The sequence below is a fragment of the Ursus americanus genome, chromosome 23 (genome assembly GCF_024610735.1).
Source record: "Ursus americanus isolate L20-20 chromosome 23, mUrsAme1.1.p, whole genome shotgun sequence".
Classification (NCBI taxonomy): Eukaryota; Metazoa; Chordata; class Mammalia; order Carnivora; family Ursidae; genus Ursus; species Ursus americanus.
In genome coordinates, this window is record NC_142149.1 from 23623424 (window position 1) to 23762900 (window position 139477).

The following is a 139477-nucleotide window of genomic DNA, read 5'->3' on the forward strand; positions in this document are numbered from 1 at the left end:
GCCTCATCCTTTCTCACCCTCTCCCCTGACATATCTAGCTAACTTATATTTATCCTTAAAACTCAGCCCAGAATTTTTTTTTCCCCAAAAAGGCCTTCCTTGGTTCTCTCCAGATGAAGTTAGTCTGTCCCTTCTTTGTATTTTGTAGATAGTTTTCTTGTGGTGCCCAGTAAGATGATTAGTTTTAATGATTTGTTTGCATAATTATTTTCCTGCTAGTTTTGAGCTGGTTTGGGGTAGAAACTGGTGTTATTCATCTGTGCTCAGAAATGTTTGTTGAGGGGCGCCTGAGTGGCTCAGTCGTTAAGCGTCTGCCTTCCCCTCAGGGCGTGATTCCAGAGTCCTGGGATCCAGCCCCCATCCGGCTCCTCCGCTGGGAGCCTGCTTCTTCCTCTCCCACTCCCCCTGCTTGTGTTCCCTCTCTCACTGGCTGTCTCTCTCTCTGTCAAATAAATAAATAAAATATTTAAAAAAGAAAGAAAGAAAGAAAGAAAGAAAGAAAGAAAGAAAGAAAGAAAGAGAGAGAGAGAGAGAGAGAGAGAGAGAGAGAGAGAGAAAGAAAGAAAGAAAGAAAGAAAGAAAGAAAGAAAGAAAGAAAGAAAGAAAGAAAGAAAGAAAGAAAGAAATGTTTGTTGAACTGAATTCCTAGTGAGGAACTGGGCTTGAAGGAAGAAAGACATCTTGCAATAAAACCCTAGGTGGGAAAGGAGGGTTTTGAAGAATCAGAAATGCCTTTGGAAAGAGAGCCCTCCTGGCTTATTAGCCACAAGCTTGCTCTTTGCCACCTTCCTCAATAGCATTTCTGCCTACACAGCAATCCTCTGAGATCCCACAGTTTTTCAGCCTCCTCCAAGAGAGCTTGTCTCACCCCAAGATGCTGGGTCCAGATTTGAGGTTTCCCAACTACCTTTTACTTCACACCCACTCCTGATTTACTAGTACTTTTTATTTCAATAATTAAAAGACCACCTCCACATATACTCTCTCATTTCCTCCTTATAACAATCCTGTTGAAAAAGGAATATTTCCCTTTTATCGATGAAGACTGAGTCTTAAAGAGATTAAGAGCCTTGCCCCAAATCACACAGTAGTAAGTGGCAGTGCCAGGAGTTGAAACCTGCTAGTTTGACTCCAAAATTCACATTGAATGGCCTGAATTCCAGTAGGTCACAGGATAAACTTGACAACTTTGAGTGTATGCTAGGAGTAGAGCTATATGACAAATCTGTATGTGAAAAAAAATTAATACACATAGACAAAGAGATAATCCATGTGAAAATATAACTTTTCTTTTTTTTCTTTTTTCTTTTTTTTAAGATTTTATTTTTTTATTTGACAGAGAGAGAGACAGCATAAACAGGGGGAGCAGCAGGCAGAGGGAGAGGGAGAAGCAAACTCCCCGCTGAGCAAGAAGCCTGATGTGGGGCTCGATCCCAGCACCCTGGGATCATGACCCGTGCTAAAGGCAGACGCTTAACCAACGGAGCCACCCAGGCGTCATGAAAATATAACTTTTCTTAAGAGTAGGAACAGAAAGAGAATATTCACCAACCACTAGCCTATGCCTTGCATGTATTTTATTTTATATTTCTATAAGGCAAGTAGTATTAACCCTGTTTTACATGTTCCTGGCGTTAGGAGGCCAGAGAACCTCCTTAGCCGTTAGGTTAAGAGCTTCTGCTTTGGACCCAGACACACTTGGGTTCCAATACTGACTTTACCTCTTAGCCGAATATGTCAAACTGGAGAAAGATGTTCTGTGAAATGTGGTAATCTGTCAAATGGGGATAATAATACCTACTTAAAGTGTTGTTCTAAGGATTAAATCATGGACGAGTTGAAGGAACTTAATACAATGCTTGCCATAGGATGAGGCCTCAACCAATGGTAGTTTATAACACTAAAGCCAAGAGAGATTTGGTAATCTCAGAGATATGCATATCTAGTTATATGGTAGAGCCATGATAGGAACTCGGGGAAGTCTATGTTATCTCAAAACTCCACACTCCATTATATCATGCTGGCAGGATAGCCTACATCTCCATCTTAAAAATATTTTTCTAAGAGTCCAGAGGTCTAACCTTCCAGATTAGTATAATTTTTCATCTTTTTCTATTATTATAGACTCATAAAAATATAAATCAACCTTACTACACTATCCAGAATTAACTATTAATATTTTGTTTTATTCCTGTAAAGATTTCCTAACTCATCCGTTCACCGGCAATACTATAGGATAGTGCCTGGCTCACACTAAGAAGAATTCTGATCGCTTTTAGGCCTTCTAGCTAAGATCAAGGGTAGTATCTGTTCTTATCAGTTTAATATCTGATACGTCCTCTATCCGAGGACAAGATATTAAATGGATTTTTGGAGCAGGGAGTTGGACTAGGAGCTTGCCCCGTCCACTCCACTCATCGACCTGGTAATTGCAGTACTTGCAGGAGAGGTGCACCCCCTTGGGGGAATAAAGGTTGCCCAAAAGAAAGGGGGGAAAGGAAGAGAAAAGAGGAAAAAAAAAAAAAAATTCTGCTCTTTCGATAAATGCCAAATGACACACTTAAATTTCTATTTTTTTGATTAGCGAAGTTAAACATTCTTTCCTTTAATTTCTATTTATTCTTTAGCGGACTGCCTGTTCCTATCCTTCGCTCGTTTTTCTACAGGAGTATTAAGTGTTTTATCCTTAGAATTTGTTTTTCACAATACAAAAAAAAAAAAAAAAAAAAAAAACTTAAAAAAAAAAAAAAAAAGTCTGGCTGGTAGTCCAGGGCTGCTGAACTGGCTGAAGCCCACAAAGCCGTGCTCGCCCACTAGTTAACTTTCAAGGCCAGCGGGCGGCCTTTATTCTCCAAGGCGGAAGGAAGGCTTCCACGAATCACGAGGGCGCGAATTGCTGCAAAGGCGTTGGCTCTCCCGGCCTCGGGAGGAACGTCTCGCGGGATCTCAGCCGTCCTTGGAGCCTCCGACCCGACTACAAATCCCGACATACAACGTGCCAGAAGGCCTACGCGCCCGAATGAAGGCGCAGGTCCAAGGTCATGTGTCTGTCTGCGTAAGACGTCCGGTCATCTCTCCCACGCCTTTTTCTACAGCTTCCACCTTGGCCGCCATTTTGTGCTGGAGGTTCTGGAACCTCTGAGCCCCGCCGACTCTATGGTTGAGCATTTCAGGGATCGACCAATCGGAAGCCAGATTTCGGAGGAAAACCCCGCCTTCACCCGCATGGAGGCGGGAACTGCCACGAAGCTCCTGTGGAGAGAGAGGAAGAAGCTGCGGAAAGCCAATAAGAAAGGAGGACTTGAGGACGTCAGCCAATGAGGGTGCGGGGGAATTGCGGCCAATGAGAGTGGGGGGACCCCGGGACACGTGGGTGGGGGAGCTGAGCGCTGAGACCTAGAGCTAAAGCCGGGAGGTGAGTCAGTCACCTTGAGCGGGGCAAGAACTGTGGTCGGAGTAGGGACGGCGGGGCAGTGGGAGTGCAGGTGACTCGGGGCGGAAGCCAGCGTTCGTCAGGGGTGTGGGCTGGGCTGTGTGGAGGGGCATTTGTCCCCAGGGCCGGGAGAAGCGATGGGTGCCTATATCCTTAACAATTAATGTTAATTACCAACGGTAGTGCGCGATTAACTGTCCCCATTGAGGCGGGTCGAGGACAGCTGTGTAAAATGGGCAGGACTCTGCCCGGCACCGACCCAGTATCTACCTCCAAAAGTCGTCCCTGGAGACCATCCTCTTTAGCAACATTTCCTTCCTGGGGTTTGGGCCTCCTTCCTCTACTGAAGATCTCCGTGACCTTCCTTTGCAGACCCTTCCGCGCTGTCCCTCTGACCTCTAATGCCCTCCTCAGCTGGGGCACGGTGCAAGGAAGAACGTGGTCCAGGGAGGGCGGGCGGGGTGAAGGGGACGACCGAAGGTCGCCGCTCTAAGCAAACGACTAGGCTGTGAATGAATCTTTTTTACCCCCCCTCTGCAGACTGAGACAATGCAGACCACCGGGGCACTACTCATTTCTCCGGCTCTGGTAAGCTGCGGCTCCGGGGTGGTCTGTAGTGCCAGATGTGGGAGCTATCCATGTTTAATGAATGAACTGAGAGGAGCTTGGCGTCCAGACGATGTTGGCTCTTTGGGGAGGTTGTAGTGATGCAATTAACCCCTGTTTATTCAGACCTGTAAACCAAGATTTCTGGGCTTTGCAATGTGATCAGAGTCTGGATATGATCTTTACACCCAGTCTGGCATGGCCGGAGCCAGACAGCCCACTGAAGGCAGTCATTCTCAAGCTTGGCTAGAGCTCTCCAGGTGATTCCAACGTTCAGCCATGTTTGAGAACCTCTGCATTATGTTGACATGTCTCAAGAAAGCCAGGTTACAGGGGGCTGTGCTTAGATGGTTGTTGGAGGAGCCTCACCAGGCTTACTGGCCCAGTGCATTCAGGGTGTGTAACAGTGAGTACACTCTAACCAAATATGATTTCCCCCTTCTGATTCTTTGGGTGATCTGGGAACAAACCTGTCCTGTACCTGGTTTGATGTTAGTGTGGGTTCTGCCATTCTGGGATACTGATAAGGGCTGTGCCCGTAGAAATGAACTTTGATACCTGGGTTTAAATGGGAAAGTCACCACTGCTAACTACACCTGGGTCTTGGACAGCTGTCTCTGGTGCAGGCCTGTCTGGTAGGAACAGGAATGCATTAATTGACCTTGAAACACATGGGGCTTTTTTCTGTTTATAATCTTGTTATTTTTGACAGAAGTTCAGCATTGCATCTAGGTTTTCCTGTTTCCCTTTCTTGATTTGGAGGAATGTGTCTTTCTGATTTGACAGATCCGCTGTTGTACCAGGGATCTAATCAGGCCTGTGTCTGCCTCCCTCTTGAGTAGGCCAGAGATCCCAGCTAAACAGGTAAAGGAACGTGGGCCCTCCTGTAAATTTCCGCAGGGACGCCTGGCTGGCTGAGTCGGTAGACCGTGCGACTCTCGATCACGGAGTTGTAAGCTCGAGCTCCACTTCGGGTGTAGAGATTACTTAAAAATCTTAAAAATTAGTTAATGAATTTCCCTAGGGAAGGGTTCTTCAAGATAGTGGCCTGTAGGCCAAAGAGGGAGGACAGTTAGAGAATCTGTGGTGCTTTAATAGCTCTAAGTATCCCAAGGTGAACGTTGTAGGTGAAAAGTGCAAAAGCGAGGTTTCCCTAACCCACAAAATTTCCCTGGCTCTGTCTGAAATTGGGCCCGAGGACTAATTCCCAGCATGCTCTGCAGTCTGAGCAGCTGTACCTGCCTGGCAATTTGCCAACAGTTTCAGAGCCCAGGTGGGTCGGGTGAGAGGGGATGGGAGTCAGCCACCTGTCCTTATGCCTCACTACCTCTCCTTCCCTACTTGCCTCTCTAGCCATCCTGCAGCAGCTCCCCGCTCCAGGTGGCCCGACGGGAGTTCCAGACCAGTGTTGTCTCCCGGGACATTGACACAGCAGCCAAGTTTATTGGCGCTGGGGCTGCCACAGTTGGTGTGGCTGGTTCAGGGGCTGGCATTGGAACAGTGTTTGGCAGCTTGATCATTGGCTATGCCAGGTAAGTTTGGGGGTGGCCTAGAGCATCTCCCACCATAAATTCCACCCCCTTTGGGAGAAGCCTCAGCAGGAGCTCCCACTAGCTTGGGACTGATTTCATCGACCTCTAGTTTTCTCCAGTGATCTCTGGATCATTATTTAAATGTTTCCAACCTGACTCACTTAAACTTAACCGTGTTGGTATTCTGCTTACCTGTCCAAATCGCTAGGATATATGTAGGTTAGGCCCTCTCCCAGTTTCAGCACCCACTGCCCCCACCGCCCCTCCCCAATTGACCTAACCTACCCATGTCCTCCACCACCCATGCCCTCACCCCTTCCTGTCCCCCGGCTGGCATCGGTCTCTGTCCCTGGCAGGAACCCATCTCTCAAGCAGCAGCTCTTCTCCTATGCCATTCTGGGCTTTGCCCTGTCCGAGGCCATGGGGCTCTTCTGTTTGATGGTCGCCTTCCTCATCCTCTTCGCCATGTGAGGTTCCGTGAGGGTCACCTACCTGTCCCTGCTGCTTCGACTTCAGGCCATGCCTGGTGCTGGAGTATGCTAAGCTTTACCATTAAACACAACGTTTCTCTAAACTCATATGCCTGCGCCTCTGTCCTTTGCCCCTGCGGAGGGCCTTGGTGGAAAGGTGGGACAAGGGAAGTGGGAATGGGCCAGCCATGGGTTGAGAAGCAACACCGGGGCTGAGAAGCAGCACCGCCATGACCTGAGAACATGGAAGGTTCCCTTTATTTCCCAGAGGGAGCAGGGATTTGTCCAAGTAATGATAATTGGTGCTTTTTTTTCCCTTTGAATTTAATATAATAACATGCCATTCTTGAGGGGCTTAATTTGCACCAAGCTCTGTTTTACATTTGTTATTTCAACAACCTTATGACCTAGGAGTACAATGGTTTGTACCTGTTTTGCAAATGAGGAGACCCAGGCTTAGGGCAGCAAAATAACTTGTCCCACATCACAGAGCTGGGAAGTGGAAGAATCGGAGATTCCACCGCAGGCCAGCTTAACCCGTTAATTGCTGTGCTGTCCCATCTGTTTTCGCGATGGCTCCACGAGTAAGGTGGCACAAACAGGGGAACAGTCCCAAACAAGTGCTGTAGCCAGTTGGAAATGGAGGCGGGCCTCCATCTGCCTGCATTTAGCCCCACTTGTAAGTTTCATTTTCATTCTTAGATGAAAGAATGAAAGACACTTTCCTAGAGTGTCTAAATGTTCTAGAATAAAGCAGATGAGGTACAGTTCCTGTTCTTAGAGAATTTACAATCTTAGCCTTGCTGGGGATAAAAAGGGTGAGTTTGTTTTGGTTGAACCAACTAGCGAATTGCTTAGAGAGCCTTGCCCAGCATCTTCCTCGCGGTCCCGTTCTGCGCCCCGCAGGCTTCCCCAGCTTGGCTCACGTGCAACTGATAACCCAGGGAAGAGGGGGCTAGGCTGATAACATCCCCAGCCGCTGCTTCTCTCAGCCCTGACACGAGCAAACCATGACAGCGAACACAGAGGGGCTGGTTAACACGATCTGTCTCAAAAGGACTAAGAGTGGGACCCGTTTTGTGAAAACCTTACACCTCAACTTCAAAACTTCTGTGAAATAGTGAAACCAAGAGTATTTCTATCCAGCTGAAGGGCAGCTAGCAAAGAGGGTTAAAACACCAAAAATGTGCTGGGGCGCCTGGGTGGCACAGCGGTTGGGCATCTGCCTTCGGCTCAGGGCGTGATCCCGGCGTTATGGGATCGAGCCCCACATCAGGCTCTTCCACTATGGGCCTGCTTCTTCCTCTCCCACTCCCCCTGCTTGTGTTCCCTCTCTCGCTGGCTGTCTCTATCTCTGTCGAATAAATAAATAAAAAATCTTTAAAGAAAAAAAAACACCAAAAATGTGAGTTAATAAGAGTGGACTGAATTTACGTGCAACGTAAGGGCAGTCCACAAGTATTTAGGTGCTATGCATCCTCCTGGAAGTCTTGGGGAAGGCAAAGAAATCTAAGATCCTGCCCTTAAGGAGTTTGGGGTGTTAAGAAAGTGGGAACCTTGAACAGTGTCCCACATCGAATATGTGGGCATAAAAACTATGTGCTGTGGATAAGGAAAAGCAAGGAATCCAGTGTGGTAATAACCTCAGCTAACATTTGAGCGCTTGTGGGTCAGGCACAATGCTAAGCATTCTCTGTGAATAGCTTCCAACATCCCTATGAAATAGGTCATTTTATAGTCGAGGAAATAGAGGCCCAGAGAGGTGAGGCAACCTCGGAAGGTCACACAGCTGATTAGTAAAACTGGAATTCAAACTCCGGAACCGTGTTCTTACCACTGTGCTGACTCACCTAAGCTTCACACAAGTTCCCTGACGTGCCCAATAGCACACAGCAGGCCAACGATTCCAGTCCCAAGTCCATCTGACATTCATTCAACAATCATGGTCTCGTACCACAGGGTTTTTCAACCTCGGCACATCTGGGACCAGATAATCCATTGTGGTAGGTTGTCCTGTGCCTCGTATGGCCTCAGGCAGTATCCCTGGCCTCTACACGCTGGATGTGGGTAGCCACCTCCAAACCCCCGAGTTGTGACAACCAATTGCCAAACACCACATGTCTCCTGGCTGGGGGCAAAATCACTCCCAATTCAGAACTACTGGTCTACCATAATCTGCTGCTTGTCTACCCTAAGGCATGCTCCCCAGGCTGTCCACAGCAAGCCAGTGGTAGAACCTGAAGCCGAGCCCGGGAATCTGAAGATCAAAGAAAGAACGGAAAACTCAAGTTGAACTGGCAGCTGAGGTATCCCCAAGGGAGCAACGGATTAACCAGTACTGTTAAAAACGGAACGTAGTAACCTTTTGGGACGTCAGGCTGGCATCCTTGCCAGGTCACTACCCTCTAATGGTAAATCAAGGAGCAGCCCCCAGGGAAGGTGATTGTCTTTACTTCTGTGAAGCTCCAGGAACTTAGTTTTTGCCAAGGGGCTGGCAAGAATTTCCCTTGACCGTGAGCTCCAAACAGGCTTGGAATTGCTGGACTTACAAATCCAAATCAGCAAGGTTGGGAATGTACTGGGGCCTAGGGAACCCTAGAGAGTCAGGGGAGACTGCTGCCCCACCCCCAACAAGGCTGGTTAGTCCATTACCATTGAGATTCTTGAGGGTCTGTGGTCTAGGGTGGAACCAATTTGCTTAGTGCAAAATACTTATGAGTAGATACAGAGATACACGTTCTTGGGAGAGGACCCGTTGTTTTCATTATACTCTCAGAGGTAGTAACCAAAAACAATTAGTAACCACTCCTTAAGAGTTCAGCATGGTAGCAAAGAGCATAGTCAGAGGGGAATGCAAACGCCATCCCTGCCACTTCTTAACCGGGTAATTCTCTCCCCTGAGACTCGAATTCCTCATCTCTAAAATGGGATTAAAAACAATTCACAGGGGGCGCCTGGGTGGCTCAGCCGTTAAGCGTCTGCCTTCGGCTCAGGGCGTGATTCTGGCGTTACGGGATCGAGCCCCACATCAGGCTCCTCCGCTGGGAGCCTGTTTCTCCACTCCCCCTGCTTGTGTTCCCTCTCTCTGGCTCTCCCTCTCTCTGTCAAATAAATAAATAAAATCTTTAAAAAAAAAACAAAAACAATTCACAGGAGTTGAGGGGTGCCTGGGTGGCTCAGCCGTTAAGCGTCTGCCTTCGGCTTAGGGCGTGATCCCAGCGTTCTGGGATTGAGCCCCACATCAGGCTTCTCCGCTAGGAGCCTGCTTCTTCCTCTCCCACTCCCCCTGCTTGTGTTCCCTCTCTCGCTGGCTGTCTCTGTCAAATAAATAAAATAAAATCTTTAAAAAAAAAAAAAAAACAATTCACAGGGGTTGGGACAACAAAATGAGACTATAGGTAAATACATCAAATAATGATAATACATATAATACAGGCATTGCAGTATTAATGAGATACATGTAACATCAGAATGTATTCAGAGAGATGTAATAACACATGTATTACTAAATTTTTCAAGGGGGCACCTGGCTGGCTCAGTGGGAAGAGCATACAACTTGATCTCGGGGTTGTTTGAGCCCCACTTTGGGTGTGGAGATTACTTTAAAGAAATTCAATCTTTCTTTAAAATTTCTTTAATATAGCTATTATTATTATTATTATTGTTAGCTATTATTATTGTAATCAGAAGCCGCAAAACCCCAGTCCAAGTTCTGATTTTTCCTTTTAGTCCAGGATTTATGACCTGGATGGGAACTCTTCATCTACCCCTGAGCATTGAGCCCAGGACAAAAGGCTAGGCCTTGTAGGGGAAGGACTACTCCTGAGGGACACAGAACTTTGGGAAAGGGGAGAAAGATCGTCACAATTTCTCTTCTTAGAGTTGAGGCACAGCAGTGACCTGGACTCTATGATGCTTGCTGGCCTCTGTCCTTGGGGGAGGACACTTGCCTAGTTGCCATGAGCAAGGTGCTACCAAACTTCGTTGCACTACGAGATGGCTCAATGCAGGGCAGTCCAATGCTGTGGAGGAGAAAGAGGCTAGGATCCAAATTCCTGTAGGGAGACTGCTTAGTTGTGTCATCCACCCCCAGAGGACATGGGAGAGGCTGCAGAAGGCACACTCTTGCCCTCTAGCCAAGCTGCCAGAAAAGCAGCCAGGTGTTGCCTTTGAAAAGTCAGTAAACACTGGACTAAGTAATGCCAGCTTCTGACACTCTGCTGCTAGCCTTTCCTTGGCCCTTCCTCTTTTCCGGCTTAGAGGCTTCCTGGAGTTCCCTTGGAAGGTGGTGAGCTGGTCCTTTAAGCAGCTGCCATGCTCTACAGCCCTTTGGGCCTTGTCTTGCAGATTCCTTATGCAAGCCTGGCTCAGCCCTTTGGAAAGAAAAACAGGCATATCGGAGAAGGAGGAGGAGCTGAAATTCTAGAGATCCATGGCCAGGGGAAGGGCAGCTGGCTACCATGTCCTCATTTCTGCTCTGTTCACCATGTCTGCAGCACTCCCTGAATGTCAGTTCCTAGAGGTCCAAGATGGGTGCTCCATGTTTTCTGCCCTAGAGTGTGTCGCACGGAGTAGCTAGACAGATGAGTAACCAAACCAGTAAAACAAAAAGTAGTATGTGCTACAATAAACTCGAGGATGGAGTAATTTTAAATGGCTAATTAATAGTAATAATAATAATACACCTGGAGGTGCTACGGCTTGACAGAAAAAGTAGTATTTCGGCCTGCACTGGCGATGAGTAGGAATAATAAGAGTTAATAATTATTGAACATTTACTCTGACCAGGTATTGTGAGCATTCATTATCACATTATCACTTTCTTGTTTTTTTTAAGATTCATTTATTTACTTTAGAGAGAGAGAGTGCATGGGGGGGGGGCAGAGGGAGAGAGAGAGAGAGAATGCTGAAGCAGACTTCCTGCTGAGTGTGGAGCCTGACGTGGGGCTCGATCCCAGGACCTCAAGATCAAGACCTGAGCCAAAATCAAGAGCTGGCCACTCAACCGACTGAGCCACCCAGGTGCCCCACATTAGCTCTTCTTTCTAGCTACTATCATTTTACCAGTATTACTGATGAGGAATAGAGGCTCAGAGGTTCAATAACTAGGATTTCCCCTGGTAAAGTAGAGGGAAAGAGAATTCCCGGTAGAGAAAGTATGAGCAAAGGCCTGGAGGAGAGACAGTACATGGACAAGTGGGATGCCCATTATTTAGACAGTGCTTGCCACTCTACAAAACACTTGTAGAATTGTCACCCTTAATCCTCAGAAAAACCCTAAGAGGTAAGAATTAGCACTGTTCTGTGGATGCAGAAATAGGCTCAAAGAGGCTATTGGTAGAGTGGTACAGATCAAAAGCTGGAACCTCTTTCTTCTGGATCCAAAGTAAGCGTTTTCTTTTCTTTCTTTTTTTTTTTTTTTAAGATTTTTTATTTATTTATTTGACAGAGATGGAGAGAGCCAGCGAGAGAGGGAACACAAGCAGGGGAAGTGGGAGAGGAAAAAGCAGGCTCATAGCAGAGGAGCCTGATGTGGGGCTCGATCCCATAACGCTGGGATCACGCCCTGAGCCGAAGGCAGACGCTTAACCGCTGTGCCACCCAGGCGCCCCAAAGTAAGCGTTTTCTATCCACTAAAAACAATAGTCCAGTAGTAAGGAGAGGACCACACGGAGGAATCCTATCCCCCATTGGGCCATCTTTGGGCCTCTGCAGTCTGAAGCCATGGAGGACCAATGGAGTACTGTTTTCCTTTGTGTGAGGTTATCAGTGAATTGACTTTTGACCACCTTACTAAATAAGTAATACCCAAATGAAATCCAAAATCCTTTAAAAATTAATAAAACCGGGGCGCCTGGGTGGCTCAGTCGTTAAGCGTCTGCCTTCGGCTCAGGGCATGATCCCAGCGTTATGGGATCGAGCCCCGCATCGGGCTCCTCCGCTGGGAGCCTGCTTCTTCCTCTCCCACTCCCCCTGGCTGTGTTCCCTCCCTCTCTGCTGTCTCTCTCTGTGTCAAATAAATAAATAAATCTTTTAAAAAATAAATGAATAAAACCTAGTCTGAATAGGCAATAGATCCACAGTACAATATTTTAAAGGTACACAGACATACACATGCTTCGGCCCACCTTGTCAGCCCTCAAACCGTCTAGAGGCAACAACTGTTCCTAGTTTTTTGTGTATGTTTTCATGATATTCTGGTATCCTTATCATAGAGTGATAAAATGCTATACCAACAAAAAACATGAAATCTATATAAAACATCATGTTGATTCATTGCATTTCATGTTAAGTACCTAAGCTGTACCAGGCCCTCTGCTGGATTCACAGACAGTACATGCTCAAGAGCCCTGAGAAAGGGGGGTGGGGGGATAGGGGTTGGGAGCAACAGGTAGCAAAGGACCACAGGAAGTAAAATTCGGTAAGTGTGGGAGAGCTCCAGCCTGTGACAGTACCACATAGTGGTTAGAACTTTTTCTTTGGAGTCAGATTTGGCTTACAGCCCCAAATCCGTTGCTTGCTTTCGGTGTGACCCAGGTTAAGTGATGGAACCTCTGTAAGCCTCTGTTTTTCCATCTGTCAGAATGGACTAATAATAGTACTTACTTCATAAGGCTGTTGAAAGGAATAAATAAGACAAAGTCTACAAAGTGCTTGGCACATATTAAGCACTCAATAAATGTCAGCTAAAGAAACAAATGTTTAGCCTCAATAAGTGTTAGCTATTACCTGTTCAAGTCCATGGTCCCTTATTGGAAAATTCAGGAAGCAGTGAAAACTGGACTTCTCTTCTAAAAACCAGTTTGGGGGGCGCCTGGGTGGCACAGCGGTTAAGCGTCTGCCTTGGGCTCAGGGCGTGATCCCGGCGTTCTGGGATCGAGCCCCACATCAGGCTCCTCTGCTGGGAGCCTGCTTCTTCCTCTCCCACTCCCCCTGCTTGTGTGCCCTCTCTCACTGGCTGTCTCTATCTCTGTCAAAAAAAATAAATAAAATCTTTTAAAAAAAAAAAAAAAAAAAACCAGTTTGGGCAGCAAAATATAACACAGAGTGAGGTTATTTGTTTGACGTAGTATCAATATTCATAAATGTACCCAAATTAGTATGAATATTCTTACACTTTGCTGTCGAAATACCAATGTTTGGTTACCGGGAGCCGCCCCAGACCTTACTGGGAGTATTCCTCTCAATTCTGAAATGCATCTAGCCAAGAGATTCCGGACAAGATTATGAGCCTGTGTCCTTGCTAGAAAGAAAAGGGAAAACCTTTTTTCGAAGGCTTCTGGTTTTCTTGGTCCATAGTATGCCATTTCACCTTACAAATCCCAGGAAAGCCCTGAAGAATCCTCCCAGGATTTTAACTCACAGCCCCTTGATTCCTATATATTCAAGGACTTGTGGGAAGAAAAGACTGAGCTTGGAGTCAGGAGGCCTGATTTTCTTTCTTTTACCAAGCTTCTCTAGGTCTGTTTCATTATCCCTATGGCAACGCCTAGCAACAGTGCCTGGCATTTAGTAGCCCCTTCATAAATGTATATTGAATAAACTCTAAAATGAGGTCGTTTTTCACTCGCAGGTTCTGATGCCTTCCTCTTGGTCCTGTTGCAGGCAGGGGGCAATGGCAGCCTGCCCTCCGTGGTGACGGTGCGGGAAGCAAGGATAAATTAGAGGTTTTCAGACAGGAAAGAGCCCTGAGCAAGTCGACTCATCTATTCAGAACCTCCCCCAAAGAAGCTCGATGCCCCAATCCTATCCCGTGGACACGACTGAGGAGGGTCTCTCTCGTTAAGGGTGGGGGTATAATCTCCCTGCCACACTTGAAAATAAAACATTGCACCGCACTGGGCTCTCCGCCGCACCTCGGCGACCCGGCACGCTTCAGAGCCTCCTCCCGCAAAGCGTGGGCCGGCGCAGGCCCGGGGCCCTGGCTCCGCCGGCTAGTTCCCACCCCCTCTCGCCCTGGAGGACCGTGGGTGGACGCTCTTGCAGAACGCCTCTCGCTGGTCGGGCGGGGGTGGGCGGAGCCAGCGCCGCCCGGGCTGTGGAAGCGGAGGGTGGGGACACTCTGGCCCGGCTCTCGGTGGTGCGGGAGCGGGAGGGAGCAGCGGCCGCTCTGGTCGGCGGACGTGCTGCCGAGCAGTCCCGGAAGCGAAGCAGCGATGGCGGAGAGTCCAACTGAGGAGGCGGCGACGGCGACGGCGGGCGCCGGGGCGACGGGCCCCGGGGCGAGCGGCGTCGCCGGTGTTGTTGGCGTTAGCGGCAGCGGGTTCGGGCCGCCTTTCCTGCCGGATGTGTGGGCGGCGGCGGCGGCAGCGGGCGGGGCCGGGGGGCCGGGGAGCGGCCTGGCTCCGCTGCCCGGGCTCCCGCCCTCGGCCGCTGCCCACGGGGCCGCGCTGCTTAGCCACTGGGACCCCACACTCAGCTCCGACTGGGACGGCGAACGAACCGCGCCGCAGTGTCTACTTCGGATCAAGCGGTGAGCTGGGGTTTTTCCTCCCCCAGCCCCGAGCTGCGGGGCTCGACCTTCCCCGCCCCCCCTTTCCCATTACACCCCCCCCCGCCCGCTGTTTCCGAGCTTCCCTCGCGGCGGCCCAGCTCCAAGGCCCACGTCTTGCCAGCCCGAAGCGTCGCGATCCAAGTCCCCTCTCCCCCCGCCCTCCCGCAGCTCCACACGCATCAAACCCCTCCTCGCGTGCCCAGGTCCGACCCCGCCCCTCGGCTACCTCCCTTGAGCCCTCCGTCTCGGTACCGGACACCCTCCCCCATACCTCCCGCCCGAAACCCGACCCTTTCGCGCTTCAGCAACACCCCTCCCGCCTTCCGCGCCGCCTCTCTCCCCCCTTCCCCACCCCAGCCTTGCTAGATGCTGCCCGGAGGCCCCACCCATTCCCCCCCCCCCGTCGTCTCCTCCCGAGCCCCGTTTGTAACACACATAGAGCTTGCTTTCCGTGGCATCAGAGTCGAGGCCAAGCTTTCTTTTTATTCCCCATCTCCTCAGACCCTCTCCGCAAGTCTAGATCGCTTCCTTCACATACCCGCAATCTCCCCTTGAACCACTTCTCCAGAACCCTAAAGCTATCCACTCTCACACCTGTTCCAGGAATGCAGGCTTTCTCCCCCCAGTCTCACTCTGGCTTGTATTATCCCACTCGAGACTTTCTTGTATTTTTTCCTCTCAGTCATCTGGTTTACTTTTCTGAAGCAGATATACCTAATTGAAATACAGGAACAAAGGCCCAAGTCCTTTCTGTGCTTATTTCTTGGGTGACTGATCTTAGATACTATCATTTAATAGATAATGTTTCTGCAAAAATGCTTAGCATAGTACCTATCGCATAGGAAAAGAGTAATGCTGTTTAGCCGCTATTAATCCTGAAACCTGTTTCCTGATGACCAGTCTCTGCCTCTCCCTCTGTCCCCCCACTGCAGCCATCTTCATCTAGGTAATCTCATACACCCCCCCCCCCAAGGCTCCAAGTCCCTTCGGATGTCTCTACCTACCTGTCAAGGTTGTAATAACAATTAAACAGCACACTGTGTGTAAAGTACCTGGCCCAGTGCCTGAGATAGACACCAGCTTCATTAGGGTCTCCACCTCTAACTTCAGAACCTCAGCACTCCCCTCTGCCCCTGTCCTCCATCCACTTCAGTCCGCCAATACTGACTTTTGTCTTTGAGTTCTGCCAGTACTTCTTTCCTCTGCTCTCTCACTTGTTTGAACTTTATGTCCCGATGTACCCTACCAAGTCTTCCCACCTAGAATGTCCTCTAGACCCTCACTCACAGCTGATGCCTTCTAGATTATTCGATACAACCTACAGGTCCTCTCAGCTGTAGTAGCCACTGCATGTCATCTTTCAGATGTGAGACTCTCAGCAATTTCAGAGGGTACCCTCCAGTCTGAAGAGATGTACCCTGTTGGGCCCCCGGGCAGGAAGACCATTATTGCTCCTTGCTAGCTTCACTTGCTTCGTAGAATCCTCTTGCCAACAACGGTCCTCTGCATGGTTTATGGGACTCACTTTTTTAGTGGAGTTGATTATGTCTTCCCAGTTACTGAGCAGTCTTCATTTAGCATTCAGTCATAGTACCTGGGAATCTCGGAGGTGGGGAGTGAATGAATTGCCCTGTGGGAGGAAGAGAGAGTAAATGGGATGTGGCTTTTCCAGGGTGACATCTGATGCCATTGGGATCTCTGATTTTTCCCACTCCCCCTGAGGAAACAATGCCCTTTTGATAATAATTTGCTCTCTGCTTGCCTGACAAGTACTCAGCTGAGATTTCTCAGCCAACAAGACAGTGCAGACATTTGTGGTACCAAGCACCACTTTCTCAGACCCTGGCCTCGTTGAGGTGATAACAACTGTCCTGCTCAAGGGATTCCCCTTTTTTCTCCTCTCCCTCACTCCCTTCCCCACCTCCTCTTGGTGTTATACAGGGATATCATGTCCATTTATAAGGAGCCTCCTCCAGGAATGTTCGTTGTACCTGATACTGTTGACATGACTAAGGTATGTACTTGGAGGGGGTTGGGGGTTATTGGGAAATGGGGCCCAGAAAGTTGGAAGAGCCTAAAAGATTATCCAGCTCACATCTCTGATTACATAAATGAATAAATCAGGATCCCGAGAGAATAAGTGGCTTGCCCAGGGTCCCACAGTGAGGTGCAGCAGAGCCTTGCACAAGTGTGCCAGTAGGCCTGGTTGGCTTGGAAAATGCCCATTTATGCCTCTTGTCCCAGCTTAACTATTATTAGGGCACTCTTTCACTCTCAAAAATGCTCCAGTTGGGCTAAAAAATTATAGTCATCCTATTCATTTTACTACCCAATCAATTCTTCCCCCATCCTGTCACTCTTGATTCTTAAGTATGGTGCTGTAAATCAAATGCAGAGAAAGTTGAGGATGGGGCAAACCTGAATGAACAGAGTTTATACTTAAAGGGCCTTGTTCAGGCTCCTATCCTTACTGGTTGCTTTTGAATATCCTCTCCACCCCAAAGACCATTCCTGTCTTGTCCTCCACACACAAACAGAGAAGCTGAAATTCCCCTGGCTTAGATACCTAGGCCTCTCTGTCATTGAGCACTCTACCCTCAGAAGTGAATTTTCACTTAAACTGATGTTGGGAAGAAATCTCATTTCCTAAATCTAATGTTGTTTAAATGAAAACTCTCCATAGTTTCAAATTTCTTACAGTAAAAGTTCAGACAGTGTATTGTTGGTATATCTATTTTGTTTCAAGTAGGTTTCCCTGTAAATTGATTTTTTCTTTTTATGTGGTTGGAAATGTTTTTCCTGGGACATCTTGTCCTCAGTCAAGTATCAGTGTTAATATGCTAGTCCCTGGGGTCCCAGAATTGATGTCCCGTGGATGCCATTTGCGCTTGCTCTTCCAAATGACTGAGGGCTAAAAGATAATCCAGGGTGCCACCAGGGCAAAGAGGCATTGGATTGCAGGTCTTTTTTCGTCTTGCTGTTTAAATTCTGAGCAGACCTAAGTGCCTAGCAGCCTTTGTAGGAGAAGAAATATAATGGAGTCAGTTCAGGTTTTCCTCTTTTCAGGAAGGGAAAGCTTGTTCAGTAATCGTGGCTGGAGGAAAAGAGTTCAGCGTTCTGTTTTCAATGCTGCCGATTTTTTTTTTTTCTTTTTAAGTTGACCAACAGTGTTGGGGAAATTTCTAAGGATGGTTTCAAGGCTCCAAATGGGCCCTGAGTTTTCCCCTTTTTTCTTTCTGTCTCTGACACAGCTGGATGCGGCCTGAGCCACATCCTCCGCGGTAGGTCTGTCCTCTGCGGAGGCAGCAGACAGCCCAGGCCTCCATCACAACCCGCAGCTCTGCACTCTTCCTGGTGCCGCGGCCTCCAGTCCCTTTGCTCTTTTCCGTTCATCTTCCGTCCCCTTTGTGCCACTTAAGCAGAGGGTGGCTCGCATCACACGCATGTTTAACCTACGCACATCCCAGCTGACGTGCTCAGGAAAAATACATACTCGTTTCTTAAAATGAAGCATGCTAGGATAATATTTTATAGGTGCATATATTAATTTGCACAGTGGTGTTCCATCTAGATTTGTTACATATAACACTGGTGAGAGAAGTCTAAACAAAAATCATGCTGTCGTGGAGTTTTAAGGGACACTCAAGGGTGATTTTTGACCGGAATCAATTTTCACCTTGAGCTCTCACTTTAGAATGTAACCCCCAAGTAAGATGCCGCTCCACCGTAATGGGATTTCTTAAAATTCCAAACGCATGTAGCAGTATGAGTGAGTACGGGCCGCTCAGCCTGCATGGTGAGGGTGTGGAATATGGATGCCCGCTGACGGTCCTGCTGCTGGTGTGGGTAGCACGTGGAAGCCAGGAGGGGTTGGGATGGGACATCACCTCACGATTTTGAGATGGGGTTTTATTTTGCAGATTCATGCATTGATCACAGGCCCATTTGACACTCCTTATGAAGGGGGTTTCTTCCTGTTCGTGTTTCGGTGTCCGCCCGACTATCCCATCCACCCACCTCGGGTCAAACTGATGACAACGGGCAATAACACAGTGAGGTTTAACCCCAACTTCTACCGCAATGGGAAAGTCTGCTTGAGTATTCTAGGGTAAGAGGAGACTCTTCTAAGTGGCCAAGTTGGTTGTTAGCAAATAATTGCTGTAGGCCAGCCTTTATCAACCAGGGTTCCTCATCTGAACCACAGAACACGATTGGAGTGACTGTTTCCTCAATTCTCCCCAAGATGGTACACGACTCGTACCATTCTAGGTGCAAAAGAGAGAAGTTCATTTATGACCTACACTGGCTGCCTTAGTGAAGTGATTCTCCCAGAGCAGCAGCACCCAGGAGCTTGTAGCCCCGCAGATTCCGGGGTTCCACCCTAGACTTCCTGTATCAGAAACTCTAGGGCTGGGGCCCAGCAATCTGTGTTTCACAAGCCCTCGGGGTGACTTCTGGCGCACACTGCAGCTGGGGAACCACTCCCTTAAGGCATCAGGACTTAATTCTCTCCCGAACAGGTTGAGAAAGGCTGCAGATCGGTGCCATTTAAGACTGTGGGTGTCTCGTTTCTGAGTCTCTCAATGAGTGGCTTTGGAGGCGGTGGTGATGATGAAGATGATTATGATATTTTAACAACTGAATGAAAAATGTCTAAGGTTGGAAATCACATCAGATAAGAAACATGAGTTTCAAGTACATTTTGTTTCTGGGTGCTACTGAGATGTTGTTTCATGTGGTTCTCATTCGTTCCCTTTCACGTGCCTTTGGGGGTTAAAAATTCAGAATGGAAACGTCTTCTCACGTCTTCTGGATTGGTCTTGTTCGTGTGGTCTGAATTTCCCCGGGGCGGAGAACCAAGTGCAGGTTGAAGTTGGGAAAGTCATCCAAACTGGTGGCGCTGTTTTCTTTCTTGTCCGGCACGTTTCCGAGTATGCGGGGGGAAGACGCAGCTGACCCAACCTGGAGACGTGATTTGATTTATTTATTTATTTTTTTACTCTCTCCGATCCAGGGTTATGTTCTGTGATGATGGCAGGGAGGAAGTCCTTCAAAGGAGTTTGTCCTTACAGAGGTCCTTGATGTCGTTAGGGTATCTGTCTCTGCTGGCAGGGCAGCGGTATATCTAGCCCACAGCGGCGAGGAAACTCTGCTGTTGTTTCCGCATGACAGTTGTGCGCCACAGTGTTTTTGCTCTAGGTTCTCCATGAGGCCAGTATAAAACTGTTTTAAATAAACATCAGCTCAAAGTTGAACCAGGGGAAGTAAGAAGGTGGGGTCAAAGGGGCAGAATCATGTTGGGTGGAAAAGGAGAAGCTACCCTGAAATTGAATTTTGACTGCAAGGAATCACAGGGTAGAAAATTCCCATGTGTTCTCCGTTGACTGTTCCCTCTGTCAGCCTCAGCCCTTTCCTCCCTACCTAGAAAAAAAGATTGGGGCTTCCTTACTGACAAAAAAAAAGTAATGAAAATGTACCTCATTGGCTCGCCTCCCGGAATATGGGAAGTCTTAGCGCAGGGTCTGGTGTTCCTGGAGGAGCAGAGCTGAGGGGAGCAGGCCGAGAGGCTAGAAGAGCAGGCCTTGAGGAGAATGAGCTTGCCTGACTGGGCTTTCCTCGAGTTTAGCAGGGAAAGGGAATTGGCCTGTGAGCTTGAGCAAGCCCGTGCTGGCTTGGGTTGTGTTCAGCTTCCAGATCAGGTGCCATCTCTTCAATGAATTGAACTAAAAAGAAATGTCATTAATGTCCAGGCTGCGCTCCTCCTCGCAGGACTTGGTCAGGTAGATGGAAGAGAGGAGCAATTTGGGGGCTTCTCTTTTATTCAGCATGGTTTCCATATATTATCTCAGACCTTCCATGGGTCTGACCCTTACTCCCTTCCTGTCCTTTGGCAGAGTTGTGTAGTCTTCAGAGAATCGGACACTCTTTGGGGGCTGGATACAGAGCAGGATCCCTGGTCATCAGCCCCACCACATGGCCTCTAACCAGATGGCTTCAGGCCCCCCTGCGCCCCTTTGCTCAGCTTCTCCTCACTAACTCCTTCACCCCCCACCCCCACCCCGTAAATAAGTAAGCTCCGGGATCCACAGAGGTTAACACTTAGACTGCCTTTGGTGCTGTTTTCTTACCTTTTTCTTCCATTGTGATGAATGGAACCTTCCCTGGCTACTGTTGCTTTCCTAGGCCAATGAAAATCCCTTCAAAGTCGTCTTGCTTGCGTTACCCTCTTTTCTTTTGTCCTACTTGATAAGAGGATTAGGCAGTTGACTGATTTCTGGTGAATGAGGGTGAGACAGGCTGGGAAATTCCAGAGCATTAATAGTGAAAGAGAAACGTTGACTCACTGAGCGGGTGCTGCCAGGCCCCAGGGTGCTGGTGCACTCGTCTCTCTGTGGTGGCTTCACCGAGGCACTTGGCCTCACCCTCTTCCCGCCCTCTGCTGTGTTTTGCAGGACGTGGACTGGCCCCGCCTGGAGCCCAGCCCAGAGCATCTCCTCTGTGCTCATCTCCATCCAGTCCCTCATGACTGAGAACCCCTATCACAATGAGCCTGGCTTTGAGCAGGTAAGGCCAGGGGGACCAGCTGGGGAGTGGAATACTGAGTTTGAAGAGCTCTGAGGGGTGTGCTTAAGGGTCCTGTTTGTGTGTTTAATGTCACCATAGGAGAGAAAAGGAGCTGGTATGTGTGCTCCTTGAAAATGATTTTTTTTTAATGTAAGTGACAATAACACTGTCAGGTTATTTTCATTTGACTTGGGTTAATCTACAAGGTGGGAATCAGTGGAGTCATCTGGAAATTCATTTTAAGCCTGCTTTTGGGAAAAGGCTGTTGCCACAACCGGTGGGTTCTTCTCTGTGTGTCCATTCTCCCAGTTTCCCCTTAAGGTACTAACTGTAGAGACGGGCTGCTCCGCCAGGTGCTCTTCTGGAGTTAGTTACAAAGTACTATTGGCTGAAGAGCCAGAGGACCTAGCCATTAGCTAGTAGGACAAGAATATTTTAGTCAGGCTGCCAAAGAGAAGCGGGGAGTTGCGTTTTCCAGGGGTAGACTATATGCCAGCCGCTGCCAAATTTTCATATATATAATATCACATTTAACCTTTACGCTAACTCAAGGTCAGGGCACCTGGCTGGCTCAGTTGGAAGAGCGGGCAGCTCTTGGTCTTGGGGTCATGAGTTCGAGCTCCACGTTGGGCGCAGAGATTACTAACTTGGGGTAAATGTTATCCCCATTTTCAGATGAGGTAATGGTGACACGGAGAGGTTAATTAACTTTCACAGAGATACATAGATAATTGGAGAACCCAATATTTTCCCTGGAGCTGAGAGTTTTTCCATTGCTCCAGAATGGCTGCCAGGATTACTCAGAAGTACAGGGAAAGAGTCCAGTGATAATCCCCAAAGGTAATAATTCTGTCTAGGTGATTAAAACAGTTTAACTAATTTTTAAACTATTTGAGATAATGCTAACATTGATGGTTCTTTTATAGACCGGAACAATGGGAAATACCCTTTAAGAGTGAACAAAAGTTACTCCCAAAACCACCTTTCCAAACAAATAGTGTATTTGATTTTGAGATTAGGTAGAAATGGAAAAGGACGTCATTGGCTAACCAAGGAGCTGATTTTAAGGTCTTTTCTTTGGAAATTCAAGAGATGTGACTTTTATTCTTAATACTCCCCAAACATTATTGGTTCACAGCCCCTGGTATCTAGGTGGCTTTTTTACAGCTCCCCAGGCAGAAGGAAGTGCCCCGCTGTTTGGTTTCTTAAGCAGTTAGATCCAGACAACTCACTTCTTCCTTCAATAACTAAAATGGCTTCATGACAGGAAGGGTACACTGGTTGGGCACCACACAGCTTTGAAGATCTTGGAATCCGATCGGATCCACCACCCTCAGTTCTCTTCCCCACTGTTTTCCTCTGCTACTTGGTATTTATGAAAGTAGTGATTGACAATCCAGCTTCACAAAGATAACATGTCATCGAAAGGAATATAATGCAGTTTAACGTCAGAATGGACCCACTGAGCCCAAGCTAGTAGTACACGTGGTGTTTGACAGGTGGTCAGTGCTGTGGTTTTCTTCAAAAACTTTAACGTACCCCACAGCACCCCTGTGATCTCGCTGTGGTGCCTTTTGGAAACCACGGTAGTAGACGGAAGGTGTGTACGTCTTTTCTGTTCATGATGTGTTTTAATCAGAGGCCAGGGTTCTGGTGCCCAGCTTGGTGATCGGAGGAGCCTTGAAGCGTAAAGGAGGAGTTAAAGGATGGAAGACTGTTCTCCCTTCCGTTTATGCCCACACTTTCGTATTGGCTTTCTCAATCAGTGTCGGAGTTTTCTTTTGGAAACTTCAAGTTCTACTGCGGACACATTCGTGGTACTTGATTTCAGTGATGGTGGAACCCTGCAGACACAGAAAGGAGTTAGCTGGGAAGCATCCAGATAGTTACGGGGTTTTTTTACTGAGACTCTGTAATGTCAGATTTACCTTTTATCCCACCACCATTCTTAACATTTGGTTCTTTCCCAACCAATCTTTACCTCAGAGGCCCCTCATTTCAGCCTTAGGAGAATTTGATGGGTCTGGTTTGCTGCTTCCAGGTTGAGTGACCTGTAACAGAGGAGGGGTATTGGCACGCGTGGGGGGAGGTGAATGATCTCAAAAATAAACACTCAGTTGCACTGCATGTATCTGCCGTAGTCGGAGAGGGATCTTCTAGGTTTGTTTACTTGGTTCACATACCCCATATTAATCCTGAAGTCTCTTCCTGTTGACTTTTCTCTTTCCCTAAATTTTGTATTTGGACACTCTGGTGTCGGTTGCATTACAGGAGAGACATCCAGGAGACAGCAAAAATTACAATGAATGTATCCGGCATGAGACCATCAGAGTGGCGGTCTGTGACATGATGGAAGGAAAGTGTCCCTGCCCTGAGCCCTTACGGTATGTGTGCGCCAAGAGCTCCCACTTGGCACTTGTTGCTCCTGTTGCAGACTTGGCTGGTTCATACCTTTAAGAACCTTTGAGGCGGAATCCACTGTTGGGCACCAGGGGAGATACAGAAAAATGAAAGTTATGGTTCGTGCTTTCAAAGAGTGGTGGGTGGGGGTCACTCAGGAGGAAGCTGAGAGAGCTGCTGTGCTCTAGGAGAGTGCCAAGCCTGATGGGAAAGATAGAGTCCATACCCTTAGGGAGCCCCCAGTTTGATGAGGGCCTGGACCTGTTGAAGATCCTTATTTGATCTACAGCCAAATGAGGTGTAGAGCCCTTCATAAGGAACCCGTCTCTCCATGTTCGAGTTTATTTGTAAGTGTTCAAACTAGATGAACAAAGTCAGAGTTATTGAAACAAGCTTCCGGAAGAATTTTGAGTTAGGTTTGGGATTAGGGATGGCCTGTGGAAAACAAATGAGATTGAGTCATGAGTTGAAGTTAGATTCGAATGATCAGTATTAATAGTCACCCTCCTTTAATAATCCCTAAGGTATAAGAGAAATCAGCCTTGGGCCGTCAGCTGTTCCTTTTCCCTTTTTCCATTGAAAGATCTTTGTGAGGGGGGGCGGGACACCTGGGTGACCCAGTCAGTTGAGCGTCTGACTCTTGGGTTCAGCTCAGGTCATGATCAAGCCCCCCGTCGGGCTCCACACTCAGCATAGAGTCTGCTTGAGATTCTCTCTCCCTCTGCCCCTCGTGCTCGTGCACGCTCTCTCTCTCTTTCTCTCTCTCCTCTCTCTCCTCTCTCTCTGAAATCTAAAACAAAAAACGGGGTCTTTGTGAGATACTGAATCTGGGCTTGGGAATCCTAATTTGGCAGTAAGGTTAGATGGTGAAGGGATGGTTCCTTCCCCACCACGTTCCTAACTTAAGTTTCTCTGCTTGTTTTCCAGAGGGGTGATGGAGAAGTCCTTCCTGGAGTATTATGACTTCTATGAGGTGGCTTGCAAAGATCGCCTACACCTTCAAGGCCAGACTATGCAGGTAATGCAGCCCCTGCCCTGACTCCAGAGGCTTCGCAGCAGACCACGTAAACCCGCCACCAAGGATAGCAGCTGCATCTCTCAGAGAATTCAGAGCCAAGAGGAACTTGGTTCATTGAGGTCGCTGCGGCCCAGAGAGGAGAGCGACTTGCTAACTCATGTGGAGCTGTTTCTCAGTCTTGCCATAGACTAGATGCTCATGAGTAGAGGCTGAACCGTCCTGCTTTCTAGCCTGGAATGCCTTCCCTTGTTAGTAGTCTTTTCAAACCAAGAACATTCAGCTCTCTCAGAATCTTAGTGATGATAAGGGTGAGTGCTCTATGGAGTTCCGTCCCTAGCTCAGAGGGGTGCTGAGAGAACGAGGCTAGGGAAACGTTGGGTATGTGGTGTTGTATGTTGAAAGATTCCTGTTACAAAGACAGTGTGCAGTTGTTTAATTACTCTCTGCCTCCACTGGAGAAACGTGCTTCCACTTTTAATAGGAATGCAGGATTTAGGCTTGTTTTAAAGAGGAGATTCTTGGGGCACCTGGCTGGCTCAGTCAGTAGAGCATGTGACTCTTGATTTCGGGGTCGTGAGTTCAGGCCCCACATTGGGCATGGAGCCTACTTTAAAAAAAAGAGAGAGAGAGAGTCTTACTAAACCAAATTGTAAATGGGCTCAAATATAAAAGACCTGGTTGGTAAGAGGGTGAGACTCCTCTTGTCCTGAGGACCAGTTCTTGTGTCTTTTGGGTCATTTACTGGTGGTCTTGCTTAGAATCGTGCTGACTTGGATGAATGACTGAGGCCACTTAAAGTTCTCTCCAGCTCTTCCTGAGCTGCTTCCCCACCCGGGCCCCACCAGCAGCAGTAGGAGTAAATGTCTTCTCTCTTCAGCTGCTGCTTAGAAATGGTAGTTCCCCTGTCCTTCCTTCAAGGACTTCCCACCCATCTGCCACACGAAGACTCAAAGGGCGGGGCGCCTGGCAGGCTCCGTCAGAGGAGCCTGTGACTGTTGATCCCAGGGTTGGAAGTATGAGCCCCACATTGGGTGTAGAGATTACTTTTTAAAAAATAAAAAACAAAACAAAAACAAAAAACCTCAGAGGGCAAGGCCAGCTCAGCGTTAACTTGTTCAGAGTCCATCGTAGGTGATGCCTGCCATGGTACGTTCCCCATGAGGAAGTCTCATTGCTGGTATTCAAAAGCATTTCCAGTATTCACTCTGTGGAGGAAAAATAACTCGTGATGAGAGAAGGAAAGGGAAGAGCAGCGTCTAGGGAGGAGGGAAGTGGGTGGAAATGGAGCCAAGGATGAAAAAAGGAAGATGTGAAAAATGGATAGCTCCGGACGAAGTGTGGAGTCCAGCCTTTGGGGACTGGAGCCCTCGGCAGTGAGAAGTGTGGGCTGTAGCCACAGTGACGGTGTGTTCACCGGTCCCTGATCATGAGGGTGACGTGTGCGCAGCAGTGTGGAAGGAGTTGATGTGGGAGAAGCAGAACGTGAGAGGGAAAAATCGTGTACCTTACTGTGACTCAAGAAAAGAGGTCTCCACTTGGCTAAACCCTGGCCGTGCGCTGCTTTGCTGCCAGATTCTCTGTGGAGCATTTTACGGAGCATTTTACGTCCCTTGTGTTTACACCCTCCACTCCAGCCTTCCTTGTTTTTGAGACTTTAAGGACAGTTAACCCCTTTCTACAAAACGTTGGGAGATCTTTGATCTAGAACAACAAGGATCAAGGCTGGTGGCTCTGGAGTGATACCACAAAACGGACACCCACAAAACGGACAGGAAGGGGGTGACAGGTCTCTCTGGAAGAGTGTACGGGTATGTATCTGGAAGTCAGAATTCCCGAGTTCCAGACTCGCCTGTGATGTTGGAAAAGCAAATTTTCCTTTTTGAATATAGGGAAAGAAGGATGCTATTTCCCTTATGTGGTTTTTATGAAGTTAATTGAAAACACAGGCACACATAATGATCACAGCTCTGGTCTTGAATTTCTGCTTCTTGCCTGTCTCACCTTTACTGTGACCCTCTTCTGCGTAGTGGCTTGCTTCCAGGGAACGAAGACACATTTTAGTGTTGGCCCAGGCCCGACCTGTCTGGGTGGTTAACGTGCCATAATTTCCCTAAACAGAGGGTATGCTGTCTGCTGTTGGGAACTGTCAGTGCTCTACCCTCCTCTACTCCCGACTCAGAAGTTGAGCGTGTGTCCAACATGGGCCCGAAGCTGCTCTCTCTAGGGTGAGCGACCCAGACTCGAATCTTCCATCCCGCTTGTCTCCTTTCCCCCACAGGACCCTTTTGGAGAGAAGCGTGGCCACTTTGACTACCAGTCCCTCTTGATGCGCCTGGGACTGATTCGTCAGAAAGTGCTGGAGAGGCTCCATAACGAGAACGCCGAAATGGACTCTGATAGCAGTTCGTCTGGGACAGAGACAGACCTGCATGGGAGCCTGAGGGTTTAGACCCTGCTCCCTTCTCCCCTCCCCCCACTCAAGAGTCCCAGCAAAGTCCCTTCCCCCCCACCCCAGGGATGGAGAGGCACTGTGTATCTCCCTCCAAACGTGACGTCATCCTGCAAGATGGCAAGAACCAAGCAAGCTCGGATCCCAGGGTGTGGGAGTGGGGAGGCTGTTCCCGATCTGACCTCCCTGGCTCTCGAGCATCTGGGGTTGTGTTCATCCCATAGCAGGGGCCAAGGTACCTATGCAGGAGCACCTAGGGCGAGGGCCTCTGACAAAAACCAACCAACCGACACACCTCTCCACAGGGCCAGCTCCTTGGGGGTAGGTGGGAGACAGAAACTGTAATTCCAAGAGGGAGTGTGCCCAAATGATTGATGGGGATATCTGGAAGGGAGCTTTGGGTGGGGGGCTGTCTGTGACACTTAAGCAGTCTGGGTGGTTGTCTGTCTGTCTTCAGTCTTGAAGCAGGGCTTCCCAATGCCCTTTTCCTCCCTGCCTCTCTTCTCCCATTACTTCCCATGGGCCAGCATAATTTTGTTTTTCCTAATTTATAGTCACTGTTCTAGACAGACCAAAGAGAAGGAACAGTGGTGGAGTCTAGGCTGCTGACCAGTAAGCTTTACCTAGCACCTGAGCACCTTTCTCCTCTGCCCCCCCATTCCCTCGCCCATTTCTAGATTTAAGACAGAAGGTAGATGTGACGGACTGAACCAAGGTCCTGGTAAAGCCTGCACAGGCACCATGAGCAGCTGATTTTGTTCCCGCAATCACTGATTTGAAAAGTTCCCAATACAGCCAGCTGCTGTGTGGGGGGGGATAAGAGCCACTACATAGAATAGTCTCTTACAGATGTTCATAAATGCTAGCCACAAGGAGGGTATTTCTCCGGGGGCGGGGTGCAGTGGGGAGACTGATGCTAGTCCTGTTGTGTTTTGTTTGGCTGTCCATGTGTATTTTCACCCCGGCCTCTAGTCCCCTCCACCACCCTCCCCCCACTTCAATGCCCAGGAACTTGTGGGGAGCAAGGGTCGCCAATGGCAGAGGGGCTGGGGCTGGGACTCTGGGCTCCTCCGCTTCTCTTGCCTCTCCCCCTCCCCTTCCTCCCAGCTGCTCTGTCACTGGCTCTGATGGGCATTTGCCTGGCTGTGTTGCTTCTCTATCTGTATCTAGCTGCAGTGATCCTTTAGCTGGTTGGCTCAGAAAAATGTGCTTTAGGCGCCCTGTGGTACTGGGCACTGAGGGAATCCAGCCTTCCCCTTTTTGGTGTGTTCTCCCCATACTTTCCAGATTCTTACTGTTATGGCTCCCAGTGGGGTGTTGGTGATCCATGTGACGCAGGGCCTCAGTCAGTATCCAGCCACGTGTACGGGAGAGGATAACTTGTGCCTGCCCTGCCCGCTGCTGTGGAGGCCTCTGCCCGTGGGTCGTGGGACTTCCCGGGGGGAGTTCGGAAGGGGTTGGGCACAAAGGAGAGTGTCCAACTTGGGAGGGCAGGAAGCAAAGAAACTGGACAGGAAGTGGGCTTGGGGAACGGAAGTTTATCTCGGATACCTAAGGCTGGGTCTCTTAACAAGGAGACTCAAAAAGGGACCCTGCTTCCAATTTCCCTCTTCCATTCTCAGAGCAAGTACAGGGCTTAGAAGAATGCCCTTGGTCTGTTGGTCCAGTGGTTGTCTGTCATCCATTTAAGTGTTCCCACTTTCAAGTGACAATCCTCTCCTTGGCCCTGCCATGGGCAGAGCATGTCTGGCATACCAGCCTGACTTTTATGCCCTAATCTTGAGTTGAGGAAATATATGCACAGGAGTCAAAAGAGATGTCTTTATATCTGACTGTACATAAATGAAGTTTTTTTTTTTTTTTCTTTTTGGTGCAATAAAGTTTGTTTTGGCAGAAGGAGGAAGCGACTATGGGTGTGGGAGGGTTTGTGTCAAAGGAGACTGGGATCCTCTCAACAACCACACCTCTCACCTAGGTCTGAAGCTGTCAGGGAGAAGGTGCTCGATGCGTTGTCTGAAGGCTGGAAACCCCAGTTACAGGACGTGGGTGGAAGCAGGGCTGCCGGGGATGAGTTTCCCGCCAACTAGAAGTAGAAGGGCCTTTTCACCTCTGGCAGTCAAGGAGAGGAATGCCATCTTGGCCTCAGTTACTTCTAAAGAACTCCTCCTTCACAAACTGGGAAGGGAGCATGGCTCCTCCACGGACAGGCCAGTCTAGACTGAATCTCTGGGTAAGGAAAGCGCGGTTTAAGTAATGGATAATCCAAACCCCACTGGGTTTTCGATCTCTGGTACTAAACCAGCTCTTAGGAATTCAGCACTCAGACCACCAGGACAGCCTCGTGCAACCACCTTCCTTCCCTACTTGCTAAAGAAGGGCTCTGGCTTTCTGGCGAGAGGCTTTTCCTCTTGGCTGACCATGTGTATAGGAAGACAGCCCACAATATCCAGCCAGCCTGTGTCCTGCAAAGCTGTGATACAGCAAAGTGAAAGCCCGCACATGAGTGGACTTAGGCTCTGGCTCTTTGATTTGCTTCTTAAGCTGGTGGCCCCCTGGTGAATTACTTCAGTTCCTCACCTGAGACATGAAGACCTACTTAACCAGTGAAAGGGGCTGTGAGGATCAAGTGTGTTTAGGAGGTAGCACAGGGTAGGTAGGTGTTCATCAAATGATGCCCTTCTCACCACTAAGGCTGGAGGGACCTAGGGATCAGCACAGGAGGGAGAGCTAGTTCGGAACCCGAGGACTATACTATGTCCGCTGTTGGTTGATTCCCCTAGGTTCCATTGTTTCTTTCCTCTAACCACCATTTAACTTTGACCTCTACTTCCTTCACACTCAGCCAAGCCTGTCAGAACCCGGAAGCTCTAGAGGAAGCTGGAGGAGACTGGATGAGTGGCTATTACTGGTCCGTTAGGGTCTGCTCGTTTGAGATAAACATTTTTATAAGGACAAGGTTTGAATTAACAGCTATAATTTACGTCCCAGGGCTACAAAGAGACTAGACTGTCTAGCCAGGAGACAGGCCGCCTCCGTTCTAGACCCAGCTCTACCGTGAACTTGTAGATGACCCATGCAGGTCGTTTCGTACGCGCTCACTGTTCTGTGTTACTCAGGTTATCCTTACTGGATAAATGAGGTTTTCTCCAATAAAGATGCAATGTGAAGGCACTTTAAAACAAATAAAATAATGGGTGAATATTGAGGAAAGAAAAAACTTGGAACTTTTTCTTAAAAAAAAAAGTTATTCAGGTTTTATTCACCAGCAGTTCCGCCCTCCTCTCCCTGCCTGCTGCTGGGGCCCCTTCCGCACTCCCAGAGTCAGGGGAGGGCTTCTCTGGCCTCCTCAGCTGTAATCTCCTGGGAGTAGAGGTCAGTGAAGAGAGCCGGCAGCCAGTAGTGGGCCTCCCCTGGGGCCTGCAGGTCCAGCCAGGCCAGCCCTTCCTTCAGCAGGTGTTCCTGGAGGGAAAAGGCAGAAAGAGTCAGTTATGAAAACAGCAGTTCCTGTAGGGTGGACAAACAACCCCCAAACCTATTTTGGCTTCAGTGGGGTTTTCAAACTAAATCTACACGAGTGCCTTCACATATTTACACAACCAGACTGCAATTCCAGGTTCTGTTTGGCCCTGACCTTTGCCTGAGGTGCAAAAAACTGCCACCAAATCACTTAACCTGTGCTGCTGGGAAAGACAGTAAAGACAAGTAGAGTGGGCTGCTGTAGGAGGAACAAAGGGCTACGGAAACGTCCGCCCTGTGGCCCTAAGCAAATCCCTGATCCCATTTCCCTGAAGCAAAATGGAGACCACTGTTGTAATTACATTTCAGTTACCCTGTGGGTAAACCTTTCTGGAGAAATTAATGGAAGGGCTCTATTTAGAACGGACTTGCAATTCCTACAGCTGGAAATATGCTCAAGACGGGCTGGTTATGCCCAGTAGCATTAAATAGATGTTCATGTTACCGTACTTTCCAGAAGAAATTAAGTCTCTAGTTTTAATTACCTGGATATGGAAGAAGGTATTAAAAGCCAGGGTTATGTTCTCCTGCTACTCCTTCACATCAACCTCTCATTAGTACTATGAAATTTGTATATATAAAACACTAACTATATAATATACAGTATAATAGTATATAATTATGGATATGTAATTAAGTAGGTAACAATTCCCTGCACTCTGTATGAACAGTGTTCCTTCCAATACAAACTGTATGAACTGTCTGACCAGGCTCTACGGGTCAGGAGAGAGAGGCGGTATTGGTGGCTTGCCTACAGCAAAGTCAGAAGCCTGCCTCTGAGTTGGACCTCAGTGGCACCTTCACAGGAATGCGGGCGTTGCTTCTCCGTGGTGACAGCAGCCTTCAAGGCAAGAGGCCAGCAGAACAAGGCTGAACTTTCTGCCGGTGTGCCATCTATCCACCCATCTCCACCCCTCTGGGGCCCATCTTTTCTGGGCCATTCCAAAATTCACGTACCAGCACTTGCCGCGCGCGCTCGGTCTCCCATTTAAGACTGGCCTTGATATCACTGACAGTCACATAGCCATTTTTCTGAAGGAAGGAGGAATGGGGGAGTCAGTTAACAGTGGGCTTTCCCCAAGAACCCAGCGTCTGCCCAGCAACAACGGACTGACCCAGCCCGGAGGAAGAACTGCCCTGGAAGCCTAAGAGCACAGAAAAAGAACGTTCAGAAGTCCCAGCAAATAGAGAAAAGACTTTCAGGGTGGCGGGGGGGGGGGAGGCAGGTTCAATCTCAAAAAGTCGGGTCCCTGGTAGGAAAATATTAATTTAGACTTTCTCAGAGAACTTCAGAACATGACAAGTTTCAGAATAATTAACGGACTGGAAGAAATGGTGGCAATTCCCTGCCTCACCGTACCCGTTCCCCAGTAACAAAAGCCCCTCCTTATTTAGCTTTGTTCTACATGATCAGAGTAGGAAAACTGGACACGTCTTCCCTCGATCCAGGACAAGGACTTGGGGAAGAGGGGATATCCTTAAGGCATGCTGAGGAACGGGATGGCAAGCAAGATGGAACCTTCGCTTTGAGGAATCCGTACAGAAAGCAGCATGACGGAGACCCCGAGAGCACGCAGTTCGCCGTCTGCACGTGTGTCTGCGCCACTAGCCTGTAAGCTCCCCGGGGGCAGGGACTCTCGGGGCCCCTCGCTCTCCCCGCCCACAGCCCGGCCCGGTGCTTCGCACTGTAGCTGCTCAATAAACGTCTTCTCAACAAGCGCAGGTCTGACTGGTGCGTCCGCCGGACAGTCTCCGCCAGAGACCGCGGTGCGAGCTCCTCCCCAAGTGCCTCCCAGACTGCCCCCCCACGCACGCACGCACACGCACGCACGCACACGCGTCCCCCGCCCTCCCCGCGGCAGGCGGCCGGTACCTCGGCCAGCTGCAGCACCACCGTGTGATCCATGTTGAGCTCCGCCGGCACGGACTGAATGAGGTAGGTGCCGCCCACGGGGATGATGCCGAAGCCGCTGCCGAGCGCCTTCAGTTTCTTGATGGCCCTGAGCAGGTCGTCTCTGAGGTGAGGAAGAGCTGCTTAAAGGCCGCGGGCGCACCAGAGCCGGCCCGGCGGGGACACCCTGACAGAAGACTCGACAGGCTGCGCAGCGGTCAGTGAGGTCAGTGAGAAGGCGGGGCCGGGGGGGCACCGGCGGGGGGCGGACACGGGAGACGGGACAGGGAGGGGGCTCTCCGCACAGCGAACCATTCCGACCCGGACAGGGGCCCAAAATCTGCCCCCGGGGGGCGCCTGGGTGGTTCAGTGGTCAGGCGTCTGCCTGCGGCCCAGGTCATGATCCCAGAGTCCTGGGATGGAGTCCCGCGTCGGGCTCCCTGCCCAGTGGGGAGCCTGCTTTTCCCTCTGCCCCTGGCCCTGCTTGTGTTCTCTCACTAATAAATAAGTAAATAAAATCTTTAAAAAAATCTGCCCCCGGGAGCCCATCAGAGAATGTGACTGAATGAGCTGAATGCAAGAGACAACGGGGAGCAGCGTGAACTGTGGCGAAACAGAGAACGCTGATCCATTTCACAGAGGGCAACCCCGCTGATGACGGCCCTTTGGGAAGTCAGGCCCAGTCCCGCCGGATTGTCTGGTTTCCGGTTAACAACTAACTTGAATTAGGGAAAAAGAAAACCCACAAGACAATGTGTAGACCATATACCCAGCCCACATACTGACAGCCTTTCTTTTTAACCTTTTCTCAAATTGAAGTCACACACAGAGGCTGGTGAACCAGATCAATTTGTACCCCATCTTCTGACTCCCACTCCGTTCCCCAGCCTTTCTCAGTGCGCCCTAGTCTCCTTGATCTCAAATAACCTCAAGGGTATAAACCCCAGGTATGTTAAAAAAAAAAAAAAATAGTAACAATACCTATGTACACATGAAAAAAAAATGCTTCCCAGAAAATACACCAAAATGTCAACAGTTGCAATCTCTCAGTTGAGAAATCATGGGTGGTTTTGGTTCTTTATATCCCTGTATTTTCAGTTTTCTAAAAAACATGTTTTCTGATCATAAAGAGGAACAAAAATGATCCCAAACGTAGCCTATACGTGCGAGCAGTAAAGAGAAAAGATTTCCATCTGATTTTTAAAGACCTTTCTATACTCCAAGGGGTTGGAAGGCAAGACCTACTGGCTGACGTCCTGTGCGAATTTGCCCCTTCCTTTCAACACCTGCTGATGCAGCTCCTCCAGAGTGATCAGACCTATGGGAGCGGAAGGAAAGCAGATGGACGATGACCCTCATGGCTAAGCCAAACCAAGCCAAAAATATAAAAAACAGAGGCAACATCATCTCTGAAAAACTATAAAGGCTCTCTTAACATCAAGGCCCTATCTACTTACGGTCAATGATTTATAACTGGTTTTAAGTTTTCTTTAACTTCAACACAGACCATTCGAAGTGCTTAAGATGACACCACTGGGGCCATTTTTAGGTCACGTTTTGGGGAGCCCAGAAACTTGGCATCACCTCACCCCGAAGTGCCAGGACACACAGTTACTAATGATAAAATCATAACCCAGACGTGTGGTGTATCGGGGAAAGGCCTATTTCCTCCCTCCCTATTCTTTTCTGTCATAACCAGAGGCTAAGAGCTTCCCGGGCAAAGGTCTCCAGGGAAGACAGACAATCATTCAGGTAATTCCATTTACCCCTGGCCATGGAGACCTGCCGGAGATTCAACCACATGAAGCCGCTAAGATGCTCTGAAGACCTAACAGCTTCTCAAGATCTTACAGGCCCGCAGACTGTAGGATGGAAAAGACGACTTTTCAAGGGTTTCTCCCTCCAAGAAGCCCAAAGCCCAGCACGCAAGACCAAGCCAGCCTCACCTCCATTCCGGTGCTTCAAGGCCAGGCACACTTCGATGATCTGGACACCCAGCTCATAATAGAAATCCCCCACGCCTAGCATCTCGGACCAAAATCCTTTTCCGGCTGAAAGACAGAAAAACAAAACCCAGGTTATACGTTGGTTTCTTTCCTTTCTTTTCTTTCAAAGCTAGATTAAAACATCACTCCATGGGAAGCCTTCCCTGCCTAGCCTAAATCCTTGGGCTCCATTTACTACTCAGGATCCTCAAGACAGTTGAACATCTTGGAAATTCCTCCCAAAAACCAGGCTCTGACAGTTGTAAAGGGCAGGCAATCTAAAAGGCATTTCTATTTGGCTGATTCTGGCTCAGCACATTATAAAAATGAGTTTTCCTTTCCCAAATTATCCAGTGAAATATAATGGGACCTAGGAGCTAGACAAGGCTGAGAGAAAGAATATGCAGACCTGGCATTCAAAAATCCACTGAAGACAACAGTTTATTGAGTAAAAAAAGGCAGGTTACAGAGTAATTATAGCATAATCCAAGATATTAAAAAAAAAGTTTATAAATAGGATGAAGGTGTCCAGAAAAGTATCTTAGACTGTTAATATTTCTCAGCAACCATGGGACAGCGTCAGGAGACTTACACTTTCTCTTTTTCTTTTTTCTCCTTTATTGACCGACTCCATGATGACATGCTACTTTCATCAAAACAAAATTATCTTTTTAATAAAGGGAAAAAACAGCCATTCAGAAACTCCACTGTAGGTCACTCACGGGAAGGCCCGTACCCTGGCTACTAGCCTGCACGCCAGCAATCTCCAGCTTCCCCACCACATTGAGCACTTAGCCATCCTGCTAGGCACTCCCTAGAGACAACGGCCTCTCGCTCTCCCTGCAGGCCCTTCTAGAAGGGCCTTCTGGAAGATGCCCTAGCCATAATGATGACAGCCAGATGAGCTTCTGCCCCTCCAGAGCCCTAAGAGAACGCCACAGCCCTGCAGACAGCTCCTTACAGGCCAGAGGGTCCACCCCAATGGTGGCACACATGTCCTGGAACTGCACCCGGAACTCGGGATTCTTCCGGATCTCCTGCTTGTGCTTGCTGGCAAATTCTTCCAGGTTGCTCTTGAACATGTCCAACTGCTTTGACATCTGTAAGGTGGACCAGGGGGAGGTTAGGGGCAGCCCAGCCAAGTGACAGTCCGATGCCAAAAATAAGTTCCTGGCCCAGTGGCAGGGCAAAGGCTGGAATAACCTATCCTCTCCAGGCCTACCATTATGCTGTTTCTTGTTCCCTTTGCTTTTTGGGGTTTTTTTAAAGATGTATTTGTCGGGACGCCTGAGTGGCTCAGTCGGTTAAGCGTCTGCCTTCAGCTCAGGTCATGATCCCAGGGTCCTGGGATCGAGCCCCACATCGGGCTCCTTGCTCAGGGGGGAGCCTGCTTCTCCCTCTGCCCCTCCCTCTGCTTATGCTCTTTCTCTCTCTCTAATAGATAAATAAATCTTTTTTTAAAAAGATTTTTATCTATCTGAGAGAGTGAGAACATGCACACGTGCACACACCGGGGGGGGGGGGGGGGAGCAGAGCGAGAGCTCTTCAGGCGGACTCTCCACTGAGCGTGCAGCCCAACTGTGGGCTCAATGAGATCACGATCCGAGCCAAAACCAAGAGTCGGACACCCAACCAACTGAACCACCCAGGCACCCCTATTGTTCCCTCTCTTTTTATCCCTAACTTTTCTTCGTGGTTCTGTTGTCCGCTGGATTGGGATGCCATAATGTTTCCTCAATTCTAAAACATACATTTTGGGGGCACCTGGCTGGTTCAGCTGGTGGTAGAGTGTGCCACTCTTGATCTCGGGGTTTTGAGTTTGAGCCCCATGTTGGGTATAGAGATTATGTAAAAATAAAATCTTTGGGGGCGGCTGGGTGGCTCAGTAGGTTAAGTGTCCTACTCTTGGTTTCAGCTCAGGTCATGCTCGCAGGGTCGCTGAGATTGAGCACCACAACGGGCTTTGTGCTCAGTGAGGAGTATGCATCCCCTCTCCCTCTGCACACACTCACTCTATCTTTCTCAAATAAATAAATAAGTCTTTAAAAAAACCAAAAATAAAATCTTTGGGGCGCCTGAGGGGTGCCATCAGTTAATCCCCCACTCTTGGTTTCTGCTCAGATCGTGATCTCAGGGTCCTGAGATCAAGTCCCACCTCAGGCTCTGTGCTCACCTTGGAGTCTGCTTAAGACTCTACCTCTCCCTCTGCCCCCTCCAACCCATGCTCGCTCGCTCTCTTTTTTCTCTCTAAAATAAATCTTTAAAAAAATAAAATCTTTAAAAAATAAAAATAAAAAATAAAACATACATTTTTCCCCCACACGTTCCTGTTCTAAAGTCAGAATGCATCTAACAATCAGCATGCACATCTAATGTGGGACTTTTTCGAAACTGTTATTAGATTGAATGTGCACCCCAGAATCCATTTTGCCTTAAAAATGAGGGAATGCGGCATTCAGAAAGAAATAAATCTTAAGCCACTGACAGAAAGGCTACAAAACAGAAAATGGAAGCCTGCTATGAATTAGGTGTGCAGTGACTGTTGAATCTTTCAGTCATGGACCTTCTTGGGAATCAACTCCAAATAAAGAATCCAAAGGGAGGGGTGGGTCTACCAGATTATAGTCCAAACTAAATACAAATGGTTTGGGGATTTTCTGACTTATTTGTAGTATTCCTTCTCTTTCCCTAATTAACAAAGCCTATGTTCTACCCACCAAGAGTAACCACTCCTGGCCCAACATCTCCTCGTTTGCTACGTATCATAAATTTACACATTGTAATCACCATTTCCAGTTGATTCCTGTATGTCATCTCCCCTACGAGTGGGGGCTTTCGTTTCTTTTTTTTTTTTTTTAATAAATATTTATTTTAGAGAGAGGGGAGAGAGAGAGCACAAGCGGAAAGGGCACAGGGAGAAGGAGAGAGAATCTCAAGCACACTCCCCACTGAGCGAGGAGCCCACTGCTGGGCTCAATCCCACCACCACAACACAACCTGACCCAAAACCAAGACTCAGACACTTAACCAACTGAGCCACCCAGGTGCCCCTAAGTGGGAGCTTTTGAAGAGCACAGCCTGTGTCTACTATCTTTCCTCAGTACAAGGATCCATTTCCTTGCTTAACTGTTCCCTCCTCTTCTTTACCAGTCCCAGGAACTGAGTAAACTCAGGACACGTACGTACATATAGAAAAGGAAACCGCAGCACCGCACCCCATCACTGACACATTTCTGGTGGTGTGATGGGCCACACAGGTTAAGCAGTATTTTTATGTTATTCGTAGGCACTTCAAGTGAAAGCCCCCAAACAGCTCTACCACCTACTACCCATGTAATCTTGGATAAACCACCTGAATGTCCTCAATTCTAAACTGGGAAGAATAGAGTTCCGTCCTGGTAGGATCATCAGGATGAACAAGATAGTGTATGTAAAGAAAATGGACACGTGCCTGGGATGATATAAGCCTGTAATGACTCAAAGATGTCGGCTATCAGTGTTATTGGCAAGTCCAGTGAAAGATCTGAGCAGCCCAGAAATCGAAATTTGCCAAATACCCTATTTTTAGTTCAATCCAAACAATCTAGTTTACATCAAAGGTGTCCTGTCCAGCCTTGTCAGGACTCCCTTCCTGCCTGGAGCCCTCCAACCGACTCACCTGGGCCAGCTGGTCCTCAGCCAAGACAGTGCCTCGCTCCTTATACTTGGCCTGTCAGACAAAGAGACCAGCGTGAGTTGAGAGTGGGCGCTGGGGGCTCCCACTTGTACTGCGTCCGATGAACTATGAAAAGAGGAGGGTCTCTCTTAAATGGTTTTTCTTAGGGAGAGGGAGGAGGAAGTAAAACAGACGGCTCGTCTGTAGTCGTAGTTGGGAACGCGGGAGAAAGGGCTGGTGGATCTGGGGCTGCCGACGTTCCAATCCACCGGAAGCTGAAGAAACTCAGTTCCCCGGCACCCGAGGAGCCCGTGTTAGATTCTGATGGGGGGTGAATTGAGGGTACAGAGCTCTCTGCTCCGAGACTTTCAGTCTCTCTCGGGTCGGGGATGGCTGTGGGTCGGCCTTCTTTCCCTCACCTCGGCAAGCTTCTTCTTGGCGATGGCGCCGGCTCCCACCCCGCGGCGATGCATCCCCGCCCTGGGCCCGGGGGCCGCCCCGCTGCCGGGACCCCGGGTCTCCGCGTCCCGGGATCCGCCGCCGGCTCCCAACGCGGAAGCGCGGGCCTCACGTCATCTCCGCGCGCCGGAAGCTAAGCGCCGACTTCCTGCCGCGGGGCAGAATGGCCCCGCCTTCCCCTGGTGGTCGGGTTGGGAGAAGCCCGGCAAAGCCCCGCGGCGGGGAGGACCGGCGAGCGTGGACGCGGAGCCGCGGCCTCTTTGTCGGCGGCGCGCTCCCCACCCACGTGGGCCCCTCCGACCCTCGCGTGTTAGCTCGGCTGCCGCCCGCCTCCACCCAGCCTCCGGCTCCCAGCCAGCGCTCGCGGCCGCCTACTATGGGCCAGGCGCTGAGTCGGCCCCGAAGCTTCCAAATTGAGCATGAAACACCGCCCATCTGCTATAATGGAGCCTACCTGTTGGAGTCACACGCAGAGATTCTGACCAGCGCAGACCTTACAGTTAAGAACTTGGACTCTGGAATTAGAAAGCCTGGCTGCATTGCTCACTTCCACTGCATATGGTCCAGTAACTTCAGGCAAAGTCCTGAATCTCTTGTGTTCTGGTGTCCACAGTTGGTACAGAGTAGCATCTACTCATGAAGTTGTTGTGAGAATGAAGTGAGAAAATCTGTAACAAAGCATTTTGGACAATGCCTGACATATAAGTAAACATCAGCTATGATTGTTATTCACCAGATTTGGAGTGGCATCAGCCATCTGTGTGTTTAGAAAGCTCCATAGGTGCTCTCTAGAGCGTTGAGCCTAACAAAGGAGCTAATGAAGGATTCTGAAGTAACAGGAAGTAACAAGATCAAATTCTTGTTTTAGAAAAATTAGTGACAAATGGGGCACCTGGGTGGCTCATTCTGTTAAGTGTCTGCTTTCGGCTCAGGTCATGATCTCGGGGTCCTGGGATTAAGCCCTGATTGGGGCTCCCTGCTCAGCAGGGAGCCTGCTCCTCCCTTTCCCTCTGCCACTCGCCCTACTTGTGCTCTCTCCTTCTCTCTGTCAAATAAATAAAATCTTTAAAAAAAAAAAAAAAAAAGGAAGGAAAGAGAGAGAAAGAAAAAAGGAAGGAAGAAAGAAAGGGAGAAAGAAAGGAAGAAAATGAAAAATTAGTGACAACCTAGACTTAAGTCAGCCATGGCAATGCAACCTAGAAATAATGCAAGCTAGAATGAAGATAGTAGCCGTGAGGTAGACAGAATGGGACAGTTTCGGGAGATATTTGGAAGGTAGAATGATAAAACTGATAAGATGGAGACAGAGTGGGTAGGGGAAAAATGCTCAGTTTTCTGTCTTGGGCAATAGCCTGGTGCCATTCAGAGAAGGGAGGTGGGGGATCAGGGACTGAAACCACAGGATGAAGCTGGGGAAATAATTCAGAGTGGCTTTGAACGTGTTGAAATTGAGGTCTCTGTGACACCACAAGAGAGATGACCAATGGTCATTTGGGGGTATTAATATAAAGGTTTACAGAAAAAGCTGGGCAGAGCTATTGATCCAGAATCATCAGCAAGGTGAAATCACAAATGCAAATTTTGGAGTCTTATTTCAGGTTCACCCTCAGACACACCCTTAGACACTAAGTTCAGATAGTCTAAGTCCCCTTAGAAACAAACTTCCCCAGATACAGATTTGCTCCTCCAACACATACTAGCTTTTTCACATCCTCTCCTAGAACACTGACCTTCGGTATACCTAGCCACACCTTTCTGCAAAACAACTGACCCCTTATATACACACATTTACCTCCTATTCTCATATTCCTACTACACCACTCCCTAACACAAAAATTTGGTCCTCTCCTGACTCACTGACACACATAGACACACCTGCCTCATTTCTCACTCTTTGATTCACACCGTATGACCCTTTAAGATGCATGCACTGATCCCTCACTCACACTCACGTCTTCAAATTTATTCATACCCTCAAATGCACACCCACTCACTGTCATAGATGCAAACATTGGCCGGAGATACACCTGGTTACCACACTCGGATGGACACACTCATTCCCTTATTCAGACACATTTGTTCTCTTTCATAATTTTAGAGAAAGTATGTTGACCAGTAATGTGCTGGTAAATGTTTAACAACCACCTCTCCAGGCTGGGAAGGAGGAGCTCTGATTTATAGCATTTGTCAGTTTCCATGGTGTACTCTGGCCACGGCCAATTTCAAGCTAACAATGATTTTACAACCTGCTCACAAAATTCCTGACAATTTCACAATGGCTCTCAGAAGCGCTCAGCTCCAGTATAGCCTGAATGCCGACCATCGCACATGCCATCACTTGCTTTTAAGTGACTCACTGGCCTTAGCCACAGGGTGGCTAAGAGAATGGGACTTTAATTCTCTACCTCATGGAGGCAGTGTAGTGCATGCTTGACAGCTAGTATGTTATTATCGTAAAGTGTTGTGATGAGGCTTTAAATGATGTTTATAAAGAGCTGAGCACAATGCCTGGCCCGTAATAAGAACATTGTACAAATGTATTCTAAATAACCCTTTCTGGTTCGCTGACTCCCGGAGACACCCGAGACTCCAGACATAAAAATCCAACTTCTCCCCAAGACAACCAGTTCTACCATAGAGAATCACTAAACTCTATCTTCTGAGCCAAGGCATCCTCTAAATTGTGTGATACACACTCTCCAAACTCAAGGAGTTTAGAGAAGAGGAGACCTAAAATGTCAGAGCTGGAAGAGATTGCACACGGGCAGCCCTCAGGCAAATTCAGTTCTCAAAAGCGTTTTGTTTGGTCAGCAGAAAGCGTGTCTCTTCCATTTTCACAGTCCCCATCCTTCCCATTGTCTTACACCCTCCCTACTTTGCTCAATTATGCTGCGGGCCCAGCCCTTCAGCCAATCCAGTTTGCCACTCCCTGATTGAAAACGAATACCCTTGTATTTTAAAACTGAAGTGTAGGTGGGTAAATGATAACCAAAGTTAACTTTTATTGACCATTTACTTTGTGCCAGGCACTATCTTAATTAATACTTCCTTCAACCCTATGAGTCGGGTACTTCCGAATCTTCTTTTCACAGACAGGAAACAGGCTCAGAGAGAGGAACTAACTTGCCATGTCACAGACCTAGTAAGTGATTTGAGTCTTTGAATCGAGGTATGTTTGACTCTTGTCTACTACAATATGACTAGATCAAGGGGAGAAAGGGCATTCCAGGCAAGAATAGCCCAAGCGAAGAGAGAGGAGGAACAGCCCTGCCTTCGTGGATACCAGGCATTGGGAGAAGGCAGTGGACTGAGGGGAGAGGGGGAGCTTTGAACACTGGAAGATTAAGGTATTGACTTTGGGACAAACTGAATTGGCCCCTTTCCCTTCACGCCCACTCCCACCACCCTAGGGTAGCCTGGAATCCTGCAAGAGGGTTCTCTTAACTGGTCTTCCTTTTCCACTGTCATCCCTGTTCATCTCGGTTTATAATCCTCACTCATGATGGTTTGGGAACGCAAATAGCTCTTCAAACCTGCCCCTGCTCAAAATCCTTCAGGACTTGCCCCTGCTCTGAGGATAAAATCCAGAAGTTTTAACATGGCCTTTAAGACCCTTTCTCTGGGGGCGCCTGGGTGGCTCGGTTGGTTAAGCAGCTGCCTTCAACTCAGGTCATGATCCCGGGGTTCTGGGACTGAGTCCCACATCTGGTTCCCTGCTCAGCGGGGAGTCTGCCCCTCCCTCTCCCTCTACCCCTTCCCCTTTCTCATGTGCGCATGCACTCTCTCGCTCTCTCTTTCAAAATAAATAAATAAAATCTTTTAAAAAATTAAAAAGACCCTTTCTCTGCCCACCTGCCCAGCCGGTTTGTGCCAATCTCCCCATTGCAGGTTTTGCTTTGTAAGAATAACACTGAGGTAATGTTTATTAAGGCCCCCCTCATCCTTTGGCCATCTCACTCAGCTTGGACGTCACTTTCTCAAAGAGGCCCTGAGACTCCCCACTCCATCTAGATGAGGGTGCTCTATACTCACAGCACTCTAGTCTTTCTTCACATAGCTTAGCATGCAACGTGATTCTTCTCTTTTTTTGGGGGGGAGGAGCAGAGGGAGAAGGAGAGAATCTTAAGAAGGCTCCACGCCCAATGCAGAGCTGGAGGCGGGGCTTGATCTTGTGACCCTGAGATCCTGACCTGAGCTGAAATCAAGATTTGGAGGCTTAACCAGGCGCCGCAGCACGTTACATGATAATTCGTGTGTGTGTGTGTGTGTGTGTGTGTGTGTGTGTGTGTGTGTGTGTGTGTGTAAGATTAAGGTCTGTCCCCATCATGGGACTATGAATTCCTCAGGGACAGGGACTGTGCCCATTTCCTTGACGGCTGCGTTCCCAGTGGTTAGCGCGGGTCCCTGCCTATGTTAACTCTCCAGTAAGTGTTTGTAGAGTAAATAGTGAATTACGGTTGCAGGTAGGAGCCGTATCTCCTTTTCCTGGGGTGGCACGCACACACACACATACATTGGCAGTGCTCAAGCAGACATTTGAGTAAGTTTTGACAGTGAACACAAGGATTTATTTCAGCTTCAACTTTATTGGTTTGGCTTCTCTTGGGTACCCTGGAGTGGAGCTGAGTCCTGAGTGAGCGAAGGGCAGAGTCCAGGCCCGAGCTGGGTTTGGTCTGAGTCACTGAAATCTGGGGAGAGTGGAAAGAGGAGGGGAAGTGGTTGGAGAGGAGGGTCATTATCTATTTGGAGTCAGCAAAGTCAGCTCATCGTGGTGCCCAGCCATAGTTCAGCTGCTCCTACCTCCCAATTACCTTTTTAATTATAAGTAATCAAAATAAGTCCATAAAGCACCCACCTCCCTGTGGAGAATTTCTCATTCTCTCCTCCTTTGTTCTGGTCACACGTTCCTCTTTCCCTCCCTGCCCTCTGCAGGAAGCCATTCCAGATCTGTTCCCTCCACCCCTCCCTAGCTCGCCAGCATCAAAGTCCGAAATGTGCTTTGGTTTCCAAGCCTCGGTGTCTGCATCTTGAATGAGTGTCCTGTCTCACCCTTTAGGTAGATGGACCTCTTCGTGGTATTTAGCCATCCCTTGCTCCTGGGACATAATTGATTAAAGGACTTCCTAACTGGTGAGATGGATTCCAGGCCCATTGACACCGATAATGGCTACAGACAGGGGCACCATGCCTCCAGCTCTAGGGGGTCAGGCACATGGGACAAGGGTTCAGAGGGAGAGCAGAGAATAGGATGGGCAGCTTAGCTCAGGGGGGCAGGGGAGGTGAGTGCAGCCACTCACCCGGATGAGGAGACCCAAGGGGAAGAATGATTGCTGCTGAACTCTTACTCCTCCCATGTTGCTCTCAGCTCTTTCCTTGGATTATTTTATTGAAACATGACAACAATCCACAAAGTGGTCTGAATAAGCCTTGTTTTCAGGCTTACTAGTTTGCTAGCACGAGCTGGGGTGCCGATCCGAACCCACGTCTGGCCCCAAAGCTCAAGCGTGTAAGCACTAGCAAGACGCCCAAAGCCATCAGACAGCCCCACCTGAGCCTGCAGACTTCCATCTGATCCACCATCCAGGCCAGCAGCTCTCGAATCAGTAAATCCTTTAGCAAATCTTCATCACTGGGGTTCTTGGGTAGGGAGCTGCCAAGGAGAAAGCCTCAGGCAGGCTGTTTGAGCCGGGGCCCCACCCGGAGTGAGTAAATACAGGGCCTGGGACTCCAAGGGGCAGCTGGGGTGGGGGGGCGGGGGAGTCAACACAGCTGCCTCTCCTTATCTCAGCTTTCAAAGCTCCACCCTGATCGGTGGCCCCAGGAATAGGCACTCTTCAGGGCAGGCAACGCCAAGCAATTCAGGTGGGAGACACCCCATCCATCCACCTCTGCGAGCATCCCCAAATGCATCCCCCAAACCCAAAAGATTACTTTGGGGACATTCACTCTTTAGAATGGTCCACAGATTCCTCAGCTTCCTCAGAGAGGGGGTAACTGATGTAAAGGGACTGGCCTTGAAAGGGTCCCTGTTCCTCAAACAGCCTTCCTGAGGTCTGTCGGTGAGAAGTGGGGAAGCCGGTTCCTGAGGTCTCCCTGAGGTCTCTTTCGCTGCCCCTCTCCTTGACTCTATGATTCTGCGCACTAAGTCATCAATCTTAGGGATCCTGACCCCAAACCTCTCCTAGGACCCCAGCCCCTATTCCTCCTTGGCTTCTCTCTTAAGCTTGGGCTGGCCTCCAGGAGTTTCTCGAAGACCCCTCTCTGAACTGGGAGTGGAAGGGGAGGCTTGTCTGGGGCCTTGCCCTGCTCTGGGGTCTGGGAGAGGGAACAATGAGGCCCTGCCCCCACCCCTTCCCTTGCGGGTTGACTCACCCCTGCTGCTCGCTGGCCTCCTCCTTCCTGTTAGATTGATGGGTCAGCTCCAGGGCCCCGGCCTCCCTCTGGGTGATGTTGTGCTTCCAGCTGGTAAGGTAAAGATGCGGGAGTGGGTGGGGCTGGGGAAGCTCCAGATGTTCTCCAGTCCAAAGGCTCCAATCTTTTGGGACCTTAACCCAAGTTGCAGAGCGAACCTCTTTCTTTTTTTTTTTTTTTAAGATTTTATTTATTTATTTGACAGAGACAGCCAGCGAGAGAGGGAACACAAGCAGGGGGAGTGGGAGAGGAAGAAGCAGGCTCATAACGGAGGAGCCTGATGTGGGACTCGATCCCAGAACGCTGGGATCACGCCCTGAGCTGAAGGCAGACGCTTAACCGCTGTGCCACCCAGGTGCCCCTAGCGAACCTCTTTCTGGGTTCAACCGCCCCACTGCTTGTCCTCAGCTGCCGCTGAACAGCTTCTCAGCATCTACCGACCTACCGACCGAGCAACGAGGACGAGATAAGAGGCTTGGCCAAGAGAAGGAAGAAGGACCAAGTCCTAAGTGGCTGCCACTGCCGGCAGCTCAGCTCCCTCTGCCTTCATCCGCAGCCCCGTGGGCATCTTCAGGGAGCCCCTACCTCTTCCCTGATCCCTCTCCTTAGAAGAAAAGGAGTGGAAAATTGCCTTGGTCCCACCACCCCAGACTGGGCTGCTGCCTGAGCCCTGGTCAGGGCCACCGTGTCGCCCAGCTGGCCATCTGTGCCTCAGTGAAAGACACCACCCGGAGCTGTGAGTCACTGGCCCGCGTGGCGCGTATGGCGTCCGGTGCACGCGCAGGAAGGCACAGCCAGCCCCTGGCCCAGGAGGGAGCCTGTGCTTCGACTCACTCGTTCTTCTTCCCCTTCTGCGCCAGCAGCCAGTTCACAAAGTCTTGCTGGCGGATCTTGTCCATGGCAATACTGTAGTCACTGATGAAAGTCCCCTCGGCATATCTGGGGCCTCGAGGTCGGGAGCCACTGACCCTAGTGTGGACTCTGAGGGACAGAGAGACAGGAGAGGGCTAGAAACCAGGACACCGCAGGAGTGGCAGGGGGTGAGGGGAATCACAAGGCAGGGGCAAATGATGGTTCCTGCCACGTGGCCTGGGTTTGAGAACGAACCCCCCGTTTCTTGGGAGTCCGTTTTTATGAAGACCCCCCCCCCCCTCCTATCTATGCATCAAACCCCTGGGACTTTATCCTCAGCTCAAGCACCCACTTCCTGCATCCTCGGTGTGTGTGACTCTCGCTTCTGGGCAAAGAGGGATCAGGGGTCCCCCTCATCCCAAAGGACTGATCTCAGTTCCCTCCTTTACTCCTCTTGCCTGGCCCACCCTGATTCAAGGCTTTGTTTCCAGTCGACAGGAACGAGAGGAGGCTCTTCCATAAGGGCCCTCACTGTGCGCCGGATCCTCCGCAAGCCCTTTACTACAGACTCATTTAATCCTCATCACCCCTGTGAGGCAGACACTATTTCTCTGCCCTTTTTGTGAATGACAAAACCAAGGCACAGAGAAATTCACCCAGCACAATCTCAGCGGACAGATCCAGGATGTAGCCGCGGGCAGTCCAGGCCCACGTCTAAGTTCGCAACCTCTACACGCTGTTGCCCCTCCTTGGACCTGTCTGCCAGCCGCAGCTCGCATCTACACGGCTGGATGGATGGGCCATACCGCGAGTCCTTGCATCGGACAAGGCGCAGCTCTTCACTCAGATGAGTCTCTCTCCAGTTTGCAACTCGCCTAGGTGGTTCTCTGTGTCCCCCCACCCCCGGGGGCCCGTATGTTCCAGGAGGTACTCGCGGACCACGAGCAGTACTATGTCTCCTGCGGCTGGCGCGCAGGTGGCCCTCCACACGATCTGATCAAATGCTCACATAAATGAATGGTTAAGGCTTTCATGAGGAAGGGAGACGCTGTCATCTACTTCAGACACTTAACCACTGAGAAGTCCTTCCAGAGATCTAACCGCAGTCTCTCCTATGGCAACAGTAGCTCGTAATAAATACTCTTGGGTTCCGTCCTCACTCTGCACACAGCCGGCTGGCAGGTTTCCCCCTCCAGCTTCTTTCCTCTTGGCCTGGGATTCCTCCCTTTCCCACCTCCCCCCTGAAGACCAGAACGGGGTCACCCTCCCCAGCCTCCGCCCCTGTGCCCGACCCCTCCCCGGCACCCCTACCTGGAGTGACCCTCTGCCTTCTCTCCTAGCACCACTGCCAGGAGCAGGGACCCCAGCAGCAGACTGGAGATCTTCATGGCCACCATCTTCCAAGGGTGATTTCCTGAGCAACGAGAGAAGGGGGACCGGGATGAGGGAAGCACAGTGCTCAGGGACAGTCAGCCTGGCTGGCTGTGTCCTGCTGAGGCCTCAGAGCATGTGTGGGTTCTGCACCAAACTCTGCAGGACGGCAGTGGGGGAAAGGTCCAGGCAGAAGAAAGCAGTCAAGACCCACGTGCCTAACGACCCCCTTCCCGGCTCGGGGGGCCGGACCTCACAGGCATGTAGTTTGGCGAGACTCCCCTTAGAGCCTCCAAAGTCCAGACCAGCCCTCCTTCCAGCAGTTGGATTGGCCGTTGCTAAACCATCAGAGCCCTCTGCGCTGAGTGAAAGCCACAAGCGGGACCATTCCATCCTCTCCTCAGGCTTTCCTGTCTCTACTCAGGGATGCTCTTCCCGGGGTGCCCCTGCAGGAAGATGAAGCCTGGCAGCCCAAACATGTCTAGGTCTAGCTTTGGTTTTCAGGGCTTGGGAGGAAGGTTCCTTAATGCTCTTCACCCCTACTGAAGACCTCCTGGATGAAATGGGGCCAGACCTCGGTCGTCCTCCTGCCTTCGTCAGCTGGGTGTTACAGGAATCCTGAGAGCTGCCTCCTTATTTCTCATATAGAGGGAAAGAAAGTGAGGTGCAAGGATGCCGAGTATCTTTGGGTGCCAAGACCCTGCTGCCTCTCTAGTATCCTGTCCGTCCCTCCATCCTCCGTCCGGGCCGCTCTCTTACCTGGCTTCCTTCCCAGCTCTTCCAGAAGGACAGGGCAGGGGTTCCTTCCTCTTACCTGCTGGTCCTTTGGAGCCTGTCTCAAGAAAGTCTGCTGCTGCTCCCTTATATCCAGGCATCACAGACCTGCTGATTAGCCTAAAAGCGTCTTATCTCAAGAAATTAGGTCCACAGCTCCCGCCACATTAAGTCCATTTTACGCGTAATAAAGTTGTCCTTTCCACCTGAACTGTGCTAATCGATGATTAACATTTGGGTATCTCCAGTTGCCCGGGGGGTAGGCCACCTTAAGTGTCCCCTTTCTTCTACCCCCTCCTCCCTTCTGAGCATGGCGCCCTGTATTCTTCTAGCCCTACTTCTGTTACAGGGGTCCTCAGTTAGAAAGGGTGCCCTGGGTGAGGGCAGACTTAGGGTGGGTGGCACGAGCTGGGGTGGGACCGTTCCCACAGGCAATCGGCTATCCCTGGATCCGAGAGAGTGGGGCACAGTCATTGGAATCCCAGCTCTGGATAGTGGCCCACAGCTTTGGCAGTGAGGCAATGCTCCCGTTGCGAAATCTAGGGGGGCGGGTATCCCAGCCGGCTGGGGAAAGCACTGGAAAGCGAGAGGGTTGAGGGACCATGAAGGATGGGGGTTTCCTGGGTTCGCTGGAAACTGAGAACTTGCAGTCAAGCTGCTTTTCTGCTTAGGGGTGGGGTAGAGTGGGGGAAAGCGGTTCCCTTAGCCCTTGGGAACTTGAAGGAAGGTGGACAGCTATGATTCTATCTGTAAAGATTGATGACACCCAATGTGGACTTGTCTCTGCCATCAGACTGGGGGACCCTGAGGTCATGCTGTGCCTGTCAGATTGGAGGGATCTCCAGTGCACGGGCTTTGTCTCCCTGATCAGACTGAGGGCTCTCTGAGGTCAGGAGTGTGAACCAGGGGGGCCTATCTCTTCCCCGTCCTACAGAAGCTTCCTGAGGCTAAGGGCCACGTCTGCTCCTAGACTGGAGACTCCTCCAAGTACTGCCTCTACCTTTTCCCAAGCATTTCGTACATGCCTCTGTCCTCAGGGCTCGGTCTAGAAGGAGCAGGGCAGACGCTGCATTATTGGCCGACCCCCAAGGCCTCCTGCCCAGGCTCTTCCTTCTCCACTCACCATAGTACTTTGAACCATCAACAACCAAGCTCATGCTCTCCTTATTAGCTCCAGGGTCTAATAAGGGCCACTTTCCTTTCCAGGTAAACTCTGTGGTCAGGAAGCAGCTCCAGCATGAAATTAAGTGCTTGTGTGGGATGAGAGGTAACTGGACTAGGGGGGCAATTCACCTCTGCTTCCTAGAAACCTCGCCCACCCACCACCCATTTTTCACCATCTAGAAAAACTTCTCTCCGGGCAAGCTCTCCAAATTCCATCTCCCAGCTATCCATGGGCAGTGATTAGACGTCAATTCAGATTTGGCCTCCGAACGGGATGCGGGGGTGCTTGTGACCCTGCTTCCTGTTGAGCAACAGTTAATGGGCTGAGAAGGGTTTGTGTCAAAACCTGGACACCTCTGCCTGGAGGCACAAGGTATCCAAGAAGGGTGGACATCATTCCCTGGAACCCCTAAGTCTGATGCCAAATCAGAATAAAGGAAGGTTCTGGAATGGGTCCCTACAGCTCTGAGTGCCTGCCTGGTGCTCTGATGATTTGTTTTGGGGGCGAGCTGCTCCGAAGGCCAGTTGTGCTTCAAATTCTCACCCCACCCCATCTTGGAGGGGACCTCTTTGCAGCCCCCCCCGCCCCCCCCCCCCCGCCCTGGACCTGTTTCCCTTTGATCTTTGGCTCACATGCCCTGCGGTGGATACACTAGGGAGAATGTAGCCTGGGCCCTGGGAGAGGAAGGAATGTGGGGAGGGTCAGGGGAGGAGATCAGAGAAGATGCCAGATGCCCAGGGGAGCTCAGAGCCCCCGCCCCCAGAGCATATTGGGAGGCTGGGGAATGGAAAAGACGGCCTTCTAAAGTTTCAAGGAATCAGAAGGGCCTGCTGGACTTGATCAAAATAGTTCAATAAATCCACTGGCAACTCCACCAGCCTGTCTATGCAGCGTGAAAAGTGAAAAGGGTGGGTACAGGGAGGGGGGCTCTGGGAGACCCTCAGTCCATTGGGAAGAATTTCCAGGACGTGAGGGTCAGAGAGGTCACAGGCGATGGGAAAGCAAGAGGAAACCCGGATACGAAGGCCAGTGGCCCAGACAGGTGGAGAGAGTGGGGGTGCACGAGGGGCATCTGGGACTCATGGACGTCAGGCAATCCGCGCAGGCAGGGATGATGGCAGTCTTGCTGCCAAAGAACCCGGGCTCCTGCCTCCCAGACCCTCCTGACTCCTGGACGGAAGCCCCAGGATGAGGACTGGAAGAGCACAAGAGCCTGTGGGGCTTGCTGGCTCTTCCAGCTCCGGGTGGTGACTCACCACCCCCGCCACAGCCCGAGGGCCACCGCAGGCATTCCAGGCCCAGCCCCACTGCCTGGGCCAGGGTGACTCAGAGGGCTGGCTGCGGCCTCACCCCAGGGACTCTGCCTCAGAGGTTCTCTTGGTCTTCGAGCTCCCGGCTGACTCAGAAGGCAGACATCCCTCTCCCGGCTCTCCTACACCAGGTGGCGGATTGATACTTCTTCTCCGTCAGAGGAGGCAAAGGGACCAACTTTGCTGACTCATCGGGTCTATCCCGATTCCTAGAAGGGTCGCCTCCAGCTTTCCTCCCCAGTCACATCGCAAACCCAGTCACGGTCCCAAATGCTTTTGCCCACATCAGCCCCAGTACCACTCTGGCCAAGACAGACACTTTTCAGAAGGATCTTCAAGAAAGAAAATACTGAGTCAATAAGATTGTACTAACTGTATGGTGACAGATGGTAACTACATTTACGGTGGTGAAACTTTTGTAACGAATATAATTGTCGAATCACTATACGATATACCCCCAATGAATATAATATGTCAACTACACTTCAATTAAAATAAAGAAATAAAATTCTCCACTGAAAACAGGGAAGATACTACCTACAACCTCTCTTGGCCATCTGCCATAAGGGATCAGTTTGGAAGTCCCCTCTCCGTTCTAACCCCAATCCCTCTTGCTGTTTTCCAAGGCTATGTTTTGTCCGCTTTTGTTCTCCAAGAAAAGAGCTCAGCCCTTGGTGGTTGCGACCTAATACACAGGAAAAGAACTGTGGGGCAGTGTTGGACCTGGGAGGGGCAGCCACACAGCTCTCACTTCCGGAGAGGGCAAGAACTGGTGGTGCATTTAGGGTGAAAGGCCAAAGGGCCAGGCCTCCCAGAGAAAACAGCGTTCCTGACCTCTTCTCTGTCCCATACGAGCACCTCCTAGGGGAGGAGGTGAGGGGTGAGAAGAGAGGGCTTCCCCTTCCTTTTCCCTGCATAGGGACAGCTTCCAGGGTCCCCAGTGAGGCCCCCCGGCACACATCCATTCCTGTGCCGGGTATGGGGAGGGCCTCCTGCAATCTCCGCAACCACACCCTTCTCTAAGGAGATTAGGGAGTAGCCTGCAGAGTGGAGTAGCCGCATTCAAGCCCAACTCCGCCCGCCAACCACTCCCAGGTGAGGTTTGGATTTGAGCAGAGCCCATAACCACTCTGAGCTTTTAGTCTGCCCATCTCTGAACTGGAGACAAGAAAACAGAATCTGGGGGCGTGCTGGATCTCAGGGCGGTGAGTTCAAGCCCCACGTTGGGCACGGAGCTTACTTTAAAAACAAACAAGCCCCCCCCCCAACAGAAACCCCAGAATCAGTCCTCCCTACCTCATAGGTAAGTGTGACATTAATGTCTTGTTCACTTGAAGGCACTGTGCAAGTGTTGGTGGGTGATATTCTCTAGAATGATCTCCTCCACCTCACTCTATGGTAAGCATTCAGCAAGATGAGAAAACAAAGTCAGGCTAGGGGTGCCTGGGGGGCTCAGTCGGTTAAGCATCAGCCCAAGGCTCAGGTCAGGATCTCGGGTCCTTGGGATCGAGTCCTGTGGGCCACCTACCTGCTCAGCGGGGAGTCGGCTTCTCCCCGCCCACTCGTGCTCCTGTGTGTGGGCGTGCCCTCTCTCTCTCAAATTTAAAAAACAAAAACAAACCCAGGCTGACTCTGCCCCTCACCTGGCACAGGGAAGGCTTCTGAAATTCCCTGTTAGGGCCGAGGGCTCTGCAGACGGACCCACTGATGCTGCTAGCGGGGTGGGTGATTTAGAGCAACCCGATCTTTCTGTGCCATGGTTCCCATTTCTGTAAAATGGGAGTGTCAAGTTTCTACCTCAAAGAATTGATTTGGGGGGCACCTGGGTGGCTCAGTCGGTTAATCAGCTGCCTTTGGCTCAGGTCATGATCTCAGGGTCCTGGGATCGAGTCCTGAGTCAGGCTCCCTGCTTGGTGGGGAGTCTGATTCTCCTTGTCTCTCTGCCCTCCCCCTGTTCAGGCTCATGCTCTCTCTCTGTCTCAGATAAAGAAAGAAAGAATTGGTTTGGGAAACAAGTATACTGAGCAGATACATTGTGTTACATGGTATCTTGATACATTCGTGATCTTTCGCTGGGTACCAAATCCCGGCGCCCTTCCGCAGTGTAAAGCAACAGAGCATTCGCCGGGTCACGGTGTCTGAGGATTGCGAATCTGGCAACCGTTGAGCTGGGTGCTTCTAGCTCAGGGTCTCCGTGAAGCTCAAGCCAGCTGTTGGCCGGGGGCAATCTCAGAAGCCTGGGGCGGCAGGTCACCTTCCAAGCTTGTTCCCACGACTGGAGGCTTCTGTTCCTCGCCATGGGGACCTCTCCACGCTTCTTCGAAGCCTCAGAGCAAAGTCATGCGCTTAAGATGAAAATCTACGTGAAAGTCAGAAATGACCTACCATCCCTTCGGCTTGATGCTCTTGGCCACGGAGACCAGCCCTGGTATGATGTGGGAGGGACTGCGCAAGGCTGTGAATACCGGGAGGCGGGGATCATGGGGGCCACCTTAGAGGCTGGCTACCATATACATAATCTGCCCTAAAAAATATTGACCGTTATTGTTATTATTACAGAAGGTGCTAGATTCATGAAACATTTCTGTTCATCACCATGGACTCTGGCCATTTACTACCTGCTTATATTGATCTCAGTGCCCTTCTCTCTGCGAGAGTGAGAACTGAGCTGGTTTTGTATACAGAAGACACATAAAGCAAGAAATTTCTCTAATATTCCTCAAAGACCAACAGAGTACAGACATGAAAATGAGTTGTATTCCAAGACAGTCCTTGCTAGTTAGGCAGAAAACACTGCATGGGGACATACTTATGCTAAAAAATGTTTTAAGGAGCACCTGTGTGGCTCAGTCAGTTAAGCATCTGACTTCGGCTCAAGTCATGATCTGAAGATACTGGGACCCAGCCCCCCACCCCCCACTCCCGTTGTCAGACTCCGTGCTCAGTGGGGAGTGTGCTTGTCCCCCTCTCTTGCCCCTCCCCACTCATTCTCTCTCTGTCTCTCATAAATAAAATCTTTTAAAAAAGTGTTTTTAACTTGTTTATCTGAAATTCAAATTTAACTGCACATCTTGTACTGTTATTTGCCAAATCTGGCACCCTGGCCTGGAAAGCTTTTTAAAATCTCCAGGACTTGGGACGCCTGACTGGCTCAGTCAGCAGAGCATGCGATTCTTGATCTCAGAGTTGTGAGTTTGAGCCCCACGTTGGGTGTGGTGTCTACTTAAAAATAAAATAAAATAAAATCTCAGTGCCATTCCCAGAGACTCTGACGTCATTAGCCTGGAGATTTTTTTAAAGTTTTCATTTTAAAATAATTTAAAGCTCACAGGGAAGTTGAAAAAATAATACAGAGAACTCTAATATAACTATAGTTACACCAACTTTTAGCATTTTGCCACTTCGTTCTAGCATTCCATTATTTATCTTCTAAACATATGAAAGTCAATTACATACAATATGTTTCTTTACCACTTTATATTTCCATGTATATTTCCTTTTTTTTTTTTTTTTTCTGCAGAAGGGTGATTTTATTTAAGCACAGGACAGGACCCATGGGCAGAAAGAGCTGCTGCTCCATGTATATTTCCTAAGCACAGGGATATTCACACACATAACCACAATAAGTGCAATGGTGAAATTCAAGAAGTTTATCATTGATATAAAGCATATAGTCTGTATTACAAGTTTTTCAATTGTCCCAATAATGTTTTTTGGGGTATTTCCCCTTCTTTATCAGATTCAGTCCAGGATCATGTATTACACTTGTCATGTCTCGTATTTTCCTTTAACAGTTTCTCTTTCAGCCTTTTCTTGTCTTTCATAATACTGACTTTTTAAAAAAATTTTTTGTTTATTTATTTGAGAGAGAGAGAGAGCTAGCGCATGAGCAGGGGGAGGGGCAGAGGGCGAGGGAGAAGCAGACTCCCCAGTGAGCATGGAGCCCACCCACAGGGCTTAATCCCAAGACCCTGAGATCATGACCTGAGCCAAAGGCAGACACTTAGCCGACTGAGCCACCCAGGTGCCCCTACAACCATTAATTCTTGCTTGAACCCATCTTCACTACGATGATGGAAAATGGTTATTTTCCAATTCGCCACTCCCTTCACAGTACTGGGGCTTTTAAAAACAGTATTATCAAGGTATAACTGACACATAATTAACCGCACATATTTAACGTAAAGTGTACAATTCAATGTTTTACCATATGTGTTCTCCCGTGAAACCATCACTACAATCAAAGTAGTGAATATTGGGGCACCGACTGGCTCAGTCGGTAGAGCATGCAACTCTTGATCTTGGGGTAGTGAGTTCGAGCCCCATGTTGGGCATAGAGTTTACTTAAAAAAAAAATTGGGGCACCTGGGTGGCTCAGTCCGTTGAGCAACTGACTCTTGATCTCCACTCAGAGCTTGATCTCAGGGTCGTGATTTCAAGCTCCATGCCTACTTAAAAAAAAATTTAAAAATAAAGTAGTGAACATATCTACCATCCCCCCAAATTTCCTTGAGCCCTTTCTCCCCTGCTCACCTCTTCCAACCGCTGACCTGCTTTCTGTTACTATAGATGAGTTTGTATTTTCTAAACTTTTATATAAATGGAATCATATAGTATGTATTCTTTTTTGTCCGATTTCTTTCATTCAGCACACTGATTTTGAAATTCAATTGTAGCATGATCAAAAGTCTATTCTTTTTTTTTTTAAGATTTTATTTATTTATTTGACAGAGAGAGAGACAGCCAGCGAGAGAGGGAACACAAGCAGGGGGAGTGGGAGAGGAAGAAGCAGGCTCCCAGCGGAGGAGACCAATGCGGGGCTCGATCCCAGGACCCTGGGATCACGCCCTGAGCCAAAGGCAGATGCTTAACGGCTGAGCCACCCAGGCGCCCCAAAAGTCTATTCTTTTTTATTGCTGAGTAAGACTTTGCCATCATATGGTATGTTACAATTCTTTATCCATTTACCTGTTGACGGACATTTGGGTCGTTTCAAGTTTTTGGCTATTACAAATAAAGCTGGTGTGAACCCTTGTGGACAAGTTGTTTTATGGGCATATGCTTTCCTTTTTCTTGGGTAAATACCTAGGATTGGGATATGTTTAACTTTTTAAGAAACTGCCAAACTGTTTTCGTTTTCCCGGGGGCTCAATAAAAACTTTTAATTATACTTCAAAGACTGTGTACGGCGCAACAGTAAACGTCCACTGTTAATGTCCACGAGGTCACTTTATCAAACGTCAACTGCGTCAAAAATATGGAACACTTCGCGGATTTGTGTGTCATCCTCCCGCGGGAGCCATGCGAATCGTTTCTGTGTCATTTCTTTTTTTTTTTTTTAAAGATTTTATTTATTTATTTGACACAGAGAGAGACAGCCAGTGAGAGAGGGAACACAAGCAGGGGGAGTGGGAGAGGAAGAAACAGGCTCACAGCAGAGGAGCCTGATGTGGGGCTCGATCCCAGAACGTCGGGATCACGCCCTGAGCCGAAGGCAGACGCTTAACGACTGCGCCACCCAGGCGCCCCTGTGTCATTTCAATTTTAATATGCGTGCCGCCAGAGTGAGCACTGCCGAACTGTTTTCCGAAGCGGTTGTAACATTTGACCTGTGAAATGTCTGTTCCCATTTTTCACTCATTTTGGGGGAAGAGGGTTGTTTGTGTTCTTGATATTGAGTTGTGAGAGTTCTTTACATATTTTGGATACAAGGCCTTTATGAAATGCAGGATTTACAGAATATTTTTCTCCCGGTCTGTGGCTCATCTTTTCATTCTCTTACCGGTTACCTTCTAGAGGCAAGAGAGGGTTTTTTCTTCTTGAAATTTTGATGAAGTCCGATTTATCGATTTGGCTTTTTGATATTTTGCTTTGGGTGGCCTAAGATATCTTTGCCTGACTCAAGGTCACAAAGGTTTTCTCCTAGAAGCCTTATAGCTTTTGGCTTTACAGTTAGTTCTATGACCTAAATGATTAAAGCATATGATTGAGTTAATTTTTGTATATAGGATGGGCTGTGGAAGGAAATTTATTTTTTGCATATGAATATCCAGTTGTTCCCGCACTATTTGCTGAGTTGTCTTTACACCCCTGCATAAAATAGATTGTGATGGGGCGCCTGGTGGCTCAGCTGGCTGAGCATCTGACTCTCGATTTCGGCTCAGGTCGTGATATCAGCGTCCTGGGATCGAGCCTTGTGTTGGGCTCGGCACTCAGCGAGGAGTCTGCTTGAGGATTCTCTCTCTCCCTCTCCCTCTGCCCCTCCCCCTGCTATCTCTCTCGCAAATAAATAAATAAATAAATAAATCTTTTAAAAAAAATTGTGGGGCTTATGGTGGCTCATTCGGTCAAGCATCTGCTTTTGGCTCAGGTCATGATCCCAGGGTCCTGGGATCAAGTCCCCTGTCGGGCTCCTTGCTCAGCAGGGAGCCTGCTTCTCCCTCTGCCTGCCGCTCCCCCTGCTTGTGCTCTCTCTCTCTCTGTCAAATAAATAAATTAATAAAATCTTAAAAAAAAAGTTTAAAAAATAAAAAAATAAACTGTGATATATGTGTGGATTTGCGCTAGGATTTTTATTTGTTTATTTTTAAGAAGATTTGATTGATTTATTTGACAGAGAGAGAGAGAACACAAGCAGGGAGAACAGCAGAGGGAGAGGAAGAAGCAGGCTTTCTGCCAAGCAGCGAGCCCGATGTGGGGCTCGATCCCTGGACCCCAGGATCATGACCCAAGTCGAAGGCAGATGCTTAACCAACCAAGCACCCAGGCACCCCTAGGATTTGTATTTATTTTTAAAAGATTTTATTGTATTTTTTTTTTAAGATTTTTGTTTAAAATCTCTACACCTAACATGGGGCTTGAAATTACAGCCCTGAGATCAAGAGTCAACATGCTTCATCGACTGAGCCCGCCAGGGGCCCCGAAAATATTTCGTTTTGTTTTTATTTTTTTAAAGGTCTTATTTATTTGAGAGAGAGAGAGTGCATGCGTGAGTGGGGGGGAGGAGCATAGGGAGGCAGACAAGCACGTTCTGTGCTTGGAGCCTGACATGGGGCTCAATCCCACAGCCCTGAGATCAGGACCTGAGGTGAAACCAAGAGTCTGATGTCCAACTGACTGTGCCACCTGGGTCCCCCTAAAATATTTTATTTTTTAATTTTTATTATTTTTTAAGATTGTATTTATTTGAGAGAGAGAGAGTGAGCAAACGCAAAAGAGAAAGAGAGAGAGAGAGAGAGAGAGAACAAGCAAGGGCAGAGGGAGAGGGAGATGCAGACTCCCTGCTGAGCAGGAAGCCGGATGTGGGACTCAATCCCAGGACTGTGGGATCATGACCTGAGCCAAAGGCAGACACTTAACCGACTGAGCCACCCAGGCGCCCCTAAAATATTTTATTTTTAAGTAATCTCTATACCTAACGTGGGACTCGAACTTGCAACTCCAAGATCAAGGGTTGCATGCTCCATGGACCAAGCCAGCCGGGCGCTCCATGCACTAGGACTTTTAATGCTGCACTTTTATAAGGGCAAGAGCAAGGACTTGGGATCCAGGACAATGAGGCTGGAATCCTGTTTTGCTGCTTATCTGTGGCATGGCGGACCTATAAGGTAGAAACCATGAAGCTACCCGCTTGGGTGTTTACCACATTTTACTACGTCCTCTCTCTTTTCTCTTCTCTTCTGCTCTTCTCCCGGGCATAGTGCTGGAACTGGGAAAGCTGGTCCTAAGGAATGTTCTTCTAACCTTAGGCTCCCCAGATCCGGGATCTAAGAAGGAAGGAGAGAAGGGCACCGTGGTCTCCATAAACTATTTGCAGTCAGTTAGGATATCTCATGCAAATCGGACATCTGCTCCAGGCAAGGCTGTGTGGACAAATTACAATTCTAAGTCCCTTTACTTCTGGTGGGAATAGTATAACTTCTTGCCGCTTGCGCACAAGTTCTGCTTCACCACTCAATCCGGAACAATTTATTACTTGGTCATTGGAATTTTTTGATAGGCAATATTTTTTTCAAAACACTGGGCTCCTGGAAAAATAATAAGGGAGATCTTAGTTGATGAACATAATGGAAACTGCTCACAGAGAAAGGAAACAACATGGATCCTGTCCTGAGGTTTCCAGCGTGCTGAAAGGCATGAGCTCACAAGAAACTCCCAGACTGGTGAGGCAGACATGGGCTTCAGCCTTAGAGGTTTCCAGTGACTGTGCATGAGAACAAAAATGCTCATGCTTGGGAGTCGAAAGGAGCGATATATCTGCAAGATCCAGGACAGACTGGGCAGGTGTGAATCTGGGTGCTTGGCTCCTGTTTACCATGCTGGTCCTGAGTTTCAGTACACACCATCTCAGTTTATTATGAATACATGTATAATTAATCAGACCTTTAGCTAAAGTCAAGCCACATCCGTGATTGATCAGGGTGAGTTGCAGTTAACCCTCAACCTTGGTTGCTAATGGAAGGAGATTTCTGGCTGCATCAAATCTTGGAAGAGTGTAAGATCCAAAACCATTCCCTGTTTGGTTTGTAAAGGTATTCTGGGGTGATTCATTTGAATATCCATTTGACTTTTTTTTTTTAAGATTTTATTTATTTATTTGCTAGAGAGAGAGACAGCCAGCGAGAGAGGGAACACAAGCAGGGGGAGTGGGAGAGGAAGAAGCAGGCTCCCAGCGGAGGAGCCTGACGTGGGGCTTGATCCCAGATCGCGGGTATCACGCCCCGAGCGGAAGGCAGATGCTTAATGACTGAGCCACCCAGGTGCCCTGACTTTTTTTTTTTTAAGTTTGTTCTCAAAACGTAATAGTCTAGAAATCTTGAAAAATACAGCAGAGTGAAGAGAGAGAGAGAAACAGGGAGAAAGAAAGAGAGGGAGAGAGAAACAGACAGGAATAGAGAGAAAACCACTCATCTTCTCAAAACCAGAGAGTTACTATTAACAGTGTTTTCCAGACTTTTTATTATTTCATTTAATTTTTGTTATGAAATATTTACACTTAACAAAGATAATGTAAACTGTACCGTACAGTTTAAAAGAATAATAAAATACGTATGTACCACCACTCAGATTGAGAACTAGAACATCCATCCCCAATATCTTTGAAGAGCCCTGCGAGCCCCTCCACAGTCATCCCTATGCTACTTCCCAGAATTAACCACATTCTGGAATTTTGTTTATCATGCTTGTTCTCTCCTTTTTTCTTTCTTTTTTTCCTTTTCTTTTCTTTTCTTTTCTTTTCTTTTCTTTTCTCTTCTCTTCTTTTCTTTTCTTTCTTTTCCTCCCTTTCCTTTCTTTTTTGTTCCATTCTCTTTTCTCTTCTTTTCTGTTCCATTTTCTTTTCTTTTTCCTTTCCTTTCCTTTCTTTCTGCAAAAAGCTTTATTGTTTCCGCTTGGTGCACGGCTTGGGAGAGGGCTCCAAGGTGGTTAAAAAGCTGCTTAGCTGCTGAGGAGCTCTTCCTTTCCTTTAAAGGTCGAGCTCCTCTGGAGGCGTCCCTAAACAACACAGTGTTAGTTTTGCATAGTGTTGAACTGCCATAAATGGAACCATTACGTGCATAATCTTCAGTCCCTGGGTTTCTGTTTTTGTTTGTTTATTGGTGAGAATTGTGAAATTCACTCACACTGATACACATGGCAGAAGTTCCTTTCTTGTGATGGCCCCCGAATTCCATTGTATGACTACACCCACCTTTGCTTATCCATTCTCCTTAGAGATAGACATTTGTAGGGTTTCTAGGTTTTGTTATTGTAAGCAATGCTGCTATGAATACTCTTGTACACATCTCTGGGTATCCACGTGCAAGAGTTTCTGTAAGGTAATTTCTAGTCTTTAATGTACATGTAGCTTTTGTCATTGTTAAGATGGTCCCAATCACTGGGCACCCGGGTGGCTCAGTCGTTAAGCGTCTGCCTTCGGCTCAGGGCGTGATCCCAGGGTCCTGGAATCAAGCCCCACCTCAGGCTCCCTGTCCTGCTGGGAGCCTGCTTCTTCCTCTCCCACTCCCCCTGCTTGTGTTCCCTCTCTCGCTGGCTGTCTCTCTCTCTGGCAAATAAATAAATAAAATCTTAAAAAAAAAAGAAGATGGTTCCAATCATACAGACTATATGAGCACAAATACTAAATTTTGTGATGTGTATTTTTAAAATAAACTTCCCCTAAGTTTTTCTAAACCCCTTTCGGACATAATTTTTTTTTTTAAGAGTTTTATCTATTTATTTACTTTTGCGAGAGAGAGAGAGAGAGAGAGCGAGCATGCGCGAGCGCACAGCACAAGTGGGGGGAGGGGCAGAGGGAGACGGAGAAGCAGTTCCCCAGTGAGCAGGGAGCCCGGTGAGGGGTTTGATCCCAGGACCCTGAGATTACGACCTGAGCCGAAGGCAGATGCCTAACTGACTGAGCCACCCAGGCGCCCCTGGACATAATTTTCAATGGCTGCATAATATTTTACCAACTGGCTATGTTTGAAGTTATTTGAAGATTTCCCTCTTTGTAAGCATTTCTATCGCTAACAATTTCTTTCCCTTAACAGTGATAAATAACATCTTTGTTCAGTTTTTTGTTGTTCTTGATATTTTGAAAAGGCTAACATTTTTGTCTTCAAAAATCATGGTATTCCTCCCCCCCCCCCAAAAAAAAGAAATCATGGTAAAGGTCAGGCTCCCTACTCAGTGGGGAGTCTGCTTCTCCCTGTCCCTCTGCTCCTCCCCCCACTTGCGAACGTGCTCTCTCTCAAATAAATAAATAAAATCTTTAAAAAAGTGGTAAACTATACATAACATAGGGGCCCCTGGGTGGCTCAGATGGTTGACCCACTGACTCTCGATTCCTGCTCAGGTCGTGGTCTTAGGGTCCTGGGATGGAGCCCCAAGGTCGGCTCTGTGCACAGCGGGGAGTCTGCTTGAGATTCTCTCTCTCCCTCTCCCTCTGCCCCTCCTGTGTGCTCTCTCTCTCAAAGAAATCTTTAAAAATATATACATAAAATTTTTAATTTTAGCCATTTTTAAGTGTTTTAAGATTCAGTGGCATTAAGTAACATTTACATGGTTGTGCAACCATTCCAGTATCCATCTCCAGAACTTTCTCCTCCTCTCAAGTTGAACCTCCATAGCCTAACTCCCCACCTCACGCACTCCTCCCAAGCCCTGGTAACCGCCAGTCTACTTTCTGCCTCTATGAATCTGACTAGTCTAGGTATCGCATGCATATTTATCCTTTGTGCCTGGCTTATTTTACTTAGCATAATGTTTTCAAGGTTCATCTACATTGTAGCAGGTATCAGAATTTCCTTCTTTTTTAAGGCTGAATAAAATGTTCTATATACCGGATTTTTGTTAGAAAAATTACTCAAAAGTGCAACTTCAAAGTCAAACAATATGAATTTTTAAAGGTTTTTGTTGCCTTAAGATTGTTCTCCCACACGGCCATATGGCATGTTCTATTTCACTATATTCTTGCTAGTAATGAGTATTGTAAATTAAAAACAAAACAAAGCACTTCACTATTTTCATGACCTGCTTAAATTTGGCTTTAATTTAGACTGTCATAAAAATTGCTTTGCCTTCTCTTTAGTGTTCATAGCTGTATTGGTAGGTCGGTATTCAATAAACGTCTGTGATGGGAAGCGTCTGTACCAGACAGCCTGGGAATCTGAGATGGAAGGCTGGGGGTGCCACTTTTGCTTTGGATGACATACAAAATAATAAATCTTTACATGGTTAATGGGGTGCTGGCTTACAGTCCCAGGAAGAAGACCCTGAGACCTGTTGGCAGGAAAGGCATGTGGACGGTCCATTGAGATTGTTGGATGGCATCAAGGGAGATAAGGATGGCAAAGGGTTGTGCCAACTAACTCTGATGGTTGACACGGACTGCCTGAAACCTTGAGTTGAGAACAACTCCAAGGCTACTTAACCAGAACGAAGGTGAAAAGGAAGTTCATCAGTGGACCTCAGGCATAGGACGGTCATGAGTACGAGACCAGGGAGCGAGGAGCTGAAAGACACCCCTTCGTTGCTGTTCTTGGTGTAGACCCATCAGCCTTTTGAATGACTGAATTTACCTGTATTTAATCTGATGATTGTGTAGTATTGTATTAAAAAAAATAAAAACAGGGGAAAAAAGAAAGAAGGAAAGAAAGAAAGAAAGAAAGAAAGAAAGAAAGAAAGAAAGAAAGAAAGAAAGAAAGAAAGAAAGAAAAGGAAGAAAGGAAAAGCACAACAGGCTGAACACAGCATTTTACTTGATCACACTGACCACGTCTTTCCAGATAGTATCAAAAGATACTTACTATATAATTTTGGACACCTGTCAGCACTGTGCTGGGACTCCTCGGGTGATATATTGGCTGTGCCCTAGAGGATTTGATACATAAAATGCTAATAACAAAATAGGTTATAAGCAACATCAGACACAGAAAAATGATACAAAGAAGTAAAAGTGTCTGGTGAATGTTCAGACAATGAATGCTGGGAGAACAGGGAGCTCTGTGGTCTGAATCCCATGGATGTCCACCTCAGAAATGTAACAAGCTTTTTGTTTTGGTGCATAAAATAACTCAGGCATCTCTGCAGCCTTCCTCTTCACCAGAAGTAACAGTTTGAATGATAGCAAGTTAGTGATAGAGGGACAGGAAAAAGGAAAAGGGAAGGAGTGAAGATAAGTATAGAAAGTTGGGATAGGCTTATTGATTATAAAGAGGAAAGAAATGGGTTGAGGGGCAGAGGAGCCAGAGAATAATAAAAAGGGGAAGAGAAGTACCAAAGAAAAAAGAAAAATTAAAAAGAGGGTAAAGGTAAAGGGGGAGGGGGAAAGGAATTGACAGTGTCGGGAGTAGGAAGAAAGATGGAGGAACAAAAGGGGGGGGAGAAAGGGGAGGGGCGGGGGGGAGGGGCAGGGAGGAAGAGGAAGATAGGGAAAGACATCATGAACCTCATTTCAAAGCAATTTAAAAATAACTCTAATATTTGTTTTCTACACACTTTGTAAACACATTTTAGAAACGAAAAGAAAATCCTAAAAATGAATTCAACAACTGAATGTATAAATGCTTACCAAATACTTTCAGGTTATGTTTAAGAATGGAAGTTAAGTTATGTTAAGAATTCTTAAAAATTTGAGAGTGTTTTGGGGAGAGGTGTGGGGACCAAAACTCTTTCTAGATTGTTAACCCATGAAAATCAGAAATCATTTTTAGAATTATATCTCAGTTCAGTCAAACAAAAATGACACTATTAGGATGGGTAACTTTTCTTTGTAAACCTGGTTTGTTTCACAAAGACAGATGAAGTGTTTTTAATGAGCATAGAATTTTTAAACCTAAATATAAAAAATCATAGCAGCATCCCCTCTTAAGCACTCTGAAATATTTGAGACAGCTCCTGGAAAAAAAAAAAATCCTAAATAGCAACACGAATAAAAGCAATTAATCTTATCATCAGGAATAACATTTTAAACAAGCAAACAAAAATAACTTGCTTTCTAGATAGAAACATTCTTCTAGTCTTAAAAGCATAGATGTTCTGTAGCTAAAACTGAATTAAGTCCATGCAGTTTGCTGTTCTAACTGACGCATTTTGAATTAAAATCATTTGCATACTTAGAAGCTATGTGGATGTCAAGTACCAAATTGTCTTATTACTATTTCCACTTTAAATAATATTGAGGTATGGATTCTCTCTCTTTTGTTGCTTTTTACAATTTGTTTTACTTTGAAAAGGAACATTTCCTTGTCTTTTCTTGAATTCCACAATCATCCCCCAAAGTAACCTGTGACTTATTTTGCATTTTGTGCCAAATAGGGACTACACAAAATTATTCATTATCTTGTAACCAAATGATTTTAGAGTTAAAAAAAAAAAGTAAAGGGCAGTAGTCCTGTAGTGTGAAGAATGTTATTGACCATTTCTTGTACATGGGTCAATAGGGCTAGTGTGGTGTAGTTTAATTTACTCACAAACAATTTGGAAACATCCATTTTTCAAAAGTTAACAAAATAAACGATTCCCTTCCTCATCCAAAGGTTTCTGCATTGCCAACGTGAGCCAAAGCTAAACACTGAGCAGTTTTGTCACAGGCTGTGTGACCCATAGAAAAACAGATGATTGTTCTTAAAGTTCTTTTTTCTCTTTGAGTCTTTTCTATCTCTGGAATAAACACATTTCTTTTTAAGGTCTTAAACATGGAACACTTTTCAATAATAATTTGAAGGAGGAAATTTTCCTTTTCTGTTTACAATTCCCCTACATTTTATGAGTTATCTTAAACACATAATGATCCTTATTTATTTGACAGGAGAAAATGCTTCATGTGCTTTTAAATTGGGACTAATTTACACTTTTTCAAAGTTTATAGGCATTTAAAAGAGCCACACCAAGACTTCAAGTTGCTGGAAGAAACAAAATATCCCAAGGCAGTAACAAGGAAAAAACAAGCAAACAACAGCAAAATAAATAAAACCCAAGCAAACAAAAAACAAATTCTTCCAAGGACTGTGAAGTCTAAGTTGCCCTGTGTCAGTAAATGTGGATTCTTTTTCTGTATTTCATAGAAACCATAATTCTATTTCAAAATTGATTAGGATTCATTAGAAAATAAAACACAGAAAAGTTCTATTTTAATATATTTCCCTTCTAAGTGCTTTTCAATTTTTTTGTGTCCTCTCTTTTGTAAAATATGCTGAAATTTTAAAATAGAAAGGCATGGGCAAATGTAAGATTAAAAAAGAAGTATATATTCTGGGGATTTATTCAAATGAGCTAATTTTAGAGAAGAAAAAGTTATATGCTCCCAAATATCTATTCAGTTAAAAGTTAAAAAAAATTGGTGTAACATATATCTAAAAATAACGATTAATGATTAACTTACATCTACTGGACTGAATGCTCTATGTTGGTGCAAAATGATAGTTATGAAAATTTTGGGGCAGCAATGGGAACTACTTCTACTTGTAGAACAGCAAGTGAAAAATGAAGATATACAAATAAGATGATAAAATCTAGAACTATTACCAATGGACAAATATTGGGAAGAAACATTTAAAAATAAAATTACTATTGTAGGACAAGGGAATTGTGGATTTTCTCATGCCATATTTCTACTTTGTTAAAAAAGTTGTTTTCTTGTCTTTGGGTTTTTTTTTTTTTTCTCTCTGAATTTGTATGTCCACATTGAAGGAAAATAGATCAGAATCCCATCTTTAAAATGGAGTCAAGTTTCAGTGTTTCTGGATTCAGAGAATTGAATCCTGTTAACTAGACCCAACACTTCTCCAGGAAAAATGAAGAGGAAGGAGGGAGAGGAAGAGGAGAACAAACCAAACCAAACCAAACAACAACAACAAAAATCCCAATGATAATAAATAAGTGGAATAAAAGAATAAAAAATAAAAATAATGTTATTAAAGAAAATAATTGATCCTCCAGCTATATTTTTAATTCTTACAAACTAAGTTTGAAGCTGTACTGATGATTAATCTTTCTCCAAGAAGCTGTGTAGGAAAAAAAAAAAAAAAGGAAAACAAAAACAATGTTTATTAGTTGTCTTTAAAAACAAAAGAGAGAGCAGAAAAGGGAATGATAAATGGTGGCATTCCAAGTTGGCCCATTCCTATCCCTACCCCAGGAATGTGAGTCTTGACAAGAAATAACCCTACTCGCAGGTTAATTTTAGTGCTGGGCTCACTCAGAGGGGAGGTGAAGCACCAGACAACATCATTCAATGCCCCCAGCCCCAGCCTAAAATAGCTAGATCACCGAGGCAAAACTGATTTGGGGGCTAAAAGAACTGCATCTCACCCCAGCTGTCTCTGCTCTCTTGTGTTCTTGCAGCCTCTGACTATACACAGAAGCCCTTGGTGGGGGCAGGGGGGAGGATTAGAATTCACTGAAACATCTGATTTTTAAAAAGAACTCATCAGTTTCAATTTAGCAATATTTGGCAAATTTTTATTTTCACAAATGTGTATTTTCTCCCCTACTGTCATTTTAAAACATGGAAAAGAAACTAATTTCAACTAACATTTAGACTTCTTTTATATTTTTTAAATGGAAAAAAAAATCTGAAAGTGAACTGAATTCAATGATTGCGTTTACAATTTTTGTTTCCCTTTGAATCTAGGATAGGAAAAGGTGGGCTGCATTTCACAGGAGTTTAGAGGTCTGGATGGAAATTTTTGTGGGGTGTAACTTGCTTTTGTTTTAGGAATAATGAGATAGAGTAGTGGGCACGTTCCCCAGGGAGAAACCCTGAGAGGTGCTTCTATTAATTCTTAGAGATTTAAATTAAATGAAAGAAACAGCACTTAAAAGTTTCTGGGAACTGCAGTGCCCTGCCTAGGACCCTCTTTCTTGTTCCCCAATATGACAGAAAAGATTTCAGGAGATTGGGGCTCCTTTTTAGGAAAAGGCCAAGGAATACAACAGCCTTTCTGAGACCATCTTTGAGCCCTTTCAAAAGTCCACACACATCACCAAGAAAAGTCCCCGGGCAACAGACACACATTCTGGCAAGATTTTTTCTCCCCCCCCCCACCCCCGGGCTCTCAATTTTTCTCTGAATTCTCTTTGCCCTGCAGTTTGTATTAGCTGGTTTTTCATTTAAAAAATGTTTATTGAATGCCTACTATGTGGCAGACGCCGTTTCCAGCTCGTTGGTTTGTGTGAAAATTATGGTCCAAGAGCTGACTAAATATTAAGTGTCAGAAACGGTGGGGGGGGGGGTCGAAGGAGGTGTGTATGTGGGGGGGTAGCATACAAATGTCGCCCACCTTCTTGCCTAGAAAACATTCTTTTTCTACTCAGCAACTAACAGCTCCTAGTATTTTCTGTCGCCCCATGCAAAGAAAAAAATCACAAACCCCCAAATCCGACAAACACGTGGCTGGCTAGAACAAAACGCGGATTTGGAGAGTGGGTTTTGAAGGTGGTGGAGATGGAGAAACCGAGTTGGAAGCCCTCCCCCCACGCCCAAGCCCCATTTCTTTGCAGCGCGCGGGGAAAACCGGGAGGGGGACAAAGGTGCGGCGTGTGGTCTTTTAACTCCCGACTTTTTGAACGGTAGAAAACCGTCTGGCAGAAGAGCGGTGCGCCCAAGTCGGGAGTCAGCTCACTGACTCTGCAAACAAAAAATAATAACAAGAAAAAAATCCAAGGCATTCGTATCAGTGCAGCCAACACGTGTTGCGGAGTCGGCCCGGGCCGCAGGCGACTGAGACAATGGGGTCGGGGACGGGGAAAGGGAGAGTGACCCCCTTCCTCACCTGCCCTCGCAGCACGCGTGCCCCCGACAGAATTGTTTCTCCCACCCGCAGAACCCGGAGCAAAACCCGAGCTTCCGCCCAGTTCAGGGAGAGTCTGGCATTACGGGGGGTCCACCCCCTCTTTCTCCGGCCCCCGGGCCAAGGCGGGGAGCTCCGGGGTCCCCGGGCCGCGCTCTCCGCTACCCCCCGGCGTCGTCCCAGCCCCCTCCGCTGGAAACTCGTTGCCCTCGCCCGCCACTCGGCCCGGGATCCCGGTTGCGCGTGGACCGCGCGTCCCGCTCTCCGCCGCCTATCCTGGACTCCGAAACGCGCGGCGAACTGCCCCCTCCCCCACCACCGAGACGGGGTGCGACCGCCCACGTGTCGCCCCTTGCCCAGTCGGGTCCGTCCCTCGGGCTCCCGGGGCCGGAGGATCCGGAGCGAGTTGGTCAAAGGCGAGGAAAGGGACCAGGGCGGATCCGCTTCCCCCTCCCCAGGAACGGGCGGGGGAGGGGCCGCCGCCCCCTCCTCGAAGCTCCCGCCCCTCGCTTCCCTGAGCGCCGAGCGGAAATTACCCCCTCCCCCCGCGGGTCTGACCTGGGGACGTGGGCGGGGCTTCAGCACTCGGCCCCCCGCCCCCGGCCCCTCTCCCGCCTTCCCGCCCGGATCCGAACGCTGCACCCCAAACAAAGTTCCGAGACCCGAACCCGGCGCTGGGAAAGCTGCGGTCGCCGGCCGGGGTGGGGCGGGCGGAGGGGACTCCACCTGTCTGCCCCCGCGTCAGGGAGGGAGAAGGGGAGCGTTCGGATCTCCACCCGGTCACTCCCTCCCTGAGACCTCCCCCTTCGGTTCGCTCGGGTCTGCTCACGCTACCACTCCTCTTCCTCCTCTCCACCCCTCCCTCTCTCCTGGGGTCAGCTTGGGCCGGCGCCGCGCGTTCCCCCCAGAACCCCGAGACTGTCTCGTTCGGCGGGCGCGAGCCACCCTTCTCCCGTGGGAATCCCGAAACACGATTTCCTGCGGAGCCCTGGTTCCCAGCCGCGGTCCCCCGTGTTCCTAGCTTCCCGGTCCCGCGCTCGCAGGGTCCCTGGGTCCTGGATTGCCGGAGGCGGGGGAGTCTCCTAGGGCTGGGGCCGGGAAGGCCGAGACCCCTCACTTAAAAATCTAGGGGAAAAGCGCCTTTCTTTTAAAATCACCGGCTCACGCGACCCCCGCCTGAAGACCCCGAGTCCTCGGCTTCTCTTTGTCTGTCTCGGCCGTCCCCCGCCTGTCAGTCGCTAGCAGTTAACCGGGGTAGGGTGGGCAAACTCTCCCCCCAGCCACCACACAAATAAAAAATAACCGTACGTTTTACCCATAAAGAGGTGGGAGATTCTGGGCCCGACCACCCTCCCCCAGCCGGGGCCGGGGTAGGGGGATGGGTGGGGGCGGGGCGCCTCCCTAGGGGCCAGATTCTTGCCAAGGGGGAGGGGGCAAGTAGAGCTTCGGGAACGCAGCCCCCACCGCCCTGTTTCCCCCGGGGTGTGTGTGTTGAATGCCCCCCCACCCCCCAGGTTGGAGATTGGTGGGCTGGGCCGGGCCGGAGGGCCGATGGGCCCAGAGGCGTCGGGGGTCTTCCCGAGCAGGGTGGGTGGGGGCTTTCACCACGTGGCTTCGCCTTTTTTTTTTTTTTTTCCGCTCCATTTTTTTTTCAAGTCGATTTTATTTAGAGGCGGCGCCAGGGCGGCCGCGGAGAAACGTGACACACCAGCCCGCTCGGAGGGGTTTCGGACAGAAGGGAAAGAGCAGCGCCGCGTCGTCCGCCTCCCAGCGCGCCGCGGGCACTTCTCCCGGGCCTCTCCGAACTCTCCCGCGACCTCTGCGCGCCCTCAGGCCGCCCTCCCCGCCGCGGGCTCCGGACAACTTCAGGGGTGGGGTGCAAAGAAAGTTTGCGGCTGCTGCCGCCGGCCTCCCGCCTCTCGGCCTAGGAGGCTCGCCGCCCGCGCCCGCCCGCTCGGCCTTGCCAGGGACCGCGTCCCGCCCCGAGACCGCCACCATGAACAAGCTGTACATCGGCAACCTCAACGAGAGCGTGACCCCCGCGGACTTGGAGAAAGTGTTTGCGGAGCACAAGATCTCCTACAGCGGCCAGTTCTTGGTCAAGTCGGGCTATGCCTTCGTGGACTGCCCCGACGAGCACTGGGCAATGAAGGCCATCGAAACTTTCTCCGGTAAGAGTGCACCCACCTCCCCGGAAAAGCCACAACGAAATCCCCGAACAACGGAGACCTGCTCCTCTTCTCTCCTTGCCCGCCAACTCCTCTCTCGCTCTGGCCTGCGGGGCTTGGCCTCGCCATCGACCCTCCGCCCACCTCCTTCGACGCCCCCTTCCATCCCCCCACTCGCCCCTCGCGCGGAAATATCCCGGACCCCCTCACCCCTTCCTCCCAGCCCCAGAACAGAAGCTGGAGGCTTTAGTAAGGCCGCCCCTACCCCCCACCGACGGGGCGGGGGCCCCATTGGCAGTGTGTGTGGGGGGGTCCCCACTCAGGCGGCCCCCGTCTGGGCCTTATTTCCATGCCCGCCCTTCCCTGTCCGAGGCTGGACCCCCCTCCCCCCGACCCCCCAGCGCGAACACCCCCAGCTCCCTTTCCTCCGCCCTAGGCCTTTCCAGGCGGGGAAGAGGTCTCCGCTCCGTCCCCGATCTCCCGGGTGCCCAGTGGGGACTGCCGCCTTCGGGCAGGGCCGGAGAGGAAGGGGGTCCCGCCTCCCGCCCAGGGCCTGGGCTTGAGCCATTTTGATTTGAAAGTGGGGCGTGAGCGGGGTGGCGCGGCGGCGGCGGCGGCGCCGGGTCGCCATGCTGCTTCCCGAGACGCCCAGGCTGGGCCGAGAGGCGCGCGCCGCGGCCGCCGGGGACCCTCCCCGCGGGGCCCCGCTCCGCTCCCCCAAGGCCTCTGCTCGCCACCGGCCCCGACAGGTGAGCGCCCCGCCGCCCGGAGCCCTTCTCCGCGGCTCGATAGAAAACTAAAGTTTCATTCTGCACCCCTCCCCCGCAACACACTTCGGGAGCAACGGGGAGCCCTTTCTCTCCCGGCCCCGGCTCCCCACCTCCGGGAGCCGAGTAGGCAGCCCGCCCACACAAACGCCCAGGTCGCCCCACTCCCAGGTCGGGCTCCCAGAGCCACCCACTACCCAACTAGCCTCGGTGAGAGAACAGAACAAAACGAAAATTAACAAAACACAATAACGAATTTATAGATTCCACCATTCCCAGAGCGACCGTTTCGCGTCTGGCCACGGAACCCACTGCCTGGATTTCTAGGCAGATCTCACTCAGATCCCAGGAACTCCTCAATTACCCTCTTCGTCCTGTTATCCACCCCCCACCCCTGTTCCAGCTCTTATATTGCCTTTTTTTTTTTTTTTTTTTAACCTGTAGGGAAAGTCGAATTGCAAGGAAAACGCCTGGAGATTGAACACTCGGTCCCCAAAAAACAAAGGTAGGAAAGGGCTCTTTGAGAAGGGAGGCAACCTGGGGGCGCTTAGAGACTGTGTTAAGGGGTCCATAGTGTCTCCAGTGGAAGAAACCCATTACTGGCCTTCCCACCCCCAACTCCGGATGTTGGGGGCAGGGAGCGAAGATTGGCTAAGATCTTGTAATGGGTGGTTTACAGCTTGTAAAAAATAAGCCGGGGCTGGGGTGGGCTGAGAGATGGTATTTGGAGAAGTAAAAGGGGAAAAATCCATAGGAGAGAAACCTTGTGGAGTTTGTTCAAGGTGTGTGTGGGGCCATTTTTGTGGGGAAGCTAAAAATCTTTGAATTCAGAGTTGGAACTCCTGGACATTTCTGCAACTTGCAGCAGGCCTCCCTTTCTCTTTTTTCCCCCACCCATCCTTTAGCATAATTCTTAAGTGGATTGGGGGGTCCCCTTCGACTTCCTAGGGGAAGTGGAATGAGTTTCTGCCCCCAAAAGAATTCCTTTATGCTTGTGCTTTATGTATATTTCTGCAACAGGCAAGGGCATTTTTTTTTTTCCAGACCCCTACCCCTAGTCCCTCACATCACACGTCCTCCCTTCCCAACTGGATTTTGCAAAGAATATGCTTTGGCTGTGCTATCCTTTCCGAGCCCCCCCACCCCCACTCCTTCAGTCCATTGTTACAAGGGGACCATCTGGGGTGAGAGCTTTGTGTTCAGGCTGTGAGCTGGGGCTCTTTGGAGGGTCTAGAACTCCCTGGATGAATAGTGAGAGAGAGGGGGAGAAAGAGTGAGAGAGAGTGTGTGTGTGTCCCAATACCTTTCTATTCTCGTTTAAGCAAAGTGGGGTACCCCTATCATGTTATCCCCAAATCTGATTCATGGTGGATTTCAGATCTTTCATTGAACTCTGGCTGGGAAGTATAGGGGCAGAGTTTTTTCTGCTTTCTCAAATGTGACTTTAAACATGTTGACAGTGCAGACTTTTCCCTCATGTTGCAGCCCCCAGGAAATCTTTGATCTGTGCCCCCTTCCCCTCCCTAGGTGTGTTCTCCCCCTCATTTCAACTGGAAACTTGCTGCATTTAGAATAATCCTGGCCTTTTCTGGGTGGGAAGGTGGAGGTGGGTGGCTCTGTATTTTTTTTTTTTTTTGAGCCTGTGAAGTTTAACTGTAAAGTTTAAGTGAGATAAAAATCTGTTCAGTGGGTTTAGCTTAAGATATTTTAAGTAACTTAGAACTATTGTATCTGTAGCTGATCAATATGGCTTGTAACTATGTTTATAGAGCCTGTGATTGAACCTCAAGTGCTTCAGATAGTCTTATTGGAAAGGCAATTAGAGTTAGGAGTAAAGAGGCAATAAAATCGGAAGGAAGAAAAAAAAAGTCTTATTTATTATTTTGAAACATTTCCTGGAGATGGGACTGAGAAAAACATACTGACACCGGTAGATTTATTGAGAGGATTTTGGATATTTGAACTGAGAGCTGAGTGTTTGAAACATGTTGATGAGAAATGACCAGAATAATTGGAATTCTGACATATGTGGGGTTTTTTCCTTTTGCTCTTATGGGTGGTTTAAATTTTAAAGGGAATGAAGTGAAAGCAAGAGAAATAGCAAAATGTGATGAAATGGGACCCAAAACATTTATATTTTAATTTCCATGGTGCTCTGTATTTATGGCTCTTTCCCCCTAAGCCATCTGCTTGCTTTCAAGCCATTTTTAGGCTTCTTCTTGTTCCCTCCAAAACGCATTACTTAGGGCGCTTTTGAGTTGGGAAGGGGTGGGGTTTGTGAGAAGAGTGAGTACAAAATCTTCCTTTCCACATCCCTATGAAATTCCATCTTTTGTGTGTTCTCCCCCTCCCTGAAATAATTTTTTGAGCAGAAACACTGAGTCAGTTGTGTGTGTGCGTGTGTGTGTGTGTGTCTGTGGGGTGGTTGAGAAGGCACTTCATTTTTCTAGAATGAATCAATTTTTGAAGTTTTAGGATTTAAAAAAAGAGTTTGTTTTCATGAAGTAAGTTTGCTCTATCATTTTGTGTTCTTTGAAGGAAGCATTTTGTGGTATGTGTTTTGAGTCTGTCTGAAAACTGTTTCTTCAGTTGGTCTGTTACTGGCTCTTTCAATCTCATGGACGTATAGAACAGGAACTAGTTAATTATAACTAATGTATGTTAAGCAAAATGAACGACTGTGCATATGTATTTTGTATGTATATACTCTTGTTTTCACTGTTTAAAGAAATAGAAAAGAAGTAACTTCTTGATGCACTCAGTTCCGAATGAGTTATGACTTTAAACATTTCTAAGAGATTCATAAAAATGTAACCACCTAAGTGTTCCTGTTTTTTGTTGGATTGTTTTTTGTTTTTTAAAGGGGGAAATCAAACAAAAGGGAATATTACAGCAGTTATCTTAGCAGCCTGATTTTGAAGTATTAATTTATTTTGTTCTAACTTTGTGTCTATTTGATAGATATAATTTGTACCTTTTTAAGAACCCAAGAGACTGAGCGCTATGCATTTAAACTGAAAACATTCATTTGAAATTTTAAAATGGATCATATTAAATTTCTCCCACCTTCCCAAAACCTCTCTTAGACAGTGTTGGAATTTTGGCCAACAGATTTGGCTTTTGGTTGAGAATTTGTATATATTCACTGTCAAATACTAGGACAAAGGGGAAAAGCCAAAAGCATTTTTAAAACGGTTGTGGAAGGGCCTTGTACATGTGTTTTATTTTGAGAGATGAAAGAGTAGTTAAGGTAAGGGGAGGGGGGTCCCATCTTAGACTTGTTTATTTTGAGAATTGACTTGCTTTTTAAAGGAATTAAACTTTTGTTTCATTTGCCACTGTGTGTGCCTTTTTCTAGAGGAATGTGACCCTAAAGATAGCAGACCTACTCTCATCTGCTGTCATCAAAATAAAAGGTGTTGCTGTTAAGAAAAAAATGCAAGAGATGTACTGTATTTCTCTGCAGGACATGTGTCTGACTTAAAAGACTAATTTTCTTAGGCAGGTTAATGGTTCTTTTCTCTAAGCTGACTTAAAATGAGGTGGGCTACATACCCTACCTTAATTTTCCAAGTATTAAAAAAAAAAAAAAAGATTTTGTGTCAGAGCCGTAGAAGTGTGAGAACTTGCAGAAAGTGCTTAAACTTTATTCTGATTTTACAGTTTTAATTTCCTAAAGTTAGCAGTTTTGAAAATCCATGTGAAGGGCTGTCTTATAAGTGGCAAAAATATGATTTTTAATTTTAAGTGATTTGCTCTGAAGTCACTGGCTCACTGAATGTTTTCAAAACAAGCAAAAAGATTTTGCCTTCAGAAATGGACTTGTCTTTAATGAAAGTTGTTCTGAGGGGCTGAAAATGAATTATAATCAGGGGGGCTAAGAAGCAAGGGAATGTCTTAAAAAAACAACAAAGTACTGTAAAAAGGACTAGAGTGGGAGGAATTTCAGGCACTTTTACTTTAGTGGTTGTAGTTGAAAGATACATCTGACCTGTATTCAACGAGTAAGATTAAAGTGGAAACAGTTTATGAGGCTTTCAGTAAAAGGTTTTCTTATTAATAATTAGCTTCTTTTTTTGCCTTTAAATAAATTTAAAAATGGTTGATTCTTATGTTTTTCTGCACTCTTCAGAGGGAAGCTGGAAATCAGTTCACTCACATTTTAATTTCCACCTAGAAGGTAGATCTTACAAATTCATAAATTCTGCTTTCTTCACCGCCAGAGCAACCCTTTCCTTGTTATCATTTAGTGCACAGTATTTCGAGATGCTTCCCTGAAGGACAGTGGTATTTGTCCATTGAAAGAGTGATGGGTTTCTAGAACCCTTTATCTTCTGACCCAAAGTAGAAAGATGAAATTTTACCCTAATAGAGCTTTCTCAGCTGGGAGAACCAAGGGGGAAGGGAGGGGAAGACTTGTAATTCCCATCACTAATTTCTTCAAAGTATAGTTAACTGTTCCAAATGTAAAGTTTTAATGGCACAGCTTTTGGTGGAAAAGGAGCAAAGCATTCTTGTAATTATGTTTTAGAGATGAAATACATGACATTAGCCATTGGAAGAATCCTGATTCAAGGGTTCTGAGCTTCTAATCTTTTGAAATTACCTTAATATATGTCATTTGAATCTATTTTATGTGTTTGGGTACTTCTAAGGCTTAGTTTTTAAAGGTTTATTCTAAACTTCCATGTCTAACAGCCAGTTGACAAAAGATACCATTGAGATAGGCTAGTGAGTGTACAGTTTGAAAATATTTTTAAAAATTTCAGATCAGGTTTAGTTGAGTGAAAAGGGGGGAGACCGGCAAGTGCTGTGTGAAATTGGGGGATCTTTTTGTTGAAGACAGACATTGGTTATCTCTGTTGGTTTTTGTCTGGGGTGGTGGTGGTGGTCGTGGTGGTGGTGTTGTCATTAGAATAAATATATGAACCAAAGGCGTTTGAAGAACAGACATTTTGCCAGCTGCTAAGATTTGAATTCCGTCTTGTTCGCTCCGCATCCTCTTTAAAGATTCTTAAAATGTGCCTAATGCCTTCCAGAAAGTGCAGCTTAGAATTTGGGATGGGAGTGTTAGGGGGAGAAACAGAGAAGGAAAAAAGCAGCGGGGGAGACTGGAGAAATCAGACGAGTTAGTCCTGGGTTGGAAATTCCAGACGGGGGAAAAAAGAGAGAGAGAGAGAGAGAGAGAGAGAGGGAGATGGGGGTTGGGGTGGAGTTCCCGCTTCCCTTTTAAAGAGCAGCGGCTGGGGGCGCACAGCGACCCACGGGAGAGAGGGGGTCGCAGACAGCCGCTTTAGAAGCCGGCTGGGAGACTGGGCGTGGGGCGCGGCTCCTGCCGCTGTCGGAGTTGCCTGCCTTTCCCTTCCCCTTTTCAAAAAGCAGAGAAAGTCGCGGCGGCGCTGGCGGCGCTTCCTGGAGAGCCCGCGCCCGCCCGGCCGCCGTGACCCTTCCCGGCCCGTTGCGATCCCCGGCGGCCCCGCAATCTCGGCCCGCTCCGCGCGCGCGCGCCCCCCCGCAGGCCCGGGGCTCCCGGCAGGGCTGCCTCTCCCGGGGTCCCCGAGACCCCCCGGCCGCGGCGCGCCGGCAGACAGCCCCGCCTGGGTCCCGAGAGCCCCAGATCCCCGACCTCGCCCACGTGGAGCGTTCCCCGGCTGGGGGCGCGGACCTTCGCGTTCGAAGGCACAAGCTAGAGGCCAAGGCGGCGGCGTGAAGAGGGCTGGGTGGGGAGGGTGGGGAGGAAGGAAGGGGTAAGGAGAAAAGAGGACGAGAGGTGGAGAGAAAATGGAGGTGCACGTCGTGGGCGCCCTCTGCCCGGAGCTGAGGCCCCTTGGCCACTGGGCATAGAGCTGGAAGAGTTAACAGGGTCCAGTACTCTTTAGAAAGTGGCCTGTCTGCAGGTCCCGAGACAATAACAAGGGGGGGGGGATAGTAACCAGAGGTTCTAGGGTGGGTTTAATCGTGCTGTAAAAGAGAGACCACAGGTCCTCCAGCGGCCCACTGACCGGGCTGGGATGGAGGAGTTTTCTCGGCGTCCCAGCCAGTGTCTGGCTCCCTGTGAATGTCAGATTGGCACACCACTTCCACCTGTGCTGAGCGCACTTCCTCTCCTCGCCCACACCTTTGAAAATGCCGGTCAAAACAAAAGCAAGAAAAGGTCTCAAAAAACGTGCACACCAGAGTGCATGCCCTTTCGGTTAGTGATGAAAGTGTGATTTGGCTAGCCAAAGATCACGGGGAGGGGAGCGGCTGGGGTGACACCATGGCAAGGAAGGCGCGCCAGCGGGAAGATGCTCAGCCCCCAGGTGGCTAACCCCATTCCAATAGAAGAGCTTGGATGTCCCCTCAGATTTGGTTCGAGGGGACTGTGTCCTTTTCTAGTGAGTGGGAGGGGCCATCCCACTCTGGAACAGGGCGAGCCAGCTTTGTAAGGCCGATTTGCAGCTAGTAGGTTTGCAATAAATAGTCGAAGAATGAAGGCACAACAGGCTGAAACAAGCTTTTACCCTGAACGCAGACCACTGAAATACAGTGTATGTGGATTATGGGCAAATCACAGGAGAAAAGTCGGTTTGGACCTCCTCATTTTAATACGGTTGGAGAAAAACCTGATTGCAAAACACTGAAATGTGACTGTATACAGACCGCCCCCCCCCACCCCCATACAGTCCTATCGCGGAAGTCCAGTCTTCCAGAATTTGGTGTTCTGGTTGTAAGGCAGAGAGCACAGAGCACGGCGAACCATTAGTGAACTGCTTCTGGGTGAAATACAGAGCAAACAGCTGGGTGATGAGAAGAATTTTTGACTGGTGTGTCAAGGTGTTTGCAAGACCCCTACGGACAAGTCTGATTATTAGACAAGTGGCATTTTGGTGGCGAAAGGCACATAAGGAACCTGTCAGGATGGATGGGTGTGAATTTTGCTCATAGTTTAGGGGAGGGGTGTGGAGACCTCTCTCTTTGAGAGGAGACGGGAGAAGTGGAGGATCTCTTTCCCGCGCCATGTCTGTTCCGTGGATTCTAGTCAGCCCTCTCGATATTTCTGTAGGAGAAGACGGTGAAGGAGAACTTCAATTTTTATTCATTTTGAGTTAGTTTCAGTTGAAAAATCAGTCCTTCATCCAGATGTTTTGACCACTTGAAATGGAAAATGTTAAGTCTGAGTGAGATTTGATTGGATAGTTGAGTTGATTGGATGTAGTTAGAATCTTCAAGAGGAGAAATCAGGATTCAGGAAAAGAATTGTTCTTTGTTAAAGGTTGTTTGTAGGGTCTGAGTTCTTTGGCAGCAGGAGCTGGGGGGGGGGCAGAAATCATTCTGAACTCCTGAGGCTCAAGGAGAGAGGAAGCTCCATGAGGTCAGGGGCTCCTGACCTACCCTCGATGCCTCGTCCTACCCCCTTTACCGTTGGAAAGGTCTCTCCGGAGAGCTCAGTGTTTAAAAACAAGAGCTTCGGAGCCAGGCAATGACTGAAACTTGTAGACGGTTCTCTTCTTAAATCTCGATTTCTGTAACTGTGAGCTGGTGTTATTACACATGAACTTATTACTGCTATTATTTGTTTTAGATACGGACCTCTCTGCCTCCTGTCTTTGGACGGCGGCAGCTTGGGGCACGTATCTGAGGCAGTAGGGAGGGGTGAATCCTTCTGTGACTGTGGCGTGTAGTGTATATGGAACCGTGACGGATAGGCATACTGAAGGGGACTGACGTGTAGGGTGCTTTGATAACCTGCACGTTGAAAGGGAAAGCCACCTTTTGGGAGAGGGAGATGAAGCTCGCCAGGGCAATCCCCCCAGACCCCCTGCGTTACGGACCCCATCCTGCCAGACAGGAGACTTGAAGGGATGGCGCAAGCGTGGTGGAGAACGCTACCGCGGACCGTCCCTCAGGGGGGTGGGCCCCATGTTCTGTTGTTGTTGATGCCATGAACCCAGGCCAGGCGAAATTTCATACTTGGGGGCTACTGTGAAAGGTGCATGTAGGGTAGGGACCTTGGTGAGAGAGGAGCCACCTTCCTTCTGAAATGAGGTAAGTATTAGAAGGATTCAGGAGGAAGGGGACTGTGAGTCCTTGGGGGTCAGAGGAAGGGAGACAGGAGAGCAGCGTCCCCCACCTGGTGGGAGATGGGCATGTTTGCCCTGATGTTCAGCTCTTGGTAAGCTGACAAGGTAGCCGGTCAGGAGTCGGGGATACCTGGGTGCCCGGGAAGTGACCACACATACGTTGTTGCCCTCGGAGGAGGGCAAAGCCCCCAGTGGCCTCCCTTTCCCTGGGCCCTTGGAGTGGAGCGAGAACCCACCTTGCCGTCCACTTCCTCCCTTGGGGCCTTCCTGCTGAAAGGGTGCACACACTCCCACTCGCACAGACCTATTGTCCCTTCGAAATCTCAGCCTAGGGACTGAGGATTGAACCTTCTGTCAGTGGGGTGGGGAGAGGAAGGGCTTCCAATCCGGATGTGGCTTTTGGCCCTTTAACAGGCTTGTGACTTTAATCAGTCACTATAAAGGGTTTTACAATTAGTTTGTGTGGAATGACGTGTGTTGCCTCTTCTCTGGAGTGGCATCTGGGATTGCTTGGGGCTCCTCAGCTTCCCAGGAGGTATTCTGAAGATGAAGAGGACAAAATGAGGGGAGACAGGAACTCCAGTGGGGGCTGCCGGGTGGAGTAAACTTGGTGAGGATGTCTGTTCAGAGCTAGAAATATTTATTCTCCTTCCTCCTTCGGGTCTCTCAGTTTCTTGGGAGGAGAAGGCCGACCGGAATAGAGCAGTTGGCTTGGGCAGGATTCGGAGACAGAACCCTAAATTAAAGAGTAGAGATGATCCTTTGCAGACCAAGCAGTCGGTGGCCGCAGCCAGTGTGTTCTGAGCAGGGACTAGACAGAGGATGTTGGCTTGGCGGGGGGACAGCGGTATTCAGAAGATACTCCCTTGACTCCTTATGTCGAGTGTCTACACCGGCACCTTCTTGTTGAATGTAAAAGAAGGGAAAATCCAGCTCACTGTAGTTATTTTATCTAGAGGGTTTTCCTAGATATTTGGCTCAAAGCTGCTGCCGCCGGCTGTTCAGACTAGGGTAGCGGGATACCTTTCCAGAATAAGCCGGGGGCAGGCAGGTGGAACACGGCGATCTTCCCAAACACCCCGTGTCTCTCTGAGATAATCTTTCTTTCACTTTCCTACGCTTGTCCCTCGCGGACTATCTTGAATGAGTAGTTTGCTAAATTTAAACTTCTGACTGGAGGAAGAATGGAGCCTGTAGGCTCAGGCTCCTTTGCTCTCTTCAAAACATCCCATGGGCAGCCACTTTAGCTTGGGTTTGTGTGTGTGTGTGTGTGTGTTGGGGGGGGCTTTGCCGGTCAGACGTTAGCCATTTTTGCAGGGGCGAGGAAAGATTTTAAAAAGAACATACTTACAACCGAATTCCACATAAGACAATATTGAACAAGATGCTACAGGCGGGTACGATCGCTGTCGCGTTGTGCTGTGAAGTGTGGTGCCTCTCGCAGTGTCGGCTCCCCCCCGCCTGGTGCGGTCACCCACTCCGGTTTGTCTGTGTTCAGAGGCTGCCACTGCGAGCCGCGGCCTCGGCCGGGTCTTAGTAATACCATGAAGGACAAGTGAAAGACTAGACTTAACAGCGCAGATGGAAGGAAATACAACTTCGCAGTTCATTTTCCTCCAGGAGCTTTTAGATTTTAAAACTTGCTGCTTAGTATTTTAAGAGAGTTTTAAATTAAAAATTTTTTTTTAATTTTGTAAGTTAAAAATTATTTATCTATCTACTTATTTATTTATAAGATTTTATTTTATTAATTTTTTAAAAGATTTTATTTATTTATTTGACAGAGAGAGAGACAGCCAGCGAGAGACGGAACACGAGCAGGGGGAGTGGGAGAGGAAGAAGCAGGCTCATAGCAGAGGAGCCTGATGCGGGGCTTGATCCCAGGACTCTGGGATCACGCCTGAGCCCCGAAGGCAGACGCTTACTGGCTGAGCCACCCAGGCGCGCCCCTATTTATAAGATTTTATTTTGAAGTAAGCTCTACGCCCAGCCTGGGGCTCAACTGTAACAACCCCCAAGGTCGAGGGGCGTGCTCTACCAACCGAGCCAGCCAGGCGCCCCTAAGTTAGAAATAATTTTTAGTATTTTAAAATAATTTCAGTTAATTAAATACCTCTTAAATATCTAAATAATTTTATGTGGTGAGGCATGCCTATCATGACATTTACTACTGTAAGCATGAAGCACGTCGCTCGGTTCTGGAGAACATTCCCTCTGTTGTGCAGCCATCACTGCCTTCATCTCTAGAACTCTTTTCATCTTGTGGGACCGAAACTGTACCCAGTAAACTAACTCCCCATCCTCCCCTCCCTCTAGTGGTATTCAGACCATTGACAGTTTTGCTTTTTCTACATGGTGGTTACCGCTTTATCCTTCCATAAATATGGGAGCCTTTGCCTGATCCCTCTCTTGCCTTAACACTAATTATTTGTTGGGTTTTTATTTAGCACTCTTGGGTCCTTTTTTTTTTTTTTTTTTAAAGATTGTATTTATTTATTTGACAGAGAGAGAGAAAGAGAGCACAAGCAGGGGGAGCGGGAGAGGGAGAAGCAGGCTCCCCGCGGAGCAGGGAGCCTGAGGTGAGACTCGATCCCAGGACCTCGGGATCATGACCTGAGCCAAAGGCAGACCTAATGATGGAGCTGTCGAGGCGCCCCTGGGTCTTTTTCAGAGTGGGGGAGAGAGACAAGGGTTGAGAGAGGGAGCTGCAGAAGAGAGGTGCAAGATAAAACTCTCTGCCCTCCAGCATTTTCACTTTAGATCCAGGAAAAGCTGTGGGACAGCAGAGGCCAAGAGACTAGGTATTAAAATGGGAGGCACACAACCTCAGGGACTAAAATAGAGGAGGGAGGCTTTAAGGGAGCCAAGCTGTGTTTTGGAGGATAGGCAGACAAAATAGGAGTGGATTAAGGAGAGCATGCTGGATCGACAGGGAGATGTTGAGGGAAGACGGTTCATCTGGAAGAGAGGGGTGGCATTGTAGTGAGGCCCTCAGGCAGGTAGGGCAGGTATCCCTGTTTATTTCCCTTAGAGAGCACCTTCTTGGCCCCAGAGCTCCGTTCGAGGTGACTCCTCGGGTCAAAAGATGAGCATTTATTGAGTATCTCCGTCACATCTGAGCAGTGTGACTTCCTGAATCCTCATGAAGAGCCCCGGGCAAGTGTCTTCCTTCTACGGAAGAAGCTGAAGCTCTGAGCAGGTAAAGTCACTTAGCCAGGGTCAACGCCTTGAACAGGTGGTAGTGCTGGGATTCAGACCCAAGCCTTTCCACCGAAAGCTGAGCTGTCTTAGAAGGTGGGAGCAGGTGATCCTCTGACCTTCAAAGAAATTGAATCTTAGCTTGAGCTTTTCTGGGGGGGGAGAACATAAGTAAGGTTAGCAAATAAAAACACGCCCAGCATGTTCTGAGCCTCCTCCTTCCCCAGGTGCTTTATGCTTTAATGTTTAAATGCTTTGCATTTTATTTTCCTCTCACTGTTGGGATTTTCAGGCAATCTTCAGTGGTTAAAAAAACCCAGAAAATTATCCTCTTGTCTGGGCAGCTAAGATGGGAAATGGGGATTCTACTTTTAGAACGAAAAAGACCCACAGAGAGGGAGCTGAGCAAAGTGGAGATGGACTTGAGTGCGGTTAAAGTTCAGGTATCAGCCTCAGCTTGCTATTTCCCCAGATGGGTAAACTGTGGGATCCGGGGTCCCTATCTTTTCCTGAGCCTCGTTTCCTCTTCTGCAACATCTGCATCTCCAGAAACCCAATCAAAGGAGCTAGGTATTCTGAGTTATAAGGGCCTCCATCCTTTGGAGTTCTGGCAGGCATCAGGGCTGGAGCCTTTGGCCGGTACACCCCCCTCCCCTTTTGTTTGGGTTCAACGCCAGCGAACATGGGAGGCTGGGGGAAGGGGCAGGGATTGAGATGCTGCTTCTCCCACCCCCCCACCCCCCCAGGAGGAAGGGACAAAGAATTCACCTTTGTTACAAGCCTCCAGTGTCATAATTCATAGCTTATGTATGGTTCTGAGAAGCAAGAACCCAGCTACCTTCTTTTCACTGAGAAGCAGAGGGAGCAGGCAGGCTTCGTGCAGCCAGCTGGCTTGCTGGCTCGAGTCACCTTGGGTTAGTCACTTAACCTCTCTGAGCCTGTTTTTTTTTTGAACTGTAGAATGAATGGCAATTAAAAATCTCATTCTTTGGTGGTTCAGAGGCTCGAATCAACCTCTTGTCGCTGTTCTGGGTTCATAGGAGGTGCGGGTGTAAAGAAGGACTTTGTAAATGTGAGTTACGAATAAGATTATCATTTACTGATGATACCCCAGGAGGGCAGACAAAGAAGGTCCTTCTCACCCCCAGACAAATGCCCTACTCTGCATGGGAGGGAGGCTATGACTCTTAGATGGTAACTTTTCTGAGGAGGCTCCCAGGACGCCCCGGGAAGAGGGTCTTTTTTTCCTCAGGCCCGGAAGTCCCCTGCGTTGGGTGCCCCCGGCCCAGCCCAGCCCACTCGCGGGCCTCAGTTCCTGCCTTCTCAGTGGGAGGCCGCCCTGGCCCGGTCCTGCCTCCTCCCCGCAGCCCGGCCGAGGTCTCTAAGGAATGCCGCCTCCCGGGCCATTTTCTCCCCTCCAGCTTCTGCGGCCCCACTTCCAGCCCTCTCCCGGCCCCCTACCCCCAACCGGTTCCCACTTAAATGCTTGCAGGCCTGTTTGCAGGCGGGAAGCCCCCTCCCCCACAGGACCACCTCAGTCACAGCCCTGACCACAGGGAGGTCGGGTCTGGATTTACTAAAGGACCCCGGAGGGGGAGCCTGCCCCTCGCTGGCTGCCTGGCTCGCTCATGGGGTCGGGTTTCGGCCGGTGGCTCTGGAGAGAGAGACAAAGGGCAAAGTCCTGTCCCCACCCCCACCCGGCAGCCCGGGGGCGCTTATCCCCTCCCCCTCTGGGCCCCGCCGGGGAGCCGAGGGCCCCCTGGGCCCGGCGGAACCGGCTCCGAACGAGTCGGGGTACCGAGGGGGTGCTGGCGGCAGAACATTCTAGACTGCTGCGCCTGCGGCAGAGAAGGGGGGGCCCGGGGGGCATCGCCTGCCCCCTCCCTGAGCTCTGCCGACGCGGCCCACCCAGCGGCTGGGGTGGGAGGCCGCGCGCTCAGCTTTCCCTGGGCGAGGTGAGGGGCTGGGGGAAGGGGCCGCCCGCGTGGGGCGCAGGCCCGGCGACGCCAGCGCGGCCGCTCAGCTGCTCAGGCCTTCTCAATTGCCCGTTCATGAGGGCTCCCCTCCTCCCCCCAGCTGCTGCCAGCCCTCCCCCACCCTCAGCTGCTGCCGCCCTTCCCAGGCACCTCTTTCTCCTCCGTTGCCCTGCCTGCCCCCGCTTTGGCGGCCCTCCGCGGCGGAAGGCCCTGCTCGCCACCCTGGGTCCCCTGGCGTGCCTGAGCCCTTGCTTGCTGCACCATCTTGGAAGGTGCTGGGCCACCTCCTGGACGCCATCCCTGGGCTGCGGAGAAAGACCTGCCGTGAGGGCATCTGTGCCTGCTGGAGGCAGGGCAGAACTCGGGATGGGTGTCCCTGTCCGAGGAGAGTTGTTCTGATAGCTCCCCACCCCACCAGGAAGAGACGAACACCAGCCTCCTGAAGTTTCTGACTACCAACAGGTCTTTGCGGGCCGCTGCAGGGGACACATGCCTCGAGGTGGTTAATCTCGTGCAGGGGGACACAACCAGCACTCCTTTCCACGAATAGGATGATCGGTTATTATTTTTAATGTATACCGGGATACATTCGCAGCCTTTCACGGGGAACACTGTCAATTCCATGAATTATGCTAAGTCCCAGAGGGTTTTCTTCTCGGTGGGGGAATTGAGTTGCTGAAGACTGATTTCTCTTGAGGCCGGTCTAGTTTCCTTATCCTTGCTTCTGAGAGCTCCACCGCAAAAATCCTGTCTTGAACTGGGCTCTCCAAGCTTGCCATTCATTCCCTCCTGAGGGAGAGACGCAGCCTTTCTCGATTTCGGAAGCATGCCCCATGATGCTTTCCACCGAGCGCCAGCTCTGTCCTCAGCCAGGTCTCTGGGTCCCAGAGGGCCAGACATTTTGGCTCTTAAGCTTTCTGGGGAAATGCTGACATCTCCACTGGTGGGGGGGGGGGAGTTCAACCAACATTTCTGGTGAGGTTGGGGCAGGAATAGTCTTTCTAGCCCCCCTTCTGCCTTTTCCTGTCAGGGTATATTAGACTCCCCCCCCCCCCCCCGTGAAGATTCTGGAAATGCTTCTCACTGCCAGCCTGAGAAGGATGGCGAATAATGTCTGCAACGGTTCATTTCTGATCCCACGCCATCGCTGCCTCCACGGGGAAGACTGCACTGCTCAAGTTGGGTCACCTCTTTATCATTTGTCTCCCCAAGTTGGGTTTATTCCGAAGGCTTCTCCACACGTCCCCATATCCAGATTGTCGTTCCTCCCACTTCACCCTGCAGAGCTCACGCGGCCGGCTCCCACTCTCAGGGACCACTTGAGCAAAGTTGGAGGCAGAGAGCAAGGTGGAGGGAGGGAGAGGCAGTTGGCCCAGGCCGACTTGAAATTTGTCTGGAAAGAACTCCACTGTCTCAGAGCTTCTGTTTTGGCTTCGTCTCTGGTGCTGCCCAGATGGGCAAGAAAAAAAAACGTGGGCTGTCTTGTCAAGCCATTTATTTCCGAGATGAGTGAATTGAGAAGTATTCATCCTGGAGGTTTGCTTGCTGACACCGGGTAGCACCTTCCCTGCTCCATGTCTCACCTTTGCGTCCTTGCCTCTCCCTAAACGTACACGGAATCTTGCAGGAATTCTTCGTGCCTATCCTTTTGCCCTGCTGACGTTTCTCTGACAGTCATCCAGCCGTATTATAGTATAGTTAGCTCTTGTGTGCGTTCAACCCTGTGCCCAAATTAGAGCCGCATGCAGTAAAAGCCAGTTGGCACGCAGTTAGCCATACAGAATATGGGCATTTTTCCTGCTGCTGACATCGGGGCTATACAAGCTTCTGCTGTGTTAACACTTTTTGTCAGAGAGAAAGCAGCAAGGTTTGGTGGAGAAGAGCATACACCGGCCTGGGACCGGAGCAGAGAGTTCTGGTTCGACTTTAGCGTCGCCAAGGCTCTTTTCCTTTTTTTTCTGAGCTGGTTTCTCCAGCCGGCAGACGAGATGACTGTTGAGGAACCTCTCAAGCTCGAGGGGCTTTACCCCTCTCCTGCCTCAGTGCCCGAATCTGATTTCCTTCCACTGGAACTTGCTGGTGCTGGGTTCATGTGCGTGGGCGCGCTTGCGTGTATCCGTAGTCATGTAAGCAGCCTAGCGTCCCCTCCCCGCCCCCCACCTGCTTCCCTGCCTCTAGGGAGGCTGGGAGCATATTAAACATGATACAGAGCCTTCCGGAGGTGGTGCGCGAGGTGGGGGGCGGTATGGTTCCTCCCAGAGTCTCCCGGAGAGTTGATTCTCCTTTCTGCTTGTCCCCAGCATTAGCACAGGAGTGCGAGCACACGTGGAACAGTGCACGGGTGCTACATACATTGAAAAGACCATGCTCGTGGGACCACAGAATCATCGCAGTGGTGTCCCTGCGCTCCAGTCCGCCCTCCTACACCCTGGCATTTACCTGGGCGGTGGCGTCTGCTCTGCCTGGTCCTGTACCTTTCAGTAGGCTCATGTTTTCCTTTCCAGCCCCTACCCTGCCCGTCAGCCCACCCGACAGCCCTACTGTCTGGCTGCCCTGCCTCTGGATCAGCCTGGCACGGAGCCCTGGGCATTGGGCCAGCTCCTCCTCCCCTCTCCAGCCCCGCCCCCTTTCTCAGCTACTGCCATGCCTGGAGCGTGCCAGGCCCGCCCCCTTCGGAGGCTTTCCTGGACAATTACTTTCTTCACCTCTCCACCGTATAGGGATAAGGAGGCGGGGTGGGGAAGAAGGACTGGGTCAGCGGTGATCTTACGGAAAAGGCGGAGGGTGGCACTTTAGGGCATCTTTTAATGTGGGACTTCCAGCTGGAAAAAACTGGGAGGAGAGCCAGCTTCGGGAGGGGGCTTCTACTCCAGCGTGAGCCGCGGGGCTGGGGTGGGGGGGGGACTCGCTTGTCGAAGAGTCAACAGGATTATCCAGTTGTAAAGGGATGCCGTGGAGAGCCCCCCCCGCTCCCCAGTTAACCTTGTCCATTCTCTTCTCCCATCCCCAAACAAATGGGGTGCCCTACTGGACTGCCAGCTCCTTGAGAGCAGGAGGCATTCCTGTCCCCATCACCTTACGCTCCACACCGTAGCGCAGTGCCCAGCCCCATCCAGCAGAAATGCACTGACAGCCGCATGTGTAAGTACGTTTCCTTTTTTCCTTTTTGTTTTCTTTTTTTTGCTTAGATTCTTTTTAAAAATTTTTGAAATTTCCTAATGGCCATGTCAGAAAAGAGGGAACATAATGTAAAAGATTAATTCTAACATTAATTTAGAAATTCAAAGTATTACTAATTCAACATGTAGGCAGTGTAATAACGAGGTTTTATTTGGGGGGGGTACAAAGTCATGAGGAATCCGGTGTCTAGTATTTTATGCTTAGAGCCTATTCCAGTTCAGATGCTGAGTTTTCATTGGAAACATTCAGTGAGCAATTTATTTTTTGTTTATTTATAAAGATTTTATTTATTTATTTGAGAGAGGGAGAGAGGGAGAGCACGTGCACAGGAGCTGGGGGGTGGGGTTTGCAGAGGCAGAGGGAGAGGGAGAGAGAATCCCAAGCAGACTGTGCTGAGCATGGAGCCCGAGACCATGACCTGAGCTGAAATGCAGAGTTGGGATGCTCAACCCACTGAGCCAACCAGGCACCCCGATCAGTATTTAGATTTCACGGATTTTACTGAGGAAAAGTTGAATGATATAAACACCTCCTAAAACAGGAGCATTCCGTTCCTCAGTCGCAGTAACCACAGTTCAGTGGCTCCAAAGCCACCTGTGACTAGTGGCTACCGTGGTGCGGACAGCACGGGCCCTGTGCTTAGTAGGTGCCAAGAAAATCTGTGGAATGAATGACTGCAGCAGCTGGACCACAGAAACCGAGGGGCAAGTCACGGTAGTGAGCTTGTCTGTGGATGAGAATGAAAGCAAGCATGGTGTGTCTGCAGGTTTGAAACGTTTGTTGCTCACTCTTGTCCGATGTGCAAGCAACGGCTCCAGCCCCGCCCCCAGCCAGGCTTCTCCGTTCTCATCGCCTTGGGTTAGTTTCTTCCCAGCTCTTTAAGGAGCCGCCCGCAGGCTTGAGCGAGGACTGGGGCATCATTGGGATGAAGTTATTGGGTAAATGTGTGGCAGGGTGTCTTAACTTTGGATTTATGGGTAAATTCCAAAGTCTTCATTAACTCCTGAGATCTTGAAATTGTGTGCAGAATGGTGGCACTTTTCTGGTGTAGAGTGTTCTTAGCTTTTATCACATTCCTAATGGGAACGAAGTATCGACAAAGGTGTGTGTGTATGTTGAGGGGGGGTGTTAAGAACCCCTTATTTAAGACCTTTAGGTCACAGAAAATTCCTCAGATTAAAGAAAGCCTTCTCTCATAGGTAGACGGGGTTGATCCCTGTCTGGGAACACCAGACCTTGTAAAACAGACTAGTCCTGGTCCTTGTGTCCCACATGTGAGAAACTGAGGTGCAGAGAGTTGACGGTTGGACTTGTCCAAGGCCACACGAGCCTGCTAGTCAGAAAATCACAGCCTGGGGGAGGGCCCGAGGTGAAGGATCTAATCTGGAAATCCCAGCTTAATCCTGGTTCTCTGCCGAGATGAAAGTCCAGGTTTGGCTCTTGATCAGGGGCCCCAAGCTTGACAAGATTTCCAAAACCTGTTGCTGCTTCCCTTCCACTGCCCCCATCTTCCGCTGGTTTACCCCACTCTGTTTTAAAGGAATTCCTCCTTCTACAGAGAGGTGAGGTCCCTTCCCCTGGGGCTGTGGGGGTGGCCGGAGGAATAGAACACTCCCTGCGGCAGGTTTCAGCCTTTTTCCTGGAGTCCTTGCACCTCGGGTGCATTCTGCCCTGCACAGAGGTCCCCCTCCTCTCAACCCTGGGCCCCAGGCCCCTGTCCCCTTCCAGTCCCCAGTGGGCTCATCACCAAGGCTTGCACTGTTGCTAATACAACACCAACTGGAAAACCTCGTATTAGTTAGATCCATTAATTTGGAACCTGCTATGACTTTAAAACGGAGTAAGCTGGAATAATTTGAAAGACGATTTTAGGGGCTCCTGGGTGGCTCAGTCGCTTAAGCGTCCATCCCTTGGTCTCGGCTCAGGTCTTGATCTCACAGTCCTGGGTTTGAGCTCCGCTTAAAACAAAACAATTTTAATTATGGGGAAAAAAAAAAAGTAGAAAGGATAATGTAATAAATCTCCCATGTACCCATCACCTAGCTTTATTGGTAGAAATTACCAACTCATATCCAATCAGTGTTTATTTTTTCTTCACCCCCTGATTATTTTGAAGCAAATCCTGGACACGTTATTTTATCTGTAACTGTTTCTCTCTCTCTCTCTCTCTCTCTTTTTAAGGTTTTATTTGTCAGAGAGCACACAAGCAGGGGGGGCAGCAGGCAGAGGGAGAAGCAGGCTCTCCGCTGAGCGAGGAGCCCAATGCGGGATTCGATCCCAGGACCCTGGGATCATGACCTGAGCCGAAGGCAGACACTTAACATACTGATCCACCCAGGCGTCCCTGTCTCTTTTTAAAACATAAGAACTTGAGGGGTGGCTCAGTCAGGCATCTGACTCTTGATCTCAGCTGAAGTCCTGGTCTCAGGGTCAAGGGTTCAAGACCTGCATTGGGCTCCACACTGGGCGTGGAGCCTACTCAAAATAAGAACTTGCAGAATCACTGATTCCTAATTTTTTTTTAATTTTTTAAAAGATTTTATTTATTTATTCGACAGAGAGAGAGACAGCCAGCGAGAGAGGGAACACAAGCAGGGGGAGTGGGAGAGGAAGAAGCAGGCTCATAGCGGAGGAGCCTGATGTGGGGCTCGATCCCATAACGCCGGGATCACGCCCTGAGCCGAAGGCAGACGCTTAACCGCTGTGCCACCCAGGCGCCCCCACTGATTCTTAATTAACAGTGTTACCCAGTATCTAATCAGTTTTCAATATGCCATAGAATCACTTCACCCACTTAGGAAAACATGCAGCTGGGAGACGTTACTAGCTTAAGGCGTTACAGGTGGGATGTTTTGATTTATTGGAGAATAGTATCCACTTAGCCAGGCCCACTGTTGACTATGTTATATGACTTCTGAATATTTTTTTTTCTTTAAAGGTGTTTTAATTATTTTATTTGAGAGAGAGAGTGCGAGCCCAGAGAGCACAAGCAGGGGGAGCAGCAGAGGCAGAGGGAGAAGCAGGCTCTCTGCTGAGCAAGGAACCCGATGCGGGATTCGATCCCAGGACCCTGGGATCATGACCTGAGCTGAAGGCAGACACTTAACCGACTGAGCCATCCAGGTGCCCCAAATTCTGAATATTTTTAATCGCCCTTTGGCCTAACTTGGCTGAATTTTGGCAAAGGCTTTTTGTCGCCTTTCTTCCGTCCAAACAGCAGCGCAGGGGACAGCGCAGAGAGCCTGGAATCAGACAAGTTTTGAGTTCAAAGCCTGACTCTGGCTTTTAGTAGCTGTGTGCTTGGCAGAATTACTCAGTCTCCCCTTCTCGGGGTCCTGGTCTATAAAGCGGAGCCGCGGACCCCACCCTCATGGGTAATGAGGGTCTTCTAGCAAGTGCTGGATTTCAGCTTGGCATCTGTGAAGCATTCCTCAAATGTGAGGCCCTTCCCTAATTGACCTGTTTTCCTTCCCAGTCTAAGTCAGTGACACTTCTCTGCAAAGGTGAAAAGGACGAGAACTTCCTTCCCGGGAAGACCTCCCAACCACATCCCTTTCCGGGTATCCAGCTCCTGTGCTTCCTGAAATTCTTGGTTGGCTACTTAACTCCTTCTGCTGTTGCATGGGTGCTCTCTCCCTCTGTACTCTCCTGCAGCCTCCCCAAGGGCTTGAGAAAAATGGTCACTCGGTCTCTGTGGCCTTCACGCCCCGACTCCCTTCTCCTCCAGCACTAGAGAGGTGGGTCCCTTGTGGTGGTTCTGTACTGGGAGCTGCCCCAGGGCTTGGTAACTGCCCTTCAGGTCAGGGCAGGCAAAGAGGTCAGAAGCCACAGGGCGTTGGCACCCAGGGAAGGAATTAGGTTGGTGAACCATTGCCTCCATTGCCAGGGGCTGTCACTTAACAGGTTTCTCAGCTCCTGGGCGCAGAGGCAGTGGTTCGGGAACCTCTGGGCATTCTCTTGCTTTTTCTGAACCGGGGATGTTGGGGTTGAGGCACTCGAGGCTCTGCTCGGAGTAGAATGCCCTGTGACCTGTAGGGCAAAGGTACTGCTCAGCCCTCCTGGAAGCTGATGGACTGGAGAGAGGAGAGGGGCCCTGGGCCAGACCTTAGAAGCCTTTAGTGGTCAAGGGAGGCAGGGCAGTGGGACTGTAGGTGCTGGTGTTTCCCGCTGTTACCCCAGCAGTGACGTCTAAATATTGTAGCGACTGGGTGACCATCACACAGCTCATTGCCGGCCCTTCCTCCCCGTCTCCTCCCATGCTTGTCTGGATACCTGTAGGCTCCTGAGGACGGGGCCAGGGATTGAGCACCCACTCCCAAGTCAGGCACCCTCCTTCACACAGCTTATCTCTTGAAGTCCTCACAAAAGCCCTGTCAGTTTCCACAGGAGGAAACTAAGGTGAGAGCCCAGGAGTACCCCATCAAATGCCGTAGCTTCTCTCTGGACCCCCAAGCCCTCCGCATACCACCCCGGCGCAGCTTGCACCTGGCCTTCCAGAGTTTGTGGTACAGATGAGTTCACCGGGGGTCCTGGGAAGGGAGGACGGGGTACAGTCACCAACATCACCCCATGTGCTTTGGGCCTGAAAGAAATTAGGTAGCACCGTCAGTAATAGAAACCAGGCCAAAGGCTTAAAAGACAAAGGGTCTTCTTGGCTTCTGTTGTGTGTTTGTCAGGGTTGGGGGCTTGCAGAAAGGAAGCTTGGAGGCCTGAAGGGGTTCCCAGGATTGGGTGTGTGTATCTTAGAGGGGTGGGTGAGTCTCTGCCTCTGGGTGGGGGGGTGGGGGGGTGGGAGAGGGCTCCCAGGAGGTCTTTTCTTTCATTGGTTGTGTGGCCCTGCCCTCCTCCTCCTCCTTCTCCTGGAACATTCCAGACATTCCAGACTGCCATTGCTTTCAGGATATGGATTAAAACCCCAAACTGAGATTTGATTTCCTTACCCCATCCCCTCCCCAACTCTTCCCTACCCTGAAAAGAAAGCCCCTAAAACTGGGAGTTTGAAGTAGGAGGAGGAGGGGAGGGTCTTTTTGACCTTCGACCCGAGATTACACTAAGGGACCATCTTGAAAGAGCCGTCTTCCCACTGAGCGCCCACACCGGGGTTGCTTTAAGCCCTTATTGCTTTGAACTCCCAGGCAGGCAGCCCCTAGAGGGAGTGACTACTGTCGTGGGGCCTCGAGCTAGATCAGTGTCCCCAGTCTTCCATGGTGTAACCATCTCTTCCTCAGTTCTCCTACAGCTGGACTTTGATTGTGAGGCTTCCTGCATGTTCTCTGCCTGTTTGGGCAGGAAATGGGTGTTATATGGGATATCCCCAACTAGGGCAGATGCCTTGGGGCCCCCTCTTTGCCTATGAATGGAATCAAAGAAAGTGGCCTGGTGTGGGATCTGAGGACCTGGAACTGGACTTGTTTCTCATCCTTCCTCTCCGTCCTGCAGGGTAGTGTGACGACCTTACATCAGGTTCATGAGCCAACCAAGGTAGAGAGCCACACACATAGATTCCCTTCAGCGCATCTCCTCCCTTCCCCTGAAGTCATTTTGTCCCAGGAAGAGATTTCCTCTGTGTATCTCATCAATAAAAACCTTCCGTGCTCAGAGCTGCACCGCTAGAAAGGATCTTAGAGACGCTTCGGTTTCCATTTTGCAACTCGAAGACACTTAAGGTCACAGGGATGGAAATGCATGAGCTGGCCTAGGACAGAGCCAAGAGGGAAACATTTTCGGTGAGAGCTTAGCATCCCTACCTCATGTGTTTTCAACACCCCCCTCCCCTAGCAGGAGCTGACAAGGGTTCGGTAGGAACACTGAGGGCCGGAAGCTTACTTGGCTTAGTCAGATGAAGACCCCATCAGGGGTAGTTTAGGACTAGAACCGGATTTTCTTGCTTCCCAGACCAGTTTTCTCTCATGCCGTTAGAATTTCATTGGGCCATGTCCCTGAACTAAGTTTGTGACCAAGGATATGCAGAGACATAAATGACAGTTGACCACTGAAGATCAAGTCAGTTGAAATGGTGTAAGCCCAGGGATTAGGGCATCGATTTGGGTAGTGAGCAGTTAATTGCCCTGGGAATCAGCCTTGAACCTGAAAGCCTGCCTGGGGAAAATTTCACTTTGAAGAGGTATTTGAAAGATGGAATGGAGAAAGCGAAGTGATGTGGAAGGAGGGAAGGTGGCGGTCACGATGCCGCGTGGTGTGTTAATCGTTTCCACCCTAGTATTCCAGATGCGTCTCTTACTAGAAGTATTCGAAGCCCTTTGCTGAGCTCTAATATTATCTAGCATCACCTGAAACCGCCCTGTGAATAGGCATTGTCCCTGTTTTATAAAGGAAGGAAAGTGAGCCTCAGAGAAGTGGAATCATTTTAAGATCAGTGCTGTTAAGTGGAGCAGAGATTTAAGTCCACACTTGTACAAAAAACCACTTAACTACCACACTGCTCCTGCTGGGATTTGTTTGCATGTATGTCTCTCCCAATAACCTGTGAGCACCTTGAGGTCCGGCGCTTGGTCTGTCACCATGTCCCCAGTATCTGTATAGCGTGACACAGGCACCAGTTAAACGGGTGTTGGGTTAATGGACGAGGTGAAACGCGGTGGGAGGCGAGAGATGAAAATAGGTGGTTGGTGAAGGAAAGAGCCGGCGAGACCTGAGCAGAGGGACAAACGAAGCAGGTGTGATTTGGGGGGAATTCTGTGACTCTGGTGCTTCGGGCCTCTGATCTCAGTCTTCCTGTCTGTGGTAGCACTGATAACTTAACGCTCTGAAGTGAGGCAGCCTTCCACCAAATCTTCATCCCCGAAGGTTATCATTCTTGGATTCTCAGACTTTGGTGTTGAACAGAAGGTCGGGAGATAAAGGCTGACCTAGGGATTAAACACTTCAAGGTCGTAGGCCCCGAAAGCATCCGGAGTGGTCATTAATCCTCTTCCCTCTAATTTCAGGAGTCGGAAAATTCAGATTCGAAATATCCCACCCCAGCTCCGTTGGGAAGTAAGTGATTGGGAGAGACCCAAGACATGGGGAAGTGGAGGCTGGAAAGGAAACCCGGGCCAGTCTGAGTTGGCAGAGATGACTGGGGAGATCCCCCAGTGGTTCGGGGGTCGGCCAGGGATGCTAGTACTGAGGGAGGTTGGTTGGGTCTCATCCTCAGCCCAGGACCGCCCGTCCCATGTTAGCCCTTTGGGCTCGTGCCTGTGATGAGAGGCATTAGGGAGGTGGGTAGGGTGTTCCCTGAGCCCCAGACTTAGACCCCAGAGGCCCAAGTCTGCTTCCAGAAAGGCCCTTAGATGCCTTTTTTGTGCTCAAGTACTTTTCTGCAAAAATACCCCGACAAGTTACCAGCAGTATCGGTACCCTGAAAAGAGTAAGCCAGACAGGTCATACTGCTCAAGTCCCCACCTAAGGCTCTGCCTGTGCCTTGGGGTGAGGATGTCCAGTGGCTGGCTTCGTGGCAGTTCCTGATGCTCAGAGTAGCTTCCTCCCTTCTCCTTGCTCCTAGGTGCTGGACAGCCTGCTTGCTCAGTACGGTACAGTGGAGAACTGCGAGCAAGGTAAGGGTATGGAGGCCGTGGGCGGTGGGGAAGGGGCTGGGTGGGTGCTGGAGCAGTTGGGGGGATTCATTTTCCACGATCACATCCACCTGGCATACCAAAAGCAGACAGACAGGCAGAATATGGCCCGAAGGGAGATACATGCACAGGGGACGTGGCTGTGCTCCTTCTCTCTGACACAGGTTTCTCCGTTTAATGAGCAAAGTCATTCGTTTCCAGCATGGGATCCCAAGTCTTAAGTCATGGTCCAAAGAGAGGTCTGAAGGGTTTAGCAGTAGTACAAGCATAGAAATTGGGCGCTCAGCCTGAGTAGGTCTGCAGTCCCTTTTCTTTAAAAGCTTCATGATTCTAAAAGCTTCATGATTCTTTATGTTTGGCTGGACTAGTCGGCTCATTATCTCCATATAGAAGCTCTGATTGTCAACTCCGTGTCTTTGGTCCATATATATATAAAAAAAGCAGAGATTACTGGGCACACAGTGATGGGCAGGCACAGTCTTTCCAGAGTGGGCCCACAGGAGAAATCTAAGAAATCTGGGTCATAAAATATTTGCTGAGATTTCTGAGCTTTCTCCATTGCTTTGGGTCATAAATAATTTTCAGAGGAAACGAGCTAAAATAAGGAGCGGTTTTGGTTGGACATAAGGGAGAGCTTGGCCATTTGAGAAGATACGATTGGAGCTTGTAGATCTTCAAGAAACGTAAGGAGTCACCCCGTGGAGATTTAAATGTTCATCTCCATTTTCCGTGGAAAGGTGCAAGCTAGAAATCACTCGAGATTAAAATATTTGCCTCCACAAAGGTAAAGTGCTGGGTCCATCAAACACGTTCTCCTGCTCTAATCCTGTAGGTTGCCTTTTTGTCATAAATGTCAGGACACAACAGGACACCCTGATAACCATTGCCCAGAACTGCTCACGCGTTAGGCTAATGACTGAGTTACTCCTGGACAAACAGCAAGAATAAGTGCTGGCTGGGGAGCCATCGTGAGCTGCCCTGGGAGGCCCCGCAGGGGTCCACACTGGTCCAGATCTGCCTGGGGGTCACCTGGGAGCTGTCACACACCATATCAGCAAGGGAGACCCGTTCCCTGGAGAGAACAGAATGGGAAATGTTTGATTTTGTTTGGACAGCAGAGGAAGTCTTCTGGTGTCTCTTTCTAAGTGAGGTCCTTTCTGTCCACTCTATTTAAAATCACGCCCCTTCGCACCGTCTCCTTTAACCCTGATTTACATTTTTCCGTGGCATTCATTCATCAGCCTCTGGTAGCTAGAGAATCTGATGATTGTACTTGGCGTTGTCCTGCCGCTAGAATGTCACCTTCAGTAAGGCCGAGTCTTTGTCCGTTTCACCCACTACTGTCTTTCAGTTTAACTGGGAAGATTGTTCTTTCCAGAATCTCCCTCGCTCACCACCGTGGTGGGGGAGCGCTGAGGATGAAGGCCCGAGGGGTTAAGAGTGGTCTGCACTGAGAATTTGTGGCCAGGTGGCTTATTATCCTCAGTGACGAGGGCAGAGGTTTAGTTTTTGTCACTGTCCCCCACCCTAAGGCTCAGCTGGTCCAGGGAACCCCAAATCAAAAGACAGACACAAGACAGGTTTATTTTATTAATTTAAAATAAGAAGTGTGCCCCCAGACCGCCTTAGAATTCTGTCATCCAGCCCAGTCTCTCCCTGTAGGAAAGAGTATAATGGCAAAGTCAAATGAAGACCGAGAGGTTTCATGGTAAGAACGGAGGACTTGGATGGGATTAATGGCAGATGCCATGAATTTATGATGGATTGAATGTGCATTTCCACTGCCAAGATGTTTGGAAGACTGAGTCAGGAAATTGCCATCCCTCGGTTCCCCATAGCTGTTCCTCTCAGCCCGTTGAGCTTAGGTCATGATACGCTCACGTTTGGTCCATCCCTCCTTGATGTTCTGCCATGGATGTGGGTCTCTTCTGCCCTGTTCTTACAGGTCATGTCTTGGGATGTTTGCTTCTATAAATTGCTAATCTTACTGTATGTGGATTTTTAGCTAGTTGAAGTTTCCAAGAATAAATTTGTATCCCAGACCGGGTTGTGCGCTCCCTGCTGCCTAAGTGCTATGCTCACTGCACCCTTGAGTTCCCCAGCTCTCTGAGGGGCTGGCCAGGGGAAGTCAAAGGAAGACACAGAAGGGAAAATGCAAAAAAGGTTAATTTGAATTTCCTAGAAGTTCTGGAGAGGGGCCTAAAGGGGAAATATTTTCCCTTGTCACTCAGGTATTTCCTTCTTGCAACACATGTAACTTCTTATATAACCTGGAAGGATGAGCTTTTAACGCTTGGGTTCATTGGTGGCATCTCCAGATCGCGCTGCTCTAACCTTGGCCTCTGTTTTGCTCCCCCAGTGAACACGGAGAGTGAGACTGCCGTGGTGAATGTCACCTATTCCAACCGGGAACAGACCAGGCAGTGAGTGGGCCCGAAGGCGGGGTGGGGAGGGTCTTCTCGGGGCCTTGGGAGCCAGGTAACAGATGCTTCTACAAGGCTGGGGTCTAGGCAGGCAGGAGTAGCCTGCTTGGGTTCTGTTACTGTGATAGCCAGCCGCAGACTCTTGTTCTTCGGTTCAGGGATCTCAAGGGTTCAGAAAACTCAGCAGGATTGAGGGTAAACCCATGGAAGGGAAGGGACCCAAAGACCCTCCCAGGAAAGGTGGGGAAATCCTCTTGGGTTGGCTTTCTCTTGGGTCTCTAGTTGCCCTGGCCCCGCAAGGGTGCTTTGCTGTGTCGATGGCGCCATCTAGTGATGGTGAGGAGGAACTCTGGGATTTACAAAAGGGATTTGTTCGTGTTCTGATGTGGCGGGGGCAGACATTTTATTGCCGTGATGCCACCAGCCCAGTTCATGCTTTTCTCCGGTGCTCTCAGTCCCATCACACCCAAGCCCTTTGGCTGAGCAACTACACTTCTCACCCACTGGTACTGAAAGACTTTGTACGTTTCGTGCATTGACTCGCATTTAGCTTTTGACAGCTTGCTTGTTCCTTCAGCATGCCGCCTCTAGCCGGGTGATGGTACGTTGTAAAATCCCACCACTTCCTCAAATCCCATTTTCTTTTACTTTTCCTTATTTTTTAAAAAGTTTATTTTTAAGTTATCTCTACCGCCCGCGTGGTGCTCGGAACTCAGGATCCCGAGATCAAGAGTTAGCACACTCTCCTGACTGAGCCCTCCAGGCGCCCTGCCCCCATTTTCTTTTCAGTGGCTCAGGATTTTCTGGAGGTCCCTACCGCCCCTTGTGGCCAGTGTGTGGTCCTTAGCCTGGCTCCAGAGTCATGTCAACACTCTGCTTACTCCCCACTACCTGTTGCTGCCTTGTTAACATTTCTCACCTGCATCGGCCATTGTGGGTCTGGAGGGCGCTCGCTTCCTCCCCTCCCACAGCGTTATTCACTCCTGCTTTGCAGACGTTCCAGATACACTGAAACTCCTGCTTCCAAGCTGTAAGCAGGACATTCTGTCTCCCACCCCTCCCCCTTTTTTTAGTTTCCTCAAACATGGAAGGTAGCAGACTCCACAGGTGTAAAAACAAGTCTCTTGTCTCTTCACGTGTTTATTACATTTATTCACTTATCATGAATCACATGTGATTCTCACGTTACTCTTACATGATACATAGTTTTGGCTGAAATTAATAAGCCAGTTCGAAATCCATTGGGTATAACTTTTCCCTTTGATGTTTTCAGCCATTTAGACTGGAAAGTTCTCTGAGGTGGAGGTGGGAGTGGGGGTAGGTGGTCATCTCCCTGGTGTTGAGTGTGCTCCAAGTTGTGACCCAGGCTGCTTTACACACGGAGCGCCTTTGGTGTGATTGGCTTGGGTTGGAGTGACCAGTAGATTCTCCCTCTGTCCTCAGAGCCATCATGAAGCTGAATGGCCACCAGCTGGAGAACCACGCCCTAAAGGTCTCCTACATTCCCGACGAGCAGATAGCACAGGGTCCCGAGAACGGGCGCCGAGGAGGCTTTGGCTCTCGGGGTCAGCCCCGCCAGGGCTCCCCTGTGGCAGCGGGGGCCCCAGCCAAGCAGCAGCAAGTGGATATCCCCCTGCGGCTCCTGGTGCCCACCCAGTATGTGGGTGCCATCATTGGCAAGGAGGGGGCCACCATCCGAAACATCACGAAACAGACCCAGTCCAAGTGAGTGTTGGCTGCTGGGCAATGGAGCTGGGGTGCCTCCCGGTAGCACACCTGGGAGTCTCAGTATTTACTTTTCAGGAAATGTTGCCTGGAATGTGTTCCCTCTTCTCCTCATTGGGGGTGGGGGTGGGGGCAGGTGGTGAGGTTGAATGGGCTGGGGGCGTGCCATTTGGTGGCAGTGGCTGGGCCACACGGTTATTAGTAGGAAGGGTTCTAGAATTTCTTGTAGGAAGTGTCATCAAGCAAACGTAGTCTAGGTGAGTCGGCAGCCCTGGTGCTCTGTGGGTTGAGCACTGCCTGTCGGTGGCTGTTCGGCTGGGCAGCCTGGCCAACGCCAGCCCTCAGTGATAGGTCATCATCCCGCCCCATCTCCCACTCCACCACTGTTCCTCTAATCTCTTTCAAAATTCGACTTTATTTTTATTTGTGTATAGTTGACCACTCTGTAATCTTTGTAGCTAATCAGTGTTCTCTGGAAAAGAACAGGTCACGTCATGTCCTTATTCCGAATGCATCCTTTATTATTTACTTTTAATTTGGGACAGTGTGCCTTCCCTTTATAGTTGTTTCACGGGGGGAGTCCAGTATTTAAGGGGAAGTGCAGCTTTAGAGCTGTGGGCTGGTGATTGCCAGCCCTGGGTTCCCATGCCAGACGCCACCATTGTCCCCCACCACCTCCTGATTGAGACAGAATCCAGAGCAGCACGCTGGCCCCGGGTTCCCCCTGCGCTTTCTCTGCCCTTCCCCCTTCTGCACTTGGACTATTCCAAGAGCTGTTTCTGTACTTCCGGGCGAGGAGAGGTGGCAAGGAGGGTGCAGAAGACTCCGGGTTTCACCGGGGACCCGTAACCGTCCTTGACCTTGTGGTCCTCAGGATAGATGTGCACAGGAAGGAGAACGCAGGTGCTGCGGAGAAGGCCATCAGCGTGCACTCCACCCCTGAGGGCTGCTCGTCTGCGTGTAAGATGATCTTGGAGATTATGCATAAGGAAGCAAAGGACACCAAAACGTAAGGCTTTATAACCAGGGGGTTGCCACCTCCCCCGCTGCATTACTTTCTGTTTGCAAGAATGCAGGAATAAACAGGAGACAGAGGACATAAACTGAGACATGAGGTTCTCTTTCCCACAAGTAACACCCTGTATGCCCCTTAGCAGTTCTGTGCATTTACAAGCATATGTGTGTGTGTGTGTGTGCGTCCGTATACGTGCGTGTGCACAGGTGTGCATGTGCGTGTTTTACCAGAAGTAGGACTATAATGAATGTATTCCACAGTTGGCGTTTTTCACGTTTATGGATCAGTAATTACTGACCCACCTCATTCTTTCTAAAACGGCATGGAATTCTGTAGTATGGGTATTTTGAAGTATACAACTGAGTGAATATTAACACGCATATACCTGCAAAACCATCGCCACGATTACGATAATGAGCATGGCCATCGCTCTGGTAGTCCTTGTGCCCCTTGGCGGCCCATCCCTGCCTCCCCATTTCTCCAGCACTAAAGCAACCGCCAACGTGTTGATTTTCGTAATCTTTTAAAATGTAGTTTTGTCCCGTGGTTTGTCCCGGAAACCCCGCGTCTGCAGTGGCATGCTCTCTGAGTCTGCCTGGCCCACCATGTGACCACTCCTGTCCCTCCCTCCTTCCCAAGGGCCGACGAGGTTCCCCTGAAGATCCTGGCCCATAATAACTTTGTGGGGCGTCTCATTGGCAAGGAAGGGCGCAACCTGAAGAAGGTGGAGCAGGACACGGAGACCAAGATCACCATCTCCTCGTAAGGCTCTCCTTTGCCTCTTTATGAGCGGGGTGCCGGGGGGCTCGGGGGTGGCAGTATGCAATATTGAGCCTTACTACTTGGCCCCAGAAGTCGGGTGCGGTTTCTGCCCTCCTGAAGAATAATCAGTGAAGTGGCAAAGAGTGTTTATCTCTGTGAGGCCTGGGGTTGCTGAAGCACATCCTTCCGTCCTCCGGCCTGCCCATCACGCCTGTCCCCTGCATCTCGGAGAGCCTGCTGCCGGGTGGGGGGTCTCAGGCATGTTTGCCAGGCCGTGAGAAGTGGACCGACCTGGGTCCTGGTCTGAGGATTGAGTGTATGCTCTCCTGTGTCGTGGCCTGCCTCTCCCGGAGGAACCAGAGCCAAGCAGATCGAGTCCTCTTCTGTGAGCGCTGTGCCTGTTGATTTCATCCCAGACTGTTCCAAAAGCACAGGAAATGGGTTGCCAAGAACCCCTGGAGAAACTTCCAGTCCTGAGCATCCTCCCTGCTTTACGGGCGATGGAAACCTGTCTGTCATTGGACTCATTGCAAATTCAGGGGTTTCAGTTGGGTGTTCTCCTCTCCCTGTACCTCGCTCCCTCTCTGCCCGGGTTACGGACTGAAGGACAGAGATGGGGCGCTATTTGCTGAAAGTGAAACAGCTGTTCTGCGGCTGATTCCCAGCCAGGGCCTCTCCCTGATGGGAGGATGATGTGGCTCTGCTCTCCCGCCAGGCTGCAGGACCTCACCCTTTATAACCCCGAGAGGACCATCACTGTGAAGGGGGCCATTGAGAACTGCTGCAGGGCCGAGCAGGAGATCATGAAGAAAGTTCGGGAGGCCTACGAGAACGACGTGGCTGCCATGAGTGTGAGTGTCAGGCGCCTCTGCTTACCCTGACGCTCTGAGCCTGAGGCCCAGCAGAAGGGGGTCTCCATGTGGGGTCGGCAGGCCACATGCTTTTGGATCTCCAGTCCTCCAGATCTTTTCAGTTTAATGAATAGAGATTCTTTATCTGATTCCTAAGGTGGGCGGTGGGTTTAATTCTGGGCTTCGAGGTCTGCGATCTTCATATAAAATTGGTGTGTACTTCAGTGAGTAGAGGGGCCATAATTTTCATCTGATTTTTTTTTTAATTTAAGATTTTATTTATTTAAGAGATAGAGTGCGAGAGCCAGGGTGAGCTGTGGGGGTGGGGGGTAGGGGAGGAGCAGAGGGAGAGGGACGAGCAAACACGGCATTAAGCGTGGAGCCCAGCGTGGGGCTCGACCCCACAACCCTGAGATCGAACCTGAGCCGAAATCAAGAGTCGGACGCCTCACCTTCTGAGACACCCAAGCACCCCTCATCTGATTTTTAAAGGGGACTGAGGCTGTGGGGTACAGGAGGAAAGGCGAGCCGTGGAGTCTAACAGAGATCTGTCCTTGCTGTGCCTTCTCATAGGAATGTTCTAGTGCAGGGTTAGTGAAGTATACCACCAGAGAGATGGGACACCTGAGGCTCTGGTTGACCCTTCTGGTTGGCGTTGCTAGTTCGTAGTCCGGCGAGAATGTGCCATCACTCACAGCTCCTCGCTCCGAGCGTGCACGCATGTGTGAGAAGCAGAAGGGCAGGCAGGCTTTGTGCAAAAGTACTCCGTTGTCCTGTGTTTGCTCCCCCTCCCCCAGCGCTGCCCTGTGGGTTCAGCCAGGCCCCCGCGGCACGAGCTGACCTCTCCCTCCTCACCTTCCTCCCCCAGCTGCAGTCACATCTCATCCCCGGCCTGAACTTGGCAGCTGTAGGTCTTTTTCCAGCCTCGTCCAGTGCGGTCCCGCCCCCGCCCAGCAGCGTCACCGGAGCCGCTCCCTACAGCTCCTTTATGGTAGGTGTGGCATGTTGGGACGGGCGAGCCCTGGGCCCTTCCATGGCCTCCCCTGGGGTCCAGCCGCCTGCGGGAGCCTGACACTTGCGAGTTCGCGGAGAGAGGGAAGGCAGGTGTGGGATGCCGCTCTTGGGCGGTGCTGCTAGCTGCTGGCGCCCACTCTGTGCACGGCACCTCGGTTTCCGCCTGGGCTGCCGTTGGCGGCGCTCTCCCTTGTCCTTGCTGGGCCCGGGGAGAGCCAAGGAGCGTGTCGCCCACGTTGGCCACCCAGTGTCTGCCTGCTCCTCTTTGAGGATGCGCGCACGGGGGGGAAGGGGCTCTCAGGCCGTGACCCTCGCGCAGGGGAATAACAGCCCCTGTCTCGCAGCAGGCTCCGGAGCAGGAGATGGTGCAGGTGTTCATCCCGGCGCAGGCAGTGGGGGCCATCATCGGGAAGAAGGGCCAGCACATCAAACAGCTCTCCCGCTTCGCCAGTGCCTCCATTAAGGTGACCCGCGCTGCCTCCTTCCAGCTCCCGGGGAGAGGGGAGCGCTCTGCTTCTACCCCCTCACCCTTTCTTCCTGGACGCCCCGTGGGGCTGCTGTTGTGTGACCTCTTCCTCTGACAGATGGACGCCCCCTTTGCATTTGACCATGCCCTGGGGCCTTCGGTGCTCCTGGGCTTTCGGGGGAGGGAGGAGGCCGAGTTGCAGCCTAGAAGGGGAGCTTAGGTTCTGGCCCAGACTGAGGTGGGTTCAGCCCCCAGCCCCTAAGCCAAGGCCGTCGGCCTCAACCACTGTTCCCTTGTCACTGCCATCAGTGTCCTAATACCATGAAATGATGTAGCCGGGGGCCCCCCCCACTCCCGAGCCAGTGCCTGGCGCTCAGTGGTTGCTCCGTAGATGCCGGCTGTCTTTCTGCCTCCCTTCCCCAGGGTCCAGTGCAGAGAGAAGGGAGAGTCTGTCCTCGTGAAACAAAGTTAAGTTTCACAAGCCTCAGTCCGGTTGTGTCGATGGTCCTGAAGGAGTTGGTCAGACACAGGGATTCTTTTCTACTGAAGTATGGTCCCCGCCCTCCTCACCGTGGGCATTTTGTCTGTGCCCCCCCAGCTGTGCACAGGACCCCACAGAAGCCTCCCCAGGAGGCTGGGAGGGTGGGTGGCAGGGAGGCTGTCCTTAGGGAGTGTCCTGGACACATGCACCCACGGTCCTCATCACATTTTTGGTGCAGGAGTAATGCCCTTGGGACTCAAGGCCTTTGTTCTCGCCTCTCCTAGCCCTCGGAAGTGGGTGGTGGCATTAGGTGGTGGCAGGGGGCTTGGAGCAAGTGGAGGTCGGGGGCACCTCTTTGACCAGCTCTTTGCTTTCTAGATTGCTCCTCCCGAAACTCCTGACTCCAAAGTTCGTATGGTCATCATCACTGGACCCCCAGAGGCCCAATTTAAGGTTCTCATCTTTGTTTTTCCAGTGAAAGGGAATCAAGGTTGGGTGGGAGTGGAAATCTGCACAACACTTTCTGAAAGTTTTTATTTATGTAAGTCATGTCTACACCCCCCACGACCCTGAGATCAAGAGTCTCCCGCTGTGCTGACAGGGCTGGCCAGGTGCCCCGAGGACAGCACTGCGGTGCTGCTTTCAGTTTGGCGTCCAACTCAATTTCTACTGACTTCTTCCCTCTTTAGTTCTGAAGGTGAATAGAAATGTGGGACAGAAGGAAGGCTGAGGGCATCTTTCTTGTGCCTTGCCTTAGTTACTAAGGAAGATCTTTGACGCCCAGTTCCCTTCTCTCCTTTAAGTTGTACGACATTGCTGGGTCCCTGGACTTCTGGTCACAGAGCCAGAGAGCGGACAGTCAGCTCCTCCTGACCTAGGCAGGCAAGGAGAACGGGGACGCTCTAGAGGCCGTGCGGAGTAGCCAGCAGCCTCTCCTCTGGCGGGCCGGATCAGCTGGCTTGTTCACGTAAATGGGCCTGTAAGATTTTGTAGCTTATGAGTCGTACCTCGGGGAGGTATGTGTTCAGGTCCTCTACCAGGCTCTCCAGTATTACCAGTAAGCAGAAGGAGCAGCTTGAAGCTGTTGGCCATTTTCACATCACCTGGTGTAGATGGTTGATGCACCCTGGGTTGGGCCTGGGGGGCCGGAGAGGATGGGGGTGGAGCTTTGGGGGCCGTATTTCTGCGTTTACCTCGCTTCCCTTTTGTCCTGTGTACGGCCCGCTGATGCACAAGGACCTCCTCCTCTCTCAGGCTCAGGGAAGAATTTATGGAAAACTCAAGGAGGAGAACTTCTTTGGACCCAAGGAGGAAGTAAAGCTGGAGACACATATCCGGGTGCCAGCATCAGCTGCCGGCAGAGTCATTGGCAAAGGCGGCAAAACGGTGAGCCTTGAGGGTCAGGGATGAAAGTTCTGGGTCTTCGTCCTCAAACCCAACAGCTCCGCCCTGGCCTCCTGCTGCTCCCCTACCCCGTACAACCTTAGGACTCCCGGCTTGCTCCTTTACCTGAGTCCGCTCCCCAGCCTGGCTCCGGAGTCCTCCAGTTACCTGCTAGTGACATGCCTCTTGCCCCTCCCTCCAACCCCCTCCATGCTTTCTTGATAACACCTTGAGCTTCTCTCTGCCCCCCACCCCGCCCAGGTGAACGAGTTGCAGAATTTGACAGCAGCCGAGGTGGTAGTGCCAAGAGACCAGACCCCGGATGAGAATGACCAGGTCATCGTCAAGATCATCGGGCATTTTTATGCCAGCCAGGTACATGTGGCAGTCCCCCTCGTGGGAGGGCAGCGGGAGTCCAGGGGTCAGAGAAGCAAGAGGCCAGACGTTGACTTGCATGGCTTTGACCATGGCTTTGACCAGTCCCGTGGACTCTGCCTGCCTCTGGACTGGGCCATTCTTTTCCAAGTGTAGGAGTGTGGTGTAGATGTTTTATTCCCTCTTAGAACTGTAGGGAGAGTGATTTCAGAACTTCCGTATGTAGTATATATTCAGTATAGTGAAGAGTATGTATCTGTGTTTGTTGCAATATATTAAGTCTTTCCTGTTGTCTGGCTTTCGTCCTTTGCTAACCCCTTTGGCACCAGATAAGAGAGGAAATCGGTATTACCCACCACCCAGTTTAGTTTGTGGAATACTAACAGTAGTAACAACGTTCTGGTTGCCTTTTTCCAGTGCAGTCCCTTTTCCTTTCTCACAATGACCGCTCCATCCCATCCCTGGTTCCAGTTCTTCGACCGTCCCATTCCAGAACTCACCATCCCCACACCGCCTCCAGTGGGCCAGTCGGCACTGCCCGGCAATGGGACTGACCCCGGAGTCTGGAAAGAGGGTGGATATCAGGTTCAAACACTCTGAATCTCAAAAGTCAGAGAAAGGTTAATTGAAAGGGAATGGGGTTTCCCTGAAGTCCTCCGGCATCAGACCTGGAAGGGATATGGAGACTCCTGGACACAAGCCCATCTGTTCAGAGGCTAGGCACTTCCTAAGCTAGACGCTGCCTAAGCAGTCAAGGGCGGTAAGGAACCCGGAACCCCAGAGCCCCGGTTCCCGGCGCTCGGTTCCCAGTGTGGTGTGGCCTCGCAGCTCCAGGCACAGGGGTTTTGGAAATAGAGGGCGTTGAACTCAAACCCCACATGGCCTTTCTGCTGTATGGCCTGGGCTAAGAAACTTTCTGTGGCAGTCCTTGGAGAAGTATGAACAAGAGCCACGGTAGTGTCTGAGACTTCGGCGTGCATCTGGTATACCAAGCACCACTCTGTGGTTCACATGCGCTAGCTCATTGAATCCCCATGACAGTCTCGTTGTACAAATGAGGGGCGTGGTAGCGTTGAGGACCGATCCAGGGACGCACCGAGCCAGGATGGTCTCAGTACCAAAGCGGGTGCGGTGTGTGTGTGTATTTTTCATGTGTTAGAATGAGAATTAGAGGGAAACCTGAGTAGGAAGTGGTATAAATCCTGAGTCCGCAGCCTTTCCCCACCTACACCACCTTTCTCTTGAACCAAGGAACCAAGCACTCCGTTTATGGAAGGAGGCGATACTGGTAAACCAGTTAGGGGCGCCCCATGTTGCAGTTGGTTTCCCTTGCCCAGCTCTGTTCTTAGCGAAGAAACCTTTAGGAAGGAAAGAGTAAAGAGACGGATCCTTGGTATTTTGTCCATTTTTGATGGCGGAGCTTAAATTTCACTGCTTGTTTGTAAATCCGTGCCTGGACATTTCGTCCCCTTTGCTGGGGACATGCACGCGCATGGCGGAGCTCTGAGTTGTGAGGCGCTCTCCTACCTGATGACCTTCTGGCCAGATGTGCTCCTGGGGACTCCAGGAGTTTTATTTTGGGTTCACTAGCATGTGTGGCAACTTTGTCAATTTTTCAGTTCTGGTGCATGAGTTTGTATTCTGGTTTCCCCTCCCCCACCTTGCTGTAGTCATCCCACCCCGCTCCCCGGGGCGAGGGGCTGCTCGGGGCCCACGGGGAGGCAGAGAAACTTCAGGTCCCCGCTTACCCTCGCTCTTCCTGTTGTGTTTGTTGCTGGTGTTTCGATCCTGATGGTCTCTCTCCCTCCAGGGTCAGGCTCTCCCCTTGCCTTTGGAGAGATCTTCACTCTTGCCTCTTGTCTGGTTCTCCTACAGATGGCACAGAGGAAGATACGAGACATCCTGGCCCAAGTTAAACAGCTGCACCAAAAGGGACAGAGTAACCAGGCCCAGGCACGGAGGAAGTGACCAGCCCCTCCCCATCACGTCGACTCAAGGACAACGGGCTGGAATCGAGAGCGCGTTCTCCCCAGCAGGCCTGAGAATGAGTGGGAATCAGGGACACTTGGGCCGGGGTGTAGATCAGGTTTGCCCACTTGCTTGAGAAAAGACGTTCCAGTGAGGAACCCTGATCCCTCGGCCCCACACGCCCCACCAATTGGCCCGACATTGCCCACCCTCAGGGTGTCACCATGGAAATTCTAGCTCAGGGTGCTTTTAAACGTGGATTGTTTAAGTAAGTTCTCCAGGTCCCACCAAGAGGGTGGGTCAGACCCCAGTGGGAAGAGAAATAAAATTTCCTTCAGGTTTTTCAATCATGCAGAGGGGTGTTTCAATCAGCCTCAAAGGATGGTTTGCTTCTTGACCCTAAAATCCTTCCAGCCTTCTCCTACTTGGTCCGTTGATTAAAATACCTCTATTCTCGTGCCCTGACATAGCCTCTTCCTATATTCACACGAATTGTTTTATCTGTACTGCTACCAGAAAAAGTAGGAACCAATGCATTGCTTTGCTTATGTTATTGATTCAAAGGAGAAGACACACCAGCATCTGTTAGTCTAATTCCACTCCTTCCCTAACCAACCAACAGGAACAGCAAGGAGTAAAGAATGGGGGAGAAATATGATTAAAATATATAGTAATCCACGTTTAAAAGGAGTGCCCTTATGGCCGATCTAGTCCAGGTCACCATGTTGAAAAATTGGCGCAGTTAAAATTTTTCCACTCTGTCGGGACTTCCCCACCAAGATTCCCTGCCCCATTCACGTCCTTCTACCCATCTAGGTGCACATGGGTGGTACTGAATGCTCAGCGGGATAGGGGCTGACCACTGTACTGTCCCTGATTCCCATCATTCTCAGGCAGATTTTATATTTTTTTAAAGTCTATTTTAATGATTGGATATGAGCACTGGGAAGGGGACATGACTCCCCTTGATAAAGTCTCAGTTCCATGGAGGACTTGAGTGGCCCCAAAGGCTGCCACTGTGCCCTCACTCCAGCCCATGTGCTCCTATAAGGGCTGGTTCCCAGAGGCAGGGGTTGCGGGGCACTCCCCCCCCACGGCACTGTTCCCTTGGTGGTGGTGGGATGTGGAACCCAACCCTGAGCTCCCGGTAAAGCTAAAGTCCGTCATCTGGCATGTATTACGAATATTCAGTACATTGGAGAGTATTTGCTTCTGTTTTTATCCTAGAGGCTTATTTAACCGATGGCTTCTGCCTCCGTGAATGATTGGCATGACCAAAGTGTGCCTGAAAACAAAATTCAAAATACCAGCAGCGTTGTGCACAAAGGGGTAAATAAGCTTAATTTATTAATTTACCAGGCTCAATAAGATCCCGTTGGAAGTTCAGCCCTTGTGGAAGACGGCAGCCATCAGTTAAATGAGGTTAGGCCTCCCCTCCGAATATACTGATTGTCAATGCATATTAGCCAGGTGGTGCACTTTAGCTACCTTGGACAATGCTATCCAGTGTGCTGGGAAGGGAGGAAGGCCTCTCTGCATGTGGAAAAGCCCATGCGTGGAGTCCCCTCCTTCCAACACTGCAACAACGACAGTAGTAATAACGAGACAACCATGACCCGTGGGCGGAGTCAGTCAGGTAATGCTGTGCGCGAAGTAAACTACCTCAAGGTATGAAGTTACCTCAGCAATTACTTTCCTTTTTGTTCCCCCACCTTTTTTTTTTAACCTTTTTTTTTTTCTTTGCGGCTTGCTGATATTTTATATAAAAAAAGAAAAGCAAAGCAAAAGAGAAGCTGATAGTCTTGAATATTTTATTTTTTTAATGAAAAGAAAAAAAACGAGAAAGTTATGTTTCATAATTTCTTACAACATGAGCCAGTGTAAGCCTTTAGGATCTCTCTATGGAGAACAGGCCCTGTGGGAAAAGGCAGCAGGGGCTGCTCTTTGGGGAGGAGGCTGGGGCTGATGGGGCAGGCCCGGGGTTGAGAGAGACCAGGGGGAGGCCCTGATCTCTAACTCTGGGATTCCTAAGCCACTGGCCTCTCTCCTGGGAACTCCTGCATGCTGGGGTTCAGAGAACCTAGCAGAGCTGTGGGCTTCCAGGGGCCAAAAAACAGTCCCTGGCAACTGGCCCCTGGTGTCCACCCCCGTCTCTCCCTTTTTGGTGAAAGGGCATCCCAGCCAGTTTTCCCCACCAGTGGTGCTGTTGAGATATTTTAAAATATTGCCTCCGTTTTATCGAGGAGTGAAATAATAACTAAAAAATATACCCTTTAAAAAAAAAAAAACAGAAACAAAAACTCTATTTCTCTGTCTAGAAATATGGGAGCCAAGATTCCGTTGGTGGAAGAGACAAAGCTGCTCTCTCCCCCTCAGAGAGGTCCACCGGGTTTGTCATTGCTGTCTTTTTCTGTTTTTCTTTCTTTCTTTCTTTCTTTCTTTCTTTCTTTCTTTCTTTCTTTCTTTCTTTCTTCCTTCCTTCCTTCCTTCCTTCCTTCCTTCCTTCCTTCCTTCCTTCCTTCCTTTTCTTTTCTTTTCTTTTCTTTTCTTTCTTTCTTTCTTTCTTTCTTTCTTTCTTTCTTTCTTTCTTTCTTTCTCTCTTTCTCTCTTTCTTTCTTTCTTTCTCTTTCCTTCTTTCTTTTTCCTTCTTTCTTTTTCTTTCCTTCTCTTTCTTTCTTTCTCTCTCTCTCTCTTTCTTTCTTTTTCTTTTTCTTTTGTTATTTTCATTTCAGTCCCATCTTGCTGTTCTTTTTGGTCTGTATCAACAGGCCAAGGAGCAGACAGACACTCGGATGACTGCCCCTCTGTCTCCTCTGTCTTTTAGACTGATCTGATTGATTTTAACAGTGGACCCAAACTAGAGGAATCCTTAATTTAGGGTGGTGGGTGGCCAGGAGGGGTAGGAGGTATGGAAATGTGATTGGGGACAGATTCCTGCCTCACTCATGTCTTATCCCTTTGTGCTCATGACATTCCTTTATAACCTCCAGAATGGTCTACCCCAAAGACAGGAGGGCGCAGGAGAGCATTTAGGGGTAATATCAGGCCAATATAATTTGAGCTTCCCACCTGTCCTAACCACCAAAAAAAAAAAAAAAAAAAAGGGTCTCCCAGCTTCCATCTCTGGCTCTCTATGCTTTATCCTAAAATGAAGCAGATAACATTCAGACATCGGCCATTTGGTGATTTAAGGCGAATTTCCAGCAGCAAGCATGCTTTAATATCTGGTTCAAACTACCAGCAGGAAAAAAAAACCCCACAAAAAACAAAAACCACCCACAGTACCTGAAATGTGATTGTTGCAGTGTTCAGTTTCCTTGGGATCCTGCTCCCTTCACATCTTAAGCCCACGTCCTTTTCCTTTGACTGGTTCAGCTCCCAGAAGAGACCAGGAAGTGTGGCGAGGGACTGTCCAACAGGAGTTGAATTAGGCACGGCTCCACTCATCGCTGACGTTTGCCCAGCAGAAAGGTTGTGAAAGTTACCCTATCAGAAGCAGAAGGAATATGGTTTGGTGGTTCGAGTTTAGGGGAGATAAAGGACCTGTCTTGGTGCCGCCTTTGACCCCTAGGCTAGGTCTTGGGGCAGTTCCTTGTCCTCCCGCACATCACCTCCATTTCCCCATCCTTGGCGAGATAAGTCAACGTGAAAAGCACTTGGGAGATTTGGATGATCTGAGAAAAGCGACTTTTTAAAAAAACCACTTCTTATACTCGGAGAATATATATATATATGTGTGTGTGTGCGCTCCATATATATTTTTAAGAAAGGACCATCTCTTTAGGATATATTTTTTAATTCTGTGGAACACACAAGAAAACCAAAATGGTTTGATTCACTAACTTTGAAGCTGCATCTGACAGTTACACCCCGATGGCTTTAATCCCCTCTAGGGTCTGGTTGCCTTTTGCAGTTTGGGTTGTGAACCCGGCTCCTCGGAGGGGTCTGGGTAGGAGAGAGAGCCCAGCGGAGGGACAGGGAATTTGATCCCCTGCTGCTCTCTCCTGCCCTGCCCTCTCCACCCCCCCAGGTCCCTGTCAGTCTTTATTCCTTTCCCTGTGAGCTGTCCACTTCTGGGGGCGGTTGGGAGCTACTCGTAGGTGTGCCTCACTATCGGCATCACAGACCCCATGTAAAACCCAAGAGAACACTGGGGGGGACACTCGAGGTGGCTCTGTGTCCGTTTTCCTCTGTGCCAAAGACAGACAGACAGAGGCTGAGAGACGCCACTTCTGAATCAGAGCAGTAGCCATCTTTTGACATAGACTTGGGCTGTCTGAGGGGGGCTTCTGGAAACAGTGTGAGCTAAAGACGGGTCCCTTCCCTTCTGGAGGCTCCTGGGGGGTGTGGGGGCGGGACTTACCAAGGGGTAGGGAGCTGAGAAAGGGGTCCATTGGCTCCTGGTTGCACTTTGGGGAAGGAGGGGAAGTTTGGGGCTCCTCCACGTGGGACTGCCCTCCGTCCCCTGCCCCCACTGCAGAGAGAGCACGGCGAGTTCCCCTCAGGCCTGGCAGGCTGGCGGCGAGGAGGGCCTCAGTTAGCTCTCAAGGGTGCCTTCCCCTCCTCCCCGCCCAGACATACCCTCTGCCAAACTGGGAACCAGCAGTGCTACGTAACTACCTCACAGAGCCCCAGAGGGACCGCCCGAGCTTCCAGTTCGCGGAGAAGCTGGCACCTCTGGTCAACCCTGTCCTCCCACCTCCCCTCCGGGGGCGGGGGGTCTCCTTTCATTCTCCGGACGTGTTTATGGGGGAGATCCTAGTGGCTTTGACATTCAAACCGTGCACCTGTTTTTGCCTGTTTGTTGACAACTGGTAGAAGGAAGACAGCGCAGCCTAACAAAGTAATTGCAGGAGGATGGAAGACAAAGTCTCAGTGCCAGGGGACCTAAAGCCATTTCCCTTCCGAACGCGCGATGACTTAGATGCAGAGCATTTCTCTTGTATTCCGACTTGGAGTTGACACCAGCTGAGAGCTTCGGTTTCCTTCCTTTGGCCACATGAGGCTTCTCTATCGGGGTACAGGGCCGGGAGGAGGCCTCGTGACCAAAGGTGGAGGGTGAGGGCCGGATCCCAGCCTGGACCCTCGGGGCCCGTGCGCCTCCTTGGGGCACAGCCTGATGGTGGCACCGTGAGTCGGGTGCCTTAGTGTGGTCGAATCCGGACTGACAAGACATGAAAGAATTTTTTTTTCTTTTTCTTTTTTTTTTCTGAAATGAACTAGCTAGCAGGAAGCTCCTCGGGGCACGTGTTTTCCGTAACCACAGGTGATGGATGCTACGAGTAGAAATGGGTTAACTACCTCAATCCTTACAGTGAGGTTGGAACCAAGGGCGGGGCGGCGCGCAGGAGGGTACGAATCCCGGCCCGGAGAAGTGAGTTGAGGCTTGTGCCACAAAAGGTTTGTTCTGGAGGAACGGGCAGGCCTGCCAAGAGCCCCCACTCGTGTAGCTGGGGCTGGGAGGCCTGGCAAGTAGGGCCCTCCCTTTCTGCCTTCCTTGCCCTGGGGTCCAGTGTGTCACCCCTTTCCCTTCAGCCTGCCCGCCCCCCCTCTCAGTTGCTCTATCGTGTTGGACCAGAGAGGCCGGCTGGAGGTGAAGTCGGGGCTTGGGCCTGGAACCCATCCCTCAGCCCTAGCGTCAGGAAGCCTAGGGAAGCCAGAGCTAAGACGTCTTCAGGGTTTCTCCGAGATGCTCTGCCTCCGCTGTACCCCCTTCTCCGTCTTCACGGGGACAGTTGGCTCTAGAAGAAGAGGTGGTGCAGGATCCTTTGTCCTGAGAGAGTCCAAGGCCCCCGGTCCTCTGGTCGCTCAGGCGTCTTTGTAGTCGGGGGGCCCACTGGGCGGTCCCAGCCCCCCCCCACCCTCTAATGGACCTCCTCATAGAAGCCCCGTTTCACTTTTGTTTTATCTACCTCTTAGCAAGACAATAGAGAGAAATTAGGTAGTGGCAACTCCACTTGCTTAGGTTAGGGGGGGAAAAAAGATTTCTTTTTCCAAAGGAAAAAAAAATATTACCTTGAAAATACTTTCCAAAAAATGTAAAAAACCAAAAAAAAAATTAAAAATTAAAAAAAAAAAGAGGGAGACATTTTCCAGTGACCACTGGATTGTTTTAATTCCCCAGACTTTTCTCTTTTTTTCCCCCATAAGTAAGTTACACTCTTTGGCGAGTTTCTCCACTTGTTTAAGATAATGTGCTATTCTAACAGGTACAGCTTTCACAGCGCCCCCCCCCCAGCTTGCGTTCCCCCCCCACCCCATTCCCACCTACCGGTGCGTCCTACCTGTGCTCACCCCAAGACCCTCCCAGCCAGGTGGCTTCAGCCCCCACCCCACCCCACCCCCACCAAGAATAAAGACTGTGTTGGGGTGCTTCTGTCTCCACTCACCATTTCCCCCTGTGGGTGTTGGGGCGCCGCTAGTAACACTTGTAACACTTCTGTGTAAATTTTATGTAACCCACTGCAATGTAAAGCTGTTCAAAATGAATTTCAGCAGATGACGAGTTAGCGTAACGAATAAACATCCTTTCCCACCACTTGGATTCTCCGCTTTTCTCCAGCATCTTCATCCTGGTCCCGGAAACCAGACTAAGTCAGAGGAGCCCCCTCCCCTGAGGCAAAGTGAATTGGTATCCAGTCCTGAGACCTCACTCACTCGGGAGAGCGGAAGATGTGTTTTTACGGATGCGAATCCTAGTGGGGGCTGGAGGGGGCTCCTGCACGTGACTGCTCTCCTGGTCTGTAATCGCGGCCACTCTGAAAATTGTACTTGGCTGGACACCTGCCAGCCATCACCACCGGACTTTGATTGTACCCCTTCTCCCACCCTTTCATCTGTTCTTTGCTCTGTCCGGGGAGGTGGGGCAGCCGGCTCAGACTTGGCGAATTTGTTCCTTTGCTGGATGAGCGCTCCAGCTTTTCCCGTGAAGGCTGTTTCGGCTACAAACCACTACATTCTGTTTCAATTTCAAAATAAAAGGAAACTTCTATTGAAAGCTACGTGCGCGCACGTGTCTGTGTGTGTCTCCGGGGGGCTTTCGGGGTCTGGTAGCGGAGATGCTCAGACTTCCAACGGCTGGCTTCAGCGTGAGAGTCTGGTTCCCGGGGACCAGAGGCGCTCAGATACACACCAGGTATTTTTCTTCAATTAGCCGACAGCCAACCGGAGTGGCTTTGAGATGGTGCCTTGCTGTTCACTAACTTTGCATCCTGGAATAAGGTCACCCCGAAAGAATGTTGCAAAATCACAGTGCAGAGCAGCCAAGCCGAGGAAGTGGGGAAGAGGTTGCCCTTCCTGACACCTGCTCTAAGAAAACCATACAAAAGGCTGCTGCTTCCTTCTGGGTTTTGGTCACCACTGTGATCCCGCCCTGGCCTGTTTTCCTTTTTGAATGTCAGGTCGGTGAAGGGACAACCTCGTGGGGACACAGCCTTCTCTCCCAACTTGGCTGTCCTGATTCTTGATCCAGCCCTTGCTGCTCTGACATGACTTTCAAAGACGACATGGGCAACACCATGCTAAAAGAACCGTTCTAGTTATCTGTTGAGTACATAGATGGGCCCAGCGCCAGGTATGGTCTTGTGAAGTCTCGTGGAAAGAGGACACGCCAAGAATGGCCCGTCCCTCCCACTTAGGTTGTATGTCTGTCCTGGGTCTTGAGCAGATCAGTGAAGCCTTCACTTCCACCTGGGACAAGGGGAGTATTTGCCAAGAATAGTTAAGCCAGTCTCTGCCCTTCCTCCTTCCACTCCTTTCCCCCTCCTGCCACATCTTTCCTCTTTCTCCCTACTTAACCCAATCTTGTTTGAAATCCCTTTAACATGGATCCAGGTGGGTGAAAGCCATTAGGTTAGGCTCAGTGTTGCTGTTACTTGTGTCTTCCCAAATAATTGGATACGTGTTGGGACATGACTTTCCAGTCTTTTTTTTTTTTTTCTGAAGATTTTATTTATTTATTCGACAGAGCTAGAGACAGCCAGCGAGAGAGGGAACACAAGCAGGGGGAGTGGGAGAGGAAGAAGCAGGCTCATAGCGGAGGAGCCTGATGTGGGGCTCGACCCCATAACGCCGGGATCACGCCCTGAGCCGAAGGCAGACGCTTAACCGCTGTGCCACCCAGGCGCCCCATGACTTTCCAGTCTTGGTGGAAGCTTTATATGGGAGGTGAATATTTATTTGTTCCCTGCCTTGTTTCAGGAATCATGAAGGTGGCTCACACGTGGGAATGAAGCCCTGTGGATGCTTTGCTAATAATGGTCAATGTTGAGATAAATATGGTGGTGCTTACGTACACAGAAGGCATTCAAGGCCTTACATAATGGAATGTTTGACCCTCACAACAACCCTAAAATGAATGTGACTCCCGTTTTATAGGTGAAGATGATGTCTGAAGATCAGAGAGGTTATGTTACTAAAGCCACAAAGCGTTTGATTCTAGAACCCGGGCCTTTAATAATACAGCTAACCGGTTACCATCTCTGCAAGAGAAGCCTTCACTGGTGCATATGAAACGAGATGCAAGCTCTTTCAGCTTACGGTTTGCTAAAACACCCTTATTCTTCCTTTGACCATCCATGTAAGTAAGCGACGGTAAATTCACAAGCGGCTCTTTGTATCTTTACTGGTCAAATCAGAACTGGCTTTGGCCTTGGCTTGTCATGCGTGCGTGAGTGGACAAACTTGGTGCCAGTGTGGGGCCCATGAGGGTACAGGGCCCTTAATAATATATGTGCCCCAGGATCTGGTAGTGCAGCCCTCCCCTAAATAGTGAGCCAGAGGGCAGGCGTCCTACCTGTTTGGGAACTGTGAGGGTCATGGGTCAGGTTAGCATATAGAATTTTCTGGAACCTGATAGTTGATGCCACCTGTTGATAAACGTTTGGAGGTTAAGTCGCTAGAGGTAGGATTGGTGCCTTCAGGTGGTAAAAGTGAGTTTGAGGGGCGCCTGGATGGCCCAATAGGTTAAGCATCTGACTGTTGAGTTCGGCTCAGGTCATGATCAAAGGGCGGTGGGCTCGAGCCCTGAGTTGGGCTCCATGCTCAGAGTGGAGTCTGCTTGAGATTCTCTCTCTCCCTTTGCCCCTCCCCCTGCTCACACACACTCTCTCTCTTTTTAGAATATAAGTATTTTTATTTTATTTTATTTATTTATTTGACAGAGAGAGACAGCCAGCGAGAGAGGGAACACAAGCAGGGGGAGTGGGAGAGGAATAAGCAGGCTCCTAGCGAAGCCTGATGTGGGGCTCAATCCCAGAACGCCGGGACCACGCCCTGAGCCGAAGGCAGACGCTTAACGACTGCGCCACCGAGGCGCCCCTCACACTCTCTCTTTTTAAATAAATAAATAAAATCTTTAAAAAGGAGTTTGAGGCTGAGTTGATGACCACTTAAAACCAAAAGGCAGTGCAAAGCTGTGCTTCCTGGTGCAAGCTGCTCCCCCTCGGTCCAGCTCCAGCACAGACCTACAGTGCCTGTGTTGAAACTCCTCGGTTTGTGTTTCTGTTAAAAAAAAAAACACAAAAGACACCTAATAGAGTTTGGACAAAAAACTTGCAGGGAAGCCATGGGCTGGGTTGGAGGGATTGGGGGTGTTCATTGTATGAACTATTGTAATTGGCATTGAAATGTCTCACATGCTTGAATCGTGAAAGTGCACGAAGGCTAGAAAAGTCTTCTGGGGTCCACAATTTTCGGTCTGTGATGCTATCTTTTTTTTTCTAAATCTCTACATAGGAAGGTTTTAATTTTTTTCATTATACGTTATATATGTTGCATTTGTCTGTAACGAGCGTGCATCATTATGCAGTCTTTAGTTCTCATCGAGCGTTATGTTAATTTCAGGTGTACCATACAGCGGTTTGATACTTGTGTCCCCGCTGTAGAGTGATCACCACGATAAGTCTAGTTACCGTTCCTCACCATACAACTGACCTGAGACCCCTTTTTGCCCACCCCCAACCTCCTTCCCTTCTGATAAACACCAGTCTATTCTCTGTGTCGGTGAGTTTTGTTCGTTCATTTGCTTTTTAGATTCCATATACAAGTGAAATCATACGGTATTTGTCTTTCTCTGTCTGACTTATTTCACTTAGCATAACATCCTCATGGTCCGTCCGTGTTGTCACAAAAGGCAAGATCTCATTCTTTTTTTTTTATGGTGGTGTAATATTCCGTTGTATATAAAGACCACATCTTTATCCATTCATCCATCACTAGACACGTAGGTTGCTTCCGTACCTTGGCTATTGGAAATGCGGCAGTGAACGTAAGGACGCATGGGTCTTTTCGAGTTAGCGTTTTCATTTTCTTTGGGTAAATACCCAGAAGTGGAATTGGAATTGCTGGATCTATTTTTTTTTTATTTAAAGATTTTATTTATTTATTCGACAGAGAGAGAGACAGCCAGCAAGAGAGGGAACACAGCAGGGGGAGTGGGAGAGGAAGAAGCAGGCTCCCAGCGGAGGAGCCTGATGTGGGGCTCGATCCCATAACACCGGGATCACGCCCTGAGCCGAAGGCAGATGCTTAACCGCTGTGCCACCCAGGCGCCCCGAGCTGGATCTATTTTTAATTTTTTGAGGAACCTTCACATTGTTTTGTGTAGTGACGGCACCAATTTACATTTCCACCAGCAGCGTGTGAGGGTTCCCTTTTCTCCACATCCTCCCCAACGCTTGTTATTTCTTGTCTGTATAATGATGTCTTGTTGTTTGGCAAGTTAAAGATCTCATTCTTAGTGGCCTTGGCTGCCTGCCAGTGGGAGAAACCACAACCAATAAAGCCCCAACAAGACTCAGGGCCTGCTTGCCAAGTAAAGTGTCTTGAAACAATGCATTTCTCTGACAGCCAAGGAAAAACTTTTTTTTTTTTTTTTACAAAGTAAAAATTCTATGTTCCTAATTCAAAACTTGTAACTCTTGACAAAAGTTGGTCAAAGTTGGCCTATTTGTCTTGCTGTGAGAGAGGCTATGTTAGTTTCCTGTGGCTGTGCTGACAATTGTCCCAAAGTTGGTGGCTTAAAACAACAGTTCTGAAGGCCAGAAGTCAGAAATCGAGGTGTCAGCAGGTCAGTGCCTTCTGGAGGCCCTTAGACCCATGCCTCTCTTGTAGCTTCTGGTTGACAGCAGTCCTCAGCCTTCCTTAGCCTATAGACAAACCACTCCAGCCTCTGCCTCCGTCTTCACGTGGTCTTCTCTGTGGCTCTTCCTCCGTTCTCTGTCTCCAGTGAAGACTGTCGTTACCGGACCTTCCTCATCCAGGATGATCTAATCTTGAGATCCTTACGGACATCTGCAAAGACGTTGATTTCAAATAAGGTCACATTCTAAGGTCCAGGGTGGGTGTATCTTTGGGGAGATACCATTCAACCCATACAGAGGCCATACTGCGTGGGGCTCGGCCCACCTGCCCCTGACAAGTCAGTTATATTGGATTTTAACGCTCGTTCTTCTGGAGGTGGTTGGGATCGCAATGCCCTTTTGGAAAAAGATAGGTGTGACCCTGCAGCCCAACTAAGCAGTGACGGATTAGGATGCTGGGATGGTAGTGACCCTGGATGCCAAAGTATCTGGTGACAAGGGGGACAGGTTGTACTTGGCTGTTGCCCCAAGACCCCAGTGTTTTGGATTGGTGGCTAGAGTTACAGGTGAAGGGAAGAGGAATCCGTAAAGCTAAGAAAAACAGCATGGTGGTTGTTCCCCCGTGTCGCCACTGGAAGAACACGACTTCCCTCCCACCTGCGGCTGCGACTGCAGGAGAAACTCCCCGGAGGTCAAGGACCATCGGTTGTGCCGAGATACACTAAGGTCTGCTCTTACAGTGAGTGGGAAAGGAGGAACGCAGGGGAGGGTTTTGGACCGAAGCTTAATGTCTTCGTCCACCTGGGCTGCTGTAACAGAATATCGTAGCTCGTGGGGCTTATAAACCACAGAGACTTATCGTTCACAATCCTGGAGGCTGGGAAGGCCCAGATCAAGTCACTTGCAGATTTGGTGTCTGGCGAGAGCCAGCTTCCTGGTGCGAGAAGAGCCGTCTTCCAGATGTCCTCACGTGGCGGGAGGCTGAGGGAGCTCCCTTGGATCTCTTAGAAGGGCACTGAGCTCCAGCGGGTCTCTACCTCAACAATGAAACGATGGCCTGCCCAAGAGGAGCTGTCTCGTAAGTTGGGGGCTGACTTCCCCAACAATAAGGGTTACTTCCCCAACGATAACAAATAACTTCCCTTAGGGTCACTGTAACTTCAGCCTGGATTTATAATGGGAAACATAAGCGCCCAGATGATGAGATAGTCCTTCTGGGTCAGGATGATTGGTTTGTTCAGTTGGCACCAATGGTCAGGGACCCTTAAATCCAGAAAACTTCTGGGCAACCAACTCCCCAAAACAGAAGGCCAGATACAGGTCGAGGTAAATGCCTTCAGGCTAAAGAGGAGAAAAAGAAACCAATTGAAGCTCTAGGCTGGAGGACAATGTGAACCTGGGATTTATGCCAAGAAGACCCCAAAGAGGAGATTGATGGTTTTTCCATGAGAGAAGTTCTTTCTCACTATCAGGCCATGAGAAGGCCACAGAATTTAAAGATCTGGGCTGTAGGGGTGCCTGGCTGGCTCAATCAGCAGAGCACGCAACTCTGGTTTTCGGGGTTGTGAGTACGAGCCCCATGTTGGGCGTAGAGATTACTTAAAAATGAATCTTAGAAAGGAGAAGGAAGAAGGAAGAAGGAAGAAGGAAGAAGGAAGAAGGAAGAAGGAAGAAGGAAGAAGGAAGAAGATCTGGGCCGTAGCAGCAAAGACGCTCGGCCAGCTTTGGCGTTTTCTGTGGACAAACAGGAGTACCAAGTGGGCTTAGAACAACCCTGCGAAGGTCTGTTGTTCAGGTTGGAGTTGGTCCGATGTCTTCACACCACCCCCCTACCCAGACATTACCCCTTCAGTAACAAATAGGACTAGGGTAGGGGCACCAGGTTAGCTCAGTCAGTCGAGTGGCCAACTCTTGATCTCAACTCAGGTCTTGATCTCAGGGTTGTGAGTTCAGGCCCTGCACTGGGCTCCCCACTGGGCATAGAGCCTACTTAAAAACAGAAAGGAAAACACAGGACGAGGGCAGAAGCCAAGGTCCCTTCTTCCCTAAGGAGGGCTGGAGGCCATTTGTGCCGGTCAAGGTATTCTGGGCACTTGAAGGCAACAAAGGTTGCCAAACCTTTTCCAACTTCTTGGGTGATCATCTGGGGTGATTTCCTGATCTCAAATCCAGCTGGTTAGGAACTTTAATTCCATCTGGCCCTCTAATTCCCCTTATCAGGTAACATAACTATTCATAGGTTCCGGGGATGAGGATTTAGATACCTGTGGGGCCCCCATTATTTGCCTACCAGAGATGTGTGTTCAGGGTGACCCTCCGTCTCCATCTGCACGCCACGTGGGTGCCATGCCAGTCAAGGACGCTTAGATGGACTGCATCACGTTTTTGGATTTCCTGAGCACATCTTTGGAGCAAAACGTGCCCAGCAGTGGGCAGCATCTGGGGCCCTTTCAGGCAGGCAGCATCCCCAGGCAGCAGGGGCCACTGAAGGATGGCCTGGGCTCCTAGACAAGGAAAAGCTGGAAGGGATAACTAACCAGACAACTGAGGCTCAGCTTCCAGCAGAGCGCACTTCAGGCAGTTGGGTCTCTGAATGTGGCAATTCCCTAGCAGGTACCTCCCATTGGAAATAAGCTGTTTAATTGCGAGCTTGGGGCAGAGGCCCAGCATGTTTGTAAGAGACCCAAACCACATAATTAACCCCCTCACTCCACCTTCTCTCCTCTCACCTCCTCCTCGGGGAGACTGGGCTACTGGAATGTGCAAGTAACAAAGATCTGGGGAGGGAGGCTGGCGACTCTAACCTGGTGCTTTTTTGCCCTCCCCCAGCCCCGACCCCCTCCCCCCCCAGCTCTGCTTGCTGGGTTTGGGCAGTTGTAGGCATTGATGATGATGCGGCAATGCCAAGTGACAACTTCTAGGGTCGTCCTTCCTGGCCGAGGCCACAGGGAGGTGTGCTAACAGAGCATTTAAGAAAGACGCTGCCGAGCGACCTAAGGATGAGGCTGGGCGTGTGCTGTGGGCCAGACACGGGAGGACTGCAGACAGGATGACATGCTGGCGGCAGAGGCTGGACATACAGTCACATGGCTGTGGAAGGAGGGGAAGGACCCTACCTGCTGGAGAGAGAAAATCTTAGACTTCAGGAGGTTAGCTAAGGAGGCTAAGTCAGGCGATGTGACAAAGCAGAGTCTGCAAGATTTGTGGGTCCGAGTGGGCCACCCTATTCTTTCCCTTTCTTTCTTTCTTTCTTTCTTTCTTTCTTTCTTTCTTTCTTTCTTTTCTTTCTTTTCTCTCTTTCTTTCTTTCTTTCTTTCTTTCTTTCTTTCTTTCTTTCTTAAGATTTTATTTATTTATTTGATATATATATATAGAGAGAGATAGCAAGAGAGAGAGAACACAGCAGGGGGAGTGGAGAGGGAGAAGCAGGTTCCCCACTAAGCAGGGAGCCCGATGCAGGGCTCCATTCTGGGATCATGACCAAAGCCGGAGGCAGATGCTTAATGACTGAGCCACCCAGGCGCCCTCACCCTATTCTTTCTTCTCCTTTTTTTTTTTTTTAATATTTTATTTATTTATTTGACACAGAGAGAGACAGCCAGTGAGAGAGGGAACACGAGCAGGGGGAGTGGGAGAGGAAGAAGCAGGCTCCCAGCGGAGGAGCCCGATGCGGGGCTTGATCCCAGGACCCTGGGATCAGGCCCTGAGCCGAAGGCAGACGCTTAACGACTGAGCCACTCAGGGGCTCCCCCCCATTATTTCTAACCCCACCAAGTAACCTAGGTGGAGAGTCCCACGTCTGCCTGAATGAGGATGGCCAGTGGCGGGGTCCTGACAGTTGAACGGGCAAGGGCGGATGGGCAGGGAGCTTTGAGCGGATGGTCCTGCAGGGGGCTGGGAAGAGCAAGGACATAGCAGTGCTGCCAGCAATGGCGGTTTCCAGATGACTGTACCCTTGTTGAGCCTCAAGAAGGGAAAACAAGATGATACAGCAAATTTGGGGGAAGTTGAGGATGGGGGACAAGACAGGAAAACTGGTCAAGGCTGGAAACCCAATCCAGAGAAGGCAGGAAAGAGAGGGCACTCGGGGTGGGTTTCCGCATTACTGTCAGTCTGCAGGAACAAGGGTCTTGTCCAGAGGGTTCTCGTTTCCTGGACGTCATCCGGGGATGAAACCACACATTCGCAGGCAAATACTGAACTCCTCTACCTTCTCTTCTCTCCTTTTTGCCCCGATGGCTTTTATAACTGGTTTGCTACTTGTATCTGAAGCCAAAAAATTTTTTATTTTTTTTTTAGATTTTATTTATTTATTTGGGGCGGGGAGGTGCAGAGGGAAAGAGAGAATCTCAAGCAGACTCCAGCTGAGCGCGGCACCTGATGCAAGACTTGATCTCATGACCCTGAGTTCACGACCTGAGCCCAAACCAAGAGTCAGATGCTTAACCAGCCGAGCCACCCAGGCGCTCCTTAAGCCAAAATTCTAACCCAATCTCAAGCCATCACTTGAAATGAGGGTCTAGAAACAGTCCATGCAGCAGTTTGCCGTGAACCTCTGGCCTGTAGGCTTCCCCTGGGACAGAACCTGGGCCCTGCCTAAGGGAAAGAGCCCCTACACCAGGAAAAGGGAAGAACTTTTCTGGCTGCAGTGTTCCAACAGGAGAGCGAAACCTTCCCTGGGACAGTCAGAGCTGGTGGTTTTGCCTGCAGGAAGAACTAAGGGTGGGGGGCAGATCCCATACCATTGCCTTGGTAGGGGAGTTCGCCCCTCAGGACAGACTCCCGAGCAAGCGACCGAGTCTAGGATAGTTACGCTCTACCCCCAGCCCCATGTTCCCCATGTTCCCCATGTCCCATCGCCGGGAACTATGTTTTTGTCCAGCTTAGGAAAAATCAGCACCTGCCTCGTTTTCCTCCACCTGAACTCCTGGGGTCAAGATCAGCTCTACTTTCCCTGTCAGCTCAGCCTTGACCTCAGCAACTCTGACTACAACCCTCTTCCTGCCGGGCACTGACCCTGGGTTTGCCATCACTCCAGCTCTCCCCAGGCAGAGCGTGGGAACCATACGGACCTGACCTCAAATCCAGGAAAATGGCTGTCCACTCATCTACAAGATAAGGGATATTAATACTTAAGTCCCAGGATTGCGTTCATAATTAAGAAAACGGCGCCTGGGTGGCACAGCGGTTGGGCGTCTGCCTTCGGCTCAGGGCGTGATCCCGGCAGTATGGGATCAAGCCCCACATCAGGCTCCTCCACTGGGAGCCTGCTTCTTCCTCTCCCACTCCCCCTGCTTGTGTTGCCTCTCTCGCTGGCTGTCTCTATCTCTGTCGAATAAATAAATAAATAAATCTTAAAAAAATAATTAAGAAAACAAACACCATGTTTAATCAACGCTAAGGTGATGTCAGTTGTTAGATGTGTCATTATTTCATATATTATCATGGAAGGAAAATGCCATCATCGCTGCTTTTTCTTGGAGGGGGCTAACACTATTGAAATATAGTTCCGCGTAGCCTTGTCATTTCGTGCTATAAAATTCACCCATCTGAAGTGTGTAATCCCACGGTTTTTGTATACTCAGAATTGAGCATCTGTCATCACAACCAAATTTTAGAACATTTTCATCCCTCCCCCCAAAGAAACCCCATTAGTGGTCACTCCCCATTGCCCCCTTCTTCCAGCCCTTGGCAACCACTAATTTCCTTCCTGTCTCTGTAGATTTCCTGTTCTGGACATTTCATATAAATGGAATCATACACTGTATGGCCTTTGATAACTGTCTTCGTTCACTTAGCATCATGTTTTCAAGGTTTGCTTATGTTGTTGATGAACCAGTACAGGCAAACCTCGTTTTATTGCACTTGGTAGACATCACGTTTTAAAAAATATGTATTTATTTATTTATTAGAGAAGAAACATGAGTGGGGGGAGAGGCAGAGGGTGAGAGAATCCTCAAGCCGACTCCCCTCTGAGCGCAGAGCCCCACACGGGGCTTGATCCCAGGACCCTGAGCTCATGACCCGAGCCAACATCAAAAGCCACATGCTCAACCGACTGAACCCCCCAGGTGCCCCTGGAGACATCACATTTGCATGTTGAAGGCTTGCGGCAGCCTTGTATCGAGCAAGTCAACGGTGCCATTCTTCCAACGGCATTTGCTCACTTTGTGTCACGTTTTTGTGATTCTTGCAAGTTTCACGCTTTTTGGTTATTCGATTTGGTACAGTGATGTGGGATCTTTGCTGTTACTATCGTATCTGTTTGGGGCCGTCATGAACGGCACCCTCGTAAGACAGCACACTTAAGCCATAAATGCTGTGTGTGTTCTGGCAGCTCCCCCAACCAGCTGTTCGCCATCTCTCTCCCTCTCGCCGGCCTCCCTAGTCCCTTAGACACAACAATTTTGCGATCAGGCCAATTAAAAAACCCTACATGGCCTCTAAGTGTTTAAGTGAAAGGCAGAGTCGCATGTCTCTCACTTTACATCCGAAGCGAGGGATGATGAGGCTTAGCGAGGAAGGCATGTCGAAAGCTGCGCGCGGCCGAAAGCCAGGCCTCTCGTGCCCGTCAGCCAAGTTGTGAACGCAAAGCAAAAGCTCTTGGAGGAAATTAAAAGTGCTCCTCCAGTGAACACAGGAATAAAGAGTGAAACAGCCTTATTGCTGATGGGGAGAAAGGGTTAGCAGTCTGGATAGATCAAACCAGCCATGACTTTCCCTTAAGCCTAAGCCAGCTCCAGAGCGAGGCCCTAAATGTCTTCGATTCCGTGAAGGTGGAGAGAGGTGGGGAAGACAAATCCGAGGCTAGCCGAGGCTGGCTCACGGGAAAGAAACTGTCAACATCACATCAAAGGACAAGGCGGAGCAGTGAGTGCAGATCTAGAAGCTGCAAGGAGTTCTCCAGAAGGTCTAGCTAAGAAAATTCAAGAAGGTGGCTACACCCTACCACCGATTTTCAATGTAGGCAGAACAGCCTTATTATTATTATTTTTTAAACAGCCTTATTTGGGAAGAAGTTGCCATCTAGGACTTTCATATCTAGAGGGAAGTCCATGCCTGGCTTCAAAGCTTCAAAGGACAAGTTCACTCTCTCGTTAGGGGCTCATGCAGCTGGTGACTCGGAGTTGAAGCCGATGCTCGTTTATCATTCTGAAAATCCTAGGGCCCTTAAGAAATACGTTAAATCTACTCAGCCTGTGCTATATAAATGGAATGAAGCTCCAATGACAGCCTATCTGTTTACAACACGTTTTACTGGATATTTTAAGCCCGCTGTTGAGACCTACTGCTCAAAAAAAAGGATTCCTTCCGAGATATGATTCTCATTTACAATACTCTGGTCACCCAAGAGCTCTGGTAGAGGTGTACAAGGAGATTAATGTGCTTTTCATGCCTGTTAACACAACATCCATTCTGCAGGCCATGGATGAAGGAGTCATTTTGACTCTCAAGCCTTATTTTTTTTTTTAAGATTTTATTTATTTATTTATTTATTTATTTATTTATTTATTTATTTATGAGAGAGAGAGAGAGAAGCAGACTCCCAGCTGAACAGACAGCCCGATGTGGGGCTCGATCCTAGGACCCTGAGATCATGACCTGAGCCACAGGCAGACGCTTAACTGGCTGAGCCACTCAGGTGCCCCTCTCAAGCCTTATTATTTAAGAAATACGTTTTGTAAGACTCTCGCTGTCATAGACAATGATTCCTCTGATGGATCCGGGCAAAGTAAATGGCAAACGTATCTGAAAGCACTCACCATTTTAGGTGCCATTAAGAACATTTGTGATTCATGGGAAAAGGTCAGAATATCAACATGGTATTGGAGGAAGTTGATTCCAACCCTCACGGATGACTCTGAGAGGCTCAAGACTTCAGTGGAGGAAGTCACTGTGGATGTGGCGGGAATAGCAAGAGAACGAGAACTAGAAGTGGAGCCCGAAGATGGGACTGAATTGCTGCGATCTCGCGATAACTTGAACAGATGAGAGGCTGCCGCTTAGGGTTGAGCACAGAAAGTGGTTTCTTGAGATGGAATCTACTCCCGGTGAAGATGCTGCGAAGATTGTGAAAATACGACAAAGGATCTGGAATCTTGCATCAACTCAGTTGATAAAGCAGGGTTTGAAAGGATTGACTCCAGTTTTTTTTTTAAAGATTTTATTTATTTATTCGACAGAGATAGAGACAGCCAGCGAGAGAGGGAACACAAGCAGGGGGAGTGGGAGAGGAAGAAGCAGGCTCATAGCGGAGGAGCCCGATGTGGGACTCGATCCTGCAACGCCGGGATCACGCCCTGAGCCGAAGGCAGATGCTTAACCGCTGCGCCACCCAGGCGCCCCGACTCCAGTTTTGAAAGAAATTCTGTGGTGGGTAGTGTGCTCTCAAACAGCATCGCACGCTATGGAGAAATCATTTGTGATAAGAAGAGTCAATGCAACACAAACTTCACTGTTATCTTATTTTAAGGAATTGCCACAGCCACCCCAACCCTCATCAGTCAGCAGCTGTCAACATCAAAGCAAGACCCTCCACCAGCAAAAAGTTACAACTCGCCGAAAGCTCAGATGATGGTTAGCATTTTTCAGCCCTGAAGAATTTTAAAATTAAGGTATGTACATTTTTTAAGATATAATGCCATTGCACGCTTACTAGACGACGGCAAACTGTAAACATAATTTTATATGCACCGGGAGACCCCAAAATTCATTTGACTCATTTTATCACAAGATTCACTTGATCATGGCGGTCTGGAGCCAAATCCACAAGATCTCTGAGGTATGTCTGCACATCATTTTCCCCCCTGAGGTGTAATTGACATATAACATTATGTTAGTTTCAGGTGTACAACATACTGATTCGATATTTGTATGTCTTTCTTTTTTTTTTAATTTTTTATTTATTTATTCGACAGAGATAGAGACAGCCAGCGAGAGAGGGAACACAAGCAGGGGGAGTAGGAGAGGAAGAAGCAGGCTCCCAGCGGAGGAGCCTGATGTGGGGCTCGATCCCATAACGCCGGGATCACGCCCTGAGCCGAAGGCAGACGCTTAACCGCTGTGCCACCCAGGCGCCCCATGATATTTGTATGTTTTTCTAGTACTTCATTTCTTTTTATTACCAAATAATATTCCACTGTATGGATATATCACATTGTCTATGCACTCATAAGTCGAATGATGCTTGGGTTGATTCCACTTTTTGGCTCTTTGGCTTTTTGGCTGTTATAACTAAGGCTGCTAGAAACATACCTGTACAAGTTTTTGTGTGGATGTATGTTTTTGTTTCTCTGGGTATACACCTATGAATGGAATTGTTGGGTATATGGTAATTCTATGTTTAACTTTGGAGGAGCTGCCAACTGTTTTCCAAATCAACAGCACATTTTGCCTTCCCAGCAGCAATGGAGGAGGGTTCCCTCCTACCTTTTTTTTTTTTCCCCACATCCTCACGAATACTTATAAGTTTGGCCTGTTTTTTTGCTAATAGCCATCCTAGTGGGTGTGATGGGGTATCTCATTGTGATTTTGATTTGTGTTTCCTAGATGGCTAATGATATTAAGCATCTTGTCATTACTTCCTATCACTTAGAAATTTGTTTTTTTCTTATAATGAGAACTTTAAGATGTACTCTCTAAGCAACTTTCAAATATGCAAAACAGTACTATTAACTATGGTCACGTGCCGTACATGACATCCCCATGACTTATTAGTGTTTTAACTGGAAGCTTGTACCTTTTGATTCCCTTCACCCATTTCATCCATGCCCTGCTTCTGGCAACCACCAATCTGTCTCTTTACTTATGAGTTTGGTTTTTGTTTTTTTGTGTTTGGGATTTTTTTTAGATTCCACATATAAGTGAGATCATATGGTGTTTGTCTTTCTCCATCTCATTTATTTCACTTAGCATAATACCCTCAAGGTCCATTCATGTTGTTGCAAATGGCAAGATTTCCTTCTTTTTCATGGCTGAATAAGTGTGTGTGTGTGTGTGTGTGTGTGTGTGTGTGTGTGTGTGTGAGAGAGAGAGAGAGAGAGAGAGAGAGATTGAAGCATTATTCACAATAGCCAAAGGGGGAAACAACCTAAGTGTCCATCAGTGGATGAATAGATAAAAAAATTTTGTAGCTATGTATGGTGACAGATGTTAATTAGACTTACTGTGGTGATCATTTCACAATATATATAAATAGCTAATCATTATATTGTACACCTGAAACTAATATAATGTTATATATCAAATATACTTCAATAATAATAATAAAAACCCTGCTAACCAGGTATCAAGTTGTTAAGGAGGTAACTCAAAGTATAAAAAGAGGCTGTAGGGTATCATGGAGTTAGAAATTGTCTGAAGTAGGGGCGCCTGGGTGGCGCAGTCGTTAAGCGTCTGCCTTCGGCTCAGGGAGTGATCCTGGCGTTCCGGGATCGAGCCCCACATCAGGCTCCACCGCTAGGAGCCTGCTTCTTCCTCTCCCACTCCTCCCACTTGTGTTCCCTCTCTCGCTGGCAGTCTCTCTCTCTGTCAAATAAATAAATATTAAAAAAAAAGAAATTGTCTGAAGTAGCTACAAATAAAAAAAAGAAGTTACTTTATTTTTTTATTTTTTTAAAGATTTTATTTATTGATTTGACAGAGAGAGAGACAGCCAGCGAGAGAGGAACACAAGCAGGGGGAGTGGGAGAGGAAGAAGCAGACTCCCCGCGGATGAGCCTGATGCGGGGCTCGATCCCAGGACCCCGGGATCACGCCCTGAGCCGAAGGCAGACGCTTAATGACTGCGCCACCCAGGCGCCCCAAGAAGTTACTTTATTGACTGTTTTATTTGCAGATTATTGGTTACATTTTTTCTTCTTCTCATGTCCAGTAATTTTTTGTTGTATGTTGGACATTGTGATAATATGTTGTAGAGATTCTGGATTATTTTATCTTTCCATAAAAATATTATGTTTTATTCTGGCAGGCAGTTAAATTACTAATAGATAACCCTGTCTTGTTGAGGCTTGCTTTTAGGTTTTGTTACAATGGGCCTACTTCAGGTTTGCTTTTATCCCTAGAGCATGTGTAGCTTTACTCCTAGAAGAGCTCCGATCGTTTGCCAAGCTCTCTTCATTCTGTACAGGGAAATCTGGGCTGACCACAAAAAAACCATATCTAAGAAGCATAAAAATAAAATTAGATTTTATGGGAAACTTGTTGCCCTCAGCTGGCTCTTCTAGAGAGAATTTTTATTGTTTAATAATATACCTCACTTTTCATTTCTCAGGATTAGATTTTCTTCCTCGGACTTTTTTTTTTTTAAAGTAGGTTCCATGCTCAACATGGAGCCCAATGTGGGGCTTGAACTCAAGACCCTGAGATCAAGACCTGAGCTGAGATCAAGAGTCATAGGCTTAACTGACTGAGCTACCCAGGCACCTCTCTTCCTCAGACTTTGAACAACAGTCTAGAAACAGCAGATAGAACAGAACAGGCATAGTTTGGGGGTTAAAGGTGTCAAAGATTCTAGAAGAGGAGCCAGGATTTAGTCTTCAGTGGAAGTCACGAGCAGCTTATATTTAAAAAAGGAGAAGTTGGGAGAGTGGAAGAAGATATTAAATAGAATTTGATAGAAAAATAAATGTTGTTTTCCCTTTGCTTCTTCCTTTTTAATAAAAAATTGGATTGGTCAGTAAGTTGCTGTAAGCTCGGCAGTAAGAATTGTCAGATCGATTTCCACTGTTTGCACTACCGTCAGGGATGTTTATTTCAGCAAAGTCTCGGATTTGCATGTTGTTAGGGGAGGCCTGTGGATAATCAGAAATTTAAATCCTCACCCTAAACAAAGCTTTACCCACTTTCTCTTTCTTTTAAATTCTTCACCAGAACCACTCACACATAAGGAAAACCATGATTTGCGAAATTTGCAAAATCATGATTCGGAAGTCTTTTCTCACGTTTTCTTCCTGTTTTGCGGTGGGGCTGCTGTGAGAAAGAAGCGGACTGGTTAAGCCATAAGCAGAGAGCATCACGCCCTCGAATCCCTGAGAACCAGCTGCATCCTTCCCTCTCGGGGGCTCAGTTTTCCATATGGCCTCTCGGGGGGCTCTGAACAGGCCATCAGAGGACCTTGGATGAGCACTAGTCGGAGGCGGGGGTCCTGGAGCCCACAGTCTCCTCCCCTTGGGAGGGGTCAGTTGAGCAGGTACCTTCTGGTGCCCACGAGCTGTTTCCCGTGTGAGATCTGCACACCGCGGGCGACAGAATGACGTGCAGGCACCGTTGAGGCGGCCGAGGCTTCTGGGCTGTGAGCTCCGCTTGGCCACGGATGTGGTGGTGGAAGGGTGTTCTGGCCTCACAGAGGCCTCCAGCTGCCAGGCCCTTTCGTGGCCTCTTCCTTCCAGTGGTTGGGTGGGGGGCCTCGCAGCAGCGCTGCCTGAGCAATGACCCTGCCTCATCTCGCGCGCCCTCTCTCCCCTTAGACGCATCTGACCTTTGGGAAGGAGTTCACAGAAGCGGTGGAAGCCAAGCAGGTGGCTCAGCAGGAAGGGGCTGCAGCGATTACGCAGGGTCGGATGACCCGAAAGACTCAGAGGCTTAGCAAAGTATACTTAACATAAGCTATTGCAATAACGACAAAGGATACAATACAGCAGAGGAAAGAAAACCGAGTAAATATCAAAGAAGTCCAAGGCATCCAGGTCCTTTCTCAGTTATCTAAAATATGCTTTCTGGGGGGGACCACAAACCACCAAGGTATCTGTGAGTTACATAGGTCTTACAGAAAAACAAGATGACAGAAAAACGCAGAGAGCTATGGACTGAATCGTTCCCTAATTTGTATGTCGAAGCCCTAACCTCCAATGTGATGGTGTTTGGAGATGGGGCTTTTGGGAGGTAATTAAGTTTAGGTGACATCATGAGACAGGGGCTCTCATGATGGGGTTCCCTAATAGGATGAGACACCAGAGAGCAAACTCTCTCTCCACGATGTGAGCACACAGCAAAAATGTAACTTTCTGCCAACAGCCGGATCTCAGACTCCCAGGCTCCAGAACAGTGAGAAAAGATCTTTCTCTTTCTTTCCTTCTTTCTTTCTTTCTTTCCTTCCTTCTTTCTTTCTTTCTTTCTTTCTTTCTTTCTTTCTTTCTTTCTTTCTTTCTTTTTCTTTCTTTCTTTCTTTTTCTTTCTTAAGATTTTATTTGTTTATTTTAGAGAGAGGGAGAGAGAGCATAAGCATGGTGGGTGGGAGGGGCAGAGGGAGAAGAGAATCTTAAGCAGACTCCATGCTGAGCACAGAGCCCAATGTGGGGCTGGATCTCAGGACCGTGAGATCATGACCTAAGCCGAAACCAAGAGTTGGATGCTTAACCTACTGAGTCACCCAGGTGCCCCAGAAAAGAACTTTCTTTAAGACACCCAGTTTAGGGACATCAGGTGGCTCAGCCAGTTAAGTGTCTGCCCTCAGCTCAGGTCATGATCCTAAGGCCCTGAGATTGAGTCCAGCATGGGGCTCAGCCTGCTCCTCCCTCTGCCTGCTGCTCCCCCTGCTTGTGCTCTCTCTCTGATTAAAAAAAAAATTTTTTTAAAGACACCCAGTTTATGGTATTTTTTTATTATAATGGCCTTAGCTGATTAATCTATGTAACCATGCTGTGCCAGAAGATAAAGGCCCTTCTACAAGGCAAACTAGTTCAGCCTTAAGTTGGATGAAAATAACTCATGTACTTTCACTCATTCACAGGACGCCTGCTATGTGCCAGGCTTTGTGCTGGTACTGATGTAAAGTACGTTGGGGTTCAGAGCCAAAGGCCAAGAACGAACTCTTGGAATGTCTTCAGTGCAAGAAGGTGGTTTCATTAAAGCGTGGGGACAGGACCCATGGGCAGAAAGAGCTGCACTAGGGTCATGAAGAGTGGCTGATTATATACTTTCAAGTTGGGAGGGGGTTAAGGATAGCGTGTGTCCCTAAGGAATTTTGGAAGCAAGGTTTATAGGACCTTGAGGGGGCTAACTATTGTTGGGAAAGGGTCATGTATTTATTTATTTAAAAAAATTTTTAAAAGATTTTATTTATTTGAGAGAGAGAGAGCATAAGAGGGGCAGAGGGAGAAGGAGAAGCCGACTCCGCTCTGAGCAGGGAGTCAGATGCGAGGCTCGATCCCAGGACTCCAGGATCGTGACCTGAGCCAAAGGCAGCCACTTAACCGACTGAACTACCCAGGTGCCCTGTGAAAGGGTGATTTATTACTGTTAAGTAAACCCTGAGTCATGAGACCCTTCAGGTGTATATCACTGGGCCATATGCTTGGAGGATGATTGCTAGCATGTTTCTTGGGGGGTAGAGATAAAGGAAGTTTCCAAAGGAATTTTTATTTGTTAAAGTAGACTTACAGGATCCTGGGGGGTTGGGCTGATTGCCTTTTGCTTTTGTCAAAGTGTCTACATCAAGACAGCTGAGCTCCCAGAGGAAGGTCACTCTACCTATTTCAAGGACTTGTCAATAGGCTGTAAGTAGTAAGGAAATTTACTTTTTAAAAAGATTTATTTATGTATTTTAGAGAGAGAGGAGATGGAGAGGGGCAGAGGGAGAGGGAGAGAAATCCTCAAGCAGACTCCCTGCTGAACGTGGAAGCCTGACTCGGGGCTCGATCCCAGGACCCTAAAATCATGACCTGAGCCAAAACCAAGAGTCGACACTTAACGGACTGAGCCACCAAGGTGCCCTGGGCAATTTAATTTTTCTTTTAAAGATTTTATTTATTTATTTGGCAGAGAGAGAGAGAGAGAGGGCATAAGCAGGGGGAGCAGCAGACAGGGGGAGAAGCAGGCTCCCTGCTGAGCAAGGAGACTCGATCCCAGGACGTTAGGATCATGACCTGACCCGAAGGCAGACACTTAACTCACTGAGCCACCCTCTCAGCCCTAATTTTTCTTCTGCCTCTGTTTCCCACATCAGTACTGAGATTATAGCAGTGAACAAAGTAACTGCGATCTCCACTCTCCTGATGCTGACATTCTGCGGGAGGTGAGGAAGCGACAAACCGAAAAAGAGATTAACAAGTAAAAATCAGGTAGTGGTAAGTGCTGTCCAAAAACAAATAGGGTAGGATTAGGGGAACACATCAGTCTGGAAAACTACCCCCGCATTCTGGGAAGTGACATTAAATTGAGGCCCGAATGACAGGAAAGGGACAGCCAAGTGACCTGGAAAAAGAATATTCCAGGCCAGGGAACCGCTGATAGAAAGGCTTCATGGGGAAAGGAACTCAATGTGCTTGGAAAAAATTAGATAAGGCCTGTGGAGCTGGAGTGGAGTGAGGGTGGCCAGGAAATAGAAGTGGAGGTCTGAGGGCACCTGGGTGGCTCAGTCGGTTGGGCGTCCAACTCTTGATTTTGGCTCAGGTCATGGCCTCAGGGTACTGGGATGGAGCCACACCCACATCAGGTTCCAGGCTCACTTTGGAGTCTGCTTCTCACCCTCTTCCTCTGCCCCTCCCCCCGCTCACACAGGCATATGCTCTCTCGCTCTCTCTCTCTCTCAAATATATAAATAAATCTTAAAAAAAAAAAGATTAGGGGCGCCTGGGTGGCTCAGCGGTTGGGCGTCTGCCTTCAGCTCAGGGCGTGATCCCGGCGTTATGGGATCAAGCCCCACGTCAGGCTCCTCCACTATGAGCCTGCTTCTTCCTCTCCCACTCCCCCTGCTTGTGTTCCCTCTCTCGCTGGCTGTCTCTATCTCTGTCAAATAAATAAATAAAATCTTTAAAAATAAAAAAGATTAAAAAAAAGAAGTTGAAATCTGAGAAACAGCCAGGGACCAGATCACGTAGGCCATGGTAAGAAGTCTTCTTTTATTCCGAGTCAGTGAGAGACACTGGATGGTTTTTAAGCAGGGAAGTCTCATCCTCTGGTTCACCCCGTGATGTGAAGAAGGACTTGTAGAGTAGGAGCAGAAGCAAAGAGAACCGGCGAGGAAACTTCTGTAAACAAGACCGTAAACAAGCGCTGGTGATTGTGGCAAGAGCAGCACCTGTGATGGTGAAGAGACGGGAACAGATGTGTCCTGTGGATCGGGACTTGCTGCTGCGTCGGACGCCAGGGAGTAGGGAGAGGAAGGAAAAAAAGGTGATCCCCAGATTTTTGTCTTGAGAAACTCGTGGGGAAGAGTGTGTCCTTTACTGAATCCAGGAAGACTGGGATGATCCAGTTCGGGGAAAATTCAGGAGCTTTCCGTTGAGACGCTCGCGATGCCTTTTAGACTCCGATGTTGGGTCGCCAATGAGCTGGGTCAAGTAGGCGATTGGATATGCAAGTGTTATACAATAAAGCATGTGGCTGGTCTTTGGCCCTGGTTCCTGGGAGCTCATCCCTAAATCCTTGGAATTTCTGAAGGGATAAGCAACTGTTCCTGAGTTAAGTGAGAGATGACTCAGATAGGGGCTGGTGAGAAAGCCCAACCGTGTGATCAGAGGGTTGGAGCTTTGGGCCAGGGGATGTCAGCTTGACCTCCAGGCAGGGGAGGCTGAATCATGAGTTCAGCCACATGGTCAATGAGTCAATCAATCATGCCTATGTGATAAGACCTCCGTGAAAATTCTGGCAACCCAATGCTCATTGGGTGGGCTTCCTGGTTGGTGGACATATTAATGCGCTGAGAGGGTAGTGACCTGATCCTGTGCGGGAGAGGACGCAGAAGCTCCACATGTAAGGCCTTTCCAGGCCTTGCCCTAGGGGTCTTTTCATTTGGCGGATCCTGAGCTGATCCTGATTTGTATCCTTTATAACAAAACTGTAATAATAAATGTAGAGTTTCCTGAATTTTGTGAGTCATTCTAGCAAATTATCGCACCGTAAGCCCTGAATTTGTAACTCATTGGTCAGAAGTGTGGGTAGTCTGGCACACCCTGAACTTGGCATGTGAAGTGAAGGTAGTTTTGAGGACGGTGCTTTCAAGTCTGTGGCGTCTGTGCGAACACTGGGTGGTGAGTGTTAGAATTGGACTGCAGTCTTGCAGCAATCAGGAGTTTAGAGACATGGCAGAGATTAGATTTGATTGTCATTGGCATGGAGAGGGTCTTTAATGCCATGGTCTCGGTGAGATTTCCTGGGGGTAGTGTATAGTTGGAGAAAGGAGTCTCAGGAATGACCTTGAGGGCACGCCAACATTCTGAGTTTGAGCAGAAAAAGAGCCAGTAAAGGAAACTAGAGAGCACCTGGCAGGGATAGGAGGGAATCTTGAAGGATGTGGTGGGGTAGAAGCCAAAAGAGGAATGGATTCCTAGAAAGATGGAACGGTCAACTGTGTTACAAGTAAGAAGGCAAACAGAAGGAGTGCAGGGAAGGGACCAGTTGTATTTGGCAACACGACATTCTCAGTGGAGTATTTACCACCTCAGCACCTTCTTGTGAGATCCCCTCAATAGTCACAAGCTCCTGCCTTTCTCACCTTCTTCCTTGGTCACCGTGGAAGAAGGCGTTGAAATTGTGCCCTGTGTGTTGGTGGGGAAGCTCTCTTAGCCTCCTTCCTAGCTATAGAAAGTTGGGGGCGTGGAAGACCTTTTACATCTCCAGAGCTTTTCGGTCCAGGTGGTGGGCAGTTTGCTAACATAGCTCTCTCAAAACTGAATATTTCCAATGTATTTTATTTTTTTAAAAATATTTTATTTACTTGTTTGACAGAGAGAGAGAGCGCGCAAGCAGGGGGAGTTGCAGAGGGAGAGGAAGAAGCAGGCTCCCCATTGAGCGGGGAGCCCAATGCGGAACTTGATCATAGGACTCCGGGATCACGACCTGAACTGAAAGCAGACGCTTAATGGACTGAGCCACCCAGGTGTGCCTGTATTTAATTTGAAACAATTTCATGAGTCGAAAGCAATGCCCACAATCCTTTCAGGCATTTTTCTCTAGACTTAACATCAGATACTAAGAACAGGCTTCTGTGGGTTTATAGTTAATCATTCTAGGAAAGCTTTTGTCTCGCTGAACGGATCTACGGGCTCCACCTCCATCATTTCAGAAGTCTAAAAACAGCTGTGACGGCTGTACTCTTGATTTAATCTTTGTCCTAAAGCTTCCTGCTAGATTGCACTAATAATCACAAATCCCTTCAGTGGCTGTCCGCGGGCCTCTTTGCGTTGCCACTGGCAATCCTCCCATCAGGAGATAGAGTCTATTTTTCACCCTCTCTATCTGGGTCTAGCCAGGTGCCCTTCTCTATGCAGTGGTACATCAGCAAAAGTGAGGAAAGTAGAGACCTGAGGTGGGTTAGCCCTCTCTTGCTGAGCTTAGGAACCCTCTGCCGTAGGCAAAAAAGACTGCTGGAAGCGAAGAGACCAGATGGAGCAGAGAGCAGCGTTTCCAGGTGAGGCTTCCCTAGAGCACTCAGCTTGCCATGCCAGTGAAGCTCTCTTGCATCGTCCAGCCCCAGCTCCAGCTCAACCAGCCCGGACCAGACGAGCTGCCCAGTGAGCCCGCGGAATCATGAGAAACTATAAACGCTTGCTGTTGAGAGTGCTTTGTGACGCGGCAACAGCTAACTGATACAGGCTGTGTCTTAATGGCAGCACCTGGCTTTTTCTGAGTCCTCACCTTGTCATTAAATTCATACTGATGGAAAAGTGGTCAGACGTTAAGATATACATGAACTTTTGAATAATGAAGAGTAGCTCTCTGGGCTGGATGGTCTTGGGCCCAGAAGGAGCAGGACTGAAAGACTGGAGAAAGGAGGACTGGAGAAGTGGCTTGTGGATGGATCTGTGCAAGCAGGCATATTAGTGAGCATATATTTGTGTTTTCCGTTAACAACCATCAGGGGGTATCCACGTCAGAGGCGCTCCACCAGGGGGGATACTCTAACTCATTCAGTGGATGTCAGGCAGCCTCTGTCCTTCCCTCCCCACCTCCCCCTGCATTGCTCGCCAGTGGGCCCATGAGCAGAATAGCCATAGTGGCAGGGATGCAGCTGGTGCATGGGCTCCCGTCACCGAGTCTGATCGACTTTCTGCTACTACCTCTGAATGTCCGACCTGTCAGAAGTAGAAACCACGGCTAAGCTCTCAGTAAGGTCCCATCTCTCGAGACCAATCTACCGCTCAGAGGCAGGTTGATTATATCAGACCCTTTCTACCCTGGAGGGGGGACTTGGTTTGTCTTAACTGGGATTGATATATATTCCAGCCATGGGTTTGCTTTTCCTGCCCAGGCACCCCAGTGCTTGCTCAATGGCTCCAGGTACAAAGTGGTCATAGTGGAGACGTGTTCTTCCCTTTCCAAGGTTGATTTCACTACTGTCTCTGCCGTATATGATTGCCCAACCTGTCAACAGTGGAGACGAATACTAAGCTCCTGAAATAACTTCCTTGGGAAACTGCCGGCTACCTGGAGGCACGTGGACCTTGCTGGATGCTTTCCCATCATGGAGGGGCAATGCTTTGTCCACAGGGGGATAGATACATCTTGGGGGTTTGGATTTGCCTGCCTTCAGTGCTTCTGCCAGCACCCCCTGTCTTGGGCTTACAGGATGTTTCATCCATCACCATGGTGTCCTCCACAGAATATGCAATGTCAACAAGGGGACATATTTTATGGGGAAGTGAATATGACAGTGGGCTCATACATAATTCCTGGTCTAGACAAGTGGCTTCACAGACACAGTCACTTGACAGAGCAGCAGAAGGATCTGCTGAAGACTTAGTTGTACACCCGCTGGGGGACGACACCGGTGCCATGGGGGCTTAATGGTTGCAAGGCTAAGCCAAGAAGATAAGTAGAGGCAGCCATACCATAGGTCTAAGTATTTAAAGTTAAAAATCAGGCTAGGAGCGCTTGGATGGCTCAGTGGGTTAAGCATCCGACTCTTGGTTTTGGCTCAGGTCATGATCTCAGGGTCGTGGGATCGAGTCCCGAGTCGGGCTTTGCACTCAGCATGAAGTCTGCTGGAGATTCTGTCCCTCTTCCTCTTCCTCTGCTCCTCCCCCTGCTTTCATGTGCCCTCTCTAAAATAAATAAATAAAATCTTAAAAGAAAAAGTTATAAACCAGGCTAACAGTCAAATACAATATGTTCTGCCTTCCTATCTCTGTAATGAACTGGAAACAAATCGGAATTTAGAACTTTTGGGTCCGTGCCAGGCGAGCTGGCTCCCAGCTACAGCCTATGGACTAGCCCCTTCCCTTTCCAACCACTGTCTTTTCATAAATTTGTATAGAAACCCAAACCTCTGCGTCTCAAACTCTGTCCCCACGCCCTGCAAACAGCCAACACACAGCCATTCCACGAGCCTGCGGTGTGTATGCTGATGGCGGTGGCACAGGCCTAGGTAAGAGGCTGTGTAGACTCTGGAAGTGGGCAGGGAATTCTGGGGTCCTGGGCATCCAGAGAGTGCCCTGGGGGTGTGTGGGCTCCAGGTTGGTACACCTCCTTGGCCCAGACTCCTCAACCCATGAGGGTGCTCCCACAGGGGAAACAGTGCAGGGCCCAATCCAGGGGCCTTTTTGCCTGGATCTAAAAAGTGTATGCCTTACGTCATACCTGTCAGAATGGCTATTATCAAAAAGATGAGAAATAAAAAGTATTGGCGAGGATGTGGAGAAAAGGGAACCCTTGTGCTCTGCGGGTGGGCATGGAAATTGGTGCCGCCATGATGGAAAACAGTATGGAGCTTTCTTAAGAAATTAAAAATAGAACTACCCTATGATCCAGCAATTCCACTTCTGAGTATTTATCCAAAGAAAATGAAAACACTAATTCAACAAGAGATCTGCATCCCTGTGTTCACTGCATTATTTACAATAACCAAGACATGGAAGCGAACCAAGTGGTCCTTGGTAGATGAGTGGATAAGGAAGATGTGGTATATATCATGGAATACTACTCAGCCATAGAAAAGAAGGAAATCTTTTCATTTGTGACAACGTGGATGGACCTAGAGAGTATTATGCTAAGTGAAATAAATCAGATAGAGAAAGACAGATACCATATGATTTCACTGATAAGAGGAATCTAAACACCAGAACACAGGAACAAAGGAAACAAACCAGAAACAGACTCATAGATGCAGAGAGCAAGCTCCTGGGTGCCAGAGGGGCGGGGGGTGGGCGCAGGAAAAATAGGTGAAGGGGCTTAAGAGGTACAAAGTTCCAGTTATAAAACAAGTCGCAGGGATACAATGTTACAGCACAGAGAATATAGTCAATAATATCGTAATAAGTGTATGGTGACAGACGCTAACTAGACTTGTCTTGGTGATCATTCACATTGTATAAAAATATCAGATCACTATCTTGCATACCCAAAACATAAAATATCGTATGTCAATTCTATTTCAATTAAAAAATGTATAAAGCATTAAAAAAAAAAAAAGAAAAAAAGAACAGACACCTCAAAGCAGTGG

At 49.1% G+C, this 139477-nt stretch overlaps 5 protein-coding genes and 2 non-coding genes across 9 annotated transcripts; 4 read left to right on the forward strand and 3 right to left on the reverse strand.

Moving 5' to 3' along the window:
* Positions 1–2268: 2268 nt before the first annotated feature.
* LOC123802887 (U2 spliceosomal RNA) lies at positions 2269–2460 on the forward strand. The gene has a single exon (XR_006782682.1). It is a non-coding gene; the product is annotated as a U2 spliceosomal RNA (small nuclear RNA).
* Positions 2461–3336: 876 nt separating this feature from the next.
* Positions 3337–6145, forward strand: ATP5MC1 (ATP synthase membrane subunit c locus 1). 2 transcript variants are annotated; one of them, XM_045813808.1, is made up of 5 exons: positions 3337–3415; positions 3974–4021; positions 4826–4903; positions 5393–5571; positions 5928–6145. In XM_045813808.1, exons 2-5 carry the CDS (start codon positions 3983–3985, stop codon positions 6040–6042), a joined length of 411 nt encoding a protein of 136 aa, XP_045669764.1. In that variant the 5' UTR covers positions 3337–3415; positions 3974–3982; the 3' UTR covers positions 6043–6145. The 2 variants fall into 2 exon arrangements, with proteins under 2 accessions (XP_045669764.1, XP_045669763.1); XM_045813807.2 differs by having other exon boundaries at positions 3379–3485.
* Positions 6146–14089: 7944 nt separating this feature from the next.
* On the forward strand, positions 14090–28865 carry UBE2Z (ubiquitin conjugating enzyme E2 Z). The gene is made up of 7 exons (XM_045813730.2): positions 14090–14514; positions 16477–16549; positions 18456–18643; positions 20988–21099; positions 23371–23483; positions 24427–24517; positions 26796–28865. Exons 1-7 carry the CDS (start codon positions 14198–14200, stop codon positions 26964–26966), a joined length of 1065 nt encoding a protein of 354 aa, XP_045669686.1. The 5' UTR covers positions 14090–14197; the 3' UTR covers positions 26967–28865.
* A 1335-nt stretch (positions 28866–30200) lies between these two features.
* SNF8 (SNF8 subunit of ESCRT-II) lies at positions 30201–38591 on the reverse strand. The gene is made up of 8 exons (XM_045813731.2): positions 38433–38591; positions 38017–38067; positions 35320–35458; positions 34320–34424; positions 33619–33691; positions 32356–32497; positions 31440–31514; positions 30201–30425 (listed from the first exon to the last, which is right to left on the reverse strand). The coding sequence occupies exons 1-8, from the start codon at positions 38484–38486 to the stop codon at positions 30288–30290; spliced, it is 777 nt and encodes a 258-aa protein (XP_045669687.1). The 5' UTR covers positions 38487–38591; the 3' UTR covers positions 30201–30287.
* A 5004-nt stretch (positions 38592–43595) lies between these two features.
* On the reverse strand, positions 43596–47132 carry GIP (gastric inhibitory polypeptide). The gene is made up of 5 exons (XM_045813818.1): positions 47047–47132; positions 45718–45864; positions 44845–44934; positions 44021–44122; positions 43596–43668 (listed from the first exon to the last, which is right to left on the reverse strand). Exons 1-5 carry the CDS (start codon positions 47130–47132, stop codon positions 43596–43598), a joined length of 498 nt encoding a protein of 165 aa, XP_045669774.1.
* An 8474-nt stretch (positions 47133–55606) lies between these two features.
* On the reverse strand, positions 55607–55709 carry LOC123802889 (U6 spliceosomal RNA). The gene has a single exon (XR_006782683.2). It is a non-coding gene; the product is annotated as a U6 spliceosomal RNA (small nuclear RNA).
* A 13915-nt stretch (positions 55710–69624) lies between these two features.
* IGF2BP1 (insulin like growth factor 2 mRNA binding protein 1) lies at positions 69625–107017 on the forward strand. 2 transcript variants are annotated; one of them, XM_045813798.2, is made up of 15 exons: positions 69625–69799; positions 71008–71068; positions 93928–93976; positions 94485–94536; positions 96914–96977; positions 98421–98702; positions 99577–99711; positions 100357–100479; positions 101195–101330; positions 102199–102321; positions 102689–102808; positions 103670–103744; positions 104546–104677; positions 104936–105049; positions 106925–107017. In XM_045813798.2, exons 1-15 carry the CDS (start codon positions 69625–69627, stop codon positions 107015–107017), a joined length of 1734 nt encoding a protein of 577 aa, XP_045669754.1. The 2 variants fall into 2 exon arrangements, with proteins under 2 accessions (XP_045669754.1, XP_045669755.1); XM_045813799.2 differs by lacking the exons at positions 98421–98702; positions 99577–99711.
* The last annotated feature ends 32460 nt before the right edge of the window (positions 107018–139477 follow it).

Coding starts and splice junctions, on each gene's coding strand:
- IGF2BP1 (XM_045813798.2), top strand. CDS start 69,625: ATGAACAAGCTGTACATCGGCAACCTCAACGAGAGCGTGACCCCCGCG. Junction 94,537..96,913: donor AGTGGAGAACTGCGAGCAAG/GTAAGGGTATGG, acceptor TTGCTCCCCCAG/TGAACACGGAGAGTGAGACT. Junction 104,678..104,935: donor TTGGCAAAGGCGGCAAAACG/GTGAGCCTTGAG, acceptor CACCCCGCCCAG/GTGAACGAGTTGCAGAATTT.
- SNF8 (XM_045813731.2), bottom strand. CDS start 38,486: ATGCATCGCCGCGGGGTGGGAGCCGGCGCCATCGCCAAGAAGAAGCTT. Junction 35,459..38,016: donor CTGAGGACCAGCTGGCCCAG/GTGAGTCGGTTG, acceptor TCCACCTTACAG/ATGTCAAAGCAGTTGGACAT. Junction 33,692..34,319: donor CTTGAAGCACCGGAATGGAG/GTGAGGCTGGCT, acceptor CCGCTCCCATAG/GTCTGATCACTCTGGAGGAG.
- GIP (XM_045813818.1), bottom strand. CDS start 47,132: ATGGTGGCCATGAAGATCTCCAGTCTGCTGCTGGGGTCCCTGCTCCTG. Junction 45,865..47,046: donor AAGGCAGAGGGTCACTCCAG/GTAGGGGTGCCG, acceptor TCTGTCCCTCAG/AGTCCACACTAGGGTCAGTG. Junction 44,935..45,717: donor CAGAAGGGGAAGAAGAACGA/GTGAGTCGAAGC, acceptor TTACCTTACCAG/CTGGAAGCACAACATCACCC.
- UBE2Z (XM_045813730.2), top strand. CDS start 14,198: ATGGCGGAGAGTCCAACTGAGGAGGCGGCGACGGCGACGGCGGGCGCC. Junction 14,515..16,476: donor TGTCTACTTCGGATCAAGCG/GTGAGCTGGGGT, acceptor GGTGTTATACAG/GGATATCATGTCCATTTATA. Junction 24,518..26,795: donor TTCAAGGCCAGACTATGCAG/GTAATGCAGCCC, acceptor TTTCCCCCACAG/GACCCTTTTGGAGAGAAGCG.
- ATP5MC1 (XM_045813808.1), top strand. CDS start 3,983: ATGCAGACCACCGGGGCACTACTCATTTCTCCGGCTCTG. Junction 4,022..4,825: donor TACTCATTTCTCCGGCTCTG/GTAAGCTGCGGC, acceptor CTGATTTGACAG/ATCCGCTGTTGTACCAGGGA. Junction 4,904..5,392: donor CAGAGATCCCAGCTAAACAG/GTAAAGGAACGT, acceptor TTGCCTCTCTAG/CCATCCTGCAGCAGCTCCCC.